Raw genomic sequence first — 144,179 nt, 5'->3', positions numbered from 1 at the left:
ACAGTCATTATGAAAAACAGTATAGAGGTTTCTCAAAAAACTGAAAGTAGAACTACCGTATGATCCAGCCATCCCCAATACTGGGCATTTACCCAAAAGGCAGGAAATTGGTGTATCACAGGGACACTTGACCTGCATGTTTACTGAAGCACTATTCACGACAGCCAACATATGGAATCACCTAACTGTCTATCAATGAATGAATGAAAAAAGAAAATGAGACATAACTTATGCAATGGAATACTGTTTCACCATTTAAAAAAAATGAAATTCCTTCATTTGCAGCAACATGGATTGGAACTCAATGTCATTATGTTAAGTGAAATAAGCCAGGAAAGCGAGTATCACATGTTCTCAGCAATATATAGGAGTCAAAAAAGGTGATCTCATGCAAGTAGAAGGAAGATTGATAACTACCAGAGGCTGGAAGTTGCAGGGGTTGGGGAGACAGTGTATCATGAAGAGAGGCTGGTTAATGAGTACAAAGTTACAGCTCGAAAGAAGGAATAATTTATATTGTTCAATAGCACAGTAGGTTAATAATTATTTTATAATAGAAGAGAAAATTTATTATTTATTATTATACTTTAAGTTCAGGGTACATGTACAGAACATGCAGGTTTGTTACATAGGTATACAAGTGCCATGGTGGTTTGCTGCACCCATCAACTCATCATCTACATTAGGTATTTCTCCTAATGCCATCCCTCCCCTAGCCCCCCACCCCATGACAGGCCCTGGTGTGTGATGTTCCCCTCCCTGTGTCCATGTGTTCTCATTGTTCAACTCCCACTTATGAGTGAGAACATGCAGTGTTTGGTTTTCTGTTCTTGTGTTAGTTTGCTGAGAATGATGATTTCCAGCTTCATCCAAGTGCCTGCAAAGGACATGAAGTCATCCTTTTTTATGGCTGCGTAGTATTCCATGGTATATATTTGCCACTTTTTCTTTATCCAGTCTATCATTGATGGACATTTGGGTTGATTCCAAGACTTTGCCATTGTGAACAGTGCTGCAGTAAACATAGGTGTGCATGAGTCTTTACAGTAGAATGATTTATAATCCTTTGGGTATATACCCAGTAATGGGATTGCTGGGTCAAATGATATTTCTAGTTCTAGATCCTTGAGGAATCACCACTGTCTTCCACAATGGTTGAACTAATTTACACTTCCACCAACAACGTAAAAGCATTCCTGTTTCTTCACATCCTCTCCAGCATCTGTTGTTTCCTGACTTTTTAATGATCACCATTCTAACTGGCATGAGATGGTTTCTCAATGTGGTTTTGATTTGCATTTCTCTAATGACCAGTGATGATGAGCTTTTTTTCATATGTTTGTTGGCTGCATAAATGTCTTCTTTTGAGAAGTGTCTGTTCATATCCTTTGCCCACTTTTTGATGGGGCTGTTTTTTTTCTTGTTTAAGTTCTTTGTAGATTCTGGATATTAGCCTTTTGTCAGATGGATAGATTGTAAACATTTTCTCCCATTCTGTAGGTTGCCTGTTCACTTTGATGATAGTTTCTTTTGCTGTGCAGAAGCTCTTTAGTTTAATTAGATCCCATTTGTCAATTTTGACTTTTGTTGCCATTGCTTTTGGAGTTTGAGTCATGAAGTCTTTGCCCATGTGTTTGTCCTGAATGGTATTACGTAGGCTGTCTTCTAGGGTTTTTATGGTTTTAGGTCTTACGTTTAAGTCTTTAATCCATCTTGAGTTAATTTTTGTATAACATGTAAGGAAAGGACCCAGTTTCAGCTTTCTGCATTGAATCTATAAATTACTTTGGGCAGTATGGCCATTTTCACAATATTTATTCTTTCCATCCATGAGTGTGGAATGTTTTTCCGTTTGTTTGTGTCCTCTCTTATTTCCTTGAGTGATCGATGGTTTGTAGTTCTCCTTGAAGAGGTCCTTCACTTCCCTTGTAAGTTGTATTCCTAGGTAGTTTATTGTCTTTGTAGCAATTGTGAATGGGAGTTCACTCATGATATGGCTCTCTGTTTGTCTGTTATTGGTGTATAGGAATGCTTGTGATTTTTGCACGTCGATTTTGTATCCTGAGACTTTGCTGAAGTTGCTTATCAGCTTAAGGAGATGTAGGGCTGAGACAATGGGGTTTTCTAAATATACAATTACGTCATCTGCAAACAGAGACAATTTGACTTCCTCTTTTCCTAATTGAGTACCCTTTATTTGTTTCTCTTGTCTGATTGCCCTGACCAGAACTTCCAACACTATATTGAATAGGGGTGGTGAGAGAGGGCATTCTTGTCTTGTGCTGGTTTTCAAGGGGAATGCTTCCAGCTTTTGCCCATTCAGTATGATATTGGCTGTGGGTTTGTCATAAATAGCTCTTATCATTTTGAGATATGTTCCATCAATACCTAGTTTATTGAGAGGTTATAGCCTGAAGAGCTATTGAATTTTGTCGAAGACCTTTTCTGTATCTATTGAGATAATCATGTGGTTTTTGTCATTGGTTCTCTTTATGTGATGGATTACGTTTATTGATTTGTGTATGTTGAACCAGCCTTGCATCCCAGGGAGGAAGCCGACTTAATCATGGTGGATAAGCTTTTTGATGTGCTGCTGGATTCAGTTTGCCAGTATTTTATTGAGGATTTTCACATTGATGTTCATCAGGGATATTGGCCTGAAATTTTCTTTTTTTGTTGTGTCTCTGTCAGCCTTTGGTATCAGGATAATGCTGGCTTCATAAAATGAGTTAGGGAGGATTCCCTCTTTTTCTATTGTTTGGAATAGTTTCAGAAGGAATGTTACCAGCTCTTCTTTGTACCTCTGGTAGAATTCAGCTGTGAATCTGGTCCTGGACTTTTTTTGGTTGATGGGCTATTAATTGCTGCCTCAATTTTAGAACTTGTTATAGGTTTATTCAGGGATTCGACCTCTTTCTGGTTTAGTCTTGGGAGGGTGTATGTGTCCAGAAATTTATCCATTTAGAAGAGAAAATTTTAAATGTTCCTAGCATAAGAGAAAGATAAATGACTGAGATGAGAGATATCCTAAATACCCTGGTTTGATCATTATACCTTGCATGCTTGTCTCAAAATATGACATATACCCCATACATGCATACAATTGTTATGTGTCTATTAACAAAAATTTAAAAGTAAGGGCTGGATGTGGGTGATGAATAAATGAGGATTTGGTATACTATTTTCTCTACTTTTTATGTTCAAAATATTTTATAATAAAAAGTTAAAATGAATAATAAAATAACCAAAAAAGATCTCAAAAACCACTATATTTTGCACATTCATATTACAGGCACACTTTATTTTCTTGTACTTCACTTTATTGCTCTTTGTCGGTATTGAGTTTTTTACAAATTGAAGGTTTGTGACAACCCTGTATCAAGGAAGTCTATCAGTGCCATTTTTTTCCAACAGCATGTGCTCACTTTTTATCTCTATGTCACATCTGGTAATTCACACAATATTTCAAACTTTTTCATTAATAAATAACTGTTGGCCAGGCGTGGTGGCTCATGCCTATAATTCCAGCACTTTGGGAGGCCGAGGCAGGTGGATCACAAGGTCAGGAGATCGAGACCATCCTGGCTAACATAGTGAAACCCCGTCTCTACTAAAAATACAAAAAAAGTTAGCTGGGCATGGTGGCGGGCGCCTGTAGTCCCAGCTACTCCGGAGGCTGAGGCAGAATGGCATGAACCCGGGAGGCAGAGCTTGCAGTGAGCCGAGATCGCGCCACTGCACTCCAGCCTGGGCGACAGAGCGAGACTACGTCTCAAAAATAAATAATAAAATAAAATAAAATAAAAAATAAATAAATAACTGTTACAGTGATCTGTGATCAGTGATCTTTGATGTTACTGTTGTACTATAGGGTGCCAATAACCATGCCTATACAAGATGGTGTACTTAATCAATACATGTGTGTTCTGAATGCCTTACCCTCCATTCCCTCATCTCTTTCCCACTCTATTCCCTGACACACAACAAATAATAATGAAATTAGGCCAGTTAGTAACCCTACAATGGCCTATAAGTGTTCAAGTTAAAGGAAGAGTTGTATGTCGCTCATTTTAACTCAAAAGCTAAGTTTAGTGAGGAAGGCATGTCAAAAGCTGAAACAGGCTGAAAGCTAGGCCTCTTGCACCAGGTAGCCAACTTGTGAATGCAAAGGAAAAGTTCCTGAAGGAAATTAGAAGTTCTATTCCAGTGAACACACAATGCTGATATAGTCTTCAATTCTATGGAGGCTGAAAGAGGTGAGGAAACTGCAGAAAAAAAGTTTGAAGCTAGCAGAGGTTGGTTTATGTGATTTAAGAGAAGAAGTCATCTCTGTAGCTTGGAAGCACAGGGTGCAGCAGAAAGTGCTGACGTAGAAGCTGCAGCAAGTAATCCAGAAGATCTAGCTAAGACCACTGAGGAGGGTGGCTACACTCAACAACAAAGTTTGCATGTAGACAAAATAGCCTTCTACTGGAAGAAGATGCTATCTAGGACTTTATAGCTTGAGAGGAAAAGTCAGTGGTTGGCTTTAAAGCTTCAAAGGACAGACTAACCCTCTAGTTAGGGACTAATACAGTTGGTGAGCTAAGTTGAAGCCAGTGCTCATTTATCATTCTAAAAATCCTAGGGCCCTTCAGAATTATGCTAAATCTACTCTGCCTTTGTCCTATAAATGGAACAACAAAGCTTGGATGACAACATATCTTTTTACAGCATGGTTGACTGAGTATTTTAAGCGTACTGCTTCTCAGCAAAAAAGATTCCTTTCAAAATATTATTGCTTATTGATAAAAGACTGAATCACCCAAGAGCTCTGATGGAGACATAGAAGAAGATTATTGTTTTCATTCCTGCTAACACACATTCATTCTGTAGCCCACGGATCAAGGAGTCATTTTGACATTCAAGTCTTATTGTTTATGACATACATTTTGTAAGGCTATAGCTGTCACAGATAGTGATTCCTCTCATGGATCTGGGCAAAGTAAATTAAAAACCTTCTGGAAAGGATTTACCATTCTAGATGCCATTAAGAACATTTGTGATTCATGGGAGGCAGTCAAAACACCAACATTAACAGGAGCTTGGAAGAAGTTGATTCCAACCTTTGTGGATGACTTGAACCCCTTCATGGAGGGATTCAAGACATCAGTGGAGGAAATAACTGTAGATGTGGTGGAAATAGCAAGAGAAATATAATTTGAAGTGGAGCCTGAAGTTGTGACTGAATTGCTACAATCTCATGGTAAAACTTTAATGGGTGAGGAATTGCTTCCTATGGATGAGTGAAGAAAGTGGTTTCTTGAGATGGAATCTACTCCTACTAAAGATGCTGTGAATATTGTTGAAATTACAACACAGAATTTAGAATATATCAAAACTTAGTTGGTAAAGTAATGGCAGAGTTTGAGAGGTTTAACTCCAATTTTGAAAGAAGTCCTACTATTGGTAAAATTCTATCAAACAGCATCACATGCTACAGAGAAATCTTTCCTGAAAGAAAGTCAATCAATGCAGCAGACTTCATTGTTGTCTTATTTTAAGAAATTGCCGCAGCCAGTCCAACCTTTAGCAACTACAACCCTGATCAGTTAGCAGCAGTCAACACTGGGACAACACCCTCCACCAGCAAAAAGATTATGACCCACTGAAAGCCCAGATAACCATTAGCATTTTTAGCAATAAAGTTTTTTTGTTTGTTTGTTTGTTTTTAGATGGAGTCTCGAGCTGTCGCCCAGGCTGGAGTGCAGTAGCGCGATCTCGGCTCACTGAAACCTCTGCCTCCTGGGTTCAAGCGATTCTCCCACCTCAGTCTCCTGAATAGCTGGGACTACAGGCGCCTGCCACCACGCTCTGCTATTTTTGTATTTTTAGTAGAGATGGGGTTTCACCATATTGGCCAAGCTGATCTCAAACTCCTGACCTTGTGATCCGCCCGTCTCAGCCTCCCAAAGTGCTGGGATTACAGTTGTGAGCCACCATGCCCAGCCACAATAAAGCATTTTTTAATGAAGCTATGTACATTGTGGTTTTCAGACATAATGCTGTTGTGCACTTCATAGACTACAGTATAATGTAAACAACTTCTATATGTAGTGGGCGACCAAAAATTTATATGACTCACTTTATTGCAATATTCACTTAGTTGTGGTGGTTTGGAACTGAACCTGCATTTCTTTTGCCCCCACCCCATAACTTTTTTATTGTAATGCTCCTGTCTCAGATGGGCTGTGCTGAAGTGTCCAGAAAGGATCCCATTCCACTCCTGTGCCTGTGTGGAAGGGATCCAGTGCCCTCCTGCAAATGGTGTGGTGGGTGTAAGGATGATTATCAAGACACCTCCCACCCCCAAGAAGAAGGTGAAGGGAATTAAATTTGGGTCCTGTTGAATCTCCTCACTAGGAGATCTCCCTCTGATGCCAGCCCTGAAGATCCGGGCTTCACTTTTACAAAAAAAAGACGTATGTTCTTGTAAGGGTCTCAAGAGTATAATGAAGGAGGAGCAACGTGACTTGGTCTGTTTTCAACTGACAGGAATGCTGGAGAGCGCGGTCTTTTTCTTTCTCCCTGGACTCCAGAAATCACAAACAGTGCTGGTATCATTTGCCACAGACCTAGAATTCAGTGCACATGGAACAGAAGATTGATAACAAGCGTGTATCTGTGAAAATTGCCTGGGTGCAGCCCTTACTACAATCTTTCATGTTTTTGTAGAAGAAAGGAATTTTGCATCTTACTTTAAAGGTTACATGGAGAAAAGCTTTTAGATGTATATTCCTTACCAGTGCTGTCCACTAGAGGTATAATGTGAACCAGTGCATTGTTTTAATTTTCATTATGAACATTACTAAATCAAAAATTTTTTATTTTAGTGATATTCAGCCAATATATCAAAGTATTATCATTTCAACATGTAATTATATAAAAATATATGAATGAGAAATGTTACTTTGTTTCCATATTGTCTTCAAAATCCAGTTTGTATAACACATACTCAATGCACACTTCCACTTGGAGCGGCCACATTTCAAGGGCTAAAGAGCTGGTAGTACTGGTGAGTGATTTACTGGACAGTGCAGAACCAGAGTGCATAAGGAAATACTCAGCTTCTGGGTTCTGCGTGGTTACACAACAAGATCCAGTGCTGGGTGGTCCTCCCTGAAATGGCATCCAGGTGCTGCTGGGGACACCCAAGGGAAGAGGCGGAGGACTGGTGGGACCTCAAGAGCACCTCCAGGTCGGGGAGATAACACTAGAACCAGCCTGAGGTCTCCGGCCCCAAATATGCCCCCAACCACAAGTCTGTCACGCCACCTTCTCCAAGGGGAAGCTCAGGGGTCCCTGGAAGCAGTGAGATGCTCTCAGCAAATGGAAGTAGATGATAATGCAGTCCTTCCTCTTCTTTTTCTTTATTACCATCCTCGTCAGTGTGGGTGCACAGAAATGTAAGATGCGGACAGAGGGCAGAAATCCTGGCTTCTCATCGAACTGCATTTCCAAAAGTCTGCTGACCACCGGGGTGTTATGCCAAGTTTCTCCCCTCAAGCATGGCAGGTTTGTACTCAAAGGTCTCTGGGACCTCTGGCACCCCTGACATCCCTGATACCCAAAAGTAGGCGTGTTGAGGGGGCCGCAGGAGGGTGGCAGAACCTACCGAGGCAGGGGCGATAGAGGGCACAGTCCGTTGGGGTAGAGGGCTCCCCGTCTCCTCAGGAGGCCAGGCTGCTCACTGCTCTCCTCTGCCGGGATAGGTTCCGTGGCCAGAATGCCTCTGCAGGAATCTGGTCAGAGCTCAGCTGGCTCCTTTCAGGTGACCCCAGCCAGTCACCAGGAGGGGTGGCTTTTCATCCAACCTTCAGCTGTCTTTAGGGTGCCCCTGCACCTGGGGAGGGAAGGCCTGGGGCGTCGTCTCCCCCTCCTCTGTCCTGCGCCCGCTCCCCGAGCTCTCCTCCAAGACCGGCCCCCCAGCCCGGCGTAGTGCAGGCCTGGGCCGGGTGCTGCAGCTGAGCGAGGACGGGGCATCGGCAGGCCCCGAGGCGATGGCAGACGCAAATGGACGGGTGTCCCTGACCTGCACGTCCCTAGGGAGGAGGGGTTCGGACGAGGCGGGGCCGCAGTGGTGTGGCGGGAGGCTGGGATGGGAGACCTCCCGGGCCGGGAAGGCCAGCGTCCCCGTCCACCCGGGAGGAGCGCGGGCCCTCCCCGGCCGTCCCTTGTGCCTCGGGATGGGGACCGCCTGAGGCAGGGGCACCGACAGCAGCAGGGGACCCAAGGCGGCTCCGGGAGTGGACACCTGCCAAGCACTTCAAGGTCTTTATTTAATACCGATAGGTGACAAAGTGCTAGCAGCCGTCACTCTCAGCGCCTCCTCGGCCTCAGCGTCCACTCTGGCGGCGCTTGAGGGGCCCTTCAGCCTGCCCGGACACCGTGGGAGCCCCTCTCTGGGCTGGCTGAGGCTGGGGCCCCCTCCCTCTGCTTGCTGAGAGGTGTGGAGGGAGAGGCCCCCGCAGGAATCGGGGCTGCGCACTGCGCTCGCGGGCCAGTGTGAGTTCCCGGGGGCGCAGGCGTGGGCCCGGCGGGCCGGCACTCGGAGCGGCCGGCCGGCACCGCCGGCCCAGGGCAGTGAGGGGCTTAGCACCCCGGCCAGCAGCTGCGGCAGTTGTGCTGGGTCCCCCAGCAAGGCAGGGCTCGGGACCTGCAGCCCGCCGCATCTGAGCTCCTCCCCCTGCGGTGGGCTCCCGCGAGGCCTGAGCCTCCCTGACGGGTGCCGCCCCCTGCTCCGTAGCACCCGGTCCCATGGACAGCCCAAGGGCTGAAGAGCACAGGCTAGGGACTGGCCTGGCAGCTCTGCCTGCAGCCCTGGTGCAGGATCCACTAGGTGAAACCAGCTGGGCTCCTGAACTGGATGGGGACTTGGAGGACTTTTATATCTAGCGGGAGGATCGTATATACACCAATCAGCACTCTGTGTCTAGCTCAGGGTTTGTGAATACACCAATTGGTACTCTGTATCTAGCTAACCTAGTGGAGACTTGGAGGACTAGCCCTCTGTGACTCTGTCTAGCTCAAGGATTGTAAATTCACCAATCAGCACTCTGTGTCTAGCTCAGGGTTTATAAATACACCAATCAGCACTCTGTGTCTAGCTCAGGGTTTGTGAATACACCAATTGGTACTCTGTGTCTAGCTCAAGGTTTGTAAATACACCAATTGGTACTCTGTATCTAGCTAACCTAGTGGAGACTTGGAGGACTAGCACTCTGTGACTCTGTGTCTAGCTCAAGGATTGTAATGGCACCAATCAGCACTTTGTGTCTAGCTCAAGGTTTGTAAATACACCAATTGGTGCTCTGTATCTAGCTAACTCTGTATCTAGCTAACTAGCACTCTGTGACTCTGTGTCTAGCTCAAGGATTGTAAAGGTACCAATCAGCACTCTGTCAAATCGGACCAATCAGCTCTCTGTAAAATGGACCAATCAGCTCTCTGTAAAATGGACCAATCAGCAGGATGTGGGTCAGGCCAGATAAGGGAATAAAAGCAGGCTGCTGGAACTGGCAGTGGCAATCAGCTGTGGTCTCCTTCCACGCTGTGGAAGCTTTGTTCTTTCACTCTTTGCAGTAAATGTTGCTGCTGCTGACTCTTTGGGTCCAGGCTACTTTTATGGGCTGTAACATTCACCTACGTTAACGTCTGCAGCCTCCCTCCTGAAACCAGCCAGACCAGGGGGAAGAACAAACAACTCCAGAGGCGCTGCCTTTTAAGAGCTATAACACTCACCACAAAGGTCTGCAGCTTCACTCCTGACAGTGAGACCACGAACCCACCAGAGGGAAGAAGCTCCAGACACATCTGAACATCTGAAGGAACAAACTGTGGACACCCCATCTTTAAGAACTGTAACATTCACTGCGAGGGTCTGTGACTTCATTCTTGAAGTCAGTGAGACCAAGAACCCACCAATTCCAGACACAATACCAAACCCATGCCTTTATTTTGTATCTAACTATGAAAATAATTCGTGCTCATAGCAGAGATAGGTGCAGAAAGAGGAAATGCACACGGCCTACCACCCTGGTGAACAGCCCGGGACCCACACAGCAGTCTGTTTTTTCTCGGACATGGTATTTCAACGGTCCCCTCTTCCCTGCTAAGGATTAGGTTGTATACCAGTCCGGTTAAACTGCTCCAGTTTATTTAACTCCCTCTTTCCATTTTGTTTTTTACTTTTAAATAAAATATACCATTGAAAAGGATGGGCGTGTCCTGCGCGTGACTGCGGAGGCAATGCTGCTCCTCCAGGGGCTCCGCCTCCCCCTCCTCTGGGCCCACCATTCCCAGCGCCCTGGCAGTGAGCTGGGGCCGCGCTGGGCACTGGAACAGGATGCGGGAGACCTGAGTCCCTCCAGGCCTGGCCCTGCGGTGCTGCCAGGCCCCAAGGGCTCTCCCTTCCCTTTCTGGAGCCTGGGTGCGGAGGATCCCCCGGAAGATTCCAGGCTATGCAAGATGACGGAGCCTGGGTAGGTCCCTGGCTGGCTGCATGGAGCTGAGATCTCTTGCCAACTTCCAGGACAGGGGCTCGACTGAAAAATCAACCTTTATCGTGGTGCCCCACGGTTTGTTGGCATAATTGTGAATGATGCAAACCAAATACAGTAACATGAACACACTGTACGCCCATCCCACTTCAGAAATAGAAACGAGGTCCCTATGAATCTTCCTCATTGCAGAAAACACAAAAACACATTTTGTGTTTATAATTTCTTTGCTTTTATAATTTTACCACGTGTTTTGTTTCATTTTGAATTTTGTGATATTGATACATTTCTCCAATTTGTTTTCTTGCTTGCTTTGTTGCTAATTTTTCTCTAGTATAAATAATGCTTTGCTGAGCGTACTTGTCACTATGTTTTATGTACATCCACATTTATATCCTCAGAATAAAATATTGGATTTAAGTTGCTGGGTCCAAGTGTATGTACATATTTTAGGGCTTTTGACACATATTACCTCCAGAAGAACTATTATGAATCCTGGAGCCTTTGCCAACACTGTGTGTTATTGGGAATTATATGTATATATATAATGATTATAATGATTTTGAGTGAATGATAATGAATAATGGTTTTTGAATGAATGACAATGATTTGCCATAATTACCATGAGTTGTAATTATAATGATTTAGTTCATATATAATTGCCAATTTGAGGGAGAAAAAGCAGCCCCATTTTCTGTTCTTTTACTACATGAGTTCTTCACCACTTACACGAACCACCTTCTTGAAAGCGTCCATGGTTGTCAAAACCAAGGTTGGCGGGATTAAGCTCTCACAGAGAAGAGAGGGTTAGGGAGAAAATATGAAACACAGCATTAAATCTGTATTTACAAAATTTATATGAAATATTGCACTAGAGATGCATATGTATATGTACACATATTTTTATAGCATACATACTGCATTAAATGCATATGTATAAGAAACATGGCATTAAACATATATTGAATGGAGAAAATAGTAGTTCTCTTAGGTATTCATTCCCAACACACCATTCAGACAGCCCTCCTCTTGAATTGCCTTCAGTTCATTATTTAGTTGGCAGCATCACTCTGGGGTCAGTCTCTCCCCTGTCCTTTGAGGACATACAGACCTCACCTATTCTTTAAGTGTTTGAACCAGCCCCAAACCCAAACAACACCAGAGTCCTCCTTACAGTTCTTCAGTGAGCAAATCTTACCATGAACTTGGGAGTCAAACCAGCTGTGCCCCTCACTAGCTGGGTAAGCACAGGGAGGTATTCTGCCACACTCAGCAGTTCCCCAATCCAAATCAGGATAAAACAATTCCACTGTTGCTTAGTTTACCCAACTGCTGTTCCTAATCTGATGCCTTGCCTGATTCTTCTATAGTACCTGGAAAAGTCATCTATCATTTTCATTTGTCCAGTCTCCCTTGCAGCATGGGCATCATGTGACACAGTTTTGGCTGATGAATTGCACACAGAACTCTACACTGGGGGCCCTGGGAAAGATTTCACTTTTCTCATAAATGGGACTAGAGTTGCTGGCATTGCCACAAACCTATTCACCCTGCTTTGATCACTGATGTGATATCTGGAGCTGCAATAACTATCCTGTGACCAACAGGGAAAGGCCAACATAAACACAGAGACATCAGCTTTTATTGTTGAACTTCTGAAGCAGTGAGCCAATTCTAGGTTTATTATCTGAAAGAATAAATTCCTGTTCATCAGACGTTCTGTTACTAACCTCCTTATGAGATGGCTGTGAGAATCTTGTGAAGTAATGCTTGTAATGGCTAGATACAGTGCCTGACATTGTTAAATACTCATAACAAAATTTTATGATTGTTAGTAGTACCAACTGATGTCAGTTGCCACAAGTTCCTTCAACTCTGATATATGAGTCTGGCCAGGGATAAGAAGGTGTTTGTTGAAGATCATCCTTGGCTGCCAATTAGCTATCAGTGACCTTGGCCAAGTCTTGAACGTCTATGGACATGGTTTCCTCTGCTGTTTATAAAATAATACCAAAGTTCCCTTGCAGTTCTGAAATTATTTTTATTTTCCCTAGAAATTTTTTTCCATCACAGGATGTAGCATCCAGGCTGACAGGACCAGAGAAGAACGTCTACAGCAGGGAAGAGTGTGGTATCTCTAAGTTACATGTGCACAGTTTACAGTAGTCCCTCAGGGCACACAGGACTTTCCAGCCAGCACTTCTCATGCGGTGTAATATGAAGTGCTAATATCACTGAAGTAGTACTCATATCAAAAATGTTTCACCTGGATACCTCCACAGCAGTGTTATCCAATAGAACTTTCTATGAGGATGGAAATGTTCTACAAGGGCACTGCCCAATACATAGCCACTAGCTACATGTGAACACTGGGCACTCAAAATGAGGCTAGTGAGACCGACGAACTTAATTTTTAAATTTAAGTTAATCCTCATCAAACTAAATTCATTAATAAATACCCATATGTGGCTAGTGGCTACCATATTGGACAGCACAGCTCTGAAGGGTAAACCTAACTTCCCATTTATATGAAGTAGGATATCACAGAACAAGTTAAATGACACCAGAGAGAAAGAAGCAGACAAACCCATAAGGGAGAAGCTCTATACAACAGTCCTGGAGTCCCAGGAAAGTGCCATTATAAACAAAACAAAAACACAGGTTGAGGGGATTGTCCTAGGTTGACAGAGATGAAAGAAACGTAAAATATGTATTTAGACTGGATCCTGATTGAAAAACAATACAGACCTCAAAGTCAATTGGGGGAACACTGAGTATGGCTTGGATGCAACATAATATCATCAAAATCATTGTTAGTTTTCTCAGGTGCAATACTGGTATTATGACTATGTGGCAGGTTATTATTTTGAGAAGAGGCATATGAACTGTGTAGGAGTAAGGGGTCCCAGTGTCTACAGCTTATTTTCAAATGATGCAGCAGGTGTGTGTGTGTGTGTGTGTGTGTGTGTGTGTAGAGAGAGAGAGAAAGTGAGAAAGAGAGCAAAAGAAAGAGCACATGTGCTAAAGCAGATATGACAAAATGGTTTCCCCCCACTTCTGTTCTGTTATGCAAGATACATCTTCCAAGAGAGAAAATAGAAAATGTACCTAATAAATCCTGTGACTTATCAGGAAATTTCCAGGCAGAAGGTCAAAGATATTGTCTGGCTCCTCCTCTTTTTATATAAAGAGAAAGGAGAAATGTCAGAGAAAGAAGCCAAAGAGAGGGCGATTAAACATAAAGGAGTCAGGCTGGCTTCAAAATTCTCAGACCTTCCAGATGGCAAATAATGCCAAATTTAAGAAATGGCTTCCAGGCAAAAATAAAACCCAGGGTCCTGTCAGAAAAATATGGTATCAAGAGAAAATCAAGGGTATAGCTTGTAAAATCTCTTGTTAAGAGTTTTGTTAAGAGAAAATTCCGGGGTCATGCCTCAGACAACTGTTTAGATTAACAAAAAAGAGTTTCTACAAAGCTGGCAGGCATTGTGCCCCAGCAACTGAGCAGAGGCTGACGCCACAATGGGATGGACACATGGGGCCTGGGGAGGGCAGAGTGTATTTTTCAGGTGGAGGGATGTGAGTCCTGTATCCGGTTTCCAGAGTGGCCCTCAATCCTCTCTGCCTTCTGATATTTGTGCCCTTGTGCAGTCAATTCTACACTGAATACAATGCAGTGGAGGTGATAGTGTGTGACTTCTGATAAAGCGAATTGCAATTTCTGCCTTGGACTCTCTTGGATCCTTGCCATGTCACAGGGACTCAAGCAGCCATGTGAACAGACACACATGAAGAATGTACTGGGTTGGGCAGTGTCTCCTCAAAATTCATGTCCTTCCTGGACTCTTAGAATGTGACCTTATTTGGAAATAGGTCATTGCAGCTGTAACTAGTCAAGGTGAGGTCATACTGGAATAAGGTGGGCCCATAATCCAACATGACTCTTGTCTGATGATCTCTAACTTAAGTTGATGACATGGGACAAGCCTCCAAACCATCATCAAAGCTCTAGACTACAGTAGATAATTATAAAATAAAGAAGTTACGGCCGTGGGGTGATTTATCACACAGCAATAGATAAAGGGCCAGTCTTGTTTATAGATCTACACTCCTTCTGGCCCTTCCCTGCATTATGTTGAAGCAAATCCCGAACATTTCATCTATAAATATTTCAGCAGGCACATATCAATCTGAATTAAACATGACAACAGGCCAGGCACAGTGACTCACCTGGAATCCCAGCACTTTGGGAGGTCAAGGTGGGCGATCACCTGAGGCCAGGAGTTTGAGACCAGCCTGGCCAACATGGTGAAACCCTGTCTCTGTGAAAAATACAAAAATTAGCTGAGTGTGGTGATGTGCGCCTATAATCCCAGCTACTTGGGGGGCTGAGGCAGGAGAATCGCTTGAACCTGGGAGGCGGAGGTTGCAGTGAGCCGAGATTGTGTCACTGCACTCCAGCCTGGGTGATAAGAGCAAAACTCCGTCTCAAAAAAAAAAAAAAGTGACAATAATTCCTTCATGTCTTTACAGATCCAACCAGTATTTACATTTATCTGTTTTTTAAAAATTGCTTGTATCTGATCTAAATAAGGTTCACAGCATGAAATTTCTATCTTTTTGAACCTAAATTCTCTGTCTTTGTCCCTTTTTACATCCATTTGCTTTTTATGTTTTAAAGAAACCAGGTCGTTTGTCTTGCGGCTTCACACACTGTCTGGGTCTAGCCTCTTCCATCCATCCTCATGGTATTTTCCAGTGAGTTCCTCTGCCCTCTGCCTTCTGCCACTGTATTTCTTATAAATTGGTAGATAGAGAAGCTTGATCAGATTTAGGGGTGTTTTTTTTTAGGTCTACTTCAGAAGTGGTGTGTATTTCCATTAGAAGGTACGCATGTCTGCTTGTCTCCAGAGCGCCACCAATGATCACTGCCTAGACTCATTAACTGATTGGGTACAAAGCAGTACCAGCTGCATTCTCTTATTCTTTTCACATCCTTGTTAGGTTGAGGCACTGACGACCCGCTTGTTTGAACAGGCTGTAAGACACGAATATATAGCTTGTGTACACAATTTAATGCTTTGACTTCAGCATGTCTTCTGGCATTACTTTGCAGTCTCTGTCCACGGAGCTCTCGATGCTGTGATGTCACTCTCCAGTCCAATCTCATAGCCCGTCTTCCTCCACCCTTCGGAGAATGTAGATTAGTTCCATTTTTTATCCTTGACTTTGAAAGGTCTGGATGCTACTCTCATAAATTAAGGTCTGATGGAACCTCTGCCCCACAACTCACTAGCTGTGTGACCCTGGGCAATTCTACCCACCCTCAGCTGCCTCACATGTCATAAACTGTGTCTGAGAAGCCTATGTACAGGCTTATAACAGGGCCAAACAGGATAATTGAATGCAATGATGCTTATTAAGGGCTTTGCACAGCTCAATAATGGTCAATATTATTATTATACATTAGAAATGAAATGCACTCAAGCGATTAAACCCATTAAATGTATCAGAGCTTAGAATAAAGAGAATGAAGAATCCCTGTTGCTATATCCCTTGAGTAGGCCACTGGGAACATTACTGATGACTCAAAATGTGGTAATTTTAGACTAAGTTCCACATCTCCCCAGAAGAGCCAGCCATGTGTGAGGCGTGTGTGTGCCGAAGCTGCTTCGTCTGAATGGGAAGTGCAGTTCCCTGAAGGGAGGGGCTGCTATTCCCAGAAGAACCAAGGAAGTGGGGCAGGTCTGGCAGAAAGAAACAATGACCTGGGGGGTGAGGGTGGGGGTGCGTTACTGCTCCCTGATGGGGCACAGCTGCAGAAGCAACTAGTTCCATGATTAACTTTTTTTCCTAGAAAACTGTCTGATGTCCATGACTTAATCCTTAATTTAAAAGTGGCATGTATTGAACATTTCTACCGTGCTAGGTGCATTATTCAAATTATTTAATCCTCCCAGTAACCCTGTAAGGCAGTATTGAAGGTGGCAAAGCCCAGATTGGAACGCAGAGAGTCTAACGCCAGAGACCACTCTTGCGAGTGAACCACACCCTCACCTGCCCAGGCACTTGAACTGTGTGCTTGTCTCTGGATGTGGGAGACGGGAGTTTCAGGCATCAGCAGATGATGTCTGTGAGGCCTCATACTTTTCAAGTTGGGGCAGGTAAGCCAGGGAGAGGGGCAAGGCTTTTTGGTTTTGTAGTTGTATCACAGGCCATAGCAAGTCCCACTTCCTCCCGCTTCCCTCCTCCCCGGCCACCTCCTTCTGATGCGGGCAGCCCTTGAGGGCTGTTCTTCAAGGAAGGCTGCGGAGACAGTCATCTGCAGAGCGGGCAAGCAGCCTAGAGGCCGGGGGTCTTAGAAACAGAACATGGTCTGTGAACTTTGCCATCTAAGATTGAATATAGGCTTTCCATATAGGATAGAATCACAAAATGAAGGTATTAGCAAAAAAATCCCATGTGAGAAAATTTCAGAAATGCAGAGTCATCTGGGTGTATTCCGTGCCCCTCTCTGGTCCCTGAACATGGTTTTGGCACAGGACATCCATATGACGACTGTGCTAGCGGCATGTACTCAGTACTGCCCAGTAAGAGACCCAGGAAAAGTACTGAGATGCAAACCCTCATGGGCTTAAATACATCTGGCCTGTCTCTGGTCCCCAAACCCAGCAGGCTGTGGGGGCAGCGGGTCTGTGTGCGGGCCCAGGGACAGCCTGCACTGGGCACACGCTTGGGCTCCCTCCCAGGGTCCATGAGACCAGGCAGGCCTGCCGGCGTACCCCACAGACAGCTCAGGGTGAGAGGGCAGGAGACACCCGCCCAACTGGGGAAGCCGAAAAGCAGAGGAAGCAAGTGGTGACCAACAGCTGAACAGAGTGGTTGTGGGAGGACGGAGGAGCAGGTGAGCCCTGAGCCCAGCCGCTATCAGTCACTGGAAGCGTGGCCTCAGATCTCATGCCTCTGGCTGGCAGTGAGGAGGCTGGCTTAAAGGCAGGCTAGACGTCAGTCAGCCCCCAGAAGCCCTTTGCTTGAAAAAGTAAAACGGACGGTCTCTTGCCCAGAGTGAAGGTCAGAGTGCCACTGTGAAGGGCAGGTGGCTGGAAGCCTGCCCAGCAGGAGCTGCCAACCCCAAAAACTGATGCCAGGGCCCCTCTAAAAGGTCCAGCCAGATCATGCCTCACAGACATGAGCCACCCTGGCCAGCATTTCCACTCAGCGTTTGTCCCCACTCACGACTGTTCTGCAGCATGTCACTATGTGTACGCTCGAGGACAGCCGATGAGCCCATATGCAGGAAAAAGCAGGTGGAATACACTAAACAAGCTGAATGCCTGGCAAGGAACACACAAACGTGCCACCTGCTCTCCCCAGCGGTGACCACAGGAGCCCCTGAGGCTACCATGCAACCCGCCTCCAGATCAGTGTCATCCCAAAGCGTGGGGTCCCCAGCCAGCGGCATTAGTGTCATCCCAGAACTTGTTAGAAATACACATTCTCGAGCCCCACCCAGACCTACTGAATCAGATTCCTGCCCAGCAGTCTGTGTTTGGCAGATCCACTCGGTGCTCTCTGGCAGGCTGCAGCTGGAGAACAGCTCATTCATTCTCCTCTTGGGCGCTTTCACACTTTCTCTTCTGCCTTCAATACCAGCACCTCTGCCTCCTCCATCCTCAGGCAGCAGATGCTGCTGCACTGGCGCCTACTTCACTGAGAACTGAAGCTCGGAGGCAGCGCCCACCGCTCCCACCCCGCCCCTGCGCCCACCGGTGTCTGTTCACCCATAGTGGTGTAGGCGCTCCTGTCAGATCCCTAGTCCTGGGGCACCGGCCGCCAGGCCCTTGCTTTCTTGGAGAGTCACTCCAGCACTCCCACTGTGTCCTGTGTTACATCACCTCTTCTTTCCAACTGCCCATTATATCGTTCCCATCAAATTACGAACATCCTGTTATTTTTCTGAACTTAAAGTTTTTCTTGACCCTATTTCGCTCACCAGCTGTGACTCTCTTTGTCCTACCTTTTGCAACGAAACTCCTGTCAAATGCTGCCTGTGCTGCTGAGGAGTTCACTGCGGCCCTCCACACTGACTCCAATGGCTAGTGCTTGGCCTCTGACACAGGTGACCCCTCCCTTCTCCACGCACGGCTTCCAGGTAAACAGACTCTTGCCTCCCCACCTCAGTGACTGCTCCTTCTCCTCTTCTCTGCAGCTGTGGCCAGGGCTGCATCCTGGTTCCCTTCCCTCTCTCGTCCCCTCACTTCCCTGGTAACCTCATCAGGTCTCCTGCCTTTAAATAATATCGATAAGCAAACAACTCCAAAGTGACACCTTCATCACAGACTTCCCTCCAAACTCCAGACCTGCCCGCCTCTAATAAACCACCTCCAACTCAATGTGCGTACAACCTGGTTCCATCTCAGCCCGTCCCTCCCAGCCCAGCCTCCGTGCCTCAGCCTCTGGCACCCTGCCAGGTGTCTGGCCACTGTGCCCAAGCCATAGCTGACAACTCTCTTACTCTGCCCCTGACTGCCAGGAAGTCCTGCTGGCTCCAGCTCAAGATCCTTCTAGATTCCGACTCTGCTCACCACCCGCACCTGTGGAGCCACGGCTGTTTCCCTCCTGGACCCCCTGCCTGGGTCCCTGCTCCTGCCCATGTTCCTACAGTGATCCCTTTACAACATGGGCTAGATAATGCCTTCCTTTGCTCACAGCCCTCCAGAGCTTTCTGTTTCACCCATGGTCAGAGCCAAACTCCTAAGAATGGCCTTCAAGGCCTCTGTGCCTACTCCAAGGCCTGCGATTCTGCAGCGAGTGAGAAGTGCTTCCCTGGGGCCTCTGCCTGGCCTGCTCTGTATGAGGCTCCCTGTCCACACTTATTCATCTGCCAGCCTCTTCACTTTCTCTGAGTGTCGACTTTAGCGTCACAGTTACCGTTCTGTTTGAAAGAGCCTTCTGTGTACCTCCCACCATCAGTCTCTCTGATCCCGCTTACTTTATCTTTTTTCCATATCGTTTATTACCTTATAACATATAAGAAAATGAGCACACTTATGTGTACTGTCTGTCTCGCACTGCTAGACTGCAGACCCATTCAGGTGAGGGCCTTCGCCTGTTTTCTTCACTGATGGATTCCAAGTGCCTCCATAGTGTCTGGTGCTGAGTAAACACTTACTCAGCTGGATACATTAACTAGTTGGATAAATTAACATCCTCAGAGAGATAAGACACCAAAACCAAGAAATACAAATAAGGGCCAGGTGCGGTGGTTCACACCTGTAATCCCAGCACTTTGCGAGGCCGAGGTGGGTGGATCACCTGAGTTCAAGATCAGCCTGGCCAACATGGTGAAACCCTGTCTCTACTAAAAATACAAAAAATTAGCTGGGTGAGGTTGGGGGCACCTGTAATCCCAGCTACTTGGGCGGCTGAGGCATAAGAATCACTTGAACCTGGGAGGCAGAGGCTACAGTGAGCTGAGATCACGCCACTCCACTGCATTCCAGCCTGGGCAACAAGGTAGAAAGCCCGTCTCCAAAAAAAAAAAAAAAAAAAAAAAAAAAAAAAAAAAACAGGATACTATATAAAAGATACACTGAAATGAAAAATAAATTCCAGAAAAGAAAAAGAAATGAAACATTTGATAGAAGGACTGGAAGATAAAGTTGAAATCTCTCAGAAAGTTAAGTAAAAAGACAAAGGGGTGTAAAACAGAAGAAAGAAAATCAGGAAATATATTAAGAGGTTTAACATCCAAATAACCGATGTTCAAGTAAAAGAGACAAGGACAGAGGGTGGGGGCATTAAAGAAATAACTCAAGAAAATTTCCTAGAATTGAAAGACATGAATTTACAGATTGGAAGGGCCTATTAAGAACCAGGACTAAGCCTATTATCAGATGAAGAAAATCCTACAACCTGCAAAGCAAGATCAAATACAAAGAAACAAGAATCCCAATGGCTATGAAATCCCCACAGGCAGCAATGGGAGGTTTAGGACAGCAGAGCAATGCCTTGGGATATCAGTAGGAAAGTGATAACCCGTCAAGAATCCTATAAGCAGTCAAACTATGACTTCAGTGTCAGAGCAGGTGAAAGACACCTTTCTGGCACACAAGGACTCAAGATTTTAAGTTCCTCAGCTGCCGTGAGGGAGCAGGCACTGCAGATGCTCGTGGCCCTCCTTACAGCTACCAGGCGGCCTCTGTGAGGGCTCCTCGGGAGCCAGGCCACCTCTGGCTTGTCAAGAGGGTGTGTGTAGGTCACCCTCTCTTGTCCTGGGGATCACACCTAGTTTCCAGCAGCCAAGCACAGTGTTTGGTAACTTCCTTGCCACCTTCATTAGGAATGGTCTGAAAGCCTGGCCTTATCAGTTCTCGGAACTTTAGGAATGCTTATACACTTACAGGTGAATGTGACATTATGCCGCTCGGGACACATTTTTTTCTCCTATGGGCAATAACCTAAGAGTGGGGTAAGATCCTTATCAACATGTGAGCAGCAGCGCATCTGCTGGATGATCCTATGAAAGACACAAGTTACTCTTGTACAGTAATGAGGAGGGTGGAGAGGGCCACAGAACCAGGGAAAGCTCCCTGGGGCGCCCAAGAAAACACCAGAGCAGCTGAGACCCTGGTCTCTCTGAATTCCTGGATTTTGAATAAGCCTGAAACTGTGGCTTAGGACATCTTTGCTTCTGCAGCATCTTTTCCTCTTGAAGGACCCTGGGGCAGTTACCAACACACTTATGCATGCACACACGCACACACACACACATGCACGCACACACATGCATGCACAACTGTCTGAAAGCCCGGGGCTGCCAGGCAGAGCACTGACACGGGGTTGTGATGAGGCATGAGACTTTGAAGCAGGACAGATCTGTGTTTCCCTCCACAAGGCAGGCAGGCGAGCCTACTTCCTCACATGAAAGCCAATCGCCAGCACCTTCACCTGCCCCATCAGAGCACTTGCGTGGTCTAGAGGCTTTTCCCATTTGTCATTTTATTTAAATCCTCCCACCAACCAAGTAAGATAGATATTACCATTGTCCCAATTTTACAGAGAAGAAACGGAGGCTCAAGAAATCACTTGCCCAAGTTTCCACAGGGAGCAGGTGAGCTCAGAGGTGAACACAAGCTCCCAGGCTCCAGAGTCTCTGCTCTTAACACACACCACCCTGGCTTGGCTGTAAAATGTAAATATGTATTTATTACTTTCTTTGTAGACCATATACTCCTTGACAACAGGGACTACCACCTTCACCTTCATGCCCACCAGGTGTCACACTGCAAGGCCGAGCTGACCCCCACTTTCCTTTGGTCCACCTCCTGCTGTTATCTGGAAGAGGCATACAACATCCTTCACCCGGAAGCTAGCTGTCCTCACCTCACTGCAGAGGAACACTCCGGGGTTCTTCTGAGGGAGGCACCCTGAGTCTGAGCTCAGCTCGAGGCTTCTACTGTGCCGCAGAGGTGCCTCAGGCCCGATGTGATGCTGATTGAGGACAGGAGCCAGGGTGGTTTTTCATCATTCCACTCGCAGCACTCAGCACAATGCCTGGCACAGTGCTGATGCCCCGTAAGCATTTGCTGAGTGGAAGAAAATCGAGCCTCCCACCTCCAAACGAGAGAGGGAGCTGGGGACAGTGAGATTTGTGAAGCTGACTGATCTCAGGATAGCCCCAGGCATCTGAGAGTCCCTGCACCTCGGCCTGCAGGGAGCTGCAGTCTGGGTAAAACAGGATCATAAAGGAGCCCCGCCTTTGACAGGAGACAATGGATGGAATAGCCTTCCAGAAGCCCACTGGCCGGCTCACTCAGGGCTGCATGCTGTGCTGCGTGGACCACCACTTCCCATGCCCACAGCCATGTACTGGGAAGCAGAGAAGAGGCTGACAGGCACCAGGGCCTTGGTCACGATGGACTTGACACTGATGTGGAAAAGTCAGAACCTGCTGGCAGCGTCTTCCACCACAAGAGGGGTCTTCCTAAATGCGACGGCACCTCCTGATCCAATCCTGCGGCCATGTCCACCTCCCACAGCACCCCCAGCTCCATGCTTTGAAGCCCGGCTGGCCCACACACATTCTTTACCTCCCAACCTGACACTTCAACTTTTTCAGGTCACACACCGCTTTGAAGCGCTAATGAAAACTGGGAACTGTCTCTCCAGGTCAGTAATCATGTGCACACAGAATTCTGCATGCAATGTAGTGGGCTTATGCCTCCTGAGGACCACCAACCGTCCCATCCACATCACACATCCAGCCTGTCACCAAACTATGAGGCTCACGAAAGGTAGGGCCATAGAAGCCGCAGCACAGAGCCTGGGTGGGAGTGGAGATGGTTTGTAAAGATGTCTTAGGGAACCTGGACTTTAAACTTGGACTATTGTTTTTGTAAATTTAGCAAATGAAGCAACAGATGTGAAAACTGCCTAGTAATACTAAGTTAAAAAGCAGTTTCAATTCCGACAAACAGCTGTAGGGTCCCTCCCCACCTAGAAGGCCGCGGGGGAGTAGACATGACAGGGCCAGAGGAAGCAGCCCTACATGGTCCGTCCTGCTTTTCTGTTCACTAGCCATGTGCTCACGGGCACGTCGCAGAGCCCTCCAGGGTTTCCGTGGCTTTCCTCCTGCATCAAGCACCCAGGGAAGAGGGAGTGGGCGCACCATGAGCAGCACCTGGGTCTGACCCGACTGTCCCACGCATGGGCTGTGAGACGCTGGGCAAATCCAGCACTGTCTCGACTGTGAGAAAGTGGTATTTACAACAGTCTCCCTTCCCAGAGCTGCTGTGAAAACAAAGGGCCCATCACAAGGAGGGAGCTCGATAGATGCAGCTCTTCTTACCCAGGGTTCCAAAGGTCTTGTTGGAATCAAAAAGAATGCACGTATAGACACCTGCAACTAGGGCCGGGCACAGTTGCTGACACGTGTAATCTCAGCACTTTGGGAGGCTGAGGCGGGTGGATCTCCTGAGGTCAGGAGTTTGAGGCCAGCCTGGCCGATATGTGAAATCCCATCTCTACTAAAAATACAGAATTAGCCAGGCATGGTGGCTTGCACCTGTAATCCCAGCTACTCGGGAAGCTGAGGCAGGAGAATCGCTTGAACCTGGGAAGTGGAGGCTGCAGCGAGCCAAGATCGCACCATTGCACTCCAGCCTGGGCAACAAGAGCGAAACTCAGTCTTGAAAAAAGAAAGAAAGAAAAAGAGACCTGCAACTAGAACATCGTAACGCAAGCAACTGCCTTTTTTTTGTTTTTGTTTTTTTGAGATGGAGTCTCATTCTGTCTCCAGGCTGGAGTGCAGTGGTGTGATCTCAGCTCAGTGTAACCTCCAACCTCCACCTCCTGGGTTCATGTGATTCTCCTGCCTCAGCGTCTCCAGTAGCTGAGACTACAGTGGCTGCCACCGTGCCCAGCTAATTTTTATATTTTTAGTAGAGACGGGTTTCACCATGTTGGCCAGGATGGTCTCGATCTCTTGATCTCGTGATCTGCCCACCTCGGCCTCCCAAAGTGCTGAGATTACAGACATGAGCAATCAGGCCCAGCCACAACTGTCACGTTTTTAAGTGAAGAATCCAACCTTCGGAACAGTTGCCATTGCTCTTAACCAATGTCACTCTCAAACACGGAGAAATGAAATTGAATGATGATTCCATAGGTCAACACCACAGAACTGGCTTTTACTAACAAAACCAAAGAACCTCAAACACTTTTTGTGGACATCAAATTCCTTCCTTCATATTTTAAAATGACATTATGCATGTACATATTTTTAAAATTTAAACACATTTTAGAGAACACAATTGTGAACACAAATCCAAGAAATGAATGAGATGTACTGAAGTCTGATTCAAAAACTTCCCTTAAACTGACTTGTCAATCCTCTGTCCTGTGAAGTAAGTCCCGTTTCTCCTTTGCCTGCAGGGACTGAGCTGGAATTACTGTCACACAGCAGCACGTGAGACAGACATGAGGCAGGGGTTAATGCAGAGTCACAAACAGCACCTCTGTTGACATCTAGTGGGTAAGCAGGAAGGTGTCAACCCAGGTGGCTTTTTAAAAAACCTGTAAATAAAATCTCCTCCTTTATTCCACAGATTTTTAAAAATCTTTCCCTCAGTGTGTTCGAAAGACTAACTGTATTTTTCAAACATGTGTGTGGATGGACTCACCTGGGGAGACACCTGGATCCTAGGCCACCTTTGTGGCTGCTCTGCAGATGCCTGGCTGCACCAGCTGCCTCCTCCTCTGAGAGGGGCCGCCCTGGAGAGCACCGTGCTGACTGTGTTGCCCACTTGCTTCCCTTGGGAAACAGGGAGGCAGGACCTCTACCGAGTGCTGTGATGTGTTATGTTTTGACGAGGTGGGTGGGGAGGATGGGAACAATGCTATTTGGATGTGATTGGACATCGTGTGAGGTCTTCTGCAAAGCAGCTGCCCTCAGCTCGTTGATGACAGCATCCTGCCTGCAGGTGTGGGCTGCTGGACTGCCTGTAAAGCCCATCAGCGGGTCCAGGAGGTCAGGTAAAATAGGATCAGGATCAGTTCTATTCACAGAAGTCGTCAATCTAACATGAAAGAAAATAATCATGACTCAGGAGCAAGGGTGTCTGCAGCAAAGAGACTCTCCAGGCATCGTTTAGAAGCTGAATGTCACACATTTAGGGTGCCAGCTCCACACATAATCACACAAGTAAAAAGGAGGCTTTTCTCCTAAACTGACATTCTTTTTTCTCCTTTCTGAGAGGTGTGGACACTGGGGCTGGGAAATGCTCAGGCTGCCCCCTGCAGATGAGGACTGGGCTGTTAAGAGAGTCCATTTGTCTTTCATGACACAAGCCTTAGCTCACAAGACGAGAAGTCCTTAGTCCCAGACCACCTGTTCCATGATGACAGAAACCCTTCTAAAAACTGAAATCTATGTGACAGAATGAATGAAGGTAGGCTAACCCAAATTACTGCTCACATTTTTTAAAATAAAAGTCACACAAATACCATAATGATGTTGGTTAGAACATTATGTTTCTCATATCTATAAATGAGGGCTAGTACTTATCACCCAAAAGTAGACAAAAAATATGAAATGCATTCATTCCAAATTTAGACTTTGATAACTTTCCAAAAGGTTGAAATAAGTTTAATTGCAGGGACATGAGTCCAGCTGAGTGACTTTCTGTTCATCTGTAATAACCCATCTGGAACTGTATTTACTCTTCTTAGAACAGTAACTTATAACGTTGATAAACTGAGGTGGAGCCTGTTTTAGTAACATACACCTGGGTAAATGTTCTGGAACTGCCAGTGCTTAGTCACTGCTGTCTACAGTGTGGCCACCAAAGGCTTCTTGGGAAAGCTCCCTTTGGGTCCAGAAGTCTCACCCTCAAAGTTCCGGCTGCCCTGGACCCTCCACAAAGCACCTGAAGCTCTGCTGGGAATGGGGCCCTGACAGAGCCGTAACGCACCCTGAGGCTTCTTTAAAACATGAAGGTGAGTGCAAAATCCAAACAGGAAGCATTCAGCTGTGCCCTCCCAAACCACCCCAGCACGCCCCTGCGGAACTGCTTCTCCTATCCGTCCTTGGAGTGGTGGTTCCCTCATACTCATCTGGAAGGTGCCACAGAAAAGGCTGACAATGTATTATCACTAGGATAGACCCTAGATAATCTTTCTGATATACCAGATAGACATCACCTGTTCCCTCATTTGTCAATATGGAAGAAATCCCACTTTATACATTTTATACAGAAAAGTGGACACTGCCATACATTCATGCGTGGTCAGCTCTGAGCCCCCAGGAATAGAAGGGCCTTCCATTTAAAACAACTTACACCTGGATACAACAAACACCAAGAAACATGCAAACACTAGAGAGAATCTGTATGTGAAGAAGTCATAGTTTATACTGATGAAGGTGCCGTTAATGTTGATGGATGGCTTCGATCACTCATGCTCTAACAGAGGGGCCTGTGACGGTGTCTGTCTCTCTTTCAGGATTCCCAGTTGTTTCTGTGTCAGGCACTAAGCAATCTGGTGGCTTTTGTTCCAAACAGGTATTTTAGTTGTCTTTTTGCACCTTTTAATCCCTCTTCGAAGAGTCAAGTTCAAATGCTGGAAACCGTGATGTCTCTGGTCCCAGGACATCGGAGAGAAAGTGAATAGCGCCAGCCATGCCTGCAACGTAAAATGAGCCGCCTCTTAGGAATGGCACAAGGGTAGTGTCTAAGACAGTGACTTTTAATCATTTCCCTTACCAGGGGCTGCAAGCATGTGGGAAAGGTGCTGAGGACTCTAAAGATGACTTCATTAAAAAACAAAGATATCCTTATATTTAGCACCCAGCAGGTAATATAATAATACCAGCTTTCCTCACGGTCTTGTATTTTAAAAATTGGTTATTGGGCTTTAATCTTATATCTTGAAACTTTAAGGTGACATCACAGAATCGCTATGAAACTTACGGATGCTACTAATTACGATATTCCTACACATGGAGCTTCCCCTCTAGAACCTGTATATGCTCAAAGTTGCTTTTACATCTTCTTGATATTTGAAGAATGTTATTTTTAACAAATCTCAATTTGGTCAAAATCCCCACCCCAAATCACTGCAGTAATTAAGCAGCGGGTTTTCAACTAGACTCACAGCAGCATAGGAAGGATATGGGATGGAGAAGGCGCTAGTAGCCCACCAAGGCCTCCAGGTCTCCTGTCCCCACTCAAATCAGAACAATTCCTCCCTTATTAGGTTTTTGTTTACAGTTTTTCTTTTGATATAAAATTCACGTACAATGAAACACACAAATCCAAAGTGTACTTCTCTGAGGGTTTGTCAAATGCATATATACCTGTGCAAAAGAAACCCGATTAAGACCTGGAATATTTCCTTCACCCCAGAAGTTCCAAGTGCCCCTCTCCAGTCCCTCCCGTCCCTGTGGTCCCCCCAGGGGTAATCGGCAGCCTGGTCTTGGTCCACCAGGGATTACTTCTGCCTGCTTTGGCACTCTTAGGAGCATGGCCACAGTGTATAGCCCTTGCATCTGGTTCCTTTGTCAGGGTCCTGCAGTTCATTCATGTTCTGTGCATGTTCATAGTTGGCCCCGTCATACTGCTGAACAGTACATTGCAGACCGTTTCCCCATTTTTCCTACTGAAGGTCATCTGGGGTGTTCCCAGCCTTCTCTGTAAGTTTGTTTAAAGAAAGGGTTCCAGAAACTTATTTAAAAAATCAGAAAACCACTGACCTAGGAGTGCCCATGAGAAGTAAACAGGGACCCATAACGAGCATAGGAGGTCCCACAGCAGGCCCTGCAGGGACGAGCCTAGCTTTCCTGCTCAGGTGTGTGAGCAGCAGATCCAATGGGCAGCGCGCTCCAGCAGGAGTGAGCTCCTCCAGAAAAGGTGCCAGGTGCCAGGGAGCCCTCCCAGTGGCTCTTCCAGCCAGCCAGTTTGCCACAATGGCCTGCGTTGCTAGGCACATGGACTAATGATCCCTCCATCCTGACGGGAATTTGGTGGGAGTCCCCCACAGTTCTGTCTGCCAGGCACTGGTGAGGCACAGGGGAAGGAGGTGACCTATGAATTTCCCACCTTTAGGGTCCAAAGCTTTTGACGCACTGGGGTTCTGGAGGTGCTATTATCGACTAGATAAACTCCATTTAGAGTTCCGGCATTAACTCTGTTATATCTGATGCAAATGCATTGCACTTTTATGACATCAAGGACTAAAACTTTTATTCTAATAAATACTTTTTCCTTATGAGTTCTTTGAATATTAAAAAGATCATCTTCTGCAAAAGATGTGACACATGCTCTATTTTCTGCTCATATTTCTAAAAAGTGATTTAAAAATATTACCAGTATAAAAACTAAAACAGGACATACCACTACAGATGATGCAGACAGAGGATGATAAGGGGATACTACCAATAGGGTATACATTTGAATTTCGCCACAGGTACACAATTAACCGATTTCCCAAAATTACAAACTATGACAGCTCACCCAATATGAAATAGATAACTTGAACAGCCCTATAACTATTTTAAAAATTGAATTTCTTTTAAAAGTCTAGAAAAATAAATCTCTAGACCTAGAAGTTTGTACTAGAGAATTATACTAAACATTTAAGTTACATTAATACCAATTCTTCTACCAATTAACACACAGTCTGTCCCAGAAAACAGAAGAGAAGAAGATACTTCTCAACACAGTTTATTAGGTCAGTATGACACCAGATAAAGACAGCACAAAACAGGAAAACTGTAGGCCAGTCCCCTTCATGAATAGAGATGCAAAAGCCTTTACCAAAATATCAGCAAACAGAAAACACGCCCACACCCACATATAAATCTAATGAATATCCGGGCCTGTTTGTGGGGCTTCTCTGTTTGTGCTCCAGTCTTCCCTCCTCTGCGCCCTTGGTGGACTCTGGAATCCTTGCTGCTTTCACTGACTGCCTATCAGTGCTCTTCTTTTCAGAACTTACTTCAATATTCACTTTTGCTATTTTTTCTAATTACCAATATTTCTAATTGCCAATATTAATTATTCATACTTCTTTATATAATATTAAATCTATATTAAGTAATTAGTAAAGCTTCCCATGAATACACCAATATTAAGTACGCAACATTACAGATGAAACACAGAGGAGTAAACTATTTCTTCCACTGCTAACAGCAAGCCTTCAGTTCTGTCTGCAGAGACACCTCACAAAAAACCTATGAGCACTTGGAAGACAGTCACAGGAGCAAAAAATATAGGTAAGGTGAAGAAATTCAACATAATTTTCAGCAATAAGCTAATTTGCTGACTTATTTTACAGTTTGGAAGTATTACTTGAGCCAGGTCAAATGTCGACAGTGCCAGTCCACAGGGGCAGGAGAACCAATTTCACCCAAACATTTAAACCACAGTATTTTTCTCATTCTTACCTTCAAAGAGTGAATAGGGTCTGTCAGGAATGCGGCACCCGTGTGCTCCGTAATCTAGACACCACTCTGCAAACTGAAAAGAAAGGGATTTCTTTTTAAGACTGGAGTTTCTACTTGGTGAAAAGGCAATAAATGAGAATGCAACGTCTTCACAGGAATTAGGAAAGTGGACCCCCAGCTGTAGGGCATTCAGTGTGGGCTCCATGGGCTCCTGTGCCCCCTCTTCCAGGGGCAAGGCCTAGCAAGTCTTGTCACCTCTGCTTGTGGCTGCCTCAGCTGTAGAGTGGGGTCTGCTTTACGGCTGCTGGGAAGTCCGAGGTGAAAACTGAACAGCTCAATGACACTCTGTTCTCCCTGGCACCTTCCTCCTGCTGCTTCAGCTGACGATTCTAGAAGCAACTCGAAACGCCTGCTCTATCCTGAACAAAAAACCCTGGCTCTAAAATGGCCCTCAGCAGCAGCTGCCAGCTCCCCTGGCCCCAGCTGGGAAACAGCTTTGGCCCTGCCCGGGGCGCCGCCTCTCACGGCAGCCCCTCCACAGCTGCTGCTTGGCAGCCTCTCCACCTTCACAGCCCCTGGCTCTCAGCCCTTCCTGTGCTCTCCTCTGGGCTCCTTGACCCTTTTTTCTTAGACCTCTTCAATGGGTATTTCCATATCGTTTTAATAAACTTCCCTTTTGTGCCTAAGCTAACATAATGTGAAAGGTCATTTGTACACTAAGAATCGTAAGTAATAAACATGAGGAGTATCAAGTTCAGCACACATAAAAAGAAACTCACTCTGCTTTTACCCTCCCAATCTGCTCACTCTTAGCTTGTTTGATGGCCCATCTACCCAGTTTTCCGAGTCAGACAACAGAAAGACATTCAGATATTTCCATCTTCTCCACATTCAAAAACATGCATTAAATTCTGTGGGCTTTACATCATAGGTGTTTCTAAATGTCTCATTTTTTATCCCAACCTATGCTTTGGTTTATAACTCAACATTTCTTGCATTAATTACTAAACCGCGAAACTCAAGCTCGCCTCATTCTTCCTACTGGGACCACAGCGATCTTTCTAAAAGAGGAGTCTGAACATGGCAAACCCTTCCATGAGCCCCCATCTTCCAAACCGGTATCCAATGCTAGCTGATTACTAAAATTACTGGGAGAGCTTGAAAAATATTAGTGCTGGGGGTTCCTCATTTAACTGGTCTACAGTGAGGTCATTATTTGAAAGCGTCCCAGTGGTACAAGGTTGAGAACTACTGGCTACGGGGAAGGACTAACTTTCTCTGGCCTCTACCCACCTGTCTGACTTCACCTTTCCCTCCTCACACCTTTCCTCACCCATTTCCTTCCCTTTGCACCCCAAAGGCTGAAGTGCTTATGGAGTCAGGAACACACTGAGCTGGTTCCTGCTCTGCAGCTCTGCCCAGGCTATTCTCCTTATCAGAACTGCATTCCACCTCTGCAGGCCACCCCTGCCTGGCCCACCTGAAAAACCCCTCATCTCTAAAAAACTGGCGGCATCTCAACCCTCCTGCATTGCCCATATTTGCATAATCATCTACCATCATCACATCATCAAGGTTGGCCCAGGCCTGTGGAATCTGGCTGCTCCCCGCTTGCTGGCTCCTGTTCTGCCCCATCCCCCGTGCTCCAGCCATAGTGTCTGGGCGCTCACACCTCCGGGACTTCGGAACAGCAGTTTCTTCTGCTGACCTGCCATGCCAAATTGGGCCCTGCCCTCTTTCCTTCCACAGCCTCCTGCATGCTTCCATCAGTGGGGGAGCCACAGATGTGTGTGCATTTTCCGGTGCACCAACAAGGTGGGGCCCATTCCATCTGGGTTGAGAAAAGGCTTCATAAATTAACAGATATTCAAAAAGTATAAAGAACACATCAGCCGCAATGCCTCCATCTAACAAGGGTCACTGTACACACTTCAGTGTATTTTCTTCCCATCTTTTTTCTGTGTGCACACAACTACATTTTGTGAAATGTGTACATAATAAGAATACTAGCAAACATTTACTGAGTCTTGCTCTGTGCCATTCATCTTCACATGTCCAGTGCATGTTTACTGAGTTTCTACTCGGAGATATACACTGCTCCAAGTACTAATGTAGAATAGTGACCCAGACAAACAAGATCAAAAGCTTATGTTCTATCAGCCTACATACTCAAGAAACACGCAAAAACAATGAGCAACTGAGTGATCATCCACTTGGGGGTCTCAAAGGTCCTACTTAGAATGTCACAGTTCAGATCAGCATGGCAAGGAGCCACCATCCACATGCTGAAGGAAGAGTGCTCCTGAAGGGAAGAGTGAACGACAGGTCCAGCGGAAACAAGAGTGACACACCCCGTTCTTAGGGTGGCATGGCTGTATTACGGCAGGCTACAGGGCAGGGTACGGTGAGGAGACTAGGCAGAGACACAGAGACTAGGGCTAAGGTGCGCAGGGCTCTGACAACCTGGCGGAGAAGTGCAGGCTCCATCTACAGTCGATGGGAAGCCGCTGGAGGGTCTGGCAGGATGATTACAGACGATCTGCACATTAGCTCAGTTCTGCTTGCAACATCCTTAGGAGGTGGGTAGTATTTTTTTTCTATCTGTACAAATGAGGAAACTGAGGCTTGAAGAAGAGACACATTCAAACTCATAAAGCCAATTAATGGCACAGGTGGTAATTCTCATCAGGTAGTGACTCCAGGACACATATTCTTCAGAAGCCATTGACATTTGTGCTCCCCATTCTATAGACAGGGACACCGTGGCCCAGAGAAGCCACGGACAAAGCTGTGTCAGAAGAAAAAGAGGAAGCTACAGAGTTGGGAGAAACAGATTAAAAGAAGGAACAAGAGTTGTACTTCCGGGCTCCGTGCACACTCGGGGTTGTTCGGAAGCAGTTCCAACAGAGCCACCCTCACCTTGCAGGCTCGGTAGAGGTACTTCTTATCCTGCGTGAGACGGTAAAGGGACAGGAAGGAGTAGCCGTTGCCAGCAGTCCCATGGCAGATCCCGTAGCCCTTCCGCAGCAAACCTCGCTGCCAAATCACATCGCTACACTCCATGGCCTCTTTCAAGTACTTCTCCTCCTTAAAGACCTTGGCAAATTAAAAACAAAGCAGTGTTAAAAAGACGGTTTCAATGACGAGCTGGCAAAATACTTTCCCTTTCTGGTTAGGACATGGCATGATATTACGAAAACTGAAACTGGGGGTGAAAAACAGACAAACAAATAAACAAACAAACAAACAAAAAACAGCAGCAACACCATACATAGAATCTTGCAATCTCAATCCATTAGGCCAGTGGTCTCCAACCTTTCTGGCACCAGGAACTGGTTTTGTGGAACCATTTTTCCACGGCCAGGAAGGGGAGTTGGAGATGGTTTTGGGATGAAACTGTTCCACCTCAGATCATCAGGCATTAGTGAGATTCTCATAAGGAGCACGCAACCTAGATCCCTCGCATAAGCAGTTCATGATACGGTTCGCTCTCCTACGAGAATCTAACGTGGCCGCTGATCTGACAGGTGGCAGAGCTCAGACAGTAATGTGAGTGATAGGCAGCGACTACAAACACAGTTGAAGCTTCGCTTGCTTGCTGCCGCTCACCTCCTGCTGTGCAGCCCGGTCCCTAACAGGCCACAGACCAGTACCAATTCACAGCCTGGGGGCTGGGCTGGGGACCCCCACATTAGCCTATTCCCTTTGTCCTTCTGTTTCACAGTTTTACTAAAATAATTCTAAAATTTAGTCTTTAAAATTAAAATTAAAGCTGCCATATCTTTTTGGTAAGATGTTTTTCTTGTTTCTTGGCACGTACATCCCATAGCTCTAAAATTTCTGCTCTTGTAGAAGACAATCGAGAGAGTGAGGCCCTGTTAGCAGGGCAAGAATGTCCAACACACTGGTCAGCACACATCAACAGCACCCGAGGACCCTGCCCCACCAGGCTGGCAAGATCCATCTTCACCCATCCCAAGGAAGCGGGCACACAGCTTTCTGGGGTCCAGGAGCAAGCATCACCTCCCTGAGTTGTTTATATGGTCAGCTGCAGAGACAGGCAGGCTCAGTGAAGGCAAGAGACAGCAAGAAGCAGCTGTGGGTTTTCACCTCCTGAGATTCCCTTGTACGTTTTCTTCTTTCTCCTCACATGCCATATACTGTTTTCCTGATCCTTTCCTCAGAGTCTGTTCTTAGTTATCCCTACCTGCTAACTCATCCCACTCCAGTGCAAATGGGTTTTGGACAATGGATCAGAGGCACAAAGGTCATCACTACTTGGGTGGCAGGTCAGGTCTCTCTACTTGTGACTGATTAGCTGGGCACTCAGCCGAGAAGGGCTCTGAGGTTGCAGGAAAAAGGTGGAGGTGGGGGGGCTAGGCACGAACTGCAATCAGTGTCTACAGAGGGCAGAGCGGGAAACAGAGGCACAGCAAATCACCAGGGAGATTAAATGTTCCCAAAGTTAGGCTGTTAGGGAATCAGAAGCAGGACCCCCTCTATCAATCACAAAGGCAGCTAAGATGTGGGCTCTGGGGTCAGACAGCCTGAGCTGAGTCCCTACTGTCACCCTTTAACTGTGTGACCTTGGCTAAGTCACTGAAAGTCTATGTCTTAGTTTTCTCAACTATAAAAGGATGACCGTCCTTCACCTCAGTGGCTTGCTATGAAGATTAAGATGCGATCACTTCCTTGGAGCTCCTGGAACAGTGCCTGGCACATGGGAAGTGCTAGCTATTTCTTGGCTATGATTAACCATTACTCTTTCTATGGTATCGTGCCAGCACACATACTTCATTCTGTCACTTGCATCTTAAGCCTCTGAAAATGAACTGTAAAGGAAAACATGTTTTCCCATCCTAAGGAAATATTTGGTCAAAGCTAATGGGTGAGAAGATATTGTTTGAGAGATTGTGTCCTGAAATCACACAGAGTGAGGACAGCCCTAAATTAGTGAGCCAGAGCTGCCCCTGCTGGTGGGAGCCCCGGTGACTGAGGGTCCACAGGAAAACTGAACAGGGTTCCTTCATGCTGTCCCTGCGTCTGCGAGGTTGAGGCTGCTAGAGCCATGCCCACAATGCAGCCTGCACTGCTGCTTCTCAGCACCAGCAGCCTACCATGTCTGCTCCTGCCACCACATACACTCATGCTCTAAGCAAACAGCTATTTCTAACAGCGAGACATCCGAGAATTCAGAACTACAGAAAGAGCTCCTGGACTTAATCACAGATTCATCTTCTCCACATTGTATTACAGCAATCATACATGGGCTACAAAATGCACGTACTTATCCACATTACCTCCCCAAAATGGTAAGTTTCCCTGGGCAGTACAGGACAGAAAGTGCAGAAAGACAGCACAATGCAAAGGAAAACCCGAGGGCTCTGGAGTCAGTCAGACGCAGGGCTAGAGTCCCTGTTCCACCACGGCAGGCTGTGACTTCAGGCCAGCTGCAGCACCCAACCCGGGCCTGTCTGCCCATGCTACAAAACGGAGGGATCCCAAGACGACTCAAACATCAGAAATAGAGACAAGGGTTTTAGGCAGTTACTAGAAATATCTTCAAAGATGAAAAGGGAACTATACTCATCATCAGTGAACCCTCAGAAGAGAAAGGCAGAATAAGACAGAAACAAAGGAATATTCTGGACCTAGAAAAACATCAATAGGTAAAATTACAAAACTCGCTGGGTGGGTTTACGAGCAGGCTGGACACAACAGAAGAAATCATGAGTGAATACAAAAACAGGGAAATAGCAATCATCTAATCCTAATTACAGAGAAGAACAAGAAATCTAGAAAACAAAAGCCTCAGGAACCTGTAGGAAAAGAGGTGCCAGTCACCCAGTGTACTAAAAGATACACGTTTACAAGTTCAAGTTCAAAGGATCTTAAGCACGATAAATACAAATACATCTAGGCACGTGACAGTTAAACTATTAAAAACCAAAAATTAAGAGGAAACCGTGAAAGCCTGTAGAGAAAAAGCACACGTTCCATACAAGAGAACAGTGCAAAGAATGACTTGGAAACAACAGAGGTGGACGATGACGGAACAATGCCTTTAGAGCACCGAAAAGAAAAAAAGTCAACCTAGAATTCCCCATCCAGCAAAGATGTATTTAAGAATAAAGGTGAAATAAAAACAAATTTAAGACAAATGAAAATCAATTTGTTGTCACCAAACCTATGCTAAGTAAAATTCTACAGGATGAAAGAAATAATACCGGATAGAAATCAGGATCTTCAGGAAGAAACAAAGACCACTAAAAATGGGCAATACATAAATAAATAACAAAACTATCGTTTTTGCTTGTATCAATTAAAATAAAATATTCATGGCTATTTAAAGCAAAATTTCTGGCCAGCCATGGTAGTTCACACCTGTAATCCCAGCACTTTAGGAGGCTGAAACAGAAGGATCACTTAAGCCCAGGAGTTCGAGACTAGCCTGGGCAACACAGTGAGGCAAAAATTCTAACATTATATCAGTGGTTTACAACATTCGTAGATTTTATAAATATGGCAGATACAGTGCAAAGCTCTGGAGTAAGCAGAACCACCTGCCTATGAGTTTCTTACAGTTTATGTGAAGTGGCTCAGTGTTAACTCTAAGGACATTATGAAAAGTTAAGGATATATATTGCAACCCCTGTAGCATTAGTAAAAAAAATATGCAAATAGATACAGTTAAAGAGTTAACAGAGGCCCAGGCACGGTGGCGCTCACACCTGTAATCCCACCACTTATGACGGCTGAGGCGGGCGGATTACCTGAGGTCAGGAGTTTGAGACCAGCCTGGCCAACACGGTAAAATCCCATCTCTACCAAAAATACAAAAATTAGCCAGCTGGGCATGGTGGCACGTGCCTGTAGTCCCAGCTACTCAGGAGGCTGAGGCAGGAGAATTGCTTGAACCTGGGAGGCGGAGGTTGCGGTGAGCTGAGATCTCACCACTGCACTTCAGCCTGGGTGACAAAGCGAGACTCCATCTCAAAAAAAAAAGAGTCAACAGAAAAATTAAAAGAGAATCCTAAAAAATTTCCAACTAATCTCTCTACCTCCCTAAAAAAAAAAAAAGAAAAAAGAAAAAAGCAGGAAAGAAAAAACAGAGGGAGGAAAAACACAAAATGTAATTTAAAAAAAATTTTAAATGGCAGAGCTGAATCCAATCGCATCAATAATTATATTAAATATATATGAACTAATTCCAATTACAACACTGGGATTATTAGACTAGCTATAACACAAGTCCCACACAGGCTGAAAGCAAAAATATGTGTTACGCAAACAGTAATTATAAAATGCTGGAGCAGCTGCATTAATATCAGACAAAGTACATTTCAAGACAAAGAATATTACCAGAGATAAAAGGAACACTCCATGATGATAAAAGAGTAAATTCATTAGGAAAACATAACCATCATAAACATGTATTAGGACAGAGCCTCAAAATGCATGAAGCAAACAGTAAAAAAATTAAAGAGAAGAAAATAAACAGCTGGGAGACTGTAAAACTCCTCCTCCCATGACTGAGTAAACAAACAGCTGAAACAAATATGGAAGACAAATCTGTGAGGGTCAGCACACTACAAGCCCACACAGTCTGATCTGTAAACGAAGTTCCCTGGAGTGTGGTCATGATGGTTCATTCACACACTGGCTGTGGCTGCTTTTGTGCTACAATGATAGAACTGAGTGGTTGCTGAGATTACATGGACCGCAAGCCTAAAATATTTACTGTCCGGGTCATTACAGGAAGTTCACTGACCTCTGTAATTGAAGATCTGAACAATACATCCAACCATTGGCCTAACTGACATTTCTAGCACACTATGCCTGACAACTAGAGAATACACATTCCATGCAAATGCACGTGGGACATTCATCAAGACAGACTAAATACTGAGCCATAAAATACATCTAAGTAAATTTTAAAATGTTAAATCGTACATAATATGTTTTGTAACAATGAAATTAAATCAGAAATCAATGAAAATATCTATACAATTCTCAAATATCTGAAAAATATATAACCCACTTCTAAATAACCCATGAATCAAAAGAGAAATCATAAGGGTAATTAGGAAATATCTAAAACTAAATGAAAATGAAAACAAGACATAAAATATTTGGGAATGGAGCTAAAATAGTGCTTAGAGGAAAATGTAAAGCTTTAAATGCTTGTATTAGAAAAAAAGAAAGGTACAAAATCTAAGATTCCACTTTAAAAAGTTAGAAAACAGCAAACTAAATCTAAAGTCCATAGAAATAAATTTTATTTATTTTTATTTTTTATGTTTTTAATGACAGGGTCTTACTCTGTCGCCTAGGCTAGAGGGCAGTGGCACCACCATGGCCAGATAATTTTGGATTTTTTGTAGAGATGAGGTCTATGTTGCCCAGGTTGGTCTTGAACTTGTGGCCTCAAGCTATCCTCCACCTTGGCCTCCAAAATTGCTGGAATTATAGGAGTGAGCCACTGGGCCCAGACCCATAGAAGGAAGTTTTAAAAAGAAAAGAAGAAAAATCAATGAAATAGAAAATAGATAAAGCTAAAATTTATAAGTTTATTTCTTTAAAAGATCAATAAAACTTCAAAAAAGCTGCTATCTAGACTGAGGAAAGAGAGAGAGAAAAAACATAAATTACTAATATCAAGAATAAAAGAAAGGCCAGCGTGGTGGCTCACACCTGTAATCCCAGCACTGTGGGAGGGCAAAGCAGGTGGATCACCTCAGGTCAGGAGTTGCAGACCAGCCTGGCCTACATGGTGAAACCCTGTCTCTACTAAAAACACAAAAATTAGTCAAACGTGGTAGCTCATGTCTAGAATCGCAACTACATGGAAGGCTGCAGCAAGAGAATTGCTTGAACCTGGGAGGCGGAGGTTTCAGTGAGCTAAGATCATGCCACTGCACTCCAGCCTGGGAGGAATGGCGAGACTCTACCTCAAAAAAAAAAAAAAAGGAAAAGAAAAAAGAATAAAAGACTTTGGACCTTATTAAACATTAAAAAAATGAGATATGAGTAACATGCCAATACATTTGACAACTTAGATAAAATGAGAAAACATATTGAAAAACACAGTTAATCAAAGTTGATGCAAAATGATTCTACTAATGAAATTGATTTCATAATAAAAAATTTTCCCACACACATTTAAGCAAGTAATAACACCAACTGTACACAAAATCTTTCTGAAAATAAGAGAAAACACTTTCCAACTCATGTATGTGACCAGCATAATCCTGATACCCTATTCCTAATAAAAACAAAGATTTTATAGAAAAAGAAAATATGCACTAATAGAGACATAAAAATCTTTAAATATTAGCAAACCAAATCTACGAATATTAATAAAAAGAAAAGGATAAAAATCATGTCCAAGTGAGGTTTATACTAGGAATGCAAGGTCGACTCAACTTTTAAAAACCAATCAATGTAAAATCACCATATCAATAAAACAAAAGAGGAAAACCATAGGAGCATTTGAATAAATCCAGGGAAAAAAATGACAAAATTCAACACCCCTTCATGATACCCAGTAATAAAAGGAAACTTCTTCAATCTGATAAAAGACATCTAAGAAAAACAGTTAAAAGTACACTTGATAGGGAAATATTTAAAGTTTTTTTCTATCACTGTGAATAAAGCAAAGATGTCCACTCTGACCACTTCTATTCAATATTATACTATAGATCCTAACCAATGTAATAAGAGAGGTAAAGGAAATAAAAGGCACAGAGATTGAAAAGAATGAAAACTCACAGATACAATATGTGTACACAGAAAATCCCAAGTAAGCTATAAAAAAGCTACTAGAACTGATACATGAATCTAGCATAGAATATAAAGTCAATATACAAAAAGCAGCTGTGGCCAGTTACAGTGGCTCAAGCCTGTAATCCCAGCACTTTGGGAGACTGAGGTGGGCAGATCCCTTGAGCTTGGGAGTTTGAGACCAGCCTGGGCAATATGACAAAATCCCATCTCTACAAAAAATACAAAAATTAGCCAGGCATGGTGGTGCATGCCTGTAGTCCCAGCTACTTGGCTAAGGCAGGAGGATATCTTGAGCCTGGGAGGTAGAGGCTGCAGTGAGCTGTGATCACACCACTGCACTTCAGCCTGGATAACAGAGTGAGACTCTGTCTCCAAAAAAAACCACAATTGTATTTCTATATATTGGCAATAAATAATTGGAAAATGTAAATAAATTACATATCTAGGAATAAATTTAACAAAAGATGTGTAAGACCTGTGCAGCAAAAACTATAAGGCACTACTAACAGAAATTAAAGAAAATATAAATGGAGAGATATATTACATTTGTGAGCAGAAGGACTCAACATTATTAAGATGTCAGTTCTAGCCAGGCACAGTGGCTCATGCCTGTAATCCTAGCACTTTGGGAGGCCAAGGTGGGCAGATCACTTGAGTTCAGGAGTTTAAGACCTGCCTGGCCAACATGGTAAAACCCCCCGTCTCTACTAAAAATACAAAAATTAGCTGGGTGTGGTGGTGGGCACTTGTAATCCCAGCTACTCAGGAAGCTGAGGCAGGAGATTGCTTGAACCTGGGAGGTAGAGATTGCAGTGAGCTCAGATTACGCCACTGTGCTCCAGCCTGGGCGACAGAGCAAGACTCCATCTCAAAAAAATAGATGTCAGTTAGTTCTACCCAAATGGATCTAGAGATTCAATGATTCAATGCACTCTGACTCATAACTCCCATCCCTACAAAAAATGCACTCTGATGAAATCCCATCTCTACAAAAAATACAAAAATTAGCCAGGCATGGTGGTGCATGACTGTAGCCCCAGCTCCAACAGGCTCCATTTTTAGAAGCTGACCAATGGACTCTAAAACTTATATGAAAATACAAAGGACCTGGAACATTCAAAGTGATTCTGAAAAAGAATAAAGTTAGAGGTCTTAAGTTACCTGATCTCAAAACTTACAATAAATGCAGAATAAGAAAAATAACATGGTAATATCATGTAGGTAAACAGGCCAAAGTAACTGAATAGAGTCCAGAAACAGACCCAGGCTTATTAGGTCATTTGATTTTTGACAGAGGAACCAAAATCAATCAAATGGGAAAAATAAATGTCTTTTCCACAAAAGGTATCAGAACAATCAGATATCCCTATGATTAAAAGAAAAAACCACCTCGTTTGTTACCTCATGTAATATCCAAAACTTAATTTGAGATAGATCACAGGCCTAAAGGTAAAATCTAAAACAATAAAGATTAAAGGAGAGTATTATCTATATAACCTGAGGGTAGGTAAGGTTCCTTAGACAAAACACAGAAAGTAATTATCATAAAGGAAAACACTGAAAAATAGAATTTATCAAAATTTACAACTCTATTAAAAGATACCATAGGGCCGGGCGCGGTGGCTGAAGCCTGTAATCCCAGCACTTTGGGAGGCTGAGACGGGCGGATCACGAGGTCAGGAGATCGAGACCATCCTGGCTAATACGGTGAAACCCTGTCTCTACTTAAAAATACAAAAAACTAGCCAGGCGACGAGGCGGGCGCCTGTAGTCCCAGCTACTCAGGAGGCTGAGGCAGGAGAATGGCGTAAACCCGGGAGGCGGAGCTTGCAGTGAGCTGAGATCTGGCCACTGCACTCCAGCCTGGGTGGCAGAGCAAGACTCGGTCTCAAAAAAAAAAAAAAAAAAAGATACCATAAAGAATATGATTAGGCAAACTACAGACAGGGAGAAATATTTGTAAGATATATATCTGACAGAGGGGACTTTAACCAGAACATATACAGAATTCTTACAAAAATAGCAAAAAGACAAAAATAAAATAAAACAATGTAGGTAAAATACATGAAGAGACAGGCTGGGCACAGTGGCTCACACCTATAATTCCAGCACTTTGGGAGGCCAAGGCAGGAAGACTGCTTGAGTCCAGGAGTTCAAAACCAGCCCGGGCAACAAAGCAAGACTCCTACAAAAAATAAAAAGATTTAGCCAGGTGTGGTGGCACGTGCCTGTAGTCCCAGCTACTTGGGAGGTTGAAGTGGGAGGATCACCTGAGCCCCAAAGGTTGAGGCTGCAGTGAGCCAAGATCCACAACTGCACTCCAGCCTGGGTGACAGCGCAAGGCCCTGTCTCAAAAAATAATAATAAGAAGAAGAAGATATGAAGAGACACTCAACAAAAGAAGATACACAATTGACCCATGAGCACATGCAAAAATTAATCAACCCTGGTCAATCAGGAAGATACAAATAAACCACAATGAAAACCTACCAAAATAATTCAAATTAAAAAGACTTTTAACACCAAGTGCTGGCAGATGCAGAACAACCAGAACTTGTGGGAAAAGTCTGGCAATTTCTAAAACTAAACATACACCTACCCTGCGATCCAGTGATTCTACTCCTAGATATTAACCCAGAAGAAATGAAGACATATGTCTCCAGACAGACCTGTGCAAGAATGTTCATAGCAGCTTGTTCCTAACAGCCAAAACCTGGAAACCAATGAAAAACAATGATAAACTGGCCGGACGCAGTGGCTCATACCTGTAATCCCAGAAGTTTGGGAGGCCAAGGCAAGCAGATCACCTAAGGTCAGGAGTTCAAGACTAGCCTGGGCAACATGGTGAAACCCTGTCTCTACTAAAAGTACAAAAAATTAGCCAGGCATGGTGACGTGTACCTCTAATCCCAGCTACTCGGGAGGCTGATGCACGAGAACCGCTTGAACCCAGAAGGCAAAGGTTGCAGTGAGCCAACCCAGAAGGCAAAGGTTGCACTCCAACCTGGGGGAAAGAGTGAGACTGTGTCTCAAATAAAAAAAAAAAAGAAAGAAAAACAATGACAAACTATGGTACATTTATTTAAGTGATGCTTAAAATTAGGAAGGTATCAGAATCTTGAGTAAGGGGGAAAAAAGTATAGTTCAGAAAAATATTTTCAAGTAATTCTGATACCTGTTGAAAAACTTTCCATGTTTCAAATAACCAACTTGCAAACAAGCTTCGAGAACAGAATTTGTATGAAAGCATTTTCTGACATATATACAATAGTTGGTCATCAGGGGGCACTCTCAATGCAGTTCTATCTGGGGCTTCCCAGGGTAGGTGTGTGGGCATAAGCAGTGATGCTGTGGCTGCTGCCAAATTCAGTTCAGCATCTAAGGACTACACTGGTGTTACTCTGGTGGGGGTGTTACATGCTTTTTTTGGACATCACATTTACCTTTCCAAATACAATCTCATTTAACAAATGTATTTGTTTACAGCGGCTAAACCCACACAAATTGCTGATGCCCTAGGGCTCAAAACGTGAACAGAAGGAAGAATTGCCACCATTACCCATGATTTTTTGTCAGATAATCAAGAGCTGGCTGTAACTACTCATCAAAATAGCTTCCAGTTGTAACTGGATGTGCACAGATGTAATTTGTTAGAAAATCATTCACAATTAATACAATTCCTAATACAATGTAGAATATTGTTAAAATCTTGCCCTTTTCTTTTTCTTTTCTTTCTTTCTTTCTTTTCTTTCTTTTTGAGGCAGGATCTTGCTGTGTCACCAAGGCTAGAGTGCAGTGGCATGATCATAGCTCACTGCAACCTCCGCCTCCCAGGCTCAAGCCATCCTTCCACCTCAGTCTCCCAGGTACCTGGGACTACAGGTACGTGCCACTGCACACAGGTAAGTTTTGTATTTTTCTTCTTAGTAGACACATGGTTTTGCCATGTTGCCAGGCTGGTCTCCAACTCCTGGGCTCAAGCAACCCTCCTGCCTTGGCCTCCCAAAGTGCTGGGATGGCAGGTGTGAGTCATGGCACCTGGCCAAACCTTTACATTTTAAGGTCATCTAAAACACCATATAACTTTAAATTAACAAGTAATACACGTTCCTACACAGAAGAGTATACCCTACTAAATACTAACACATGATGAGCATCTACAGGGAGGGAAAATAAATTCTGTGAGTCTGGACTGAACTTACTGTTTTCTTTGTAAAGGATAATTAATAATATTTTTTCAAGTACTTGAACGCTTTACACCTTCATCAGCACACCTGAACAACTCAGGACTTCATATGCCAGGAGAAGAAAATGTTAGCACTTGTTATTACAAAAAACTTGAACATTTCCTACCTAATTTTAAGAGACGGCTTTAATAAATGGAGGCCCTCTCAATTTAACTGTAACTTGAGAGAAAACAGTGTGGAGCTGTGCTTCCCTAGCTTTGCCTCCCCCACCGCACCCGCCCTGCCTTGGTCAAACACAAACCCCACCCTCCACTCAGGGATGCAAACAGATGTGCGGACTCCGCAGCACATGGTCTGTTTCCCCGCTGGCAGAGACCTTCAGTCTACACTTATTTTCTGTAGTTTATACTATGAAGAGGATGTATTTTTACCCCCAATTGTAAGACCATATTACATATGCTTTTTCCGTTTTAAATTTTTCGTTGATATATAATAATTGTACATATTTATGGGTGCATGTGATATACATGCACATAATGTGTAATGACCAAGTCAGGGTATTCAGGATGTCCATTAGCTTGAGTATTTATCATTTATTTATGCTGGGAACATTTCAAATCTTCTCTTCTAGCCATTTTGAAATATAAAATATATATGCTTTTTTAAATTACCACTGATGCCTTCCTACCCCAGAAGATTCTGATATTCCTCCTTGTTCCTCATGTTCAAGAATCTTAATGTAGAGGACACAATTACGTTTTAAAGACTAAGTATGGGATCTTGACATCTTTGGCTCTACGCTTCCTGGAGGAGAGAAATTTGTTTTGGAACCAACAGGGCAAGGCAAGGTGTTTGAATGGTATTCTGTGCAGAAGCCCTGCCAGGAGGAGCTGGCCGCAGCCACCTGCAGCCTGTCAGTGGCAGAGCCATGCTGGCTTGCTCCCAAGTGGCCAGCAGTGGTGAAAACAGATGGTGGCCACTGTCAGCAGAACTCATGAAAATGAAACGGCCCAGGAGGAAGGGTCCCCACAGGATAGCCTGGTTCCTGGCACCTGCTTGCTCTCCACAGGGCTCTGCTGAAACAGACTGGAAAAGTACACCCGGCAGCAGAGATCAGCCACCAAGAACAACCAGCTGTGTCGGCTGAGCCTCTTTCACATGAAGGGAAAAGGAGTTTGACAAAAAGGAGCTTCCACGTTTTAGCAGTTATACATCTGTTTTAAGTATCAGAGGGCCCCCGTCTGTACAGTCAATATTGTGCTCACACGTTATTGTTGGACATTTATATTACAGACGTCTCTCTATGACACTGAAGTTATAACTTCTCCAAAACTCTAAAAAAGGGAGGCAGTGATTTGAACAGAACTATGTTTTAATGTAAAAGTGAGGGTACTGTTAGGAAGATACATGTTATTTTCAAAAAATACATTTCATCGTGTTTCACTGTGACCAAACGTCATAACTTTCTGAATTGTTTTCTTGAATGATCATATTTTAGATATGATTTGAATATTTTTGGTGGTGTTGTAGGAGGACTAAAAATTTCTGACAAATTAGCCTAAATCATGAGAGATAATTCTCCATAATTTTTCTGAGTAATTTATTATGGTGGCCGTAAAGAAAAAATAAAAATGACTCAGGTATCAATTCTTATTATTTCCAGGTAGAGATATGAGTTCTGCTCCATTAATTTCATCTATCTATCCTAAACAAAGAGAACTGGCCAAAATACTGTGTTGAACAGAGCAATCATTGTGTTACAGTTGTATACTCTGATGTATGAGCAACAATCTCCAACATCAATTATTACAAATACAGATGTATTAAATAAAAATAAAATTACAAAAGAAGCATTACTGGTTTTCAACTTATATGATAAATCTTAGTCCAGGAAGAAATCAATAGCGTTCTTAATATCGTGCCCAAACATATTTAAAGCCTACTAGAATTAACCAGTGAAGGTTCAGCCTATTTTCCTATAGTACCCCAGATGTATACAAATTTGAGTACCACCTATGTCTTGAGAATAATATAACAATTTTAAACTCAAAAGCTCTTGTACAATCATTATTATTATTAATAATCCAGCAATAAAGGCTTATTCAAGCAAGAAAATAAAATGATGTGAAAATGAACAAACAAGCACTTTGGTTATAATCCTATCCACTACTTTACTGGATACCCATACTCATTAGAACAAAAATCATCTCATCACTGCTGTCATCTACGTTTTCTTTTACACATGAATATAAACCCTGTTAACACACACAATCACATACACACACACACAGACTTGCAGCACTAATGGCAGTAGTGATGAGTGGTAAAATACAAAGACTTTATTTTGTAAAAACATTCATTCTAAAAGGTTTTTAGTGTACAGTCAAATGGCCTTACCAAAGCAAGACCAAAAACCTGACAGGGAAACCTGGCTCCCCACACAGGGGATGGCCGTGACAGTGGAAGCACTGACCTTGTACGCCTGCATAAGCATGTGGATGACCCCCGGGGCACCGTGGCACCAGTGCACCAGCCGGTCTGTTTCATTGCTTAACGATGATGGGTAATTCCCAGATCGGAATTTTTTGTGGCGCACGTAATCAATACTGGGTTTCACCATTTCTGTCAAAGTTTCTTGGTCCACTTTTGCTGCTGGCTTTAAACAAACAAAAATAAAACACAAATTATTTTTCTGAAGTTATTTCTTTTACATTGTATCACGGCTAACAAAATAAAACATCAATTACATGGAAAACAAAAGAGCACATAAAAGTCAGAATTAATTCAACTATCTGGTTATTTAAGACTTAGGCAGAACTTGTTTCAACTTTTTGAAATCTCAGTGTTATAATGTATTTTGTCTCCTCTTTGGTGGATGAGTAGTAAAGGAAATGATTAAATGGCAAGTGAACCTAGGAGTAGGTAGGTTTTGTTTTGTTGCTTTGCTTTGTTAAAATATGAATACTTGATACCCTTCCACGGGGCTCACCCCTTCTAGAAAGGCCAGGTACCCCTCTTCTCCCAAATCTATATACTGGCTTTGTTACTCAGCCAAATTATTTAACCTCAGTCTCTTTATCTCTAAAATAGAATAATCATAGTACTCAACTCCTAAGGCGTTTGTAAGGAAAAAAGGAGAAAAAAATGCATGCCTCACTCCTTCATCCAACAATTTGTGGCGATACTGGCTTTTACTAACTGAAGGTACTCATTAAATGTTACCTACTAGAATTCATTATTGAGTTTGTGTTTAAGTTTTACTACAGGGACTAAGACTAAAAACGTATTTGGAAAATATTTGCAAATTTTGAGGCATTGTTTTTTTAAAAGGACTTAAAACATTCAAATAGTCTCAAGTTACTGTACAGATTCCCATGAAAAAACCTGGTGAGAAGAGTCAGATGGCAAGGCTGAGCTAAGTGAGCGTCTTAGGGTGGCATGCCAGCCCACACAGCATCTTAGGGTGACATGTTAGTGCCACACAATGTCTTTAAGGTGACATGTTAATGCCACAAAATGACTTTAGGGTGATACGTTAATGCCACACAATGACTTCAGACTGACATGCTAATATCACACAACGTCTCAGGGTGACATGTCACCACTACATGACATCCTTAGAATGACAGCGTACACACAAAATCTTAGGGTGACATGTTAACACCTCACGTCTTTAGGGTGACATGTTAGCACCACATGACATCCTTAGAGTGACATGTTAATGCCACACAATCTCTTTAGGGTGACACATTAGCAACACATGACATCTTTAGAGTGACGGGTTAGCACCACACAAACGTCTTAGGGTGACATATTAGCACTACAGAACGTCTTAGGGTGACATATTAACACCACACAATATCTTTAAAGTGACATGTTAGTACCACATAAATCTGCATATTGGTGAAGTCTGAGATAGAGAACCTGTCTCTGGCCACTGATTTTTCATTTGGCTTTGGTGGCAAATGGCAGGGGTGATGTAAAGTACTCTCAAAACTGAAATAAAATATTGCATTGCTTTAAATTCTCATCATTCCATAACCACCAAAGTTTACAACATGACATCTTCTCCTACAGAATAAAAAACCTCATTTCTTCAACAAAAAGTTAATTTTATTAAAAATAAAGGAAAGATAATTTAAGGAATATCAATACTTCTAAATTTCATTGAAATAAAACTATATTTAGTAGAAAATCTTTAGGTGTTTTTCCTGATACACACTTAGAGAATGTATTAGCTTTTTAAAAACTATAGGTCATGAAGTTTATTTCCAAAAGGCTACATGGTACTTTTAAAATTACTTTCTTACAGGTAATAAATATAGAACCACTTTAAAAAGTCAAAAAATGTTGAGGAGCTTAATTCAAAGACCAACAGAGCATGTCCTTCCTAGGACACAACTGAGTTCCTTTTTGTTGTGGTGGTTGTTAGCTGCTTATTCATATTACCACGGTATTTCTAAACAATCCATGCACGGCTGTGCCCTGAGTCACTGATTCTATGCTTCCCCTTGTGGCAGATGAGGGACACTTTCCTTCCTCTAATCTTCCCAGGAGAATTTCACTCTGCTCACCATCCATAATCCTGTGTTCTTTACAGACTATATTATGCAAATATTATTTGCTCCTGAAACAGTAAATATACTGAATTAGATATTCTTTTACACCTTTTAGTTTTTCTTGGAGTAACTTTCTAACATTTTATTTGCTTAGTGTTCTTTAAACCAGTACCTAAGCTCTTTCATACCCACCAACAGCTCCGTAAAAAGTCTCTCGGTAAGATTTTCCACATGGTCAAATCTACTATGACTTTGTTTTCCCTGGAGGCAACTCTCCATTATCGGCTGCTTTCCAGGTCTTCTGTGCCACTGCTGTCCTGGGACTTGCACCTGTCAACTTCCTGGGGATTCTGCTCCCTCTCTTGTTTGGGTAGCCCCTCTTCCCTGGATCTGATCCTCTTTCTTAGAGCACTCCCTTGTTGTGGTAGACACCACACTCCAGTAGCTTCCTGAGATGGAGTACAGGGGAATGGGATGTTTTAAACAGTCTTTGCTCTACTCCACATTTAATTGGTAACTTTCTGGGCAGAATGCAATGTTGGAAATCATTTTTACTCAAAACTTGGAAGTCATTTCCATTTATCTTTTAGCTACAGTGAAACTGTTGCAAAGTCCAATGCCATTTTTGGACTTTGTACATAACCTTTTTCACTCTAAAATTTTTTTTTCTTTTTTCTTTTTTTGAGAAGGAGTCTCACTGTCACCCAGGCTGGAGTGCAGTGGCATGATCTCGGCTCACTGCAACCTCTGCCTCCCGGGTTCAAGCAATTCTTCTGCCTCAGCCTCCCGAGTAGCTGGGATTACAGGTGCACGCTGCTACACGTGGCTATTTCTTGTCTAATGTTTTAAGCACTGTCTCTTTATTCCTTTATCTTAAGCTTTCACAATGACGGGCATGATGTGGATTTGTCTGTCTCCATTCATTGTGTAGAAACCTGGTAGGTCTTTCCAATATGCAACTATGTCCCTCATTTCTTTCTTTTTTTTTTTTTGGAGACGGGGTCTCGCATGGTTGCCCAGGCTGGAGTGCAGTGGCATGATCTCGGCTCACTGCAACCTCTGCCTCCTGGGTTTGAGCGATTCTCCTGCCTCAGCCTCCCAAGTAGCTGGGATTATGGGTGCCCACTACCACGCCCAGCTAATTTTTTATATGTTTTTAGTAGAGATGGGGTTTCACTGTATTGGCCAGGCTGGTCTCAAACTCCTGACCTCAGTGATCTGCCCATCTTGGCCTCCCAAAGTGCTGGGATTATAGGCACGAGCCACAGCACCCAGCCTATGTCCCTCATTTCTGGAGCATATTCTTGTGTTATTTTCCTCCCTCCTATTGTGTGTTCTTCCTCACTAGGTCTCCCATTAGTCACATGCTGAACCTCCTGGATTAATCCTCTTACTTTCTTACATTTTCCTCTCCCATTGTCTATTTCTGCCCGCTTTCTAAGATATTTGACTTTGATTCCAAAACATTTTCATGAATTTATTAAAAATTCAGCTATTATACTTTTTATTTTCAAGAGCTCTCTTTTTCCATCAAATGTTTCCTGTTTCTTGGATGCAACAGCATCTCTTATTTCCCTGAGGATATTAATTATGAATTATTATTTCTTCAAAGCTTTCTTCCACTTCCTGCTTTCTCTTTGTTTTTATTTCTACTTGTTCAGGTCTCCACCTTTCAAGTTGGGGCTTTTCTGCCGTGTCTGCTCATCAGCTACTGGTCTGTGCTCATGCATAAGGCACAGCTCCTGGCTGCCCTCAGTGCATAGGAGGGACTGCAGAATGGTGGGAATCACTGTGGAGTGGCTGGATGGGGGATTGCCGGGGTCTCCAAAGAAGTAGACCAACAGGATGAATAAAAGTAGAGAAAGAGATTCACTCCAAGGAACTAGCTGCAGAGGCTTCATGAGTCCACAAACTGCCTGGGGTGGCCAGCAAGTTGGAGACTCAGGAAGGAGCTGCAGCTGGAGTCTGAAAGCAAAGTGCTGGAGAATCTCTTGCCTGGGGGTCCAGCATTTTGTTCTAGTCAGACCTTCAACTGTCTGGACAAGGCCCACTCACATCCTATGGGGCAGCTGGCTTCACTCAAATCCACCAACTTATGTAAATCTCATTCAAAAACGCCCTCAAAGAAACATCCAGAATAATGTCTGACCACGTCTGGGCACCAGGGATCAGCCAAGTTGACACATAAAATTAACCATCACGGATGGCAGACTAACGTTTTAATGGGGGCTTTCAAATACCTGTACTTATGAAACTTTTATCTGAGCTACTTGTTTCTCCAGAAGTGACTTCAAGTCCCGAGTGGGGTGGAGGTGGTGCTGCCCCTTGGGGTGAAGGAGAGGTGACGGTGCCTGAGGCTGGAGGTGACAGAGAGGCAGTCTCACCCTGGACCATGGACACTCATTCTCTCCCCCTATTTTTAGTTCTGTGCTTCACTCCAGCTCTCTTCTACATCTGGCTTTCCCGAAGCGAAAAGAGCCTAGTCAGTTTTTCCAGACCTAGCTCCTGTTGTCTCCAGCACGAGTTGAAGGATAGGCAGTTCCCTCCCTGTGCTGGGTGTAGGTTCTCACAGAGGTCCAACCACTGCACATGCTCAAAGAAGCCTCCTGTGCCAGAGCGCCACCTAAGCCCATGTGTGGCACTGCCTACTGGGGACATGGCGCTTTCTGCTCCTGAGTTCTGGGGTTCTGTGGAACAAACGGACTTGCTTCTTGTGGGCACCCTCCCCCTCGGGCACTGACACCATCTTTCATCCCAGCAGGTCAGCTGTCATTCTTTCACCTGCTCCAGTTTACAGGTTTGCAGCTGGAGCTCCAGATGTCCCCTAGCTTCATCAAGTAACTTTGGTTTCTCTTTTGTTGTTTTTCTGGCTGTTTGGAGATGATTTTCAAGAGAACTGTTTTTATTCTATCATGAAAGTGGAGTTCTTTTTAAGTGATATTTTAAGAGTTTTTGCATATATTGTTCTGATAGCCTTCCAATGACACTCTCCAGTTGAAACTACTACTTTTACATGACTAAACTACCAGACAATGAGAAATAAGAACCAAATTCTAAGCCCCCAACTCACTGAGCAGACCCTTTCTTGGCCGAGGAAGCCTGAGGCAACCTTGAAACTAAGCTACCAGTCATGACAGGCTAAGAGGTGGGGCTCACCCTGCTCTGCCCCTCCCGTGCTGACCGCATGAGACTTTCTGCCCTAAGGACTAAGCGGAAACCAGCCCTTTCAGCAGACTGCACTGGCAGTGACAACCACCTGACTGCTCCCCCATCTTCTGCGGCTTCAACAACCCAAGCAGCCAGCACTTGCCCCTAAGAAGGCGCCAGGGAGGCTCTGGCCAGCCTATGGAGGACACGCAGGGAGGGGTTTTGTTCCTCTGCTTCACACCTTTTGACTCAGAGGGCCGAAAACGCTACCCTCAGATCCCGCTCATGCCACCATTTTCTGAACATGGGTCTCAAGGAGCATGAAGCCCAACTGTGCAGGCACACATTTCTCTAGCAAATACTCCACTCCTCCTGCAGCTCACCGAATACATACATTCGGCCACCTGGCTTGGCATACGTTCCTGCTCCCTTTCCACTCCCTCAGAATATCTGTTTCTGGCTTCTAGCCCAAGGCTACGATTAGCCACCAGAATGGCCACCCTGCAGGCTGCAACCCAGTATGAGAAACAAAGCCCTCCTTTCCACATTTCTGAACCGTCATTCTGCACTGACAACAGCCACGAATCATGCATCAGGGAAGAGATGTAGGCAGCTCCCCTGCAGGCTCCACCACACCACTGCCTAAGAATCTTGAAAGAAAACCTGGCTCAATCTCTAAGTCAAGTACTTACTATATAGTGTTCCACGTTCTTCACTTTAAAAACAGATCAAGGGAAAATTTTATGATTTATATTACTCCCAAGGAAGTCCCTAATATACAGCAAAATCGGCCTAAACACATGAACGACACTGGCATGGTTCTTACATTACTATGTTCCCCTAAGGGAGTTAGCATTAAAAAAAAAGTTGCGGCCGGGCGTGATGGCGGCCTGTAATCCCAGTTACTTGGGGGACTGAGGCAGGAGAATTGCTTAAACCTGGGAGATGCAGTTTGCAGTGAGCCGAGATTGTGCCACTGCAATCTGAGACCCCGTCTCACACACACACACAAAAAATTCCTGAACCACTGTTAAAACATTTTTTCTGGGAAAATACAGAATACAGTATGATAGTTAATTTTTTTTTTTTTTTTTGAGACGGAGTCTCGCTCTGTCCCCCAGGCTGGAGTGCAGTGGCCGGATCTCAGCTCACTGCAAGCTCCGCCTCCCGGGTTTATGCCATTCTCCCACCTCAGCCTCCCAAGTAGCTGGGACTACAGGCGCCCACCACTTCGCCCGGCTAGTTTTTTGTATTTTTTAGTAGAGACGGGGTTTCACCGTGTTAGCCAGGATGGTCTCGATCTCCTGACCTGGTGATTCGCCCGTCTCGGCCTCCCAAAGTGCTGGGATTACAGGCTTGAGCCACGGCGCCCGGCCGATAGTTAATTTTATGTGTCAAATTAAACATGGTGTCTGGGTGTGTCTCAAAGGGTGTTTCCAGATGAGATTAGCATTGAATGGTAGACTCAGTCAGGCAGATGGCCGTCCCCAAAGTGGGTGCGCCTCATCCAGTCCATCCAAGGCCTGAACAGGAACAAAGGCAGAGAAAGAAAACATATGCTCCTTCCTGCCTGCCAGCTTCAACCAGGGCAACAGTCTCCTCCTGCCCTTGGACTGGGATTTGGCTCCCCTGGGTCTCAGTCTTCTGACTCGGAGTGGAGTTACAGCCCCAGTATCCCTGGGTCTCAAGCCTGCGACAGATCATGGGGCTTCTGGGCCTCCACAGTTGCATAAGCCAATTCCTATAAGAAATCCCATCTCAAATATAGTATTTATCTCCTATTGGTTGTTTCTCTGGAGAACCCTAACACATATACAAAATCTAACGGTTCAAAATAACAGTGCCATTTTAAAATGAGATATGGAATTCTGGTTACTTTGAAAGCGTGTACCTGCATCATGAAGAAAATTCACATGCCTGTAATCCCAGCACTTCGGAAGGCTGAGGCGGATGGATCACCAGAGGCCAGGAGTTCAAGACCAGCCTGGCTAATATGCCGAAATCCCATCTCTACTAAAAACACAAAAATTAGCCAAGTGTGGTATTGCATGCGTGTAATCCCAGCTACTCAGGAGGCTAAGGCAGGAGAATGGCTTGAACCCGGGAGGCAGAGGTTGCAGTGAGCTGAGATGGCGCCACTGCACTCCACCCCGGGCAACAAAGCAAGACTCCGTCTCAAAAAAAAAAAAAAAAAAAAAGGCCGGGCGCGGTGGCTCACGCCTGTAATCTCAGCACTTTGGGAGGCCGAGACGGGCGGATCACGAGGTGTCAGGAGATCGAGACCATCCTGGCTAACACAGTGAAACCCCGTCTCTACTAAAAATACAAAAAAAAAAAAAAAAAAAATGAGCCGGGCTTGGTGGCGGGCGCCTGTAGTCCCAGTTACATTGGAGGCTGAGGCAGGAGAATGGTGTGAACCTGGGGGGGGCGGAGCTTGCAGTGAGCTGAGATCACGCCACTGCACTCCAGCCTGGGTGACAGAGCGAGACTTCGTCTCAAAACAAAACAAAAAAAGAAAGTAAATTCAGAAAATGAACTATATGCATATATGCATGTTTTACTTTCTACAACAATAAAGAAAGACAAATAATACCTAGAAAAAGTTTTAATCCTGTGTAGACATGAATTTCCTAGTTTCCTTTAGTGAGTGAGAACATGATATGGTAGATTAGACATAAAAAGAATCTGAAGTAAAATTTTAAAAAGTAATATATAGGTTTTCCAGTCTAAGATATCTAAATTCTAATTCACATCATTTGACTTACTAGTTTTGTAGTTTTGTAGAATAAAGAAAGTTTAATTTAAAAGAAGAAAGAAGGAGAAGGAGGGGAGGTGGAGGGAGAAGGTGGGGAGGGAACAGTGGGCAGGACAGAAGTAGAGGAGGCAGGGGGAGAAGGAGGAGGAGGTGATGGCAGAGGCGGTTTTATGCCTTGTAGGGAAGAGAACATAGGCCACAGGCTAGGCTGAAGCCCTAGGCTTATGCTCAAGCCAAGCACAGCCTGAAACAATGTTTAGTGTGGGGTCTCTACTGGCCTGATAGAAGAGTCAGTACTTAATAGGTGTCAGGGATGATTGAGAGACAAAATCATAACCACAGCAATACACTCATCAAAAATACAGAAGACAACTGACAGCAAGCGAGGTTATCAGGACATGACAAAGTCACTGCCTCAGTTGGGTTCCGCAGGCCCTGTTGCTCCCTGAAGATTTTTCCCCATTAAGAGTTCCTACTGCAATCAGCAGGAGGACAAGCACAGAAGAAAAGGGTGGGCAAGCCAGGCACAGTGGCTCATGCTTGTAATCCTAGCACTTTGGGAGGCCAAGGTGGGTGGATCATGAGGTCAGGAGTTCGAGACCAGCCTGGCCAATATGGTAAAATCCCATCTCTACTAAAAATACAAAAATTAGCTGGAGGCGGTGGTATGCACTTCTAGTCCCAGCTGCTTGGGAGGCTGAGGCAGGAGAATCGCTTGAATCCAGGAGATGGAGGTTGCAGTGAGCCGAGATCGCGCCTCTGCACTCCAGCCTGGGTGAGAGAGTGAGACTCCGTCTCAAAAAAAAAAAAAAAAAAAAAAGTGTGGGGAAGAGATAACTAATCTGCTATAAGACTCCATACCAAATGTACTCAGGAACTCACTGGACTCTTAGAAATCCACTGCCTGTGGTTTATGAGGCAGAGTTACGCATCTGCGATTCAAAGTAGGGTATTTCAATCCAGTCTGCAGGATTGTTTGTATGCAGGATTCATTTCCCATTTCACGTTTGATCAAATATACTGTAGTGTGTAAGATAATTCTTACCTACCTGCATTAACATGTAGTAGATTCCAGCCATGCCATGAGCTGCTCCAACATACTGCTTCCGGTGCCACTGGTATAGCAGTGGGCAGCGCTCCGTTTTTCTTTCTTCCCTTGACAAAGTCTTACCTGACTCAATAATAGCATTGACTACCTACAGAGATAACAAGACAGCATAAATCTAAAACTGTATATGGACCCTGTTGTAGTTCAATTAACAGTATGTCATATATACATGACATATATATAGAGAGAGAGAGGCAGAAAACTTAATCTAAAAGTCTTTAAGCAGTTAGCAGCTAACATACTTATATTTCTTTTATAAATTAATAAATGTGGGCAGAAAGAAATCAGGAGCCAATGTCAGAGTAGGAAAAGATAGTAAGTCTAAGAAATAAAAAATTCTTTGTATAAAAAGTCAACCCAAAATCTAGAAAAACTTCTTATAAAAACTGTTTTGGATTTCTTAGTTGCTCCGTAGCTGCAGTGTTTTTCCCAAAAGAGCAGCACGTACACCTATCAGAAAAGGCTGGAGGAAGTGGCTTTATTTATGAAAGACTACAGGTATGAGGTCTGCTCTGGCATGAAGGATTTCAGCTAGATCAAAAGCGTATCATGTCTGGAATGATGGTTTCCTCACGTCTATCTCCTCTCATCCTTTTTGGGAAAGTATTCCAAGTTTTAGCTGGGCATCTGGCCCCCTAGTTACAGACAGCTGAACACAGACACTTGATGAAGTTCTGGCACTGGGATGGGAGCAGAAGTAAAGTGGGCAACTTGGAAACCGAGTCCCTAACAAGGAAGCTATGTGGCCTCCACATCCTCTTTTCCCTTCATAGGTTGAGGGGCTAAACTAGCTTTGGTCCTGCAAATAAGGGTATGCCCCTAGGATAAGGCAGAATGAGACATAAGAAGTTGGTCCCCACTCGTAACAGCCTGAAATGCTTACCAGCTCAGACATCTCATGAAAGATAAATAAACATTCTAACTCTCTAAAGCCGCTGTTGTTTAGCTTCACTAAAAACAGATGAATTAATAAAAGATGAAAGAGAGTACAGGTTTTTTTTGTTAATGTTCCTAGAAAAAAATAGGGGCTATTTCTTACTTTTGATGAGTACTTAAAAAAGTACTTCTTAAGAAATACTTCAGTATTTCTTACTTAAAAAAGTAATGCTACCTAGAAACAGAGTCCAGCTATTAATACAACTCAATGCTAGCAAACAGGTTTGAATGGTAGAGATGCCCATAGTTGCCCATATCCCACAGTACCTCTTTAATAGCTGACTCACACACGGTGCCTGGACCTATCTCCGTGTTCAGGTACAGTAAAGCATACAGATAACCTGCCCGTCCATAAAGCAGCTCATCAGGAAGGTCTGATTCTTGGCAGACAACCGCTCTCTGGAGTTGCAAAAGTCTAACCAATAAGAAAAATTAATTTTTTCCCAGAGGAATTCTAAAGTACTTCTTCCTGAAACACTAAACCTGTTGCTTTAGGAATTACCTATTATTTATTTTAAATTTAAAACTATGATTTTTAAAAATACTCCCAAATCCAGAACACAACAAAAATGTCTCCAGTTCACCAGTCCCCTTTTGAATGTCAAAATTAAAAATAAAACATCTTTCTGTTAATTTCTACCTTTACATCTATTTTAAACCATAAAATTTTATTTTGAAATCCAGAAGCAAAAGAAAGTGATTTAAAATTTAAATAAAAATGGTACTGCAGGCCAGGCACGGTGGCTCATGCCTATAATCCCAGCACTTTGGGAGGCTGAGGCAGGTGGATCACCTGAGGTCAGGAGTTTAAGACCAGCCTGACTAACACGGTGAAACCCCATCTCTACTAAAAATACAAAATTAGCTGGGTGTGGTGGCACATGCCTGTAATCCCAGCTACTTTGGTGGCTGAGGCAGGAGAATCCCCTGAACCCAGAAGGCGGAGGTTGCAGTGAGCTGAGATCGCACCATTGCACTCTAGCCTGGGCAACAAGATCGAAATTCCATCTCAAAAAAAAAAAAAAAAATGGTACGGCAATGTCACACCAATGCTTGGGAATTAGATTGTCGTTCTCTCTTTTTTTTCTTTCTTTTTCTTTAGAGACAGGGTCTTGCTCTGTTGCCCAGGCTGGTGTACAGTGGCAGGATGGTGGCTCACCGCAGCCTTGAACTCCTGAGCTCCAGTGATCCTCCTGCCTCAGCCTCCCAAGTTAATGGAACTACAAGCGCATGCCGCCATACCCAGCATTACCCTGTCTTTCAACAAACATTAACTGACTAGCACGTGCCAGATACTCTACCAGACCCTAGTAATGAGCCGTGATTTCTGCTTCTTCAAGAAAGAATATAAACCAATGGGTGCAAGAAAAGCTTACATTCCCTAATTGTTCCATCATTAGCATATCTAATCAGTTACTTAAGGGTTGAACCTAAGATTGGTTTAGTTATTATGGTGAATCTAAAGCATGTAAGCTAATTTTCATGCATTGAAGAAAACTAAAAATTGCTTAGGAAAGATGCTTAAAATCAAGAAGTATATTTATTTCTCCCAAAATTAAGGCACACACATGCTTGCACAAAAAGAGGGCATATGATCCCACCACTATGCTCAAGATTAACAGTTTGGCGTGATGTGTTTACAGCAATGGATGAAATTAAAAACAGTTTCCTTTTTGAATCTTTCTACAGCAAGAGCTTTCACTGGGAATTGGGAGAAAATGTTTCCAGTTCTAAAACTCACTTTGTGATGCATTCCTGGGACTCACAGTCACTTCTGAGTTTGTGATAAATCACAGCTCCAACAGCCAGGGGCCCGGCATCCCCACAGAGGAAGGTGACCCTCCGGCCATTCAGATTCCGAAGTGTTCTTTTTACGTAATCCAGGGATCGGAGCAGGTAGGTTTGGTCACATGTGACCCGGTACAACTGCAGGTACAAAAGGGCTATGCCTGGAATAATTTCCCACCCCAAAAGAAAAGCATTATTATCTTTTCCTTTTATCTTCAGGACATTATTTGTAATTATATGAAATACTTTCTACATAAATCTATGTTTCCAAAGGGGTGACACCAAAACAATACATATCATACATTTCTTTTGTTTGTTTTTTGTTTTTTTGAGACGGAGTCTTGCTCTGTCACCCAGGCTGGAGTGCAGCGGTGCAATCTTGGCTCACTGCAAGCTCCACCTTCCGGGTTCACGCCATTCTCCTGACTCAGCCTCCCGAGTAGCCAGGACTACAGTGCCCACCACCACGTCTGGCCAATTTTTTTTTGTATTTTTAGTAGAGACGGGGTTTCACTGTGTTAGCCAGGATGGTCTCAATCTCTTGACCTCATGATCTGCCCGCCTTGGCCTCCCAAAGTGCTGGGATTACAGGCGTGAGCCACTGCACCCAGCCCCCATATCATACATGTTTGAAAGATGAATAAACAAAACAAAACAAAACCAAGACAGAGAAATTAGGGAGGAAAGACCAGAAACCAAGTTCGTACATGTTAGCCTGGTGCTTGTCCTGGCACAGTGATGTAATACCTCTTATTCACAGACAAGAGAAGATACATCACTTCCTACTCATCCTCAGTTAATTTTCATTTATTCCAAAGTTGTATTCATTCTCCCTTGTAGATCCGAACTTGGGTCCTCTTCTTTTTACTTCTCATGAAATCATTTCTCCTATGTTATCCCAAATGATTGCTTTTCTGAACTTTATACTCTCTTCTTCCTTTATTTTTTTCCTATTGTTCTCAATTTTTCTTTTTTCTTTTTTTTTTTCTGAGACGGAGTGTCGTTCTGTGTCGCCCAGGCTGGAGTACAGTGGCCCGATCTCAGCTCACTGCAAGCTCCGCCTCCCAGGTTCACGCCATTCTCCCGCCTCAGCCTCCCAAATAGCTGGGACTGCAGGCGCCCGCCACCTCGCCCGGCTAGTTTTTTGTATTTTTAGTAGAGATGGGGTTTTACTGTATTAGCCAGGATGGTCTCAATCTTCTGACTTTGTGATCCACTGGCCTCAGCCTCCCAAAGTGCTGGGATTACAGGCATAAGCCACTGTGCCTGGCCTATTTTTCCCAGTTTTTCAATGTTCTTTAGTGAACAACCCTACAACTGACCAACCAACTGGTGAGTGAACTCGCCATTTCTGGAGCAGCCACACAGTACAGAGTAAGGTGAACAGTACAAATGGCGTGTGTGTTCATCACCCACCAACCTTTCCATTCCGGATAAAGAACAGACTCAGATCTTCAAATGAATCCAAGAATCTCCAGAGAAGGGCCTATATGGCTTCTTAAAGAAGCATGTTTGTATATCTGGGTTTGAGAAGACAATATGACAGCAAAGTTAAAAAAAAAAAAAAGAATCAGCATAAATATGTATTTACTAAAATCTTTTATAGGAACAAATATTGGCAGACATGACATGCTAGTGAAAAGGCCAAATGAAACATTTCTTTCATGTTTAAGTTGCGGTTCTTCAATATTCTAGTCTTTGTCTAATATCCTACTCTGATTTTTATTATTTTTCATTTTGCTTTTTTTTTTTTGAGACACAGTCTCACTCTGTTGCCCAGGCTGGAGTGCAGTGGTGCAATATTGGCTCAATGCAACCTCTGCCTCCCGGGTTCAAGTGATTCTCCTCCCTCAGCCTCCTGAGTAGCTGGGATTACAGGCGTGCGCCACCATACCCGGCTAATTTTTGTATTTTCAGTAGAGACAGGTTTTCACCATGTTGGTCAGGCTGGTCTCGAACTTCTGACCTCGTGCTCCGCCCACCTCGGCCTCCCAAAGTGCTGGGATTAACAGGTATGAGCCACTGTGCCCGGCTTCATCTTGCTTTTTAAATTTCTCCATATATCTAGCTGCTTCTTTCTTCTTCTATTCAGGGTATATTACTTCTCTTTCAAGTTAATCCTTAACACTTTTTGAAGTCTTTCATCATTATCCATTTCTTTAAAGATGTTGAGACAAACAGATAAGAAAGTCGCATATTTGGAAGCTCTGAAAAAAATTCTTCTGCATGAGTTGCTTATCATCGCCCTGACAGCATGTTTTCTATATTCAAAAAATACAAGCATACAGGAAACAGACAGTAAAAGTTAAATACCTACAAATTTCAAACATAATAATCACTATAAAGGCTTACAAATGAGTATTCCCTGATTGACTCAGAAATCTCTAAAAATAGGACGCTGATCTGATTAACCTATGAACCTAAAAACCTACAGTTACAGATACTTAATGCTTCAGTATTTTAAAGTAAATGGTAACAGGTAAAGTAAAAAAAAAAAAAGGTCATCATGTTTTGTCATTTTTTTGTTGGCAGGCACACATGTTGCACTAGGTAAAAGGAGCTAGAATGAACAGGCCTTAGGGATGTGGTGGGAGGTTCTGGGGAGCACGCGCCTGTGAGCAGGCTCAACCTTCTAGACAGCCTGTGTCTTTGGACTGTGAACTGCACCAGTGCCTCCCATCCCCACACCTTCAGTTGGCCAGGATGGCCAGCAGAAGCTGCAGCTGATTATCTCCCTTCCCCAGTGCTGAAAGCTAGAGTCAGCTGGAGCTAGGCATCTCCTTTGCTACGGGGAGGCGGGGCTGCGATAAACCCCTTGCAGGAGACACTCCAGCAAAGCAATTTCTCCAGAGGGCAGGCCTTGTCAAGAATAGAAGGTTCTGATGGAATTCAGTATGGTTCCTTCCCCCGAACCCACAAGAAGCATGAGGGGAGTTTTCCCTGATGTTCACCATGAAGATCTAGTGGAGCTCCTGGAGGTAAAGTTCACAAAAGTGTGAGAGCCCGCTATGACTGGGTCCCCATCGAGTTTTTAAGTCTCTCTGGCTGGTCCACACTTAGCCCCCGTAATTCACCATTAAAGTTTCGGTCAACAACAAACTGTATACGCACAGTCCCAAAAGATCATAATCATAATACCATATTTTTACAGTACCTTTTCTATATCTAGCTATGTTTAGATACAAAAACATGATTGTGTTACAATTGCTACAGTATTCAGTGCAGTAATGCTATACAGCTTTGCAGCCTAGGAGCAACAGGCTATATCACAGAGCATAGAGGTGTAGTTGGCTACACAGTCTAGGTATGTGTAAGCACCTCTATGATGTCTGCACAATGAAACTGCCCGATGATGTGTTTCTCAGAACTCATCCATGACGTGAAGCGATGCACGACTGTAATTCTCGGCATTCACCTGTTTCGCCAGTTTTTGGTGCAGCTGTTTGCCCCTGTGACCTCACTTCTCTGATGGAGCTAAGAAGAGCTGCTGAGTTTTCACTTTGTTAAGCTTTTTACTTGCTAGGATGCAATGGTGACTTGTAAACTCCTTAAATGCTAGACTGGAAAACCGAAGTGTCTCTTTAATTTATCTTGCTTTTCCTTTGCATTTTTTCCGTGATTGTTTCATTTAGTCACTTATTTATTAAGCAAACATTACACCCTTCCTAGACACGAGGACACTTTGCCCCCATGCTCTCTGTGGGGTCAGCTCTTTCTTTGGCTCCTTGCGCTTTGGTCTCATTTCTGAAATGATTTTTTATCTTTTCCTTAAATTTCTTTTCTTGGTCTGTCAGTTCTTGTTTCACATGCTCTTACTGTCTAGCCATCTCTGCTCTGAGTGTCTTTACCTCTGCGGTGTGAACTCCCTGCTTAACTAAGTTACAAAATGAATGCTGAAAGTGCTACCAATTTTCCTCCACTTTGTAGTGACATTGTCCTGGTGCGGTTTTCTCCCTCCACTGAGAAATTTTTATTTTTATTTTTCTTCCTTATATTATGGATAAAATAATTATATTTTTTCTTAAAATTGAATTTTTCTATATCAACTTTTTTTTTTTTTTTTTTTTGAGACCGAGTCTCGCTCTGTCACCCAGAATGGAGTGCAGTGGCTGGATCTCAGCTCACTGCAAGCTCCACCTCCCAGTTTTACGCCATTCTCCTGCCTCAGCCTCCTGAGTAGCTGGGACTACAGACGCTCGCTACCTCGCCCGGCTAGTTTTTTGTATTTTTAGTAGAGACGGGGTTTCACCGTGTTAGCCAGGATGGTCTCGATCTCCTGACCTCGTGATCCGCCCGTCTCAGCCTCCCAGAGTGCTGGGATTACAGGCTTGAGCCACTGCGCCCGGCCTATATCAACTATTAATAGGACAAATCCCTGGAAGGGGAAAATGGTTAGGGTAGCTTTCCCAACTTTTATTCCAACGGTGTCCTCTTGCTAAGTGATGAACAGTATATGTAATACACGAGGAGTCTGGTTGGCCAGATCTCCTGACTCTCAAACCCTTCCTTGTATCAGGAGTGCCCATTGCTGCTGCTTCCTTCCTTCTCTACACCATCAGCGGGGGCCAGCAAGAATGCCGCTCCACCTTGCAAGCTAAACCTGCTTCTCCACAAGCCATGCCTGTTCTATAGCCCTCCAACCCCATTCCCTGTGCACTTTCCACACCTTTATTCCCAGCTACTCCTGGCACTGCCTTCCCACTTTGCACTCGGATGTGCCCACAGAAGTTCCCACTGAGGCTGTGGCCCACCCTGCCTGGAAATAGCTATTTGTTGATTATGGGAGGGTGGGTGGGGTTGGGGTGATTCGGCCATGCCTGGACCCTGGGCTTTCTCGCCTGCACACCATGGCTCTCCACACTCGTTCTGGATGCTGCTTGTTTTTACCCAACATGACTTGTGTGTTTTCTGTCTCAAAGTTTTGCTAAAGGGATAAGTTGTGGGTGCTTCATTCATTCTTCTTCTTCTTTTGTTGAGACAGGGTCTCGCTGTCACCCAGGCTGGAGTGCAGCAGTGCACTCATGGCTCACTGCAGCCACGATCTCCTGGGATTGAGCCATCCTCCTGCCTCAGCCTCCTGAGTAGTTGAGACTACAGGTGTTTACCACTGTGCCCAGCTAATTTTAGAGATGGGGTCTTGTTATGTTGCCCAGGCTAGTCTCAAACTCCTGGCCTCAAACCATTCTCCCACCTCCATCACCCAAAGTGCTGGGATTACAGGAGTTAGTCACTGTGCCCAGCCTTCTTCTTATATTGTACACACAATTTAGGGAGGTATGGGTCTAGATGGATTCCATACATCTACCTGAACCTCTAAACCCTATTAATTTAAATCACTGAAACAAAATACTTATATGATGATTCCCAAAGACAGCAACAGCTAGGGATTTTTAAGCAATACTGATTTCTGGAACCCACCTCTGGAGTTCCTAATGTAACTATTCTGGGCTGGAGGCTGAGAACTGTAGTTTCTTACAAAGCTCTCTTGGTAATTGTGATGCACGGCCAGTTTAGAACCTAACAATCAGGGGTTTAGAAATCCTTTTTCAACAAACGAAAAAGTTGTAAGTAAAAGATTTTTAGGGGAAACCTGTGCGACTAATAGCTATGCTATTTTCCCCCCAAAATATCCTTATTCTTTGTATTTTACTTCAGGTTAACCACAATTACCTAGTTTTATTACATTTAAGACATCTTTGGCCCTGTAAGTGAACTGGCTCCATGTCTGTCTGGGTTTATAAGTTTGAAGTTTGAAATATGTAATGTCACTATGTAAATGCTGCATGCATAACAGGCAAATAAGCATCACAAAAAATGAATGTAAATATAAATACAAAAACAATGTTCACAAAAATGAATGTAAATATAAATACAAATACAATATTATCAGGGCCCCATGTTTGGTTCATGGTGGCTCTAATATGTATCTGTCTATGCTCATTTTTTTTTTTTTTTTTGGTTTTTTGTTTGTTTGTTTCTTTTTGAGACAGGGTCACACTCCTATTGCCCAGATTGGAGTGTAATGATGTGATCTCAGCTCACTACAACCTCCACCTCTGGGCTCAAACAATTCTCCTGCTTCAGCCTTCCCAATAGCTGGGACTATAGGCACAAGCCCAACACGCCCAGCTGATTTTTGTATTTTTAGTAGAGACAGCTTTTGCCATGTTGCCCAGGCTAGTCTCAAACTCCCGAGCTCAAGTGATCTGCCATCTTTGCTCTCCCAAAGTGCTTTGGATTACAGGCTTGAGCCACCACAGCTGGCCTATGCTGTTTAATTAAACTATAAGAATTCAGCAAGAAATCACTCTAAATGTGTATATAAATTGTCATTAGGAATTTAGTCAGACTTCAGTCTAATCCCTGAGAACAAGTCATCTTTTATATCCTTTATATTCCCTAAATAATTATTAGAATGTTCTGAATACCAGGTAAAATAACAAGAATGCAAAGATTAGTTAAGGCAAGTTAATTTTTCTTTTTTCTTTTTTTTTTTCTTGAGACGGAGTCTCGCTCTGTTGCCCAGGCTGGAGTGCAGTGGCCGGATCTCAGCTCACTGCAAGCTCCGCCTCCCGGGTTTACGCCATTCTCCTGCCTCAGCCTCCCGAGTAGCTGGGACTACAGGTGCCCGCCACCTCGCCCGGCTAGTTTTTTTGTATTTTTTAGTAGAGACGGTGTTTCACTGTGTTAGCCAGGATGGTCTCGAGCTCCTGACCTCATGATCCGCCCGTCTCAGCCTCCCAAAGTGCTGGGATTACAGGCTTGAGCCACCGCGCCCGGCCAAGGCAAGTTAATTTTTCAATTACATTTTTTGATGTGAAGTATATTATTGGTTGTTTAACTGTTATCAATAAAACAAAAATAAAAACATTTATGTGCACAAATGAGTCAAATGAGTACAGGCAGTAGGGTAGATAGTTTATATCACAGAACAGAGCGACCACTCACCACAGCCTGTCACAATGACCAGAGCAGCAAAGAATCCTTTAAAACTGACCCTAGGGCAAGTTTGCTCTTAATAATTACATTTTCTCAGACAGCTATATATTAGGTTAAATAAATGATGTTATAAAAAAAAGACACACTAAAGTTCAAACTTCAGGGAGAAAGCATTTCTTTAGAAATAAAATTCCAAATCATCTCATCATTGAAGACATAGAGCAAGACTTCAATTAAAAGGTATAAAATCAGTCAAGCATGGTGGCTCACACCTGTAATCCCAGCAGTTTGGGAGGCTGAGGCAGGAGGGTCGCTGAAGCCCAGGAATTTGAGACCAGCCTCGGCAACATAGTGAGACTACGTCTTTATAAAATAATAAAAAAAATTAGCCAGGTGTGGTGGCACGTGCCTGTGGTCCCAGCTACACGGGAGGCTGAGGTAGGAGGATGGTTTGAGCCCAGGAGGTCAAGGCTGCAGAGAGCTGTGATTGCACCACTGTACTCTAGCCCAGGCAACAGAGTGAGACTCCGTCTGAAAAAAAAAAAAAGTATAAAATCTTTATAATTTTATTTTCTTTTGTTTTTGGGACGGAGTCTCACTCTGTGGCCCAGGCTGGAATGCACTGGCACGATCTTGGCTCACTGCAACCTCCACTTCCCGGGTTCAAGCAATTCTCCTGCCTCAGCCTCCCAAGTAGCTGGGATTACAGGCGCCCGACACCACATCCGGCTAATTTTTGTATTTTTAGTAGAGATGGGGTTTCACCAAGTTGGTCAAGCTAGTCTTGAACTCCTGACCTGAGGTGATCCACCTGCCTCGGCTTCCCAAAGTTCTGGGATTACAGGCACCAGCCACCATGCCTGGCCAAATCTTTACCATTTTAAAAGAGAAGAAAATTTCAAAGTCAAGTCTTACATCTCATAATCTAAGAATAAAATGTATCAGTCTCACCTGTCCAGCCAGTATAAGCAGAGCAGTCATGGGGATCAGCTGTCTTCAGCCCTTCTTCCATTTGCTGCAGAAGATCTTTAATTTTGGTCTGGATCCGTCTTATTAAATTATGAATGATCTGAGATCCAAAAGAAGAGATAACTTTAACTGCACAAGAATGGGACAATGTTGTAATAAACACTTTAAAGTCTAAATTGTACAAACATAACAGACAGCAGTTACTTTCCTTGGACCATCTCAGTGCATCGTTGGCTGGAGTCTATCTTGGTTTTTATAAGGTTACGTTTTTTTTAACGTGATAATACCCTATTTAGACTATAACTCATAAGTAGAATCACAAAAAAGCAACTAGCAGAAATCAAACAATTTAAAAAAACAGAAAAGAAAAAAATGGATGGATTTAACTACACAAACATTTCAACTTCTGTAAGATAAAGAACAAAAGAAAGATGGTTTAAAAGTTAATGACAAAGGGGAAATACATGGAATATAAGATATAAATCAACAATAAACATAATACATAACTAGACCCCAAATTATTAACATCCTCATACAAAAGAAAAAACAAATGATAAGCATACATAAAACAAGTTCAATCACTCAGTGATTAATGAAATGCATATAAAAACATGTACTATGAATTTATCAGATTAAAAAATAGTATTGTATTAAAAAAATTAAGTCCCAAGACTAAGAGCAAACAAAACAGGTATTCTTATTCATTGTTGGCAGTCTTTCCCAAGAGAAATATGCAATATTCTTCAATAATGTAGCTGACAGTGTTGTTAAGATCTTTCCTACCTTTGCTGATTTTTTTTTTTTTTTTTGCACAACAGTTTCGCTCTGTCACTCAGGCTGGATTGCAGTGCAGTGGTGTGATCTCAGCTTACTGCAACCTCCTCCTCCTGGGTTCAAGCGATTCTTCTGCCTCAGCCTCTTGAGTAGCTGGGACTATAGGTGCTTGCCACCACCCCTGGCTAATTTCTGTATTTTTAGTAGAGATGGGGTGAGACAGAGTTTCGCTCGTTGCTCAGACTGGAGTGCAATGGTGCAATCTTGGCTCACTGCAATCTCTGCCTCCTGGGTTCAAGTGATTCTCCTGCCTCGGCCTTCCGAGTAGCTGGGATTACAAGCACCCGTCACCACACTCGACTAATTTTTGTATTTTTGGTAGAGATGTGGTTTCACCATGTTGGCCAGGCTGGTCTTAAACACTTGACCTCAAGTGATCCACCCACCTCCCAAAGTGCTGGGATTATAGGAATGAGCCACTGTGCCTGGCCCACCTCTGCTGATTTTTAAAAATCTACTTGCTCTATCAATTAGTCAGAAACCTCCCATTATGACTATCGAATTGTTTATTTCTCCCTTTAACTCTCTCTCTCTTTTTGCTTTCATCTATTTTGAAGTTCTGTTATTAGGCATAGACAAATTAATGACTAGTATGTCTTCCTGACAAACTGACTCATTTTCATAATGAAATGTCCTTCTGTGAGACTGTAAAGAAAATACTTTTAGGTTCTGCACAATTAGGGCTTTGAGGGCAAATTCTACTGAAATTTGGGATTCTGGACTAAAAGTAAACCTTAGGAATTAAGGTGTGCAGAGTGTGAACCTGAGAGAGGTTTCCTCAACCCTGGATGTGCATGTTTACATTTCAAAGTGCATGAGGCCCCAGAACCAGGAGACATTTCTGACTTGTAAAACTGAAGACAATGGGCTCGTCTTTTCCATACAGATATTTATGTACATTCTGAAAAGATTAAAGAAAGATGCTGCTAATGAGACTCTCAGAAAGGGAAGGGGCGACAATTGCCCTTTCCCCTTTTATAAAAAGCACAGAAAATTTACTTTCCTTCTTTCCTTATCTACAATACTGGCTTTGCCAATGAAGGCCATCATACCCTACCTGCACTGCATTGTATCACAGATAAGAACTGGGACCTGGGAACTGCCCACTGGTTATTTGTGGTCAGGTAAATAGGAAGAAATTCCTGATTCAAAAACCATTTGCTATATTCAGGACAAAATTAATTAACATAAGTATCAAAACCCTCTTTACCTGCTCAACCTAAGAGCTACTTTATGGGACATTTTACACACAGTCACTAAGTTTTCAGATGCCCACTGCTTGCTTACTTGGCTATCCATTCACTTTCAACCTTTGTCTTGATATTTAAAGTTGATCTCTTGTGTAGCACACAGTTAGGTTTTTGTTAATTTATTCTGATAGAGTCCCTCAGCAGACATGAGCAGAACCCTCTTCATTGGCAGGATGCCCTAAGAGAAAGTGTGGTTCAGTCAGCCCTGAGTGGGAAAAACCCCATCTGTTCCTGCAGACTCACCTCTAGGCTGTACTTTTTAAAAACTGGAATGAATTCAACCCCCAGATCCTCAAAAACAAACATCTAACTTTCTTGTGTAACACAGCATGGCTCCTGTGCAGAAAAACATCAAATTTGCTTCCTTAGTCTTTTATAAGCAAAAGCAGAATAAGGAGGACAGGGTAAAAAAACAAACAAAAAAAAAAAAAAAGAAGAGAGAAAGAAAAGAATAGAAAAGACAGACAAAGAAACACAGAAACAAGAGGCAGAGGCAGAGGCAGGCTCAACTGTTGGCTGTTGTAAAGCCCCCAGCCCCCTCCAGGTTTCCCTAAGGATACTCCTCCAAATGACTGCTACCAGTGGAGCTGGCCAGGCCACTCAAAGGCAAACTGCCCCCAGTGAGATAAATGGGAAAAGCCCCACCCAACTTGTGCCCTCTGCTATCAGGGGAACCTGCCCCCAATATTTCAATGTAGGTTCTATTTTCCCGAAGTGTTGGCCAGTCTGAGAAATAAAGAGAAAGAGTACAAAGAGAGGAATTTTACAGCTGGGCCTCTGGGGGTGACGTCACATATCGAGTAGGACCGTGATGCCCACCTGAGCTGCAAAAACAGCAGGTTTTTGTTAAGGACTTCAAAAGGGAAGGGGGTGGACGAACAGGGAGTAGGTAACAAAGATCACATGCTTCAAAGGGCAAAAAAGGAGAACAAAGATCACATGATTCTGAGGCCAATAAAGATCACAAGGCAAAGGGCAAAGCAAAGATCACAAGGCAAAGGGCGAAATCAAAAACTCCTGAGAAGGGTCTATGTTCAGTTGTGCACGTATTGTCTTGATAAACATCTTAAACAACAAAAACAGGGTTTGAGAGCAGAGTACTGGTCTGACCTCAAATTCACCAGGGTGAGGTTTCTTCCCCCATCCTGATAAGCCTGAGGGTACTGCAGGAGACCAGGGCATATTTCAGTCCTTATCTCAACCATATAAGACAGACACTCCCAGAGTGGCCATTTGTAGACAAAGGTCTTAATTATTAAAATTCCTTGCTAGGAAAAGAATTCAGCGATATCTTCCCTACTTGCATGTCTGTTTATAGGCTCTCAGCAAGAGGAAAAATATGGCTCTATTCTGCCCTACCCCGCAGGCAGTCAGACCTTATGGTTGTCTTCCCTTGTTCCCTGAAAATCGCTATTATTCTGTTCTTTTTCAAGGTGCACTGATTTGATATTGTTCAAATACACATTTTACAATCAGTTTGTACAATAGTGGTCCTGAGGTGACGTACATTCTCAGCTTACGAAGATAACAGGATTAAGAGATTAAAGTAAAGACAGGCATAAGAAATTATAAAAGTATTATTTGGGAACTGACAAATGTCCATGAAATCTTCACAGTTTATGTTCGGAGATTGCAGTAAAGACAGGCATAAGAAATTATAAGAGTATTATTTGGGAACTGATAAATATCCATGAAATCTTCACAATTTATGTTCTTCTGCCACAGCTCCAGCTGGTCCCTCTGTTTGGGGTCCCTGACTTCCCACAACACTCTGTCACAAGCTCAGCCACTGGAAACAAGGCCTGAGGACCAAAGGGCTCCCAGGACAGAATTCCAGCCCCTGAAAGTCTTGAGCTGAAGGGGCTCTCTGCTCCAGTTGAAAACAGCTCACCTTCAGTGGTGACTTGAGAAGGTGGGAAAAATTTGTCTCACACCGTGTAGGTCCGGAGTGTCAAGGCTCTCCCTGACTGATGGAGATAAAGGATAAAGGAAAGTAGTAAAGGCGCTGGCCCCACACCTTGCAATAACTGGCTGACTCACAAGCCCTCCTGTAAAGCTTAACTCCTCTCCATTCCTTTTTTTTTTTTTTTTTTTTTTTTTTTAACACAGTCTCTCTTGCCCAGGCTGGAATGCAGCAGCACCACCTTGGCTCACTGCAGCCTCTGCCTCACTGCAGCCTCTGCCTTCAGGGTTCAAGCCATTCTCGTGCCTCAGCATCCCTAGTAGCTGGGATTACAGGCATGTACCACCACACCTAGCTAATTTTTGTATTTTTAGTAGAGACAGGGTTTTACCATGTTTGCCAGCCTGGTGTCAAACTCATGGCCTCAAGTGATCTACCTGCCTCTGCCTCCCAAAGTGCTAGGATTACAGATATGAACCACAGTGCCCAGCCCATTCCTTTCTTGTCTTTTCCTCTTTTTCTGTTCAATCCAGGGGTCCAGCCTTAAAATGGAAAAAGTCTCTAACATCCTAAGCCCTGATTTTGTCATTTTCTTTAAAACTCCAGCTGATTACATATTATGGCCCATTTTTGTGAACATTTTAAACTAATGGGCAAGCTACAAGAGAAATTCCAAGCTCAAATGGTTAACCTGTAATGTAGAGTTATGTAGAGTCTTCTAAAGCTCTGTTCCCCTCTTTTTTCCTAACTACTTTAAATCTGCTGTTACTAAGTTGCTGGTGCTAAGATAAGACTCATTATTTATGGTGTAACTAATATGTAAACATTGAAAACTCATTTAAAGTTAAAGAAAAGGAAAAGAGGTATTTTTAGTAAGGAAGGGTATAAAAAGAAATTTTATAGAAGAAAAAATCTTGTATGATAAATTATTATCTTAAAGTAAGGTTATAAAAAGGATGTTCGGAACAAGGCAAAGTCCAATATGTCGTAAATGGTCTGTGTAAATCATGAAAAGGTTCATGAAGGAGAATTTATGAAAGGAATTTTGCATGTAATTAAGTTGGTATAATTCAAAAAAATTATTTAGTATAGTCTTTCTAACATTAATTCTCTATGTTAAAACAAGGTTTTCTTAAGGTATTACTCTGCTCTTAATAAAACTGCACAAAGTTTTACTCAGAATTTTATAAAAGTTTCTTAAAAAAAAAAAAATCCTCAGAAGCATATCTCAGAAGTTCAACGTTTGCTGCATCCCAGTTTGCTGTGTCCCACTGCACTCAGCTTTTTCTCCCCTGGAGGAGGCCTAGGATAGTAATTCTCTTCTGCAGTCTTTGTCAGCTCCTGTAACTTTTTCTTCCAGTTCTGTTATTGTGGCCTAATGCTAAAATGTTTCATCTTGAAGGTCAACATTAACCAATGTTTTCCTCTAACGTAATTTAATTCTATACTCCTGGATTTTCTTGATATTTATCTAAATTCTCAAAGTAATCAAAAATGTCTCACACTGTTCCTATGAGTCATGTGTCCCCAGGCTATACTCATAGCCTCCTAACCCTAAACACACTCTTTCTGTGTCTAATTAAATTCAAACGCATTTTCATCAAGGTTAACTTCCAGGTTAACTAAATGGACACCCATCAGAAAAGTCACACTGTAAAAGGTTTTTCTTTGCCTTTTTGATAACTGGCTTTAAAAAGAACCCAAACTTTTATCTTCTAGAGTTCATGAGTTTCACCTTCAAATGATGCTGCAAATGGCATAGCAATCTCTCCCCAATAATGCCTGCTACCTTTATGAATTTCCCTGGGATTCAGATGAACACCAGTTTCACCCTAACATAATCCCCCTCTCTAACAAGTCCCTTCCTCTAGCAAGGTCCAATATCCCACGTTCCACAATCCAAAACAATAACCTGCATAACTTCTCGACCAACTAACAATCCTAGGTAGGGCCAGCTCTATGACCTGGTCAGCAGGAAGCAGTTGGAAGATGATACCTTCACCCACATGCCAAAGACCTGTCATTGTTGCTCTGTTACAGGGGAAATGTGGAGTCCTAGTTGGGGAAAAGAAATCAGACACTGGTGGGAGCAGTGGGAAGCAAAAAGAATCAGGTAAGCTAAAGTCTGTTTTTCTTCAGGGTCCAGAACACGTAGCCCTCCTGTGCCCAACTTATGACCAGACACCTACAAGTTAGCTCACTGCAGCCTTGGTGTTACTGGTACTGCACAAAGCTCTCCAGCACACATCACAGCACCATTCTATAAATTCAATCTCCAGCAAGTCTTTGTTTCCTTACAGTCAGCTTCTCTTCCACTGGCCTGACTGTTGCCTCCTTGCAACATCTTTTCCTTCTTTCTCTAATAAATCTGCCTTTCTGTACTCATAACTGTCTTGGTAAATTCTTGCACCCCCACGCCATCAGCCCAGACAGTCACCACTCACCCACAACAGTTTCCATCAGGTATCACCTCTGTTGCTTTTTTTTCAGATGGGGTTTCACTCCTGTCACCCAGGCTGGAGTGCAATGGCATGATCTTGGCTCACTGCTACCTCTGCCTCACAGGGTCAATCGATTCTCCTGCCTCAGCCTCCCAAGTAACTGGGACTACAGGTGTGCATCATTACGCCTGGCTAAGTTTTGTATTTTTTGTAGAGACAGGGTTTTGCCATGGTGCCCAGGCTGGTCTCCAACTCCTGGGTTCAAGAAATCCTCCCACCTCTGCCCCACAAAGTGCTGGGATTACAGGCGTGAGTCATCGTGCCCAGTCTGCCGTAACAAATTATTTTACGTGGTGGTGGTGATGGTGGTAGTATTTTAATCTTAAAATGTCTTAATTTGCCTTCATTCTTGAAGGATATTTTCACTGAAAAAAAAAAAATTCTGGATAATGGTTTCTTTCAGGACTTTTATGTTATTTCATTCTCCTCTGTCTCCATGATTTCTAATGAGAAATCAGTGGTCAGTGAAATTCCCTGTATATAATGTGTTGTTTTCCTCTGCTCCTATCAAGATGTGCTCTTTACCTTTGTCTTGATTTGGGCTTCTTTGTGTTTATTCCTCTCAGTGTTTTGAGGCGCATCCTGCATCTATAAATTTCTATCTTTCATTGAATGTGTAAAATCCTAAACCATTATTTCTTCAAATACTTTTTCTGTCCCATTCTTCCTCTGCTTCCCTTCTACGATTCCAATTACCAACAGCTGGATGGTCTGATGTAATTTAACAGGTCCCTAAAACTCTGCCTTTCTTTTTCCCTTCATTCTTTTTTTCTATTTTGCACACTGGATAATTTCTATTGATCTATTTTCAAGTTTACAAATTACTAATTCTCTTTCCTCTGTCTTGAAACCACCCCCTGCAAAAATTATAACAGTGAGAATATCATGACAGTGAAAGAGATCTGACCTAAGAGACTCTATCTTGCTTCTAACCTCCAAGCTGTCCTTGTTCATTCCTGGGTGTTGGCTGAACTAACTTTGAGAGGAATTTATTTTATTTTATATATGTGTGTATATATACACACACACACACACATATATATATATAGAGAGAGAGAGAGAGATGGAGTCTCACTCTCTTGCCCAGGATGGAGTGCAGTGGCACTATCTGGGCTCACTGCAAACTCTGCCTCCCAGGTTCAAGTGATTCTCCTGCCTCAGCCTCCCCAGGAGCTGGAATTACAGGCGTGTGCCACTATTATAGGAGTTATTAAGAAATTATTAGGCCGGGCGCAGTGGCTCATGCCTGTAATCCCAGCACTTTGGGAGGCCAAGGCGGGCGGAACAGGAGGTCAAGAGATGGAGACCACGCTGGCCAACATGGTGAAACCCCGTCTCTACTACAAATACAAAAAGTAGCTGGGCGCGGTGGCAGGTGCCTGTAGTCCCAGCTACTCAGGAGGCTGAGGCAGGAGAATGGCGGGAACCCAGGAGGCAGAGGTTGCAGTGAGTCGTGATTGCGCCACTGCACTCCAGCCTGGGTGACAGAGTAAGACTCCGTCTCAAAAAAAAAAAAAAAAAAAGAAATTATTTTAGCCAGATAGAGAGCATAAAAGGTCCTTGGTAAGGGTTTTTTTTTCTTGTAATAAAAGCAACTCCAGAAATGTTTCTTTTCTAGCAGAAAAACAGCTTGAAGGGCCAGGCTGGCAAGTATTGATATGGTAATGTGGATTAAAAACTACGTCTGCCCAACATGGCCACCCCCAGGTATCTCCACCTGTGCAGGACATCATAGTGGCCCACATTGCATATTAAAAGGCTAGGATGGGAGGGTCAATTATTTTGAGGGCTATGTGAATGACATACCTAGTCAAATCAATCCCCTGGGCCCTATGTAAATCAGACACTGCCTCCTCTAGCCTCCCAATATAACTGACCATTCCTCCTCACTCACCACACATGGGGTTTCCTCTCTCTGCTTGGAGCCCCCCTCCCTCTGTCTCTGTAAGGAGGAACTTCTTCCTTCTTTCTTGCCTATTAAACTCTCCACTCCTTAAAATCACTCCATATGTGTCTGTGTCATTTTATCTAAATCAGCAAGAGATAAAGGACCCTGGTGTTCCTCCAGTCATCAGAGCTGTATCACCACCACGTCCCACTAATTTTTTGTATTTTTAGTAGAGACAGGGTTTTGCCATATTGCCCAGGCTGGTCTGGAACTCCAGACCTCAAGTGATCCGCCCACCTCGGCCTCCCAAAGTGCTGGGATTATAGGCATCAGCCACCGTGCTGGCCAAGAGGAATTTAATTCACGGTTTAATTTTGAAACAAAGATAACAGCCCTTTCCCAAAACAAACTCCCTTCTTGCCTGGGGACCAGAATGCCTTTGTAAAACTAACAAATTAGCCACAAGATTAGAAATTATGGTGTCGGAGTCATGAACCAGAGGCCACAAGATTCCAAACCTCCCCAACTGCTCCTAAGGATAATATCACTACTGTAAAACCTAAGAATGGTGCTCAAGATATATTTTCAGACCCTGCATTCTGACGCACCAGCTGGTGCCATCCAGACTGGTAATCGGGCTCAACCGGTTTTGTGATCCCACCCAGGAACAGAAGACAAGAAGAAGAACCCACTGTGACCCCCTAAGATTTCATCTACGATCCGACCAATCAGCACTCCCACTCCCTTGCCCTCACCCACCAAATTATCCTTTAAAAACCCCAGTCCAGGTTTTCAGGAAGACTGACTTGAGTAAAAACTCCGGTCACCAGTTCAGCTGGCTTTGTGTGAATTACACTTTGTGTTGTGATTCCCGTCTTGATAAGGCAACTCTGTGTGGGCAGCGGGCAAGCAGAACTCACAGGGCACTGACAGTCTTCTCCATTCCCCTGCTAAGGCCATGCAGTAATTTCTGTCATACACTGTATTTATCAGTTCTAAAATATCCATGAGACTCTTTTTTAATGGTTTTTACTTCCCTACTGAGACTTCATTTTTCATGAATTGAAAGCATATTTTGTTTTATTTCATGGAGAAGAGTTACAGTAGTCAGTTTAAAATCATTGCATACTAGTTTCACTATCTGGTTCTTTTCAGGATTGGACCCAGCTGATGTTCTTTTCTTTTGAAAATATGTCTTTTATGTAGAAAAGCAGAATATGCCACCTCAAAATCATGCATTTTTGACATACGGATGAATTTGAGTTGAAGACAACTGAGAAGTAGATGCCAGAATAGCTCTCTCCCCTCCCCTACCTGACTAAAAGCAGGACTTAAAAACTGTGTCCCTCCTTCGCTCCCAACCAGGGAAGAAATCTTCGGAGGGCATCAGCCTGAAGAAGGCAGCACAGAATTCTACATTACAAACCCCATTTGTTTGCCATTCTATGATTTGCATCCAAGACACTAAAAGCCCCTGTCCTTTGTCTTGTCACTGCTCTAAAAACGCAATGCTCTTTGCTGAAGATGAGATATAAGCTGGGTTTCTAAGCCATCTCTGCGAGATACACTCATTCCATGGGTACGTCCTACATGCATATGAAATACACACATTAAAACACTCATTTGTTTTTCTCTTCTTAATTTGTCTTTTATTACAGGGGTCTGTCTCAGCTAAGAACTCTGAGGGGTAAGAGGAAAAACAATTTTTCTCTCTTACACTATGATCCTGGTTCTACAGATAGCAGGTAACTTTGCCCTGCATCTGGAATATTAATTTGTACACTGTTTTCTTGCTTGTATTAAATTGCAAATTATGTTTCCGGGGCAGCAGCTCTCCTCTCAATTCTTATCTTTAGTCTTTAGCTAAGCTTCTTTGTGTGTGTTCCAGACACGGGTTGTTCAGAATTTGATTGGATATATACACAGACAAGATTTTGGGATCCCTCCTCTGGCTCATTCCCTTTCCCCATTATCTTATCAGCCAGTTACCCATCTTAGATTTCTGGTTCCCTGAAAATGTGTTTTTCCCACAGGCACACCCTGCCACCACTGAGTGTACCATGTAAATGAAACTTAGCTCCAGGATAAAAGACATGGACACAGAAACTTCTTTCACAGGGAACGCACTATAATAGAACCTATATAGGTTAGGCATGATGGCTCACACCTGTAATCCCAGCACTTTGGGAGGCCAAGGCGGACGGATCACGAGGTCAGGAGATCCAGACCATCCTGGCTAACACGGTAAAACCCCGTCTCTACTAAAAATACAAAAACAAAATTAGCCGGGCGTGGTGGCAGGCGCCTGTAGTCCCAGCTACTCAGGAGGCTGAGGCAGGAGAATGGCGTGAACCCGGGAGGTGGAGCTTGCAGTCAGCTGAGATCCAGCCACTGCACTCCAGCCTGGGAGACAGAGTGAGACTCCGTCTCAAAAACAAAAAACAAAAATCAAAACAAAACAAAACAAAAACATACCCTATAGAAATTCACTCTTCCGCCAGGGCGTGGTGGCTCATGCCTGTAGTCTCAGCACTTTGGGAGTCCGAGGTGGGTGGATCACCTGAGGTCAGGAGTTCAGGAACCATCTGGCCAACATGGTGAAACCCCATCTCTACTAAAAATACAAAATTAGCCAGGCGTGGTGGCACACGCCTGTAATCCCAGCTACTCAGGAAGCTGAGGCAAAAGAATCACTTGCACCCGGAAGGCAGAGGTTGCAGTGAGCCAAGATGGCGCCACTGCACTCCAGCCTGGGCAAAAAAGAGTGAAACACCATCTCAAAAAAAAAACAAAAAAAGAAATTCACTCCTCCAATCATGCACTATAACATACTCTATAGAACCTCCCTCCTCCTCCAATCATGCACTGTAACATATTCTATAGAACCTGGACATAATACAAAAAGGCAATTACACTGTGGTCTGTTTATTCTCCAGTGCCTTCGAGCAGCTGCTTTTTATATTATATCCAAGTCTTATACTTGTTTTATACAGGGCGTCCTCCAGCAGGGTCTTAGCCCATCATTAAAGTATAAATCCCCTAAAACACTTTTTAAGTTAAAAAAAAAACCCCAGTATACAATCTTTCTTTTGTTGCACTCCAGCTGCATATTATATATCATAAAACCCCCATCCGTGTCCACATTTTTAAGTCACTGAAACTAATAGCTGAGCATTCAGAGATGGGCAAATCTATTTTGAGACTAACCAGTTGTGCCCAAGAGGATTTAAACATGCATATTGACAAGTATATATTTTTGCTATAATATAGGTACTGAATATGACTTTCCCCTTTGACATTATATTTATTAGTTGCCAAAGACTAAAATAGGTAGGCAAGACAACAAATTCTATTAAGTGACTAAAATATAGCATTAGCTTTCAAAATTGTATCTTTTCATTAAATGTTATTCAAAGTAATAAGTAAATTACAATAATTTCTACTCAACCATGATGGTAAAATACCTTCCCTTATAGTGAAAGCTGAGTTAGAAATCTAAGGTCAAGGAGAGCTTCATGAAAATCTTTATAATTATGCTCACTTAAAACGATAAAGATGGCACACCAAAAAACACAGTATCAATATTTCACCCACCTTAAAGGTGATATTATGAGTTAACTAGACAAACACATGCACTTAACAATCTTTACTTACTAGCAATGCTTTCTGGATTTGCCATTCCCTATGGTTTTGGTGATGTTTTTGTAAATGCATTTAACTTTGCTTCTGTTAATGAATGCACCAAAAAGAGTAACCGTATGGTTCTCCATCCAACTTTTTTTTTTTTTTTTTTTTTTTTGAGACGGAGTTTCGCTCTGTCGCCCAGGCTGGAGTGCAATGGCCGGATCTCAGCTCACTGCAAGCTCCGCCTCCGGGTTTACGCCATTCTCTCGCCTCAGCCTCCCGAGTAGCTGGGACTACAGGCGCCCGCCATCTCGCCCGGCTAATTTTTTGTATTTTTTTTAGTAGAGACGGGGTTTCACCGTGTTAGCCAGGATGGTCTCGATCTCCTGACCTCGTGATCCGCCCGTCTCGGCCTCCCAAAGTGCTGGGATTACAGGCTTGAGCCACCGCGCCCGGCGTCCAACTTTTTAAAAACTTTTTGACTCCAGGTTAGTAACTTACACCTCCTGTGTCTTGACCTTTGGTTTCTACAGTAATCAAAGAGATGCAGAATCATTTGCATGAGAAGGAATAAATGGGGGATACCTCTTTAATACCTGCGGTGGCAGAACCCATAAGATAGTTCCTGGCCCATATCTAGTCCCCATACCCTTCCTGCTTGTTAACAGAAATCTGATTACATTCAGAATAGCAGGGCATCCAGCCCCAGAAGAGACGCTTGATTTCCCAGGCCCGTTATGCACAAGGGTGGCCACATGACACAGTTCTGACCAATGAGACCTAAATGAAAGTCTTCTAGGAGGTCCTGGGAGGTTCTTATTTTTCATGATAAAAAATAAAGAACTTCCCTAACTTTTCTCCCCTTCTGCCTGCTGATTAAAGTACCTCTAAGTTGAGTTTTCTAGGCCTAATGCACACTCATATGCAGTCTTAGCTCTATCACGATAACCTAATTCCAAAGCATATACTACTAACCCTTCACTCCTCATAAATGCTACTGGAGCATATTTTTAAGACTTATGATTGCTTTCTCCAATTCCCTTTAATATTTGCCAAAATTTCACTGCAAAAACCATTAATTTCTCTGCCCTTTGCCATAAGGTACTTTTTCTGGTTCCCCTTTTCCTATTTCTCATAAAAGAGGCTTCTAATTTGTTTATACTGGAACAAAATTCTCATGTACAAAAAACATTTATTATGCTCTAATTCTATTCACATTTGATGGAGATTACTGTACCAGGAGAAATTTTAACTGGTTTGTCTCATTTAATAATGGTATTTTATTTATACATACACACACACACATATATACACATGTGAATATAGATATATGCACACACACAATTTTTTTCCTTTTTTTTTTTGAGGCTGAGTCTCACTCTCTGTCGCCCAGGCTAGAGTGCAGTGGCGCGATCTCAGCTCACTGCAACCTCCTACCTCCTGGGTTCAAGTGATTCTCATGCCTCAAGCCTCCTGGTAGCTAGGATTATAGGCATACGCCACCACATCCGGCCAATTTTTGTATTTTCAGTAGGGACAGGGTTTCCCCATGTTGGGCAGGATGGTCTTGAACTCCTGGCCTCAAGTGATCCACCCACCTTAGCCTCTCAAAGTGCTAGGATTACAGGAGTAAGCCACTGCACCTGGCAAAAATGGTATTATAAAGATAACTAACAATTATCGAGAACTTACTATGTATTTGGCACTAAGTGCTTTATATATTTCAAATAATCTTCACATCATTCCATTTTTTAGGTAAGAAAACCGAGGCTTACTTGAGGTCTCATGACAATGAGACAAAGCTCTTGAAACTCTGACTAGACTGTCTACTTCTAAAGTTCCCGGGCTGCGCATTCTCTGCTTATTGTGAAATTTTTTGCTTGATTCTATATTTACATTTTACCTTTGGATATGCGGGACTTACAGCCTTCACTCATTCATACTATATGAATAGAAATATGTACCTGCCGCATAGCCCAGAAACAGCAGGAGCAGTTAAAGAACTTTGGAGGTTTTATCTCTTAACTCTGAAATTGATTTTTAGCAATTACACTGCAATTGGGAAGAAAATGTTCTTTTCCTACATGGTGGGTAGACAATTTTCCCAAACAAGAATGCCCAAGTGTATTATAAAGCAGAAATATATTGGAGTAGATATTAATCGCTGGTTGTGAAACTCCTTGTGAGGTGTCACTGCATCTATGATTCCAAATGATGCACAAGGCACATTTATGGCAAGATTTACTTCTCTTCCTCACATGTTTTCATGGTAATAAATCTTAGAATCAAATAAAAAAGCTTTTTTCCTGGGGGGGGTAGGGTGGGAAGAAGAGATAGAAGAGGAGGGGGAAGGGGGATTAGGGGAAGGAGAGAGAAAGAGGAAGGGAAAGATAAACAGATGGCAGACAGACACTGGGTGATACTGAAGCATACAAATTACACCAGTTATATTCTTGAAAAACGTTTCAAGAAATTAACTTTCTTTGTATTCGCGATGTTTTTTCCATGTACATCACAGGAATAATTGAGGGGAATAATTTATTTCCTAATTTGTCATTTGCTAGAACATATTCACATATTCTGTACCTCTCTCCCTCAACTCTAGATTTTAGAGAAGGTAAGAGCTCAGATCAGTATATTCATAAGCTACATTTTATATTGCATATGAAAAAAAGGTAGATTTTACAACTTTTTACAATTTTACAAATATTTTAGATAATATCAACACTCTAACAATTGTTACTGAAGATAAAGGATGAAATTTTCTTTATCTCGGCATAAAGCAGAGCAAACAGAATTGGCATATTAACAAATTCATATATGATAAAATACCCAGCACTATATATATTTTTCTAACTTTCAGATACCTTTGAAATAGGTGAGGAAGAAATAAAATGTAGATGATTAGCAAATCTGGAGTATAATATTAGTTATTCTTTTGAAAAACAAATAGTTAATGCTTTTCATGTACCAGGCACTGTTATTGGGACACAAAGCTGAATAAGACTGGGTACTCCCCAAAATGTCCCTCGTCTAATGAGCCAAATGTAAAAATAATTATGATTCCATATAATAAGTGCCTGACTAGCAATATGCAATATGGTATATTCAAGAAAATATATAAATGTATGCAGACTGATATCTGAAAACAATCTTACTTCACCCTTGTGTAAGGCATTTAGGAGTTTACTGGGGTTGTTACCAGATGCCCGCTCACAAGTAGCAGGCAAGTGTGTAGCTGGGGCATTCAGGAGGGTGGAGACGGGATGGAAAGGCATCGACAATCACTGTGAGTCCGTTAGGGGGCTTCCTGGTGGACCCAGGAGACCCATTCTTTGATTAGGGAGTATCATCAGTGGGGCACTGTGTGGACTAGAAGGCCCTGAAAGCTTGCTCCGCAATGGGCTAAAAGCTGAGGAGCTTGCTTTGCAGGGCTGTCCATGTGGAGTCTGGTGGATCCTGAGCCCCATGAAAGGAATGCATTGACTCTAAGACTGTTGTTGCCCTTCACTGCTATCATAAAAACTCTATGGTGAAGCTACAACTATTAACCCCATTTACAAATGAGAACTATGAGAACTATGAAGCACAGGAGAGAGGTAAAGTAACTTACCAAAACTGATATCAACAGTAAGGGGCAGACTGGAGTTTGGAGCCAGGCAGCCACTCCAGACTACAAGCACTAGAAACCTTTATGGTAGGCAGGATGGCCCCCAAAGATGTCCTGGAACTTGAAACAGGTCACAGACTACAAAACAGGGAGAGAATGCTGGATTATCCAAGCAGGGCTCATCTAATCCCATGAGCCCATAAAAGCAGAGAACCTTCTCCTACTGAAGTCAGAAATATAGGGCAGAAGGTGAAATCAGATGTGAAGTGTGAGAGAGGCTTGAACTGCGGGTGCTGGAAGGACCACGTGGAAAGCATGGGCAGGGCTCAGGCGGCACCGAGGAGCAAAGGCCAGCCAGCAAGGAAGTGGAGAACACTCGTGCAGCCACAATGAACTGGATTTGGCCAACAGCCTCAATGAGCCGGGAAGCAGATACACCCTCAGGGACTCCGGGAGAGAAGGCAGCCTTGAAGACACCTTTTTTTTTTTTTTTTTTTGAGACGGAGTCTCGCTCTGTCCCCCAGGCTGGAGTGCAGTAGCAGGATCTCAGCTCACTGCAAGCTCCGCTTCCCGGGTTTACGCCATTCTCCTGCCTCAGCCTCCCGAGTAGCTGGGACTACAGGCGCCCGCCACCTCGCCCGGCTAGTTTTTTGTATTTGTTAGCAGAGACGGGGTTTCACAGTGTTAGCCAGGATGGTCTCGATCTCCTGACCTCGTGATCCGCCCGTCTCGGCCTCCCAAAGTGCTGGGATTACAGGCTTGAGCCACCGCGCCCGGCTGAAGACACCTTGACTTTGGCCTTATGAAATTCTAAGCAGAGGAGCCAGTAGAGCCAGACTGTACCTGGACTTCTGACTTCATTTTAAAGATGATAAATAAATAGGTGCTGATTTAAACGGCAAAACTGGTGGTATTCATGGCAACAATGGAAAAAGAACACAACTTTCTTAGCTAATCCTTTGAGTGGCTTTGGAATGGCCAAGCAACAGAGTCTGCCTGGGCAACTCTGAGAAAGACCCTGGAGGAAGAAGCCTCCCACAGGTATGTCACAGAAAGACAGGAGCTCGCTGTGTGAAAAGCAGGGGGGCATTCTGTGCTGAGGGACAGAGATGATATTTAAAATGCATTTAGGAGAAAGCCATGGGCATTCCTGAAGAAACAAGTCATTCCATCTGAAAAATACAGAATATGCAATCATTCTCTTTCTAAAATACTTGTGTTCTTCTGTACTTTTTATGATAAATTTAGTGCTAGTGTGAGGAAATAAAACTGCCATACATAAAAATACAGAAAACTTAAAACAGATTGACAATTAACTTGTAAAAAATTATGATCTTAACCATAAATAGAGGAGAGTGAAAAGTCTAAAAACAAGAGTTCAACATGCACATAATAACTAACTCCTAAAAAGAAAAAGGTATGTTTTGAATAGTTATGCATAAATTGAACATTTAGGCATGAGTAATACTTGAAATGCACCAGGAGAGTTTAATAAAAAAAAAAAAGATGGTTTTATTATTACTACACTCCTAATAAATGGGGTATTTGAGATACTTAATCTAATTTAATCCTCTTGATAATCCCAATTTAATCCTCTTGATAATCTAAAACAACATTATCATCATGGTATGCATGCAGAAACTGAAGCTAAGAGAAAATAACTTGCCTACATTTTAAAGATGATAAAAATAGTTTTTTGACTCACATTTTACATATGTGATGATGTGCAAACTTTGCAAACTGTATACCATAAAGTAATTCTTTTCTTAGGAAAGATTTTAATAAACCTTTCTGCTGAGGGGTATGGGTGGGGGAAGTGCATTTCCTAATTCAGCTCTCCTAGGCTAATGATCATTTGTAATGTTAGATATATGAAGATATGATGTGATGTTATACCTAGCAAGTGTGTGGGCTTGCTTTGTAACACTCCATTTTGCAAACAAAATGAATAAAACAAAAGTCCCCCAATCCCTACCTCAAAGCTAATTACTACATGGGAAAAGTAGGCAGGAGTGGAGAAGCTGTATCTTCTGACAGTAAAGAATTAGATGGTAGTGAAAACATCTACCTTTAATAGTGGTATTTTCAATAACAGGTCCTTACCTAAACTGAATCTATCAAGATAATGCTATTTTGCAGAGTTGTTTGAAAATAGTTCATTCTGCTAAAAATAGTCATAGATTTAAATAATCTGGTCTGCTTCTGTTTTCTTATTTCAAACTCAGTAATATAACAGAAAATATTCTAGATTACATATCCTAAGCACACACACCTCAATCCAATTTTGATGTGTATCATAAAAATTCATCTGCTGTCTATGCTCTGTAGGGGATATATGGCATAACCACAAGGAAGTTTACAATTGCAATAAAGAACCAAGGACAAACTGCTAAGTGACAATATATTAATAAACTGCACACAAGGGCTCAAAACATACATAATTACAGTTCAAGGGACAAGGAACCCATGGAGATAGTGGGACTTTGTGGTCAAATTATATTTAATTATGGAAAGCTCTCAGTGAAAAGTTAGGTTTCATTTTGATTAAACAATTGCTGCATGGTACTAACTAAAATCTATAAAAGACAGGAACGTTTTTGGAAAAACTCAGTTTGTTACATTCAATTCCGTTCACGCAAAATTTGCTCAAAACCTAGTCTGGCCCTAGTCAACTGCTAGTTGCCCTTACAGAGCACACTCCTCACCCAGAACTCCCAAAGCATATTACACAGTTCTTGACTTATAGTAGCCTGGAATGTCATCCAGGAGTCCAAGATGTAACATTCTAGATACAGAATAGTTTTTAAAATACAAAATTATATCATTAATATGCAAAAAATGATTCTCATAAAAAATAACAATTTTTAAAATTTCAATAGATTTATTCATTCAACAAACATTTACTACCTACTGCATTCCTATTTCAGTATCAAGCAGTGAGGATGTTTAAAAATAACTCCCTGGGTGTGATGGCTTACACCTGTAATCCCAACACTTTGGGAAGTTGAGGCAGGAGAGAATTGCTTGGGCTCAGGAGTTCAGGACTATCCTGGGCAACATGGCAGAACACCATCTCTACAAAAACGATTTTAAAAATTAGCTGGGTGTGGTGGAATACACCTGCAGTCCCAGCTACTTGGGAGGCTGAGGTGGGAGGATCTCTTGAACCTGGCAGGTCAAGGCTGCAGTGAGCTATGATTGTGCCACTGCACTCCAGTGAGGGAAACAGAATAAGACCCTGTCTCAAATTATTGAGACATGTCTCAAATAAATAAATAAATATTTAAAAAATTAAAAAATGATAACTCAAGTACACTCAAGAAAAAATTCCTGTTCTCAGAAAGGAATAAAGTGGGAAAAAGAAACAGAAATGTATTACAGTAAGCCCTTGGTAATCATGAATTAAGTGTTCAGAGCTTCTGTTTGAAGTTTCAAGCATAAACTTATGAATCTGGAGACCCAGGCTTGATAGATGACAATTTTCAATCTTGCTGAGGCCCAAAGGTGCACAGCATGAGCTGGTAGGTTCTACTATGGGTAGAATTCCCAACCTCCACATTTCCAAATGGTTTGGTTATTTCTTATCATCTCACCACCAACAGGAGTTCCCACTCCCTTTCAGAGATGACGAGAGTGAAGAAAGTATGTGTATGGAATTCAGAAATATGGAAACTGTTGGCAGTCTGAGGATATATCCATATGAATATTGTACACCTAACCCTATTTTCCTTAGAAAGAAAAGGAGACAAGAATAAGCATTTATTTAAGGAGCAAAAACAGGTATGTATTTTTTTTCTGCATTCCACTGAAAATATAAAAGGTAAAGAAATTTTTCATTATCACATTTTATGCTCTAATACAAATAAGCTACATCTATAATAATGTTAATAGCTATCATTAACTGAACTCTTACTACTCACCTATGTATCAGTAACTATGTGTACCCAGGTACTAACTGTACTCAGCACCGTTCTGAATGTTTTAAATGTATTAACCTAATTAGCCATTACAACAACCCAGTGAGGAGGGGGTGGTTATATTACATCTACATTATTAAAACTTTTAGCAAATACGTTATATTACAACTATGTTATATTAAGAACCTCAGCCTTTCAATTTAACCATTTACATCAAGTTGACGAGGTAAGAAAAGCAAGGTTCAGCGTGTGATTAAATAACTTGCTCAAAGTCTACAAGTCATAAATGGCAGAAAAGTAGGAGTCAAAAACACAAGACTATTAAAGCTCTTACCTGCTCTATACTACAATTTATTTCCAAAAGATGGAAAATGTTCATGTATAATATCTTTTTAGTCTCCTCTCCATAATCTTGCCATTACCCTTCTATGTCAATATCTTTCCACATCAGGAATTGAAAACTGGCTGGAGGTTAAGTTCATATTAAAAGAAAATTTAATAAAGCTATATGTAGAACAGTTTTCCTCAACGCTTCTCAAATGTATGAGTTCTCTGGCATGAGGATCTTGTTAAAATGCAGACTGCGGTTCCTTGGGTCTGGAGTGGGATCTGCATTTCTAACAATTTTTGAGGAACGGCTGATGATTTTGATCCACAAACCTCACTTTGAGAAGTTGTAGAGTATATTCCCCCACCTTCCACCTGACACACACACACACACACACACACACACACACAATTTAGTTCATTTTGAATAAAGATTAAAAAATTACATTTCTCTGGGTATTAGGGTAGTATTGATTTCCTTATGCTTCCATCATATATTATGATGTTAAACAAATTTTAAAGTTTCAAAACAAAAATGTGGAAAATTAAATAATCATAAACTAAAGCATTTCCAACAGCTCAAGATTGTGTAAAATTATAGACAAGTTTTCCTGATTTTTTTTCTGTGGAAAAAGTTGTAAAGTCCTTTGGATTGACCAGAAACTATAAAACTCCTAGAAGAGAACATGGGGAAAAGCTCCCGGACACTGGCCATAGCAATAATTTTTTTTTTTTTTGTTGTTGTTGTTGTTGTTGTTGTTGAGACGGAGTCTCGCTCTGTCGCCCAGGCTGGAGTGCAGTGGCCAGATCTCAGCTCACTGCAAGCTCCGCCTCCCGGGTTTACGCCATTCTCTCGCCTCAGCCTCCCAAGTAGCTGGGACTACAGGCGCCCGCCATCTCGCCCGGCTAATTTTTTGTATTTTTTTAGTAGAGACGGGGTTTCACCGTGTTAGCCAGGATGGTCTCGATCTCCTGACCTCGTGATCCGCCCATCTCGGCCTCCCAAAGTGCTGGGATTACAGGCTTGAGCCACCGCGCCCGGCCAGCAATAATTTTTTGGTATCACACCAAAAGCTCATGGCACAAAAGTAGAAATAAACAAATATTACCTATATCAAATTTAAAAGCTTCTGCACAGCAAAGGAAACAATTCTTAAAATGAAGCAGCAGCGTATGAGCTGAGAAAAATTCCTTGAGCCCAAGAGTTTGAGACCAGCCTGGGCAACATGGCAAAACCCTGTTTCTACAAAAAATACAAAAATTAGCTGGGCATGGTGATACTCGCCTGTGGTCCCAGCAACTCAGGCAGCTGTGGTGGGAGGATAACTCGAGCTCGGGAGGGAGCCACAATCATGCCACTACATTCCAGCCTGCAAACACCCAAAACTATACACAGAGAACAAAACAGCGGTTACCAGAGGCACTGAGTTGGAGGAAGGAGAGGAAATAGTCAAAGGATACAAAATGGCAGATATGTAGGACAAACAAGTCTAGAGTTTTAATGTACAACATGAGGACTACAGGTAATAAAAACGCACTGGATGGGGGATTCATGCTAAGTGAATAGACTTCAGCTGCTCTGGCCACAGAAACAAAAAACAGTGGGTAATTATGTGACATTGGGAATACATTAATTTGCCTCTCTATAGAAATCATTTTACTACCTATACGTATCACATAACATCATGTGGTATACCTTAAATATACAATTTTAAATTTCATTTTAAAAGAATCCTTTCAATCCATGAAGTCCTTCAGCATCAACTCCAATCACCCTCTTCAGCCTTATTACCCCCAGTGCCATTCACGTTCCCACTTCTCCAGTCATGCTGTACTCCTCGATATTCTCACAATGTGGTATCCCTTAAGTCTTTGCTCACGGAGTTCCCTACCTGAGCCTGGAAAACCCCCACTTAATCTTTCAAGGACCATACAAGTATCATTTTAATGTAAAACGCCTTCCCTGATGCGAATGGGCAGAATTAACATGTCTTCTTTCTTCTCGTGTGCCCCCAAGATATTCTTTACATATGGTCACTTACTGTAACACTCATTGCAGGAGGCTACACTTCTAGCAACGGTACAGTATCACAGCAATTTCTCTGCCAACGAATGAGGTATGGCCATGCCCTCTCTAACGAGTTCAAGATTTCAGCCCTGGCTGAGCACTCTACAGTTCATGGTATTTATGCTCCTGTATAATCCCTCCACTTGAGCGTGGGCTGGATTTACTGTCTTGCTTCTAATATGATACAATATGGCAGGCGTGATGGTATGTTACTTCTGAGATTACATAATAAATACAATGACTGCAGCTTCCATCTTGGGTGCTCTTGCACACTTTTCTCTTCGATCACTCAGTCTCAGGGAAGCCAGCCACTATGTCATGAGGCAGCCCTAAGGAGTGGCCCATGTGGTTAGACACTGAAGCCTCCAGAAAACATCTAGCAAGGCCGACTAACAACCATGTGAATGAGCTTTGAGCAGATTCTCTTGCCCCAGTTAAGCCTTAAAATGACAGCAGCCCTGGCTAAGCTTGAGTGCAGCTTCTCCAGAGACCATGAGCCAGAACCACCCAGCTAACCTGCAGCCGGATTCCTGACTCTCAGACACTACATGAGACCGTAAGTGTTTATACAGATGCTAAGTGTTGGGATAATTATTACACAGCAACACAGCTAATCACAGGGGCCTTTACTCGAGTGCCCTCTCAGCCCTAGGGGTGGGGCTGCTCCTTTTGTCTGCTATTCCTGTACTCTTCAGAGTTCTCTTTCTTCTCATGAGACAATCTCGCATTACTCCAGTCTCATAGTTTATAACAATTATTTATATTAAACTTTTCCTATTAAACTCTGCATGGTATCCATCTCCTGGATGGACTTGAACATCAGATATAAAGCTGCTGCTGCTCCTGGTCAAAGAACAACACTTTGAGAATCACTGGCAGAGATTAATCATGATTCAGCTCCTGGAGCTGGGCTCAATTCTCCTTAAGTCCACAGTCACAACAAAATCAAGTAAAAAGGAGGAAACGGCTGTTAGATGAGTAACTAAGAGTGTCTGCTTCAGAGGCCTTCCATAATTGAAAACAACTGCTACTATATTGGTTTACTGCTTTTCATAATATTTGGCCCAATAATGTAAAAAATGTTATAAATACCAATGTATGGAAATATGGCTCAGAGAAGCAGACTTGAGTGGTTTTAGAATCAGAGGCTAATTTTATTGACTGATCACACCACACACCTAGGCAGCCAACCTAAAATGAGATAGAGTAAATGACTTAAAGAATACTTAGTAATAAAATGTTATTGTGTTGGTAAATTTTTGTAATCCTTACTGGGTAACATCATGGAGAGAAAATTATTCAATGCTTAACTTACATATTAACAAGTTACCCTAGGGGCACCACAAAGTTCAACAAACTGGGTGGCTTAAAACCACATAAATTTATTTTCTCATAGTTCTGGAGTCTACAATTCAAAAACCAGCGTATCAACAGGGCCGTGCTCCTCATCAAACTTACAGAGGAGAATCCTTCCTTGCCTCTTCTAGTTTCTGGTGTTGACTGGCAATTCCAATCTCTGCCTCCATCATCACATGGCCATCTTCTTTCTCCCTATGTCTCTTTCTTCTAAAATTGTTTTTAAAAAAAGAGACAAGAGTCTCACTATGTTGCCCAGGTTAGTCTTGCACTCCTGCCCTCAAGTGATCCTCCTGCCTCGACCTCCCAAAGTGCTAGTATTACAGGCATGAGCCATCACACCCGGCTCTCTTCTCTTCGTATAAGAACACCAGTCACATTGGATTAAGGGCCCATCATATTCCAGTATGACCTCATTTTAACTAATTACTTCTGCCATAACCTTATTTCCAAATGTCACATTCTGAGGTTCCAATGGGTTAGGACTTCAACCTTCAATACCTCTTTTTCTGGTGGGGGACACAATTCAACCCATAACACCCTCATTTTCTTGAAATTTCATGTCTACAAAAACAAGGCATAGTTTGACATCCTCAAATTGCATTCTTATTTTTAAAATCAAAAATTTAATCTGTCAATCATAAAAATATTAATAGGGAGGACAGTGGCTCATATTCATTTTATCTGATGACTTTCCAATTATCAAGAGGCAGTCTTTCCACCTTTTAAGACCACTATCCCTCTCATTTTCACATTCAACAACAATATGATGTCCATTTCGTCCTTTCTTTAGCATATACTCATAACCACTGGCATAGGTCCCCACCCCAACTTAACATTTCATTGCAGAGATATCACAAGCCCCATTAGTTACTTGTAGTCTAATTTTCTTTTCAACATAAATCAGGTATACAGCTGAGGTCAAAAATCACATTTATCCAGATATAAAGGGTAAAAAGAAAAATATGCAATTTCAGAACTTTCAGTTCAATTACTGTTTATCTCCTGTGAAGTTGCAAATGAAACTCACCTGATTCCCATGACTCTATCATTATTATTATTCTCATGTCAAGAGTTCATTTCATTCATCTTTCACTAAACATTTGCTGTAACCTACTTACTCCAAGGATAGTATTGAGATGGCAACTGGTAATAAGAATGAATGATGCAGTTTCTTCAATGTTTGCCAGATTTTTATTTTTGTTATTAAAAAATGAAACACTAAGTCACAAATGAAACACATATTTGTATGTAAAAATAGAAGAAATCTAGAGAAAAACCAATACTGAATATGAATTGTAAACTGTGTAACTTAAATCATCAGGGGGAAGAGGTTAACATTGAGGCTCTACTGAAGGTACTACATCAGGCAGTTTGCTAGGCAATTTATATGCTTCATCTAATTCAGACACACCCCATGAGTTAGGACTTGTTCCCACAGGTTTGCTTGCTTTTGTTTTTGAGACTGCGTCTCGCTTCTGTCGCCCAGGCTGGAATGCAATGGCGAAATCTCGACTCACTGCAACCTCGACCTCCCAGGCTCAAGCGATTCTCATACCTCGGCCACCCGAGTAGCTGGAACAACAGGCGTCCACCACCACGCTCAGCTAATTTTTGTATTTTTTTTTTTTTTTTCACAGAGACAGGGTTTCGCCATGTTGGCCAGGCTGGTCTCCAACTGACGGGCTCAGGCAACCAGCCCGCTTCGACCTTCCAAAGTGCTGGGACTACCGGTGTGAGCCACTGCGCCCGGCCTGTTTCCAGTTTTTAACCACATTCAAGAAGAGAGAGGTTTACAGAAGTCACTTGCCTTAGATTCCATATTCAGACCAATAGCTCTTTCAAAATTACCTTCTTAGTATTAGCCAACTTGTCCCCTTTACAAATATGTAAATATGGGGATCCAGGGAGGTGAAGTGGGCATTGGAACACGTACCTCAGTGGAAAAAGAAAACCTGGTAAAGGTACGGTTTTAGCAAGCATGAAAACAGTTGTGCTGATACTCAATCTTTTATTTCATTTCCACTTTTTGCCTCCCACCTTAGATTTTGTTCAGACAGCCCGTGAAGGCTGACAGGGTATGCCACCCCAAAAATATGTCTCTGGCATAAGCATTACTTTAAGCTAAAAGCACTTGAAAAACTAGAAGAGTGTTCTAAACTGCCTCCTTTTCTTCCTAAAAGGAGATAAAGTTGTAAAAGATGGCCTCCCTACGCCAGGGACAAAGAAGCAGTCGGCACCGCAGCCGGGAAAAGCGGAGATTTCTACCCAGACGTGGTTCAAACAGTTCCATCTTCCGTTACCCTCTCCGCACACTTTACTCTCCCACAGCTGCTACTCTTGGTTCTGCCTAGCATTAAAGTATTTGGGTTTTGCCACTTCTTTGTGTCTTTTTTCACGTATAACATGTTCAAGAGATGTGTATTTTTTCTCCTGTTAATCTGTTTTATGTCAATGTAACGCTGTGGCCCACCTCGCGAGCCTAAGAAAGTGAAGTTTGGCCTCCTCTTACATCCACTTCCCATTCCTGGGCACACAGACAGTAATAAATCTACATGGACAATGCTTATTTGTCAGCAGGAGCCCAGGGACCAGACACGGCCAAGGAAAGCCAGCCTCCAGGCCAGATGTGAGGAGCAGGTCGCCGGCAGAGCGTTCCGCCGAGTGGCGGGAGGTGTCCGCGGGCCTCCCCCGTGCACAAGCCCGCACCGCGAACCGCCGCTCAGACCAAGAAGGAAAGCGCACTGTACGCGCATTTCAAAGGCGCGCGGGGCCAGGAGGGCCGAACTGCTGGAACGTGGCTCACGCAGCTGAAGCCCACGAACCCTACGCGCCGCTCAAGCGAAGGCCCGGAGCCAGGTTCCAGCGGCTACCATCCTACGCCCTCCCGCCCGAGGCCCTCCCAAGCGCGGCGCGCGCCTGTGACGTCACGCCTGGCGGAGGGTGGACGCTACCACCGCCGCGCTCCCCCTCCGGCGCCGCGGCGGTCAGGCCGCCGACTCACCTTCCCGTCCTGATGAAACGGGAGGCCGGGCTCATCCGTGGTGGCCGGGGGACGAACATAGCCTGTCTCTTCGGCCGCTCCGGCGGCGAGCAGCGCCCCGGTGGCGGCCTCGTAGTCCGGGAAGGGGTTGGCGAACGCCCGTTCCTCCATTTCTGCCTCCCCTCCCAGGTGGAGCTTCAGCCTCTTTGACATGGTCTCGCCCATCTCCGCCACGGTACGGCGCGCGGGCGGGGACAAACCTCCTGCCTCGGCGCTGCGGCTCGCCCCGCCGCCGCCGCCGCCTCCTCACGGGGCCTGCGCAGAGAGCGTCCTCTAGGAGGAGCGAGGCCGCGCGCTGGCAGCAGGAGCGGGGCTTCTGCGCTGGGACTGCCTCGTCGCGGGCTGCTGGCACATCAGGCGGCCGCGGAGGCGGTGGGCGCGGTGCCTCTGCCCTGCTCCCGGCGCCTCTGCCCTGCTCCCGGCGGGGAGGAGCGGGCTCGCGGGAGCGCCCGGCGGCTCACAGCCTGCTCGCGCCTCCCTGCACCTTCCCCGTGGCCCGCAGAGCCAGTCCGCGGCGACGCGCACGGCCGGGGCTGGAGTCCCCGGGTCGGGATCGCTGCGCCCGGCTAGCCGTTTTGGCGATTTCCAGAGAAAACCGAACGCCCGCAAGGGCCACGCTCCCGCGGGGAAAACCTGTAGAGAAGAAGTCGCTGTCACTCAAGGTGTGTGCGCGTCGCCGACCGGGGCGAGCACAGCCCCTGGCGCGCGGTCGTCAGCCTGCATTTCACCGGCCCCTGCTGCGCCAGCCCAAAGGAATAGCAGCAGTTCTTTGATATTAAGAAGAAAAAAAAAATCTCTAAAGAACAGAATTTCAAAACAGCCTCAAACACTGCAAGGCTAGTCTCCGAAGGAGGGGGAGGGAGACAGTCCCTCCTATTCATCACTGTTGGAGGGGGGGTGTCTGGGAGGAGGAGCCACAGGCCTTTTTTTTTTTTTTTTTCTTTTTATGTTTTATGTTCAGTCCCTTTGTTTTGAATAAATGGACTTCTTTGGTACCGGGACATAAAATGAAAGCATACTTAATTATCCAAATATTTTATCGACCAGAAAGAGTCCTCCAGTGTTAATTAGCAAAGAGCGTAGTATGTATTATAAAAATGACATAACCAACCAGATCTTTGCATTTGTATAATCGTGATGTGGTTTACTTTAGTCTTCATTGGTTCTCTTTATTTTTGTTGTTTGTTTAGAACCAAATACGTGTAATGATTTCTGCTCCTTGAGGAAAATGTCTTATTTCCGTTTTCTTCCGCTCAGTAAACATTGAACACGAAATGGTACTAGGTGATGGAGAAATAAGAGATTAAAAAGATAGTTTTGGCTCTCTGGGGATTCCCAGTTATTGGGTGAGAAAAGCAAGGATTACAGCATAGCTGATGTAGGTGCTTTTCTGGAAGCAAGCAGAGATACACATTAATGTAATGTAAAAAGTGACTTGATGAAGAAAAACACAGTGCCGAGCACAGGGAAGGCTCAGTCCCTCCTGCCTAGGTGGCCTCAGTGGAGTGATGTGGGAAAGTCTGGCTTCCCACTACCTCTTCTAGTGTCCCCCCCAACCCCACAGGGCTGGACATGTGAAACACACCCCACCAAGAACATGACCATGGGAAGGTACAGTGTAGAAGAAAATCATTTTGAAGGGGATACTCAGCATAACGATCTTCAAAGTTCAGGGAAACAGAACAGATACAACAGGATGACTGTTATAGCAGCATCCCGTAGCACCACTCTCCTGCTTTCCCCTTTCCTGGGGTCTTTTCTCCCATCAAATTTTCATACCTACACGGTGTAGGAAAATCCACTCCAGGAACTACTGATGCCAACATGCTTTAGGAGCCATCCTTATCGCACCACAGGGATTCAACTAGACGAAATAACCCACAGTAGATGTTGCCCAAAGCCTGGGGAACAATCACGCCTTGGACAGGTACAGCAGAAACGTCCACTGCGGGCTTTGTTAGGTTAAGCCTAGTGAACTCTGAGCTCTCCCTGCGCAGAAGGGAAGTGAAGATTGTCTCTTCTTCCTGCAGTCTGCTGGTGGATAACTGGTAACTGTTGGCAAGTACACAAACCGGTCCTAAAGACCAATATTTTCAAAAGCTGAAAAATCGAAACCCAATTTAAGGAATCGGCATGTTTTCCTAAATGCTGTCTGATCGGCAGATCCTCTGCTCTCCTGGACAGCTCACTGACACTATTTTATGGAGAAGTGGCAGGTTCCCTTTCTTCAGCCTCCTGTCCCCTGGGGGCTTTTTAATGCAGAACACATGGGATGCCTTCTGCGGCCCTTTCACACCGAAGGCTATCTTCCCCCGTGGCCACTCTTGAGCTCTTCAGTAGTACAGAGACCTGGGTCAGTTCCTTGAAATTACGATTTTATTTTCCTTAGGACAAGCTAAATTCTTAGGACACCCTCCCACTCTTCTGTGTAAGAGAAGGGCAAGAGGACATACATTCCGGCCCAAAGCACACCCGAGGAGTTGTGAGGACCCCTGGCAACCGACGTTTCTCTCGAAGACAGAGTCAAAGGACACGATGTGGGACAGGGCGGCATTGTGGCACCACGCTGAGATCTGGGGCGCCGTTCAGGCTGAGGGCACTGGGCAGAGCAGCACCTGGGGAAGCCGCTGGGTGCGGTGCATGGGTCACAGCCCTCCAGGGAGGCCGCCGGGCGCGGTGCGGGGCAAGGCCCTACTGGGTGGCCGGCGGGTGCGGAAGTAGTTATCAGGGGAGGATATGTTCATCCTTGAAAATCTAAGTCAAAATAAGCAATGTCATCCTCTTCCATTTCCCAGCACCTAACGTGGATGCCCCAAATGCCGCTGAGCTTGAGCTCCCTTCTAAAGCCACAGCAGGCAGCAAGGTGGGGAGGAACCCCAGAGGCGGGAGGTCACTGGGGGGCGGGGAGGGGGTTTCGGGGCACAGAGCAGCGGTGACTGCTCGCAGGGGCAAGCCCAGGCTCCCCGCCTGCGGCACTCCCCACCAAGTGGGGCCTGAGACAGGAGGAGCTGAGGTGGGGGTGCCTCCCTGAGAAACGCCACCCCTCAGGACAGCTTCATCTGGAGCGCCCCAAACGTGAGAGACAGGAAAGTGATGGAAAACCCGGGGCACGAGGGCTCACTGTGGGGTTCAGCCATCGCCGAGCCCTGGGGCCCCGCAGACAGCCCCGGCTCTCCTCTGGTCAGGTACCACCCCCTGGCCGGGGAACCAAGCCTCAGGTGCTTGCAGGGCTAGAATATATGGTTCTGAGAACTGCGTGGCGCTGGGTCAGAACCACGTGGGGCCTGTATTATGTATTTCAAAACTTCATGCTTCCCTGCAGCCTCAAAACCGAAAACAGGCAGTGAGCCCCCCATCCCCCACCCCGCCCAGGTGGCCAGATGCCCGAGCCTGGTGAGCTGGCCCTGCCACAGTTCCCCTTCCTGCCCTCCTGGACTGTGACCTAGTGACAGAGATTCTTTGCTCTACCATACTAGTCAGGCTCCTGAATCTCCTTCAAGGCCCATCTGCACACTTCCTTATAAAATCCAGCTTTAGCAAAGAGCCTTGCTAAGTCACTTTAGCAAGAACCACTCCCTAATATGTGATCACCCCCATTATTTGACCAGGTTCCCCATCCCTCACCATCCCCTAGGTGTTGTTGGATCATCCTGGCCTGTGTTCAGCAAGAAGCCTTTTAGGTAAGATTAGTCAGTACCCACCTTACCCCTCATGTTATCTCTTAGTAATTTTCCATCCAGTCACCCCCATCTTGCTTCTTGGCTATCCATTTCCACTTGTATTGGGAATTAAGCTCAATCTTTCTCCCCTCACTGCAGAATCCCATCGTGGTAGTCCCCATACCATTAAGGTCCTCAATCAAGTCAGCCGTGTGCTGTGAATGGTGTGAATGTTTTTCCTCTCTCAAAATCATGTTGAGACTTAATCCCCAGTGTGACAGTAATCCATTCATGGATGAATGGATTAGTGGGTTGTCTCGGAGTGGGACTGTAGCTCTCTATATGAAGAAGAGAGACCTAAGCTGGCACACTCAACCCCTTGCCATGGGGTGCTCTGTGCTGCCTCCAGACTCTGCAGAGACTCTCCACCAGCAAGAAGGCCCAGGCCAGGTGTGGCCCTTTGACCTTAGACTTTTCCAACTCCAAAACTGTAAAAAATAAATTCCCTTTCTTTATAAATTACCTAGTTTCAGGTATTATGTTATAAGCAACAGAAAACAAATTAAGAGCCTGTGCTTTAACAGTTGACATTGAATAATTTTCCTGTAATATTAGAGACACTGAACACACTGATGAAGCCCCACCTGCTTTTTGCTTGTGTCCACCCTGACCCCCAGTGATAGCACTGTCTCACAGGTCCCCACTCCCTCTGCTCCCCTCCCACGTGGTAGAGCCCCTCCCTTTGCAGGGTGGCCCCTTCATAGTGCACAGTGACTGCCTTTCTAGGACCTAGAAGCACAGTCAACTGGTTTCTGTGCCTCCCCTGTGTCCCCGTTGTGGCCGCACCTGACTGATGATGAAAGAATAGAAAACAGGGTCTCTGTCCACAGTACCACCTGTGGAAGGGTGGTAGGAAAACAGAAGGTAGTCATGCTGAGTGAAGGAACTGCTCTGCCAATAACGGTGCACTTTCCCCACCTCACAGCAGACCACCTCACAGCAGACCACATGGGGACTCTGAGGGGTCTGGTGCTGTGGCCATCATACCTGTCAGCATGACAGAGACAGTATGGCACCCTGAAGAACAGTGGCAGCACTCAGGGAGTAGACTTGTTCATGAACATAAGACACATAAGACACCAGGACGACTCTTGTTAAGATTTGGGAGGAGACTGGTTTGCAGGCAATGAGCCATTGAAATTCATAGGTTAGTGAGATCCGCTTTACCTGGCACAAAGAGCAGCTGCAGAGGTCAGATCTTTTCTCTAAAACATACAAAAGTATTTTCCTTAACAAGTGCTATAAGGTACCATCTCAGGTCTCAGGTTGCTGCTTCTGCCTTTATCTACATGATTATTTTCTTACTCTTCTCCATGCAAAGAAATAGGCTTCTTTTGACACAGCCTGGACTACATTTGATGCAGCTTCTCCTTTTATAAAGAATGTGCTGGCCAGCTACTTCACTAGTGTCCCAAACAGATAATTGCATGGAAACCACCCCTGTCTGCCATGTGTCCATCTCTCATGGGATGTCGGGCTTAGTGTGAGGCATTTTGACATTGTTGAGACTATCGGTAAGGCTGCCCTCTAAGAATGGGTGAGACTTCCTCTTAAGTGAGTGGATGTCAGTCTTGCTCATCTTCCAGCTGGACCATATAGACAGGAATCGGGACTCCTGCCCCACTCAGAGCCCCAACCTCTTGGTCCAGACATGGAGGGATCTAGTTGTGTCTGGGGGGACATCCAAGTGACCAGACCCCTATTTAAGGGGAATACATTGTGCATTTTAAACCACAATATTATGTATGTGCTATCTTGATCTGTTCCCATTTTTCTTTGGAGCCTGATAGAGTTTGGATCCATGTCCCTGCCCAAATCTCATATTGAAATGTAATCCCCATTGTTGGAAGTGGGACCTGGTGGAAGGTGGTTGGATCATGGGAGTGGATTTCTCATGAACGGTTTAGCACCATTTCATTGGTGAGGTCCTCATTATAGTGAGTGATTTCATGAGATTTGGTTGTTCAAAAGTGTGCAGCACCCCACCCCCAACTTCACTATCTTCTCCTCTGGCCATATCTCATGCCTGCTCCCCCTTTGCCTTCTGCCATGGTTGTAAGCTTCCCAGGGCCTCCCCAGAAGCCGAGCAGATCATCATGCTTCCTGTACAACCTGCAGAACTGAGAACCAATTAAAACCTCTTTTCTTCATAAATTACCCAATCTCAGGTATTTCTCTATAGCATATGAATACAGGCTAATACAAGCCTTACTAAAGTCTTGTTTTAACAATTTCAGTTTGTGCTCACTCATATCACAGGAATGGAGCCGATTTGGGGTCAGAGCATCAAAGGGAGGGAGCTGTGCCCAGTCTGCCATTAGCAGGGGGCAGCTGTGGAAGTTAAGAAAACCCAAGAGGGTGTAAATCTTGGGGAACAGGAGTTGGAGACATAAGATCCAGTTACCCTCCCCATGTGGTGTTTCTCCATTTATTTTCGTGTTTGGAGGATCTGTCCTGGTTATTTCAAGGATACAGTGAGTTCCTTAAACTTCCTAAGAAGCTGTCCTGTGAGTTTAGGTCCTAAATTGTTCCATTCTCATGAGGACCCACTGAGCCACCTAGGAGAATATAAAAGGTAGAGGCTCCATGTTTGGGTATATGCCCAAGATAAATTAAAACATAAGTCAACGGGAAGACTTGTACATGAATGTTCATGGCAGCATTAACAGCAGCCAAAAAGTGTAAACAATACACACATTCCTCAGTTGATGAATGGAAAAATAAAATGTGACACTGTATGTTTCTACAAGAGAATATTATTCAACACTGAGAAGGAATGAAGTATTGATACTCGCTATGACATGGATGAATGTTGAAAACATACTAGACAAGGAAGCTAGTCAGAAAATGGTAAATACTGTCTGATCCTATTTATATGAAATGTCCAGAATAAGCAAATTCATAGTGACAGAAAGCAGCTTAGGAGTTACCAGGGGCTGGGAGAGGGAAGAGATGGGGAGTGACTTATTAACAAGTCAGGATTTTCCTTTAGGAATGATAATGTTCTGGAACTAGGTAGTAGTGACTGCTGCACAACATTGTGAACAAAATGCTACTGAATTGTACACCATAAAATACTTAAAATGGTGAATTTTATGTTATGTTTATTTTACCACATAAAAGGGAATGTAGTATTGATACATATGATAACATCGATGAACCTTGAAAACACTGTGTTAAGTGAAAGAAGCCAGTCACGGAAGATCACATATTGCATGATTCCATTTCTATGAAATGTCCAGAATAGGTTAATCTATTAAGACAGAAAAAATAGTCAATATCAGGAGCTGATGGGGGGAGGTTGGGAACCGAAGGCTAGGAGGTATGGGGTTTCTTTTTGTAGTGATGAAAATTATCTACAATGGATTATGGTGATAGTTGCACAACTCTGTGAATACACTGGAAGCCACTGAATTTGTACACTGTAAAGGAATGAATTATATGGTATGTGAATTATATCTCATTAAAGCTGTTACGCATACACACGAATCAAGGGACTGATGACCAGTACCTAGATAGCAGGGTGCCATGATCTGCCTATCAAACAATACAGGGAGAAAAAATGAATGATCTAGCTTGTATAATACCACGTGAGGTGGAGAGACTCAAAACACCTGGGCTCCACACTAGGCCATAAATTTTTTACTAATTAGAGAACACAAAAGAAGGCTTTGGATGTGAGCATTGGATGCTTCCCTCAAATGTGCTGTGACTTGTCCCCATGAGACTTAGTGTGCTGGGCAGAGGAAGAAAGAGAGAAGGATAAAGAGAAACAGACTTGGATGGCATAATGTCACTCTAGGCTCTTCCTCAACAATGTCCAAGTTCTTCTCCCACCCCTGGGATTGGCCAAGTCTGGCAATGTCAACTGGATGGGGTGCCCCAAGCCATTCCCAATTCTTCCCTTTGGAGAACTCTCCAACCCTCTACATTCTAGCCTACAGATACCCCAGGAGCTCTAGGACTTGTATCTCTGGAGTTTTTCTGGGGTATCTGTGGCTGGAACTTGTGGGGTTTTCCAGGAAATTGCCCCAGAGAGAGATTAAGCCACAAGAATGGTGCTGTCACAATGACTTGGGGTGATTCAAATCGTTTATGTAAATAGCCACCCTGCAAAACATTGTTTGTCCCAGACCCTACACAGCCCAGGGTTTGCTTTCCCCGACTTCAGAAATAATGCCAGTGGGAAAGGAAGAAGAGCATGTTTACCCCAGTTGCTCTGTCACAGTCAAAGCCCTGCTGGTTCTAAACCTCTCAGTAACTGTTTCCCTCCCTCCTATGTGATGCCTGGCATTAGGAGTATCAAAGGCGCTTACTGTGTGGGAGTTCATGGGCCCCAGCAGTGCTGAGGCGGCTTCATGGGGAAGCAGCAAGTGGGCAGCCACAGCTGTGATTTAAATCAGGTGGATTTAATTATTTTCAGCAAGTCAAATTAAACATTTGCTTGCTTGCCTACTGTTTATTTATATTTTTCCTGATTGTAAGTGTTTATGTGTTTATAAAGAAGTATTTGAAAAAGATAGAAAGGCACAAGAAGCAAATAGAAGACATCCGTAATTCTACCAATTTGACACAACCTCCTGTGGACATGGAATGTTCAGACGGTTCACAATATCAAGGAGAATTCCTACTGGAAAAAGGCCACTGAAAATAAATTCAGTTATATTGGGATGGAAATCTCATCATCAATTGTTTGATAGAGACTGTATCATAAAAAGTTAAACTAAAAATTGTGAAAAATATATTGTTTATATTTCACATAAGGTGGTAGTAAGTGCAGCTACATTCTAATTCCTAGAATGAATAAAGATGAGCTCAGTGTGTTCTTTGGCATAATTGTATGGCAGCATAAGATGTCTTTGACTTCACACTTGAGCTGTACATTTTAAGACTATTGTGCAAAGTATATGAGGCCTTTAAAAGTTTGTCTAAAGCCCTCTCAATTCTTTCATATTAATTTTTTTTTCTTTTGCTGCGTATTTTTTGTTGTTGTTGTTATCCTATTTAATTTATTTTCTCTTCTTCAGGCAAAGGCTTCAGTTTATGTCACTATTTGCATTTCCATCAGTGAGCACAATTTTGTAGGCAGTTCAAAATCAGGAGTAGACACCTGGGGGATTGTAGCAATTTCAGGAGTGAGGGTCAACATAAGAGCCCGGTGCAAGGCATGCAGTCATGATGGCTGGGTACCGTGACGATCCTGGGTTCTGAGGGATACTTGGACTCCACTTGACAGCACTGAAGCTGCTGGAAGCAAGCCTCCTTTATAAACTGCTTACCAGAGCTGCATGCTTTATCTCCTGGATAGAGTTTCCCTTTCAACTCTTCCCTCTCAGGCTTCCATTCCCATGTGGGCTGCTCCTTCCTGGCAGTTTGTCTGAGAATACAGATCAACCTGCAAAACAGCAGATTCCCAAGACATCTCTCCTGAGCAAGCCTTTGCTGATTTTTCTTCTTGCCAGCAACATTTTGCACCTTATGCATACGAAAAATCTTGGCTTTTTTTTTTTTTTTTTTTGAGATGGAGTTTCACTCTTGTTGCCCAGGCTGGAGTGCAATGGCACAATCTCAGCTCACTGCAACCTGTGCCTCCCAGGTTCAAGTGATTCTCTTGCCTCAGCCTCTCAAGTGGCTGGGATTACAGGCATGTGCCACCATGCCTGGCAGTTTTTTTTTTTAGAAACGCGGTTTCACCATGTTGGTCAGGCTGGTCTTGAACTCCTGATCTCAGGTAATCCACCCACCTTGGCCTCCCAAAGTGCTGAGGTTACAGGCGTGAGCCACCATGCCCGGCCTGAATAGTTCTTCTTCTCTTGAGACACAGGGTATAAGAAAAATATTTTTATCTTTTTTCACCTAGATAAAAGTTCTTCAGACATGAGTTCATGAATACATGAAATTTTTTCATATTTGCACTGTCACTACAGACTTTGATTTTGTATTCTGGTGGAGAGCCTAGGAAAAATTTCTTTCCATCCTGTTTGAGAACCACTTTGTAATGGACATTTATTTAATAAGACCTCTGCCTTCCACTAAATGTAACCATTTGTCTTCCAAATAAAAAACACCATGCTACTCTTAAAAAATATATAAACTAAAATTTATATGGAACCCAAAAGGACCTCAAATTACCAAAGCAATCCTGAGGGAGAAAAAAAAGTCAAAAGCATCACACTACCTGACTTCAAAATGTACTACAAAGTGTAGTAACCAAAACAGCATGTTCTGGCATAAAAAGAGATACCTAGACCAACGGGATAGAATAGAGAAACTAGAAATAAATCCACATATTTACAGTCAACTGATTTTTGACAAAGGCACGAAGAACACTCACTGGGGAAAGGACAGTCTCTCCAATAAATAATGCTGGAAAAAGTGAATAGCTACTGCAGAAGAATGAAACCAGACCCCTACCTCTTGACATATACAAAAATAAATTCAAAATAGATTAAAGACTTAAATATGAGACCTGAAACTGTGAAACTACCAGAAGAAAACATAGGGGAAACACTTCAGAACATTGGTCTTGGCAGAGATTTATGGAAAAGACCCCAAAAGCACAGGCAACAAAGAAAAAATGATCAACCAAGCAAAGAGACAACCAGCAGAGTAGGGGAAAATATTTGCAAACTATTCATCTGACAGGAGATTTTTTTTTTTTTTTTTTTTTTGAGGCGGAGTCTCGCTCTGCCGCCCGGACTGGAGTGCAGTGGCCGGATCTCAGCTCACTGCAAGCTTCGCCTCCCGGGTTTACGCCATTCTCCTGCCTCAGCCTCCCAAGTAGCTGGGACTACAGGCGTCCGCCACCTCGCCCGGCTAGTTTTTGTATTTTTAGTAGAGACGGGGTTTCACCGTGTTAGCCAGGATGATCTCGATCTCCTGACCTCGTGATCCGCCCGTCTCGGCCTCCCAAACTGCTGGGATTACAGGCTTGAGCCACCGCGCCTGGCAACAGGAGATTTATATCCAGAATATATGTTGAACTCAACAGCCAAAGACAAAATAATCCAATTTTAAGATGGATAAAAGATCTGGATAGACATTTTTCAAAAGAAGACATGCAAATGGCCAACTGGTATATGAAAAAATGCTCAACATCACTAATCATCAGGGAAATGCAAATCAAAACCTCAGTGAGATACAATCTCACTCCAGTTAGAATAGCTATTACCAAAAAGTAAAAAAAAAAATAGCATGCTGGTGAGGATGCAGAGAAAAGGGAGCTCTTATAAGTGTATACATCGTTGGTGAGAATGTAAATTGGTATAGCCATTATGGAAAACAGTATGGAGATTCCTCAAAAAACTAAAAATATACCTACCATGTGATCCAGCAATCCCACTACTGGGTATATATTTAAAGAAAATGAAATCAGAGTGTCAGAGACATCTGCACTTCCGTGTTTGTTGGAGCACTATTTACAATAGCCAAGATACGGCCCCACACTCTATCAACAGTCAAATAGATAAAGAAAATATGGTACACATACACAATGAAATACTATTCAGCTGCCAAAAAAGATCAAAATCCTGTCATTCATGGCAACATGGACAAGCTTGGTGGATGCTGTGTTAAGTAAACTATCCAGGCACAGAAAGACAAATACAACATTTTCTCACTTCTATGTGGAAGCTAAAAAAGTTGATCTCAGGAGGATGGAGAGTAGAATAGTGGTTACCAGAGGCTGAGAAGTGTGGAGGAGATGGGAAGAAGTTTGTTAACAGACACAAAATTACAGCTAGATGGGAGAAGTAAGTTCTAGTGGTCTATATAGAACTGTAGGATGACTCTACTTGACAACAATTTAGTGCACATTTGCAAACAGCTTGAAGAGCAGATTTTGAATGTTCCCAACTCAAAGAAATGATAAATGTTTGAGGTGATGAGTATGTGAATTACACTGATTTGATCATTATACATTGTATATACATGTGTCAAAATATAACACTGTACTTGTTAAGTATGTTATTATATGTCAATTTAAAAATTTTAAAAACTAAAAACAATAAACAAATCATAACTAAAATGAAAATAAAAGCAGGGTAGCTGTTTCTTCACTGGTGTATATGTTTCTTTAACTCCATGTCCTTCATGCTATTTTCTCCTGGTACAAGCAGGATTCATTCACATTAAATTTTTGTTTTGAATTAAGTCTACCATATTTTACGTGTATTTTGAATTCCATAGGAAATATTTTGGCTGGGTGCAGTAGCTCACAGCTGTAATCCCAGCACTTTGGGAGGCCAAGGTGGGCAGATTCCGAGGTCAGGAGATTGAGACCATCCTGGCTAACACGGTGAAATCCTGTTTCTACTAAAAATACAAAAAATTAGCCAGGCATAGTGGCGCACGCCTGTAGTCCCAGCTACTCAGGAGGCTGAGGCAGGAGAATCGCTTAAATCCAGGGGGCAGAGGTCACAGTGAGCTGATATTGCACCACTGCACTCCAGCCTGGGCGACAGAGCGAGACTCCACCTCAAAAAAAAAGAAATATTTCAGTAACTTCTGCCAGTGGATCTCTAGACTGTGAAGATGTTGGGGACAGAAGATGGGGACAGAAGCTCAGGTGGGAAGGAAGAGTGAGTGGAAACCAATTTCAAATGTACTCAGTTTATTAATTTTTTCCCACATTGTGATTATCTTTACTTCCCTGCAAATATGGGGCTCTTAATAAATTTATGTACTTCTTTTTAATATTTTTTCTGTTCATGTATATTTGCAAATTTGGTGTACACATATAGTATACATATATACTATGTGTATGTGTATATACTATGACCTACACATAGTATAGATACACATATGTAATATGACCCCAAACTTGCAAATATACATGTACAGGAAAAATATTGGAAAAGAAGTACATAAAAAATAAATAAGAAGTACATACAATAGCATATGTATGCTATTAAACATTATATTTGTTATATCTTCCCAATGTATTGATGCTTGCATCATTGTGAAATGTCTCTAGAAATATTGTTTGACTCGAAGTCTATTTTGTCTGATATTGTGACTGCCACTTCAGCTTTCTCACATTTTCTACATAGCCTGTCTTTTTTCACCTTTGACTTTCAACCATTGTGTCCTTTGCATTTAAAGTGTGTCTTGGCTCGGTGTGGTGGCTTACGCCTGTAATCCCAGCACTTTGGGAGGCCGAGGTGGGCGGATCATGAGGTTAGGAATTTGAGACCAGCCTGACCAACATGGTGAAACCCCATCTCTAAAAAAAATACAAAAATTAGCTGGGCGTGGTGGTGTGCTCCTGTAATCCCAGCTACTCAGGAGGCTGAGGCAGGATAATCGCTTGAACCTGGGAGGCAGAGGTTGCAGTGAGCCGAGATGCACTGCCACTGCACTCTAGCCTGGGCGACAGAGCAAGACTCCATCTTAAAGAAATACATAAAAAAAAATAAAGTGTGTCTCTTGTAAGACTTGAGTTCTAGTTCTGGTTTCTTTGCCTACTTTGGGACAATTCCTTGACTTCTCAATCTATTTGTATTGCCATGTATAAATAAAGGATATTGGACTAGAGCAATTCAATCACATATTGTCAAACAACTGCTCTGTCCTTGGTACTGTGCAAAATGTGCTAGGGGCTATCACAGTGAATATACTCAATATACATATAGTGTATACTCAGTATACATATAGCTCAATGCCTTTAACTAGTTGCAGTTAGAAAACAAACATTTAGTAGAGCTCTTTGCCAGACTTCTATTTAATTAAATTGCCAGATCCACTGTTGTTTCCCATTATCTTTGTAAACATACTGAAAATAAGTGGTGGGCAGATTATTAGGATCTAATATGGCATACCAAGAAGTTTGTACTTTATTATGTATTGTATGAAATAAACCACTGAAACTTATCAAAAAATAAAAGTGTGTCACTTATATGCCTTGCTGTTTTATCCATTCTCAACCATTTAATTGGAATGTTTAGTCCATTTAGGTTTAGTATAATTATGGATATGAATGGATTTAGGTATAAAATTTTGTTGTTTTTGTCTTCTCTACTTTTTGTTATTCTGCTCCTCCTTTTCTGCCTTCTTTTGGGTTAACTGAATTTTTTTTTTTTTTTGGTATTCCATTTTAATTTCCCCCATAGGCTTTTTAGCTATGCCTCTATGTGTTTTTTGTTAGCTTGTTTTTTTGACAGAGTTTCTCACTTTGGCATCATTGACATTTTAAACTAGATAATTCCTTACTGTGAGGAGCTGTCCCATGCATGCCCTGTAGGATAGTTGGCAGCATTACTGGCTTTTACCCACTAGATGCTGGTAACATGTCCTCCCCTCTAAATTCCCCACCCAACAGTTGTGACAATAAAAAAAAAAAAAGTCTTCAGATATTTTTTGCCACATGTTGCCCTGGAGAGAAAAATCACCATCAGATGAGAACCAATGCCTGAGGATTACAGCATGCGTCTTTAGTTTAACATGGTCTACTCAAGTTAATGTTGTCCTCCTTCACATAAAATAAAGGCATATAGGCCGGGCACGGTGGCTCATGCCTGTAATCCCAGCACTTTGGGAGGTCGAGGTGGCTGGATCACAAGGTCAGGAGTTTGAGACCAGCCTGGTCAACATGGTGAAACCCTGTCTCTGCTGAAAATATAAAAATTAGCTGGGCGTGGTGGCAGGTGCCTGTAATCCCAGCTACTTGGGAGGCTGAGGCAGGAGAATCACTTCAACCCAGGAGGTGGAGGTTGCAGTGAGCCAAGATTGCACCACTGCACTCTAGCCTGGTTGACAGAGCAAGACTCCATCTCAAAAAAAAGATAAATAAATAAAATAAAGGCATATAGCTCAATATACATCTCCTGTAAATTGCGTTATTGTTAGCATATACATAACATCTACCTGTTATAAACATCACAGTGCACTGTTATAATCTTTAAACATGTCTTTTTTTTCTTTTTTTAAGACAGAGTTTCCCTCTTGTTGCCCAGACTGGAGTGCAATGGAGCGATCTTGGCTCACTGCAACCTCTGCCTCCTGGGTTCAAGGAATTCTGCTGCCTCAGTCTCCTGAGTAGCTGGGATTACAGGCATGCACCACCATGCCTGGCTAATTTTTTTTATTTTTGGTAGAGACAGGGTTTCTCAGTATTGGTCAGGCTGGTCTCAAACTCCTGACCTCAGGTGATCCGCCTGCCTTGGCCTCCCAAAGTGCTGAGATTACAGGCATGCTGGGATTACCTCACCCAGCCTAAACATGCCTTCTAAAGAAATTAATAAAATAAAAAAGAATTTCAAACCTGGGTGTCTGCTTGACAAAGATCCTGTCTTTGACCAAACTCTAGATAGGCTCCTCTGAGTTATTTTTGGACTAAGACCTGTCATTGGGCCTTGTCCTCAAGAGCTCAGGTGTAGCAAGAATCTCAAGTCAGTTTACTGTCACCTTCAATAGCTGATCAAATTCCTCATTCTCCACCAACTTCCTGGTGACCTCTGATCACCCTGGCCTGCCTTCAGCAGGAGTCGTTAGACCTCTGTAACCAGAACCCCCTTGCCCCTGATGTTTCTTCTTAATACTTTTCCACCCACTGACCTCCACCCTGCTCCTTGGCTCTATACACCAAAAGGTATCAGAGACAAGGCTCAATCAATTTAAAAGTTTATTCTGCTAAGTTTAAGGATATGCCTGTGACACAGCCTCAGGAGGTCCTGACAGTATGTGCCAAGGTGGTTTGGCTAATGCTTGGTTTGATACATTTTAGGGAGACATAAGACATCAGTCAATACATGGAAGATGTATACTTGTTCTGTCCGGAAATGCAAGACAACTCAAAGTAGAGAAGGGGGTTGCTTCTAGGTTATAGGTGGATTCAAAGAAGATTTCCTGATTGGCAATTTGTTGAAACAGTTTATCTAAAGACCTGGAGTGTCTGGGTTAAGAGAAGGGATGTGGAGACCGAGGTTCTTATGCAGATGAAGGATCATGGTAGCAGGCTTCAGAGACTAGATTACAAATGTTTCTTATCAGATTAAAAAAGCCGCCAGACTCTTTGTTAATTCTCTCCTGGATCAGGACAAAGACCTGGAAAGGGAAGGGGATTCCCTACAGAATGCAGATTTTTCCCTACATGAGACAGCTTTGCAGGGCCATTTCAAGATATGTCGAATAAATATATTTTAGGGTAAAATACTTCAATTTCTTTCATGGCTTGCTGTCGGTCAGCTGATGCTATACTAGAGTCAGGCTGGGATTTGGTATCTTATTGCTACAAAAAGTATTAAGATCTCTGTTTTAATGTTAATGCTGGTCAGTTGTGCCTGAATTCCAAAGGGAGGAAGGTAATAGGCACGTCAAACCCCCTCTTCCCGTCATGGCCTGAACTGCATTTTCAGGTTAACTTTGGAATGCCCTTGGCTAAGAAGAGGGATTCATTCAGATAGTTGGGGGGCTTATAATTTTAATTTTTAGTTTACAGCTGTAAATTCACGCTTGTCTTTGCTGTATTCAGACTTGAGCCCAGTTCTATTCTGAGGCTCCTTTCTCCTATTGCAGTAGTTCCTGAATAAAATCTTTACTGCTTTAACTACTGTCCAACTCTAGTTTTTCTTCAACAACCTGCAGTGGGAAGTAGATGAAATATCTGTTCTTTTAGTTTTCATTTGTTACTTTACTGCTGGCCCTACAGGGATCCTCCCTGTGTTTATGTAGTGAGGACTAAGTTCTGAATTTTTATCTTGCCCAAATTCCTACCTAAGGGGTCTAGGGAGTCATGCCCTATAAACCATAAATTCTCATCAGATGGGTTTTGACCCTATATATTGTGACTTACTTTTCAATCTGACTCTGGCATAACATCATGAGACAAGAAAAAAATATTTAACCCCAAAATATATTTTCTTGCCATACCTTAAAATTGCCCTGCAATGTCTCTTGTGGGAAAAATCCACATCCTATAGAGAATCCCTTTTCCCCTTTGTTTTCCTTCCTTCCTTTCCAGATCCAGGAGATAATCAACTAAGAGTCAGGCACCCTTTTAGGTCCAAAAAGAAATATTTTACAACCTGTTGTCTCTCTGAAATCTGCTATCTGAGAGATTTCTTTGTACTATAAAACTTGGTCTCCACAATCCTTTATCTTTTTTTTTTTTTTAGATGGAGTGTCACTCTGTCACCCAGGCTGGGGTGCAGTGATGCAATCTTGGCTCACTGCAACCTCTGCCTCCCGGATTCAAGCAATTCTGCTTCAGCCTCCTGAGTAGCTGGGATTATAGGCATGTGCTACCATGCCCAGCTATTTTTTTTTTTTTTTTTTTTTGAGACAGAGTCTTGCTCTGTCACCCAGGCTGGAGTGCAGTGGCACAATCTCAGCTCACTCAACCTCCACCTCCCAGGTTCAAGCAGTTCTCCTGCCTCAGCCTCCCGAGTAGCTGGGATTACAGGTGTATGCCACCACACCTGGCTAATTATTGTATTTTTATTAGAGACAGGGTTTCATCGGCCAAGCTGCTCTCAAACTCCTGACCTCAGGTGATCTGTCTGCTTCAGTCTCCCAAAGTGCTGGGATTATAGGCGTGAACCACTGAGCCTGGCCCACAATCCTGTATCTTTTTTTTTTTTTTTTGAGACGGTATCTTGCTCTGTCACCCAGGCTGGAGTGCAGTGGCACAATCTCGGCTCACTGCAAGCTCCACCTCCTGGGGTCATGCCATTCTCCTGCCTCAGCCTCCCGAGTAGCTGGGACTACAGGTACCTGCCACCACACCCAGCTAATTTTTTGTATTTTTAGTAGAGACAGGGTTTCACTGTGTTAGCCAGGATGGTCTCGATCTCCTGAACTCGTGATCTGCCCGCCTTGGCCTCCCAAAATGCTGGGATTACAGGCATGAGCCACCGTGCCCAGCCAGAACCAAATGAATGTATTTCTTAAATGTATTTGATTGATGTCTCATGCCTCCCTAAAACAATGCACCCCGACCACCTTGGGCACATGATCTCAGGACCTCCTGAGGGCTGTGTAATGGGCCATGGTCACTCATATTTGGCTCAGAATAAATCTCTTTAAATATTTTACAGAGTTTGACTCTTTTCGTTGACTGTAGTTTATCAAGTCAGCCCAGAATTTAGGCGGAGTTTATAATCAGATGTAAGTGTTTCTCCCCTCTGTGGTTTTCTCCTTTCCAGGATTTCTTCGTAACTTTCCAGCTGTTCTGCCAGTCTAAATTTTGTCATCTGACACATCAAGCCAATAAGACTGAGGTTTCCAGCTGCACTGAGCTCTCTGTGAACTGGGGAGGACCTGCAGGCCAAATGCTGCATATGGCAAATCTTACACACTGTGGTTCCTGATTCTCATGGCCTGATTTCACTCTAGTTACTGCCTGCTTTTGGTCATGCTCCAATACCTGTAATCAACCTAAAATAATAATAATAATGATAATAATAAAAAGGTCAGACTCTAGTTTAAAGCGAGTTTATTCAAGTGCAAAGATTGAGGACAGGCCACACAGGAAGCCCAAATTTCAAAGAATGGAAGTCAGTGCTCCAGAGTGTAGAAGTTTGGGATCATTTACATGACAAAGCTTAGGGCGCTTTAACAGAATTTCAGTATCTTTCTATGGAAGACTTAATGTGTAGTTAAAGTACAATGATATGACTAGTGTAGGTAGTATGTTTCTTTCAGGGAAAGGTATATTTAACATTCCACCCTGAAGATGTGACTGTCATGGGGTCTTGGGCACCATGTGGTCTGAGTTAGGAACTGGACAATAAAGATAGTTAATCTATAACAAAGATCAGTGATTGGAAGGGGGAAAGTCTGGTCTCTGGTGTCTCCTAGGCATTTACAGGGCAAGAGCAATGAGGAAGAGAGTTAAGCTATAATCTAAGACGCAAAATTGCAAACATGCTACTGTCTCCAGAGCTTAATTTCCTTCCTTGGCAAAATACATTTAGAAGGTCCTGAAATTTTATTTCACACTACACATTTTTTGTCTTTTGACCTATTATATTCAAATTTTATCAGTGTTATCTGGCAATAAATTGTGAATGTTTTTCTGTCAGTAAATACTCTTTTGTAACATAATTTTATTGGCTTCATATGCCATTGTATGATCTACGAGAATTTATTTTACCTATTGTTAGACATATAAGTGTTTCTGTTTGTTTTAGTAAATAATGAAAAGCAAGAAGATCTCATTAGCTACCAGGTGGCTGCCAACTGCCCGTGTGGAGTAACACTGACCTACATGGCTGTGGGCAGCTGTTCACTCTGGACTGTGCAGGACGCATCCCTGGGAGCACGGCTGAGGATGTGTATGGTGCTCCCTGTGCTGCACTGTCCTAGGCCATGGCTAGCAGCCCCTGGGACCCTATCAGGGAAAAAGAGGACACGAAGTGCTTGTGTGACCAGAAAGGGGTCCCAGTCCAGACCCCAAGAGAGGGTTCTTGGATCTCCGCAATAAAGAATTCCAGGCGAGTCTATAGAGTAATGGGAAAGCAAGCTTATTAAGAAAGTAGAGGAATGAAACAATGGCTACTTCATAGGCAGAGCAGCCCCGAGGGCTTCTGGCCTTTTTTTTTTTTTCTTTCTTTCTTTTATCCACAGTCTTACTCTGTCGCCCAGACTGGAGTGCAGTGGTGCGATCTCGGCTCACTACAACTGCCGCCTCCTGGGTTCAAGCAATTCTCCCGCCTCAGTCACCTGAGTAGCTGGGACTATAGGCACGTGCCACCATGCCCAGCTGGTTAATTTTGTATTTTTAGTAGAGAAAGAGTTTCACCATGTTGGCCAGGCTGGTCTCGAACTCCTGACCTCAGGTGATCTGCCTGCCTTGGACTCCTGAAATGCTGGGATTACAGGCGTTATCCACTGAGCCTGGCCTGAATGGCCATTTTTATGGTTATTTATTGGTTATATGCTAAACAAGGGGTGGATTATTCATGAGTTTTCTGGGAAAGGGGTGGGAAATTCCTGGAACTGAGGGCTCGTCCGCTTTTCAGACCATATAGGGTACCTTCCAGATGTTGCCATGGCATCTGTAAACTATCATGGCACCTGTTAACTTTCATGGTACTGAAGAGAGTGTCTTGTAGCATGCTAATGCATTATAATTAGCATGTAATGAGCAGTGGGGAATGATCAGAAGTCACTCTTGGTTTTGGTGGGGTCTGGCTGGCTTCTTTACCACAACCTGTTTTATAAGCAAGGTCTTTGGGACCTGTATCTTGTGGCGACCTCCTGTCTCATCCTGCGACTTAGAATGCCTAACTTCCTGGGAATGCAGCCCAAAAGGTCTTAGCCTTATTTTACCCAGTGCTGTTCAAGATGGAGTCGCTGTGTTTCTGATACTTGTAGAATCCCAGTGAAAACATGAGTTGAAGACTCAGAACTAAATAATTGCTTGTTAATATGGAAATTATTAGTCATGCCCTAATTATTTGTCACAAATAGTCTATCTAAACCTGGTGTTGCTGAGGGAAGCATGGATTACATGCATTTCTTTTTCTATTCATTTCTGCTTTGTGCCTAGGTGCTGTTGATGAAAAGAGTCAAACTCTGTAAAATATTTTAAGAGATTTATTCTGAGACAAATATGAGGGACCATGGCCCACGACACAGCCCTCAGGAGGTCCTGAGAACAAGTGCCCAAGGTGGCCAGAGCACAGCTTGGTTTTATGTGTTTTAGGAAGGTGTGAGACATCAATCAAATACATTTAAGAAATACATTGGTTTGGTTTAGAAAGGTGGGACAAAAGCGAGGGCTCCCAGGCTATAGGTAAATTTAAACATTTTCTGGTTGACAATTGGTTGAGGTTGTCTGAAGACCTGGGATAGATAGAAAGGAATGTTCAGGTTAAAGATACAGGATTGTGGAGACCAAGTTTTATTGTGCAGAGGAGGCTCTTAGGTAGCTGACTTTAGAGACAGAGGGTTGTAAATTGTTTTTTATAGAACTTAAAAGGGTGCCTGGCTCTTAGTTGATTATCTCCTGGATCTGGAAAGGAAGGAAGGAAAACAAAGGGGGAAGGGGATTCTGTATAGAATGTGGATTCTTCCCACAAGACATTTTGCAGGGCAATTTTAAGGTATGGCAAGGAAATATATTTTGTGGTTAAATATTTTTTTCCTTGTCTCATAATGTCATGCCAGAGTCAGACTGAAGAGTAAATCACAATATATAGGGTCCAATAAAACCCATCTGATGAGAATTTATGGTTTGTAGGGCATGACTTCCTAGGCCCTTTAGGTAGGAATTTGGGCAAGATAAAAAATCAGAGCTTAGTGCTCAGTGCTTTTGTCCCTTTGATCCCTTTCCCATGTCCGATCATACTGGCCCCTTCCTCCTCCACTGCTCTCAGTACTTGCTGCAGTCAATTGGCAGACATTGTGTAAGCCTCCCTGCACAGAGACGACAGCTTGGCAACAGGGTGTTTGCAAAAACTTGCCTAGCGAAGAGGAGAACGTGCTTTACTGCTGATTTAAATTTAGGAAAACCCTCCTGCTGGGTAGAGCTTGTGTTAGAAGAGAAGGCATCTCCACAATAAATCACATAGTTACAGTTTCTTTGCTGACCTGGATATTTTAGAGATTCTTAGTTAGAAAACCCATTAGCTATAATGAGACAAAAAAATTATTTACACTCCTTTCTAGGATAACATTTTGACTGAAATTTTATACATAGGATTATAAAAATAAAAATAAAATCCTATCTGTTGGAAGGAAAGAAATAAAGAGAAAGAAAAAGAAAAACAGAAAGAGAAATAGAAAGAAAAGAGAGAAGGGAGGAAGGAATGAGGGAAAAGGAGAGGAAGAAAAGAAGGCCTGAAAAGAAGGGAAGGAAAAAACGAAGGGAGGGAAGTAACTCCCATGGACTCCTGGAGTTACTGAGCCCTGTCTTCTGGGTGGGGCCAGCTGGGGTCCCATAAGAAAAACCCTCGATGTGCTGCTGTCTTTTCAAATGAGTGTTGATATTGCATTCTTATGAGCGACCACAGTTTTAGAACGTTAATCCCTCATAGACACAGTTTTAGATCTTTTATCTCTCCATCTGTCAGCAAAAGAACTGGCAAGGGTAGTGGTGAGTCATACGATGATAATTTCTTCTAGTGTTGTGTCATTTCCCTGGCAATATGAACACCACAGACATTCTTTCTGCTTGGGCAAAAAGTTTCTCTTTATGGCATTTTATTATTATTTTTAGTAAATGTTACATACCCAGAATGGGTTTTTAGGAAGAACTGAGGATTAACTGAGATTGACTTCATCTATACTGGGTCCTGTCAAATGTGGATTTACCCTCCTTCTAGTACCTGGGTAACAAAATCAAAGATAGTGAAATAGCTTGAAACAACCAATCAGATTAATAAAGTAACATGCAAAAGAAAAATGATAGGTTGGCCACCATGGATCTCACATATGTATAATTTATTGTGGCTGGGTGTGGTGGCTCACACCTGTAATCCCAATATTTTCGGAAGCTGAGGCAGGCAGATCACCTGTGATCAGGAGTTCGAGACCAGCCTGGCCAGTGTGGTAAAACCCTGTCACTACTAAACATACAAAAATTAGCCTGGCATGGTGGTGGGCACCTGTAATCCCAGCTACTTGGGAGGCTGAGGCAGAAGAATAGCTTGAACCTGGGAGGTGGAGGTTGCAGTGAGCCGAGATTGCACCACTGCACTCCAGCCTGGATGACAAAGTGAGGCTCCATCTCAAAAAAATAAATAAATAAAATTTATTGTTACCACCACCAAGAGGGTACCCATGGCTTTTTTGGGTTCACAGATTCTTCAGACATTTTACCATCTAACACCAACATAATACCTGCTGGTATCACTGAAGTGGGTAGCACAGAGGAGCAAGGCTAGCTAAGGTTGTACATCATGACAAGACATTATTTAAATCTGAAAAAAATACTCCCATAAGTTTGCAAAACCTTTTCCCATCACCATAACAACCTACACCTTTGGACAAGCTGTGGGAACATAATTAAAAGACATGAAGATTGAGCCTACTAGTTTGATTTTGTCCTGATTCCTGAAATATTTATCCTTAGGAACTTCAGCCATAACTACTTCTTGCTATCTTTTGCATCTTGTGATACGTAGCACTGAGAAATATACCAGTGGCTCCTGGTATGTTTTCAAAAAGGCATCCTACATGCCCTCTTCAGGTTTGGTATCATATCAGTCTATAAGTTAAATGCCCTCATTATATAAAATCCAGTGCCTCCAATGGGGGTCAGGTGGAGTCATTAAGAGTGTTGGCTCTGCAGTCAGACTGCCTGGTCTGCAGAGCAGCTCTGTCACTTACCAGTGGTGTGAATAACCTTGGGCGAGTTACTTCAACAGTCCATACCTCAGTTTCCTTATCTGTAAAATAATAATATTAGTAATGGTTAAATGAGATAAGACATTTGAAACCCAGTAGGGTGCTCAGTATATCACAAATGCTCAATAAATTATAGTTAATGATATTATTAGTATATTATGCAAACTGTTTCCCATAACTTTTTTTTTTTTTTTTGCCACTTTCAGACATTAAAGCAATCCAAATCTTTTTTTTTTTTTTTTTTGAGGCAGAGTTTTGCTCTTGTTGCCTAGGCTGGAATGCAATGACGCCATCTTGGATCACTGCAACCTCCACCCCCCCAGTTCAAGCGATTCTCCTGCCTCAGCCTCCTGAGTAGTTGGGATTACAGGCACCCACCACCACGCTCGGCTAATTTTTTGTATTTTTAGTAGAGTCGGGGTTTTGACATATTGGCCAGGCTGGTCTCGAACTCCTGACCTCAGGTGATCTGCCCGCCTTGGCCTCCCAAAAGCAATCCAAATCTTAATGTAGTCCTATTATGGTTAGTGCTATTTAACAATGAAGAATTGTTGCCTAGCTCAAAGCCATAAAAATATTTTCACATGCTATCCTCAGGAAGCTTTATTATTTTACCTTTCACATTTACATCTATAACCCACCGGGAATTATTTATGTGCACAGCATGAAGAGGGGATAATTTTCATTTTTTCCAGTTGACTATCCAACTGGCCCAGCATTATTGCCTTTATTCATCATTCTGTACTGCTGACTTTGTCATAAGTCAAGTATGTGCACCCAGGGGAGTCTGTTTCTGTTCTGAATTGTTTCCTTTGGTCCATTTGTCTGTACTTACCCCAGTACTGTTTCAACTGTTGTACTTTTACACTTAGTCTTGAAGTTGGATGGAAAATTCCCACAACTTGGTTCTTCTCCTTCAAGATTATCTTGGCTATACTAGGTCATTTGCAATTCCACATACATGTCCAAATCCACTTGTCAGTTTCCAAAAAAAAAAAAGGGGAGAAAAAAAAACCCTTCTGAGATTCTGATTGGGATTGTTTTGACTCTATAGATCATTTTTGGGAACACTGGCATTCTTATAATACTAAGTCTCCCAATTATATGTTTATTTAGAACTTTTAAGTTTTGTTTCAATACTGCTTTGTGGCTTTCTGTGTAGCGGTTTTGCATATCTTGCATTAAATTTACTCTCAGGCATTTGAATTTTTGAGGCTGTTTGTAATTGTTTGTTGCTAGTGAATAAAAATACAATTTGTTTATGGACTAAAAAAGACACCACTTCTGAGTGTAAAGGTGAGCCACAGGCTAGGAGGAGATATTGGCAGCACCTTATACTGACCAAGGCTTTTATCTAGAATGTATACAGCTCCTATTAAAGAGGAGAAAACAACACAGTGGAAAAAATGGGGAAGAGTCCTGAAGTGATTTTAAGGGAGAAGACCATCCCTCATATTGTCTTATGCCCAATTTCTGCCTCCAAAGAAAGAATAAGTAAAAACTAAAAGGCAGAAATGAAATCCACAAGCCGACAGCTCAGGGCCACACCCTGGGCCTGGTAGTTAGAGACTGACCCCTGACTTAATCTGTTATTTGCATAAAAAAGGCACTGTGAAGATCCCTGTCTGTTGTGGGAGGACAGAGACCCCAAACAGAGGGACCAGCTGCAGCTATGGCAGAAGAACATAATTTGTGAAGATTTCATGGATATTTATTAGTTCCCCAAATTAATACTTTTATAATTTGTTACACCTGTCTTTACTGCAATCTCTAAACATAAATTGTGAAGATTTCATGGACATTTATCACTTCCCCAATCAATACTCTTATAATTTCCTATGCCTGTCTTTAACCTCTTAATCCCATCATCTTTGTAAGCTGAGGATGTATGTTGCCTCAGGACCCTGTGATGATTGCATTAACTGCACAAATTGTTCGTAAAGCATGTGTGTTTGAACAATATGAAATCTGGGCACCTTGAAAAAAGAATGGGATAACAGCGATGTTCAGGGAACAAGGGAGATAACCCTTAGGTCTGACTACCTGGGAGCTGGGCAGGACAGAGTCATATTTCTCTTATTGCCAAAAAGTGGTAAGAGAAATATTGCTGAATTCTTTCTCCAGGAAGGAATATTAATAATCAATAGCCCTGGGAAAAGAATACATTCCCAGGGGCAGGCCTCTAAAATGGCTGCTCTGGGAGTGTCTGCCTTATGCAAACACTGCATAAGTGTCTGAAGTGTCTTAGGCACTGGAGCGGAAGTGAGGGTCTGGTTGGAGCCTCGGGCGGGTGGAAGGGTCTCCAGGCTGCTCTAAACAGCTGGTCAGAGAAAGCAGGGGGCTGCAGGTTGTGGGGCTGAGGGGCGGAGACGGCCTAGGGCTGTGGGGCTGGAGGCTGTGGAGCTGGGGGCAGGGACACGTGCCAGAGGCCAGGGCAGGGCACAGGCTGGGCTGGGCTGGGCTGGGAGGGTATGCTGGGCCTCACGTTCTCAGCTGCTCTGGGCTGCCTGGCGCCCTGGCCTAGTGGAGATGTATGGCGCTGTTTTCGAAGAGGCCTAGGGTGGGAGGAGAGGTGCACAGGCAGGTAGGCAGGTGGACGGGCGCCAGTGCTTGGTCTTCTGGGACCTTCCAGATCGCCTGATGCACGCAGGCGCCATGCCCCCACGGGAGCTGTGCTGTACATGCAGCTCTGGGTAATGTGTCCTAGGTGGTCGACTGTGAGGCTCCCCAGGGAGCACTTGTAGGGGAGGCCTAGGCACTGAGGAGAGTGGGGACTCATCCACCTGCCTGCTGCAGATGGATGGTCACAGATGGCTCTGAGGTCACAGATGGCTCTCCAGGTGGTGTGGGTGACGATGGTGTTGGTGCCGAGTGGAACATGTTCAGCGGGTTGGCCTGCAGCTGATGCTAATGTCAGTGAGAAAGCCATGGGTCTTGACAAAGGTGTCATGCACCACGTGCAAGGCTGTATGGCCGTGGTTACCGGGCCAGCTCCAGGCCCTAGGTGGTGCAGGGCGTCCAACAGTCCAGGGCATGGGTCCCAGTGGGGAGGTGTCCCCCAGAGCTTTCTCAAACCTCCTCACGAAGCCCTCGAGGCACTCTTCCCGCTGGCAGGTGAGCTCAGCAAACTGATGATGCCACGCAGCCCTGGGTCTCTCAGCCACCCCCAGTGGCAGCAACTCCTCTTCGCAGACATAGCGCTGGAGGAGGACACGCGGGACTCAGTGCCTCGGGACAGCAGGTTCCACAGGAGTCGCCCTTGGGCCTTGGGCCTTGGGCCGTGAAGAAGACTGAGCGGTTGGTGTGGGATGGGGAGCTGTTCTCGAGCTGGGCCTGGGTTAGCATGCGCTCTTCCAAGGGCTGCACAGGGCGGCCCAGTTCAGGTTCCCCACCGGGGGCTGCTCCAGTACCTGCACGAGAAGCTGGCCCTGGGGGCCAGCCTGCCCACCAACTCCGCTTCCTGGGACACATCCTGTGGCTGCGGGGCTTCACAGGCGGCTGAACTCGGGGAGGGTGTTGGTGGCAGTTTGGGTAGAGGTTCTTGCAGGGGTTGCCGGTCTCAGGTCATTGTTTCCTCATTCTGTGACTTCTCCACACAGTTGGAGGTGCAGAACCTGAAGCACTTCTGGATGAACAGGTTGAGATGGCACTGGTGGATGACAGTGGCGACTTCACCCCTGAACTCTTTGGGGATAATGGGTCTCTTTACATTCTGTAAGGATAGACTGTGGGCGAGTCACTTAGGGGTGATGGTGGTGGTGGTCTTGGATGCCATCCCCAACCACCTGTGGGTCTCAAGCAGCTGGCTGAGGGGCTCGGGGCCTCATTGGGGGTCTGGCTGCCGCTTACCATAAGGGTCTTCTTGGCACCTGTAACGGCTGCAGCCAAGTGGGTTTGGGGGTGTGGGTGATCCTCTTGGAGGGAGGAAGGCATCTCCGCCAGCCTGGGGCAGCCGGCAGCCAGCTCACCTACTTCCCCTGCGCCTGCTGGGCCCGCAGGTAGCCAACTAACTCCTGTGCCAGCACACAGGTGGGGCACCACAGGACTCCTCGTCTAGGGCTCTGCCTCGGGCCTTCCTGGGAAAGATGAGATCATCCTCTTCTGAACAGAGTGGTCAGACCCGAAGTTCTCTTCCTTGCGGGGCTGAGGGCCAGTCAACCTTTGTCCTCTGTGTTGATGCTAGTGGACTCGTTGAAGATCCACAGGCACGCCACCAGGGGGTCAGAGTGAAGTCCACCTCATTCTCTAGGGCTGAGTAGTCCACATCCTGCCTGTGATGGAGGAGAAAGAGGAGGAGTAGGATGGGCCAGGGAGGGGGGCGGGGAGTCCTTGAGCCGCTTGGATGGTCCCTGAGCCTCCCCGAAGCCCAGGCTGGAGACTGAGTCTAAGTCCCAGCTGAGGCTGGGAGGGCAGGGGCCCACACCCTCAGCACCACAGATTCTGGGGCCCTGTCCTCACTCTCGTCTCCAAAGAGATCATGGTGGCTCAAGACCCGCTTCTTCAGCTTAGGGAGTCCTGCGAGGCATCCAGCAAGCAGGCCTTCCACTCCACCAGCTTCCCTGCAGGGGCCTTCGTGTACTTCCTGTCTGGGAGGGTTGGGGGAGCAAATGGACCTCAGTGGCTGAAAATGGCTGCTTCTTGGTCCCGTCCCCTGCTCTACCTTGCGGCAGGGGCTGCTGGCCTGCAGGCCCTTCTTGTCCACACCGGGCATCTCCTGGGGCCGCCCTCAACCCTTGTCCTTGGTCTTGTCCTCCTTTTGGGCACCATCTTTACGACTGTGGTCCCGCTTTTCTTCCTCGAGTTTCCCTTCCTTGAGGCAGCCACCATCCTGCCAGGCCAGGCCTGGGGAATCGCGTGTGGCTGGGGACTCCACGTGGAGCTGCAGGGCTGTCTCCTTGTTCTCCTGCAGGCCCTGTCCACAGCCTCCAGACCCTCCCTGGAGGAAGGCTGCCTGGTAGCCTGGCTCTTGGGGCTGGCCCTGGCTTTGAGCAGGGCTGGCCATGGTGGACTCCTTGGCGGCATTGCAACCGCCAGAGTGGTGGCAGGGCTTTTTGAGGGCAGAGTAGAAGGCTTACTGCCGGGGAAGCCCAGGGCCGCCTGGTGGCCCGTTGCTCCCAAGAGCTGGCCGGGCTGAGGTGCCAGGCCAAGTAGCTGGAGAGCGGCCCAGAGTTGTCTATCACCTACATGCCACTGGGGACAGGGCAGCTGTGCCGTGGGGGCTGGCTCATGGCCTTGAGGACCAACTCCATGGCATCGCATCCCCTGTGCCTCTGCCTTGACCCCTGTTCAGGGAGGCCAGCAAGTGCTTGCTGCCAGGCTTGGCAGGGGCTTACAGGCCACAGATGCCAGGGCTGTAGTCACAGGCCAGCAGGAAGGCGTCCTGACCCAGGCCCGCCGTGTCACCAGCATTCTTGCAGTTGTCTTCAGCAGCTCCCCTCACAGTGCATGGCCTCCATGGACCAGCCCCAGCCCCAGCCCCAGCCCCAGCTCCATCCCCAGCACCCAGCTCGAACCCCAGCCCCATCTCCAGCTCCAGCCCCAGCCCCAGCCTCAGCTCCAGTCCAGGCTAGGGCCCTCCCCCAGGCCCAGGCTCCTTTCTCCCTCTGGGCGAGGTTGGGATGGGGCTTGGGCAGCTGGGGGTTGTAGAGGTCATAACCCATGTCAGAAGTGGCTATAGGACAGTGGGCAGGGTCCCCAGGAGCCCCAGAGCAGTAGGGACAGTCCGTGGTCCAGAAGAAGCCAGTGGAGCAGAGGAGCGTGGTCTGTCCCACGGCCTCTCGGTGCCTCACAGACCCATAATTTATTTTGTAAACTGTATGACAGTAGCTACTAGAGCTAAATTTACACATATCTTATAATCCACAGTTCTATTTCTAAGTATGTATGCAGCAAAAATGCATGCACATACCAAAAAACACATGTGGGAATATTCACAGCATCATTATTTGTAAAGCCTCAAACTGAAAACACCAAAATATCCATCAATTTTAGGACAGTAAAAAAACTGTAGTATAAACATGTGTGATGTAGCTGAAAAATGACTCCCACAAAGACATGAGGTCCTAATCCCTGTGATACAGGAGGTGGAAATAAATTATTTAAGTTGATAGGGTGAAAGAGTCCCTGACAAAAACTTACCTTTTAACAAAAAGCAGCTTAGAAATTACTTTCTTTTAAAACACACACAGTTTAAAGAAATTGCTTTTTTTCTAACAAAGAGCAGTCTGGAAGATTGGGCTATAAAACATGAATAAGCACTTCGGCACAGAGGGGGAGCTTTCTGAGTAATCACCAAACTCCACATAAACACAATGAGTCCCAGTAAAAACAGTGGGCCTTAATGAGCATATTCCTTTCCCGATTTTGGGCACACTAAGCTAGGGAAGCTGAAAGCTTGCATGGATAAAGGCTAGCAGCTTGCCAATAGACTTGGGGCTTGGCGTGTTCAATATGGAGGCTCCATTTCCCCCCACCCTTTTTTTTTGTTACCACAAAAACTAGGTAATGGCCAGGTGCCGTGGCTCATGCCTGTAATCCTAGCACTTTGGGAGGCCAAGGCGGGTGGATCACCTGAGGTTGGGAGTTGAGACCAGCCTGCCCAACATGGAGAAAGCCCGTCTCTACTAAAAATACAAAATTAGCTGGGTATGGTGGCACATGACTGTAATCCCAGCTACTCAGGAGGCTGAGGCAAGAGAATCGCTTGAACCCGGGAGGCAGAGGTTGTGGTGAGCCTAGATCGTGCCATTACACTCCGTCGTGGGCAACAAGAGTGAAACTGTGTCTCAAAAAAAAAAAAAACAAAACAAAAACCAGGCAACATGGCACCAACCATGTTAAAAAAAATCCATCTGCATAATAAAATATTGGGGTGGGGCAGCCAGCTTCTTCCCACACTATGCAAATGGCACACCTGTTTCAACCAATCTTTCATACTCTATGTAAATTAAACACTGCCTCCTCAAGCTCACCTATAAAATCATCTGCATTTCACCTTGGAAGTGGCAGCCCATTTCTCCAGGACCTCTCTCTCTGCAGCAGGGAGAGCTCTTTTTCCTTGGCCTGTTAAACTTTCACTCTAAATCTCAGTCATAGGGTCTTCACAGCTGTGATTGAGCTAAAGATCCTGAGAGAGGGAGATAATCCTGAATTATCCAGAGGGGCCCTGAATGCCCTAAATGCAATCACATGTGTCCTTATAAGAGGGAGCCGGAAGGAGATTTAATACAGAAGAGGAGATGGCAATGTGGCCAAGGAAGCAGAGATTGAGTGGCCATAAGACAAGGGCTGCTGGCAGCTTCCAGAAGCTCCTGGAAGTGAGGACTCTCTCTTAAAGCCCCTGGACAACTGTGGCCCTGCTGGGACCCTGGTTAGAGCCCAGTGATACTGACTTCACGTTTCTGGTCTCCAGAACTGTGAGAAAATAAATCTCCATTGTTTTAAGCAGCTAAGGTTGTAGTAATATGTTATAGCAAACATAGAAAACATACACCATGCAGTGGTGTGTAAATAATAAATAGGCCAGGCATGGTGGCTCACGCCTGTAACCCCAGCCCTTTGGGAGGCTGAGGTGGATGGATCACCAGGTCAGGAGATTGAGACCATCCTGGCTAACATGGTGAAACCCCATCTCTACTAAAAATACAAAAAATTAGCTGGGCGTGGTGGCATACACTTGTAGTCCCAGCGACTTGGGAGGCTGAGGCAGGAGAATCACTTGAACCCGGGAGGTGGAGGTTGCAGTGAGCCAATATCACACCACTGCACTCCAGCCTGGGTGACAGAGTGAAACTCCATCTCAAAAAAAAAAAAAATTAAAATTAAAAAATAAAAATAAAAAATCAACTAAAAATAAATGAAGTACTCTACACACAGCGTAGATGAATCTGAAAACAATCACATTGAAAGAAAGAAGGGAGAGTCAAAAGAGAACCTACCATGTGATTCCAATGACTCAAGGTTCGAAGTAGTCCAAATTCATCTTTGTTATTAGAAGTCAGGATAGTGATCACCTTCCAGAGAGGAGCAGTGACTGGGAGGGGCATGAGGGCTCTCTGGGGCTGTGGTAACGTTCAGTCATTTAGGTGCAGGGCTGTGCTCACCTTGTGATGGTTCGTTGGACTGTGGTCTTACCATTTATGCACTTTCTGTATGTGTTTCCCTTCAACAAAAATTTATTTAAAAAAAAAAAAAAGCCTGAAGGAAATCTGCTGCAGTCATATTTGATGCAATGCCTGGAGTGGGAACAGGGCTACCATCTGCTCCTTTATTACCCTCTGCCCTCCCCTTCTGGGCCTACTTGGCTTGGATTGTTTCAGTTTAGTGCTGGTTGGTGGCTTCTGTGTTTTGCTGTGTATATGTAGATGGTGCATGTGTTTTGTGGGGAGGGACAGTGTTCAGCTTCCCCCCTAACCTTTATCACAGAGTATCCCCTCAAAAAGGGGCTGCTGTGTCTCCCTTTAGGCACACAGTAATCCATATCTATAACATCTCTTCAGTGTGGGGCTTGCCCTGTCTGGCCCTGTGCCCTCCTCCAGCATCTGCTCTTCATACTGCAGTGGCTTATGCCCTCAGAGCTTCCAAGACCTGGGACAGACGAAGAAGCAAATCCCTCCTGCTCTTGGGCACACCCCACAGTGGGCCCTTCTCATCATGCTGGCCTGGGTTCCTCTAGTGAACTTTCCCACTTGCAGAAAGGATCCTCCAGGTAGAAAGAGGCCAGTCCTTCTTCCAGGTACCTACAGTCTCCATAAATGATTCCTCTAACTCCCCTCTCCTCTCTTGGCTTTGAGTAAGTGGGTGAGAGAAGCACCTCTTTCTTTTGCATAGAAGGAGAAGAGAGAAGTCTCTCACTACCAAACTGGGCAAAACCACAGGATAATTCTGACCCCCCACCCCCACCCTTCCTCATTCCACCCCTTCTGGTAAGGCAGGTGGAGGGGTGTGGTTGAGCCTCTTTCTTCAATCCAAGGCTTTGGGACTGCTATCTTTCTCTAATTGTATTGAGGGTACTGAATGTCTCTCCGTCCGCAGCTTTGGACTTTGTCACTAACTCTGGGACACATGGAAAAGCCCCGCTCAGTGATTTGTCATCCCAAGGTGCCTGCCCCAATCTCTGCAGACAGAAGAGTGCTGTAGAGATGGGCCCAAGCAAAGCATGCAGACAAGGGTCCCTGGCCTGAAGTATGCAAGGATGCCTGGCAGGTTGGCTCTAACTGTATTTTCTAAGCTTGTATAATTTTTTGTTTTTTTTTTGAGTCGGAGTCTTTCTGTTGCCCAGGCTGGAGTGCAGTGGTGCAATCTCGGCTCACTGAAACCTCCACCTCCCGAGTTCAAGTGATTCTCCTGCCTCAGCCTCCTGAGTAGCTGGGACTACAGGCATGCACCACCACACCCGGCTAATTTTTGTATTTTTAGTAGAGACGGGGTTTTGCCTCATTAGCCAGGCTGGTCTTGAACTCCTGACTTCAGATGATCCATCTGCCTTGGCCTCCCAAAGTGCTGGGATTACAGGTGTGAGTCACCACGCCCGGCCAGCTTGTATAGTTTTGTCTGGTTGGGCCCTACCGATAGTTTTGTAAGTGGAGGAAGAAACTATCTTTATATTTCCTTGATCCCTGGTAGTTTGCTTGTAATTGAAGACAATAAACACCCATTCTACCTGTCTTTATCCATATTCTTACCCTGAAAAGATGAAACTTTTTTCTCATATTTTTGATCATTTGTAATTTTTTCTTCATGCCAAGGCAGTACCTCCTCTCTAATAAGTGGGTGATATCCCGTCACCACCTGCTAGTTTGATATTTTGCTGCAAGTACTCACCCAACTCAGCAATCTGCCTAACAACGTGACTTGGCCCGAGGCATGCACAATCATCACAGAAGATAGCTGGATTTGTTCTCTCAACCTTCGTTGCATCCTGTTTATATTGGATATAGTTGCAAAGCTCAGATTATATCCTTCGGACCCCTTGCTGGGTAGGAAGTGGCACGTACTCTGGGCACGCTCTCTGGGTAGAGACAGTACAGCGAGGTGGAGACAGCGAGGTGGAGGCAGTGAGGTGGAGGCCACTGTGTTTTCAGGTGCTGGTGGTCAGAGTTGGAAATGAGAGGCTTCTGTGTCCCTTCTTCACCTGTGGGAAGGCAAAAGGCAGTGGCTGAACTGGCATTTTCTTGTCTTTTTTTTTCTTTCTTTTTAAATTGACATGGAATTTACCTAGAGTGATATACACAAAGGTTAAAGAAGTTTTACATACGTTCATACTCATGTAACCACCACCTAGCTCAAGTTACAGACATTTCCAGTACTGAGGAAATGGAATTGAAAACAAATTCTCCTGCCAACCCAGAAAGCCTCTCCACAAGTTTAGAAGAGAAAGAAAACAGTTTTATCATTGAATACACACTAAACTCATGTAACACATATCACGGGCAATCCATGAAAGAGATTGCAAAGATGGAAAGAAATCAACCATGTGTATAACCTGGCAGATACAACTCATCACATACTTGTTCTCAAGAAAATGACTAGTCCTTATGTAAGAGAACTTGGCAGCACCATTTTTCACATATAGTTCATACTACATTTGATATGGACAGGAGGCAGGGAAATACTGGGTAGAAGAGGGAGGTTCCCCAGCAAGGGCCCCATCCTCAGGCCTGGAAACTCAAAGCCCTAAATGGGAACAGGCATTCCTGTTTTCATGTCCAAATATTGCCTTTTGGCCTACCACACCCTCCTATCCTGTATCCATATAAACCCAAAACACCGGGCTCCATAAGCAGAAGAGCAGGGGAACAGAAGAGTGGTAGAGTTGCAGAGAAGGAGAGAAGAGAAGGAACCTCTGAACATTGAGAGGAGTTCAGCTGGGGATGGTCAGAGAGGTCAGTTGCAGGATGGACAAACTCCAGGGGAAGATCAGCTTCCCACTTCATCCCCTTTCCAACTCCCCATTCATCCCACTGAGAGACACCTCCATCTGGTAACAAAATCCTCCTCATTTAGCATCCTTCAATTTGTCCATGTGAACTGACTCTTTCTGGATGCCGGACAAGGACCTGGGTACCAAGAGGGCACTGAGCTGGTTAACATGTAAGCCATCTGTGGACGGCAGAGCTAAAGTAGCACTGTCACATGTCCGTTGGAACTTTGGGAGTTGCAGGCACCCACCCCTAGGCACTACCATGGGGCTGGAGCCCAAAAGCACTCACCCTGGCTCCTGCACCTGCCTGTCTGTGGGCTCCCCCTCCTATAAGGGGTTTGAGCGTGTGGTAGCCTAGCATATGAGCCACACCCCTGCTGCAGGTCCTGCGAGGGGGGTCAGGAAACTCTCCTGTTTCATATTCACCTGGTAATTGGAGTGGTCACTTGTGCTTGCTAATTGCCTTTATCCAAAAGAAAATAAAATGTGTAGCCAGGTGCCTGCTGAAGTTGGACTCCTACCCTCCCCTGGACTCTGGGGATAGGGGGTTGGTTCTCTTCCTTGATGTTTACATTTCAAAGAGATGGCTCCCAGGTACTTGAGAAAAGCATCCCTGGATTGTAAGACTGGCAAGAAGCTTATTTAGCTCTTAGAAAGATTTGCATAAATCTATCTGAAGAAGAGAGAGAAAGAACTTATGATGAGGCATTTTCTAAAATAAATCCTCTAAGCTGGAGGCCATTATTCTGAGAGAAGTAACTCAGGAATGGAAAACCAAATACCATATGTTCTCACTTCCAAGTGGAAGCTAAGCTATGAAGACACAAAGGAATACAGTGATATAATGGACTTTGGAGACTCAAGGAGGAAGTTGGGGGGTGAGGCTTAAAACACTGCATATTGGGTACAGTGAATACAACTTGGTTGCCCTTTGCACTAAAATCTCAGATTTCACCACTACAGAATTCATTCATATAACTGAAAGGAAAATATCTTGGGCCCCCAAAATCACTAAGGAAAATTCAAGCTGGAAACGACTTAGGGCAAACCTGCCTCCCATTCTACTCAAAGTCACCCCTCTGCTCACTGAGATAGATGCATATCTGATTTCTCCCTTTGGAAAGGCTAATCAGAAACTCAAAAGAATGTAACCTTTTGTGCATCGCCTATCTGTGACCTGGAAGCTCCCTCCCTGCTTCCAGTCTTCCTGCTTTTGCTTCAAGATGTCCCACCTTTCCCGACGGAACCAGTGTACTTCTTACATGTATTGACTGATGTCTCATCTCATATAGAGCTTTCCAACTATATCCAATATAAAACAATATCAAAACTAAGCTGTGCGCCAACCAGCTTGGGCACATGTTGTCAGGACTTTCTGAGGCCGTGTCACATGCATGTCCTCAACCTTCGCAAAATAAACTTTCTAAATTAACTGAGACTTGTCTCAGATTTTCTGGGTTCACATAACCAAAAACCACTTATACATAAAAATTAAAAAATTAAGTAAATAAAAAGAAATAAAAATTAAAAAATTAAGTAAATCCTCTAAAGAAAGAAATGGGGGGGGGGGTCTCTTTTGCTTCTTGTACTGGAGAAAATTCAAGTGTTCTTTTTTTACATTTGTCGTTGCCCTTACACCAGAACCTGAGAAAGCTCCCACAGGCCCTTTTGTTTTGGGGTCCCATCCCTAGCTGGATGCCTTGTTGAAGGCTTCACCTGACCCAAGAGAAAGTTACATTGTTGGTTAAACTGGGTTGCAGCACAGCTTCCAGTGCAGGAAGACTAGGGAAGGCCGGCACAGGCTTCTAAACCCTCCCTCTACTGCTTGCTTTCCAGAGGCAAACCACAGACACCTGTGTCCACCCAGGCATAGCCACTTGAATCCTGCCGTCCAGAGTCCTCATAGGAAGGTAGTCGCATGGACACGAGCCTGTGATTGAAGTTGAGGATGTGAAGTCTTCATGTTTACGTGAGACACTGCTGACTGAACATTCTGCCCCCTCTGCTGTGGGACTAGTTATATTTCCCAGTAGTGCTCAAAACATAAATGTTCTGTAGCTAGCATTAAACATTTAAATAACAATTACCTAACTTCACCTGCTGTTCATATTTTGCCACCTTTTCACTAGCAGAAAGTATGTATGTTTGTATGTATTGTTAACCCAAAATATCTGAGATAGGTCTCAGTTAATTTATAAAGTTTATTTGCCAATATTAAGGACCTGCCTGTGACACAGTCTCAGGAGGTCTGACAACATATGCCCAAGGTGGTCGGGCCATAGCTTGGTTTTACATGTTTCAAGGTAACATGAGACATCAGCCAATATACGTAAGATATTGCTTCGGTCTGGAAAGGTGGGACAACTTGAAGCTGTGTTGGGGCTTCCAGAACACAGGCAGGTAAGAGACTAATGGTTGCATTCTTTTGAGTTTCTGAATAGCCTTTAGCCTTTCCAAAGGAAGCAGTCAGATATGCATTTATCTCAGTATGCTGAGGGGTGACTTTGAATACAATGAGAGGCAGATTTGCCCTAACCAGTTCCCATTTTAACTTTTCCCTTTTGCTTAGTGATTTGGGGGTCCCAAGATTTATTTTTATTTCAAAGTGTGTTTGTTTATATGCATTTTTGTATCTATCTATATTAGATGTTAAAAACTGCTGAACAATGTGTAAGTCATGTCACTTCACATGCTTCTCTTAAGAATGATGTTCTGTATAACCACAACACTGTATTCAAGTTCCCCAGTTGTCTCAAATATATCATTTAAAGCTTTAAAGAAAAAAATCCTGGATCTAATCATGTTCGTGTATTGAAACTGGTTTAATGACTGTAAATCTCTTGAAATTTTTCCTCCTGTCTAACTGAAGCCTTATATCCTTGAACAGACATCTTTCCAGCCCATCTCCCTCAACTGCCCATCCCCTTCAACCACCCAACCCCTGGTATCCATCATTCTATTTTTCACTTCTGTGAGTTCAACTTTTTAGATTCTACATATGAATGAGACCATGCAGTGTTTGTCTTTCTGTGCCAGGCTTATTTCACTTAATACAATGTCCTCCATGTTCATCTATGCTGTCTTGGGTGACAGGATTCCCTTATTTTTTTTATATGTCAATTAGCTAGATTTAGTTATTCCACAATGTATATACACTTCAAAATATCATGTTGTACACAAGAAATACATGCAGTTTAATGTGTCAATCTAAAAAGTAAAAAAAAAAAAGTTGTGTTGTTCGATGTGATGTTTACACTAATTTTTTAATGGTTTAAGTGAGACTTTTGTACATCAGCTTTAAACATTTTTCAAGCTACAAAGCTTATGGTAGGACTTTGGGTTTTTTTCTCTTTTTATTTCTGTGTTTGAGCAGAAGCATAATTATATCTTGAGGAACATCTTCTGGAAAAATGACTCAAGAGCCTTTTTTTGTTTTGAGACAGAGTTTCCCTCTTTTTGCCCAGGCTGGAGTGCGCTGGTGTGATCTCGACTCACTGCAACCTCTGCTCACTGCAACCTCCGCCTCCCGGTCCAAGCGATTCTCCTGCCTCAGCTTCCTGAGTAGCTGGGATTACAGGTGCCCACCACCACACTCGGCTAATTTTTTGTATTTTTAGTAGAGACGGGATTTCGCCATGTTGGGCAGGCTGATCTCCAACTCTTGACCTCAGGTGATCCGCCTGCCTCGGCCCCCCAAAGTGCTGGGATTACAGATGTGAGCCACCATGCCCGGCTCAAGAGCCTTTAAAATTTCATGTTATTTGATCTACTGATTGTACTTATAGGAAGACTTATAGAGGAAAAATTAGACGTGCAAAGAGTTACAAATAATAATGTTTTCCAAGTTTTAGTGATAACACTAAAAGAGTCCAAAAGCTGGGAATTACTTTTTATTTTCTTATTATTTTTTTTTGAGACTGAGTTTCACTCTTGTTGCCCAGGCTGGAGTGCAGTGGTGCCATCTTGGCTCACTGCAACCTCTGCCTCTCAGGTTCAAGCAATTCTCCTGCCTCAGCCTCCCAAGGAGCGGGGATTACAGGCATCTGCCACCACACCCAGCTAAGTTTTGTATTTTTAGTAGAGATGGGGTTTCACCATGTTGGTTAGGCCGTTCTTGAACTCCTGACTTCAGGTGATCCGCCCACCTTGACCTCCCAAAGTATTGGGATTACAGGCATGAGCCACCGTGCCTGGCCCCAAAATTGGGAAATTCTTCTGAAGTGTTTTCATTAGAAGGAATATGACACAATGACTAAAGTCACATTATGGTAGACTATAGCCCAGCTTGGGAAAATGTTCATGATGAAATGTTTATGAGTAAAAGTCAGGATATGCATCTATATTCATTTTTATAAAAGCAGATAATAGCTGCAAAACAATGGTAAAAGCTAAACATTTGATGAAGGAACAAAAGATTTGATGAAGCAAAAGCAAAAATTAAGCATTTTGTCTCCTTGGGCTTTTTGGATAGATAATTAGAACATTGCCATATGTTGTAATATGTTCTTTTAGAAGAGAAGAATATGTAAGAACTAAGCTAGCAAAACAATAGACCAAACGTTAGTAATATTCCAGTTCTGGAATTCCTGGGCAAAACCATGAACAATTTCTCATAGATTATTCAAGAAATAAATACAAAGTGTCAGTCTTAAATCCAAATTACAAATGTCACCAGCAGAAAAAATCAACAATTACTGGCAAATATTAAAACTGCACATAAAAAATGGTTGTCAGAGATTTTCTAGAACTGAGGGAAGGGGGAAGAAAAAAAAAAAGAGATTTTCCAGAACTGATGGAAGAATTGTGATTTTTCTGTAAAGTCTTGACTTTGTAGAAATTGGCAACAAAAGGTGAACTCTGAATTTCTAGATTTTGTCACAAAGACTCACTTTCTTTTAAAATGTGTCTTCAGTTTTCTGTTGATGTAAGAGAATACTACAAACTACAAAATTTATAAAGAACAGGAGTGTGTTTGACTCACGGTTCTGGAGGCTGAGAAGTCCAAGAGAATGGCACCAGCATCTGGCAAGAGTCTTGCCATGGTATAAGTGCATCCCACTGTGAGAGAGAGAGAAGACAGGGGCCAAGCTTATCCTTTTGTCAGGAGCCCTCTCCTGTGATAACAGCATTAGTCCATTAATGAGAATGGAGACTTCATGGCCTAATCTAACCCCTTAAAGGCCTTACCTCTTAATCCTGTTACAATGGCAATTAAGTTTCCAAAACAGAAACTTCTGGGGGATGCATTTAAACAACAGTATGTGGGAAATAAACTTTTTCATGATCAGGTTTAAAAAAAGTTTATACCCCAAATAACTGAGAAGGATTAGTTTTATTTTATTTGTAGACCCTTAAATAGCAGGGCCAGTCTTCCAAGGCCTTTTCTTTCCCTGAACGGTGGGCAGGAGCTCAGAGGGGAGCATTCACAGGGTGCACATGGGGAGAATGGATGTGGGAGAGTTGTCAAGGTGCCCCACCTGAGCAAGAACTCCATAGCACCGGAGAAAGCAGAGAAAATGCCCACCTTCTCAGAGCCAGAGTGACGGGAGTGGACTGTAAACCAATGGGCTCTTCTGGAATGATCTGGGTCATTTGTGCTATCCGAGTAGAGGGGATGCTACCTGTGCTGGTGATACTCTGTTCTTCTCGACCCAATCCCTCAGTCCACTCTCCACCCTCTGTTTTTCTCCTCTGTGCTTAGGGATGCTGCCTACTGCAGACATTGTCCCTCCTGCTCTCATGTCCTTGGGTTTCCCAAAGGGTTTGGCCAAGGGGAGGCACTGGCTGATAGGGGGTCAGAGAGTGGGAGGAGAGGGAAGTTGGGTATGTATTTTTCTTTCTTCCTGTTTAGGCCTGGTTCTGGCAGGGAATGCACCCTCTATGGGTAGATTCTTCTAGAACTTTAGCTTTCACCCAGGGTCTGGTAACACCATTGCCTGGGACAATCAAGCTTCCCACGATACCATACGCTCTGTGTCCCTTAACTCTGCCCAGTCTATGTAATCATTCCCTTCATTTAAAAGCGTCTTCAAAAATCCCACATGACTGTGAATCACTGGCGTAAACCCCGAGTGAAATCACTGGGTTCCTCCTGAAGAGACTTCTAAAGGGCACGATCACATCACTCACAAGTGGATCAGCTTGTATTGATGGCACCACTGCTATGCTAGAAAGAAACTTGGCCATTAAGGAAAAAATCTTCAAAGCGTGATTATTCTTTGTATGCTTGGCTGTTGTCTACCTGCCTTTGCCTGCTTTAAAACTAAAGGATATTTTGGGAATCTGTGGGAGCTGTCATATCACAGGACTTCCTCTAAACCAATGATCCTTTGTGCTTTCTCTGTAGAAATTGGTACCAAGCAAGCAATCTTTCTTTCTCATGGAGAAGCAATGGAGCTTCTCCGTGCAGCAATGCTGCCTCTCGACTAAGCAAAAATGGAAATTATGTCTTCAAAAATAGGGCATTTATTCCTTCTCTACAGCATGCAGCACATTCATTTAGACACCTAAAATAAACTGAATGTATGTATGCAGAGCTAAGTTGACCAGAGTGAAAAACAGAGAGAAGCTGTTTTTATTGGAAAACATTCTGATTTCTATGAAGCATATTGAAAAGAAATTTTATTAACTGTTTCTCTAGGAAAAATAAATGTTATTTCAGGAAAGGAAGGAATGAGAAACCAGCTGAATTGCAGTGGCATGATGTTTGGACCTTTGAATGCCTCTTTATGTAAGAATCCTAATTTAGCCAAAATTCCCACAAACAAAATTTTACCATTACTGTCAATGACAACAAATATTGGATGTATTTATTTAACTAAGGACAGTGATTTGATAAAAGGGTAGCTCACTGAATTATGAGCCAACAGTCAAATTTAAATGGAGTTTGAAATAACAAAACTTGAGATTTTTTTCATGTATTTAATTACACTTTTATTGACTATAAAGGCAAAGGCTAGAGATTTTGGTGACATTTGAGACAATAAAAAAGATTTTTCATCATCGTTATACTTTGAATGTGTCCTCCAAAATTCAAGTGTTGGACACAATCCCCAGTGAAATAGTGTTGAGAGGTGGGACCATTTAGAAATGATTAGGCCATGAGGGCCTTCCTGAAAGGATTAATGTTATTATCCAGGGAGTGGATTCACTATCTCCAGAGTTGGCTTGTGATGGATGTAAATTGAGCTTGTCATCACTCTCTCTTGCCCTTCTGCCTTCCACCATGGGATGACACAACAGGAAGGTCCTTGCCAAATGCCAGCAGCATGCTCTTGGACTTCCCAACCTCCAGAACTGTAAACCAAACACATATCTGTTCATTATAGATTACCCAGTCTGTGTGTTCTGTTATAGCCACCCAAAGAACTAAGACAATCACTTTTACACGTCAAAGCTCAGAAACTACTAAAATTCAAGTAATGACGTGTAACTTTAGTTTGTTTTGTGAATAATATATAATAAAATCCAAAGCAGCAATCTCTTAAGCTAAAAAGGAAAATATCTTGGCTGAGTAGGCAATGTGTGCCCTATTAGGACCCCAACTCATACAACTCTCAATTGGTACTTCCATTTCGGCTGCATGAGGCACTGAAGCAGATTAAATATGATGTACAGAAGAAAAACAAATCTACTATTCACAATAATCCATTCCAAATAAAATATTTTCCATGAAATAAAAATGAAAACCAACAGACGGAAACATTTTATGTGTTAAATAAATTATCAATGAAATAGATCAATAGATTTTGCTTTGGTAAATGTTTTCTGAAGTACAATTTATCAATAGTTATATAATTTTCAATAAGATATTTGTGTTCATAATCACAGTCAAAAATCCATCAGGCTGGAAAATAGTGGTGTCGAAACGTCCTGTATCTATACAGAGGTTAACATAAATCCTTACTTTTCTGAACTCCATGCCATCCTACCATTTCTACCATTAGAAATGAGAATAAAACCAAGAGCAGCACATACAGAGATGCTGGGCTCACCCAGTGTATTAGTCCATTTTGTGTTGCCATAAAGGAACACCTGAGGCTGGCTAATTTATAAAGAAAACAGGTTTATTTGGCTCACAGTTCTGCAGGTTGTATAAGAAGCATGGAAGGCCAGGCATGGTGGCTCCTGCCTGTAATCTCAGCGCTTTGGGAGGCCGAGGCAGGTGGATCACTTGAGGTAAAGAGTTTGAGACCAGCCTGACCAACATAGGTGAAACCCAGTCTCTGCTTAAAATACAAAAATAGCCGGGCATGGTGGCACGTGCCTGTAATTCCAGCTACTTGGGAGACTGAGACACGAGAATTACTTAAACCTGGGAGGGGGAGGTTGCAGTGAGCTGAGATCACGCTACTGCACCCTAGGCTAGGTGACAGAGTGAGGCTCTGTATCAAAAACAAACACAAAAACAAAAACAACAACAACAAAAAACGAAGAAGCATAGCACCAGCATCTGCTTTTGGTGAGGCCTCAGGTAGCTTCCAGTAATGGGAGAAGGCAAATGGGGAGTAAGTACATCACATGGTGAGGAGGGAGCAAGAGAGAGAGGAAGAGGTGCCAGGATCCTTTAAACAACCAGCTCTCGTGTGAACTAACAGAGCCCAAACTCACTTGTTATCATAAGGAGGGAGGGAGGTTACCAAGCCATTCATGAGAGATCTGCCCTCATGGCCCAAACACCTTCCACCAGGCCCCACCTCCAACATTGGGGATCATATTTCAATATGAGATTTAGAAGGGACAATTATCGAAACTATATCACCCAGTGATAAAGATTTTAGAATGGGCCACCATTAGTACACAAATAGGTACAGAATATGGAGGAAAAGATAAGCTATGTTGTACTAAGTTGAACTCTAATGTGGGCAAAGAGTGTAGCAAGGAGGTTGGTTAAGTATGTGTTAAGAAAATGTGTTAAAATGTATTTAAATTTTTACAAAATGTGTTAAGAGTGTTAACACTAAGTGGAAAACTTGGGTAGAAAATAGTAGAAATAAAGTTGCATCTGTTTTATAGTGGCAAAGAAAGAAGGTTGCCCTGTCGCATTAAAGGCAAAGTGCCAGATTTGAGCAGTCTAAGGCTCTGTATACCAACCAGTTCATGCCCTGTCCAAGAAAGGCTATTCTTCGAGAGCCACAGGACCCAGCTGATGAGGTCAGGGTGTATTTTGGCCTCCAGGACAGTCCTTCCAAAGCCTGGCTAGCAGTCCTTGGCCTGGCAATCAACGATGAGCCATGCCGATCTGATTATATCCCAGTAATGTTGAAATTCAGACTGAGAAACTCAGTTTCTTGGGGAAATGGTACTAAGATTCATTTATTCTGGGGGGCTGAAATGGTCATTTTTAGGCATTTGAAAGTGGAGGAAGCAGAGATAACTGGGGTGGAGGGCACAGAAAGCAGCAAGTAGAGGCGAGGAAATCCCTCAGGCAGTGGGGAGACAACATTGTCCTGGTCTGCCTCCCTGGTTTTCCTTTCTACTCCTTGTATGTTCCATATGTATTTCCCTTTGTTTCCACCCACATATATGGATAGCCTGTTTATTAATTCCACCCACTTCCTCTACATGCTCAGTGTGAACCGGTCTCTGTCACTATCAGTAGCATTTTCAAATAAATCTATTGACTTGGATTGGATTCAAATCCGCTTGTGCATTATCTGTGACATCCAGAGATCTAGGCATCATGTCAGGGACTTCTGCAGGATTGCTCATTAGCTTAGCAATATTCTCCCACACACCGGATTGAGATTTGTGTCTTGCAGGGGTGCAAGCTGGAGTTACCGAGGAAGAACTGAAATTGCAAATGTTTACCCCATGAATGCCAAGATTTCAGTGTGCATGTGTGCATATGTATATTTATGTACATATGTATTATACTCGGTGTTATAATACAGTAGGTTTTGCTGGTGTTAGGATTGTTGTCAATTTGAATTTTTTATTTCTTAAGCTTTTGATAATCAGTATGTATTATTATTATATTTTAAAAAACAACCGCTGCATTATTCAAGAAAAAAGCAGGTGAGCCTGAATTGGAAGATCTATACAATTAATGTATAGAGCCTGGGTTGATTAAGAAAGTGTGCATCTGTAATTTATACAAGCTGTGCCAACAATTTTACCCTGAAGTCTGCATACAATGTCACATAATAGCTCTGCTTGTCAAGGCTTGTGTGTATGTTCTCCTGGGGAGAAATCGTGGGAGAGTAGAAACGGAAGCGAAGGCAACAGCAGGAGCTGACTTCTTGGAGGAGTCCTTCCCTCTAACTGTGGCGGAGCCAAATGTCGAGGGCCTGTGTCCTTGGAGGACAGGTGCTTGCTGGCTCACTTTCCTCTAGTGAGCGCCTTGTTTTAGACTTATGTTGGAATGCTATGCATCAGAGTTAGCATAAAATAATGAAAATTACCATCACGGCGAATGCTCTCTGATCTTGAGGACCAGGAACTCCCCTGTACGAGCTTCACATTTAAAATAACATAACCTCCCCCTACTCCAGGTTGTTTATCCTGGAAAAACTCCCTCTTCCCCAGCTTGTGTTATGCTTTGTAAATCAGGTCCAGAGGAAAATAATATTTGGAAATATTTTATTCTCAGATCTGACTTTCTTGGCTCACACTCGGTGGCAGACCCAGAACAGATGTCCTGTGGGCCCTTGGCCAATGGCTTCATGGCTGGCCGTCTGTGAGCCCTTACATCTTGGCTGAGGTGACGGCCACCTGATGTTTGTTTTAGCGGGACAGTTTGGCACGAAGGAAAACTCACTAACTACTGTTTCACGTTAAATTTTCAAACAACTTGAAGTTTCATACGCGACTATTGTTTCTTGGCCACCAGTCTAAGAAAAGACAATAACGAAAAGAGGAATGAATTGCTTTTCTTAGTGACAAAGCCAATCATTATTGGAAGCCCAGGCCACCCTCCTCCTTCCACTTTGTTTCCTGGTAAAGTGAGAGGAGAAGGATCTGGGTTTGTGGGTACAGGACCCACAAACTACTCTTGTTGCTCAAAGAGTGCCTTAGCGGCCTTACATGCCTGCTGATCACGGGTCTCTGGAATTTGCTGCCAATACTGTGAGGAGCCAGAGTCTGCATCCTGCTGTGGGTGCTGAATTCCTGCCACTGCCCCCAAGTAGTGCCCTGTATGTACCTCGTACTCTGGCAAGACCACCGGCCTTAGCAAAACACCAGGCCAGGATGCTCCTGCTGCATTTCCCTGTGGCGTCTCTTGACTGGAGCTCTGTTCAGCAACTGCATAAAGGCTGAGTCAGCTTGCCCCGTTTCCCTCAGAAATAGCTCATACTTTGGAATTCTAGAGAGTACAGTATCACAGTCGCTAATATGGCAGAGTTGGATGTGTCCCAGGGGCCAGACAGGGCCAAGTAAGTGTGGTTTCCTCAGCTTGCCAAGTGCCGTCTAATCTGTTTACTCCATTCCTGTGCTCCTGCTTTCTGCCAATCACGGCAGAAAATAGTATGTTCTGCTGGCAGTTTTGATCCACACTGGCCGGCAGAAAGCACTGCAGTGATGTTGCCAAAGGTACTACAGGGTGAAAATGCTGGGGCGACTTGAAATGCAGGGTTTGTGACATCTGAACAAGTTGATGTAAAATCAGAAATTTGGATGACTAGAAGTCCTTTAACATTTGAGAGGGATTCTTATCCATCATTCAGCCGGCAGAATGACCATCAATTGGTGGATGTAAATGGAAGGAGCAGCGGGGATGTGCCTCACCGCTGCAGGGATCTGACGCAAAGGAGGTGGTGGGGATGCACCTGTGTTCTCATGACTGAGGGGGCTCCTATCTCCGTGTCATGAGGCCTCTCACTCACAGCAGAAAAGCTCTTGGCCCTAATGGACAGCACCAGCACTCATAGCACGGCCACTGTTCTGAAACTCCAGCTCTGCCACATGTCACCTCTCCCTGCTGCCCACCTGGCCGCAGGTGAGCACCGTCTCCTTGAGCATGGTCAGCCCCGGCAGCCTTCTGAAGGACTCTTTAGACCAGTAACCCTCCTCCCTTTCTTCCTCTCTTCCTTTCACACTCCATAACAAGATTTTTAAATGCTCCTTTTTTTTTTTTTTTTTTTTTGAGATGGAGTCTCGCTCTGTCACCCAGGCTGGAGTGCAGTGGCTGGATCTCAGCTCACTGCAACCTCCGCCTCCTGGGTTTATGCCATTCTCCTGCCTCAGCCTCCCGAGTAGCTGGGACTACAGGCGCCCGCCAACTCGCCCGGCTAGTTTTTTTTTTTTTTTTGTATTTTTTAGTAGAGACGGGGTTTCACTGTGTTAGCCAGGATGGTCTCGATCTCCTGACCTCGTGATCCGCCCGTCTTGGCCTCCCAAAGTGCTGGGATTACAGGCTTGAGCCACCGCGCCCGGCTTAAATGCTCTTGAATACCGTCAAGTTGCCATTTAATATTTTTAAATTTAGGTTTAAATAGGTACTATAAAGGAGGGAATATCTTACAGAGTATAGATATTGGCATTATGATCCATGGTCTCTAATCCATGAGTCAAATACATGTATTGTTCATCTTCCAATGTGGTATTATTTTATTATTTTGTGGCATAATTTTATTTGTTATTTATTTTAGATTTATTTGTATTTTTGTCAAATAATGTGAACAATATAATATCAATCCTTTGAATGTTGTTGGAATTTGCTTTCTGGCTTTATTTCCTTTACATTTAAAGAAACAGACTTAGTTTACATTTTCTCAAATGTTACAAATGTGCTTAAAAAGAATGTATTTTTCAGGCAAATCCATAGAAACAGAAAGTATTAACAGATCGGTGATTGCCAGGGGTGGGGTGCAGGTGGGGTGAGAAGGGAACAGAGAATGACTGCTAATGGGTATGGGTTTCTTTTAGGAGTGACAAAATGTTCTGGAATTGGAGAGCACAACTTTCTGAATACATAAAAAACATTTTTAAAAGCATGAATTTTATGGTATGTGAGTTATTTTTCAATTAAAAATATATTTTCTTCAATTATTGATGCAAGCTTGTTATTTTTTTTCTTCTGTCCCCAGAAGCAGGAGAAAATGTTAATTAAGTTTAAAGTATTCTATATCTTTCTAATTTTATGTTTCCTTCATCTATTAAATATGTTTAAATTGACGGTCTTGACAACATTGAAAAAGAAACTGGCTGGGTGCGGTGGCTCACCCCTGTAATCCCAGCACTTCGGGAGGCAGAGGCAGGCAGATCACCTCAGGTCAGGAGTTGGATAGCAGACTGGCCAACATGGTGAAACCCCATCTCTACTAAAAACAAAACAAACAAACAAACGAAAAAAAACACCAAGCCTGGTGGTGGGTGCCTGTAAACCCAGCTACTCGGGAGGCTGAGGCAGGAGAATCGCTTGAACCCAGGAGGCGGAGGTTGCAGTGAGCCGAGATCACGAGATTCTGTCTCAAAAAACAAACAAACAAACAAACAAACAAACAAACAAAAACTTAATTACTATTGGAGAATGCTAGTGAATCAACTCATTATTTTGAAAAGTGGCACATTAAAAAGTGTTACATAAATGAAAGAATCAAACTTTTGGCTGGGCACGGTGGCTCACACCTGTAATCCCACCACTTTGGGAGGCTGAGGCGGGCGGATCACGAGGTCAGGAGATCGAGACCATCTTGGCTAACACAGTGAAACTCTGTCTCTACTAAAAATACAAAAAACTAGCCGGGCGAGGTGGCGAGCGTCTGTAGTCCCAGCTACTCAGGAGGCTGAGGCAGGAGAATGGTGTAAAACTGGGAGGTGGAGCTTGCAGTGAGCTGAGATCCAGCCACTGCACTCCATTCTGGGTGACTGAGAAAGAAAAAGGAAAGACTGAATTAGAATGTTACCTTTTCATGACCAGTGATGCCAGTAATGCATATTAATGGTAGATAACTTCATATATATATATATAGAGAGAGAGAGAGAGAGAGAGAGAGAGAGCCCTACATTATATCTTCCTCCTGGAAGTACACAGCACCACCTATGAAGAAATTTGCAAAACAGTGGATCAAGCCTTCAATTACCCATTTGCAGGAAATAACAGAAGAGAGAGAAATATATTAAATGACACCTCAGTGATTGAATCAGATAAATCCATACTAAGGTGAACATGACAGCATGAAAGACTTGGTTTCTTCAATAAGTAAATGTCAAAGAAAAACAATATGAAGGGAAACCTTATAGATTTAATAGACATATTAACTAATCTGAACATGTGAACCTTATTTGGATCCTAATTCAAACAAATTTAAACACATTTATCACATTTGTGAGATAATTGGATATCTAAATACTGATTGGATATTTGATGCTACTGAGGAAATTAATTCTTTCTAAGGTATGACATTGGTAACATGACTACATTATTAAAAAAGTGCCCTTTTTATTTTATTTTTTAATGCTTTAAAAATTTATTTACTTATTTATTGTAAGTTCAGGGGTACATGTGTAGGATGTGCAAGTTTGTACATAGGTAAACATGTGCCATGGTGGTTTGCTGCACAGATCATCCCACCACCTAGGCGTTAAGCCTAGCATCCATTAGCTATTCTTCCTGATGCTCTCCCTCCTCCCACCCCCACTCTCCAACAGGCCTCAGTGTGTGTTTTTCCCCTCCATGTATCCATGTATTATCATCATTCAGCTCCCACTTATAAGTGAGAACACGGGGTATTTGATTTTCTGTTCCTGCGTTAGTTTGCTGAGGATAATGGCCTCCAGCTCCAACCATATCCCTGCGAAGGACATGATCTCATTCCTTTTAGTGGCTGCACAGTATTCCATGGTATATATGTACCACATTTTTTTTTTTTATTCAGTCTACCATTGATGGGCATTTGGGTTGATTCCATGTCTTTGCTATTGTGAATAGTGCTGCAGTGAACATACATGTGCGTGTGTCTTTATAATAGAATGATTTATATTCCTTTGGGTATATACCCAGTAATGGGATTATTGGGTCAAATGGTATTTCTGTCTCTAGGTCTTTGAGGAATCACCACACTGCCTTCCACATTGGTTGAAATAGTTTACATGCCACCAACAGTGTAAAAGCATCCCTTTTTCTCTACAACTTTGTCAGTATCTGGTTTTTTTGTTTGTTTGTTTGTTTTTTGTTTTGACTTCTTAATAGCCATTCTGGCTGTCGTGAGATGGTATCTCGTGGTTTTGATTTTCATTTCTCGAATCATCAGTGATGTTGAACTTTTTTTTTTATGTTTGTTGGCCGCATGAATGTCTCCTTTTGAGAAGTGTCTGTTCATGTCCTTTGCCCACTTTTTAATGGAGATGTCTGTTTTTTTCTTATACATTTGTTTAAGTTCCTTGTAGACTCTGCATATTAGGCCTTTGTCAGATGGATAGATTGCAAAAATTTTCTCCCACTCTGTAGGTTGTCTTTCACTCTGATGATAGTTTCTTTTGCTATGCAGAAACTCTTTAGTTTAACTAGATCCCATTTGTCAATTTTTGCTTTCGTTTAATTGCTTTTGGCATTTTCATTATGAAATCTTTGCTGGGGCCTATGTACCAAATGGTATTGCCTAGATTTTCTTCTAGGATTTTTATAGTTTTGGGTTTTACACGTAAGTCTTTAATCCATCTTGAGTTAATTTTTGTATATAGTGTAAGGAAGGGATCCAGTTTCAATTTTCTGCATATGGCTAGCCCATTCTCCCAGCACCACTTACTGAATAGGGAATCCTTTCCCCATTGCTTGTTTTTGTCAGATTGTTGGGGATCAGCTGGTTGTAGGTATGTGGTCTTATTTCTGGATTCTCTATTCCATTCCATTGGTCTATGTGTCTGTTCTTGTACCAGTACCATGCTGTTTTGGTTACTGTAGCCTTGTAGTATAGTTTGAAGTCAGGTAGTGTGATGCCTCCAGTTTTGTTCTTTTTGCTTAGGATTGTCTTCACTAGTCAGGCTCTTTTTTTAGGTCCATATAGATTTTAAAATAGTTTTTTTCTAATTCTGTGAAGAATGTCAATGGTAGTTTAATGGGGATAGCACTGAATCTATAAATTGCTTTGTGCAATGTGGCCATTTTCACCATATTGATTCTTCCTATCCATGAGCATGGAATGTTTTTCCATTTGTTTGTGTCCTCTCTGATTTCTTTGAGCAGTGGTTTGTAGTTCTCCTTAAAGAGATCCCTCACTTCCCTTGTTAACTGTATTCCTAGGTATTTTATTCTTTTTGTGAAAAGTGCCCTTAATCTTTCAGAGTTCATACTAAACCATTCCTGGATGAAGTGACATAATGGTTAGGATTTGCTTTAAGATAACATGGAAGAGGGTAGAGTGAGTGATGAAATAAGCTTGGCTATGGGTTGTTAATTGTAGTTCAGTGATGGGTACATGAGGGCTCACTATACTCTTTTCACTATACTCTTTTTTATTTGTGTTTAAGCTTTTTTTCTTTTTAAGATGGAGTCTTGGACTGTCACCCAGGCTGGAGTGCAGTGGCACGAACTCAGCTCACTGCAACCTCCGCCTCCTGCCTCAGCCTCCCGAGTAGCTGGGATTACAGGCGCCCACCACCACACCTGGCTAATTTTTCTATTTTTAGTAAAAATAGGGTTTCACCATGTTGGCTAGGCTGGTCTCAAACTCCTCACCTCAGGTGATCCACCCGTCTTGGCCTCCCAAAGTGCTGGGATTACAGGCATGAGTCACTGCACTGGGCCATGTTTAAGCTTTTTAATAATCCTTATTTCAAATGGGAAATGGAAATCATTTGATAGGGATCTTTCTTTTTTGAGATGGAGCCTTGCTTTGTCACCTAGGCTGGAGTGCAGTGGCGGAATCGTAGCTCACCTCAATCTCCACCTCCAGGGTCCAAGTGATTCTCCTGCCTCAGCCTCCTGAGTAGCTGGGACTACAGGCGTTGGCCACCATCCCTAGCTAGTTTTTGTATTTTTAGTAGAGATGGGTTTCACCATGTTAGCCAGGCTGGTCTCAAACTCCTGACATCAAGTGATCGGCCTGCCTTGACCTCCCAAAATGCTGGTATTATGGGCATGAGCCACCACTCCTGGCCAATGTTAGAGATCTTACTACTAGTCTTTGGCTTGATCTTCAGTATCCTTGGTACCTCTGTTTCTATATTATAAAAAGAAGAATAATAGTTAACCCACTTATCGTGCATTGCTGCTTCGAGTCATGTGCTTTATTTATGTGATAATGGCCTGTAAGAGCCCTGAGCCATCTGCAGCAGGGTGGCAGGTAATTTCCATGCCTATTCAGACTTTTCTTTCTTTCTTTCTCTCTCTCTCTTTCTTTCTCTTTCTCTCTCTTTCTCTTTCTTTCTTCTTTCTTTCTTTCTTTCTTTCTTCTTTCTTTCTTTCTTTCTTTCTTTCTTTCCTTTCTCTCTCTCCTTCCTTCCTTCCTTCTTTCCTTTCTTCCTTCCTTCCTGCCTTCCTTCCTTCCTTCCTTCCTTCTTTCTTTTTTAGACAGAGTTTCACTCTTGTTGCCCAGGCTGGAGTGCAGTGGCACAATCTCGGCTCACTGCAACCTCTGCCTCCTGAGTTCAAGTGATTCTCCTACTTCAGCCTCCCAAGTAGCTGGGATTACAGGTATGTGCCACCATGCCTGGCTAATTTTGTATTTTTAGTAGAGAGGGGGTTTCTCCATGTTGGTCAAGCGTTTGGGACAGGCTCTTCAGGGGCAGCTCTGACGATGCTGCCCGTGTCTGCTTTTCACATCCCTGTACCTCTTTCCTCCCAGCAAGACCAAATGGAGTTGAGAAAAGATTCCCTTTTAGGGGATATCACAACTGATCCCACAGAGATACTACCATCAGAGAATACTATAAACAATTCTACACAAATAAACTAAAATCTAGAAGAAATGGATAAATTCCTGGACACATGCATCCTCCTAAACCAGGAAGTAGTTGAATCTCTGAATAGACTAACAACAGGCTCTGAAATTGAGGCAATAATTAATAGCCCACCAACCAAAAAAAGTCCAGGACCAGACAGATTCACAGCCAAATTCTACCAGAGGTACAAAGAGGAGCTGATACCATTCCTTCTGAAATTATTCCAATCAATAGAAAAAGAGGGAATCCTCCCTAACTCTTTTTATGAGGCCAACATCATCCTGATACCAAAGCCTGGCAGAGATACAACAGAAAAAGAGAATTTTAGACCAATACCCCTGATGAACATCGATGCAAAAATCCTCAAGAAAATACTGGCAAACCAAATCCAGCAGCACATCAAAAAGCTTATCCACCACGATCAAGTCAGCTTCACCCCTGGGATGCAAG

At 43.6% G+C, this 144,179-nt stretch overlaps 1 protein-coding gene and 1 long non-coding RNA gene across 2 annotated transcripts; one reads left to right on the top strand and one right to left on the bottom strand.

The window, feature by feature from the left end:
- Positions 1 to 24,204: 24,204 nt before the first annotated feature.
- Positions 24,205 to 92,881, bottom strand: LANCL2 (LanC like 2). The gene is made up of 9 exons (XM_033194506.1): positions 91,938 to 92,881; positions 65,638 to 65,755; positions 57,701 to 57,908; positions 56,227 to 56,374; positions 54,965 to 55,111; positions 45,928 to 46,110; positions 32,401 to 32,577; positions 29,482 to 29,554; positions 24,205 to 26,720 (listed from the first exon to the last, which is right to left on the bottom strand). Exons 1-9 carry the CDS (start codon positions 92,139 to 92,141, stop codon positions 26,626 to 26,628), a joined length of 1,353 nt encoding a protein of 450 aa, XP_033050397.1. The 5' UTR covers positions 92,142 to 92,881; the 3' UTR covers positions 24,205 to 26,625.
- On the top strand, positions 87,948 to 91,311 carry LOC117073510. Its single transcript, XR_004433257.1, has 2 exons — positions 87,948 to 88,133; positions 91,117 to 91,311. It is a non-coding gene; the product is annotated as an uncharacterized LOC117073510 (long non-coding RNA).
- Positions 92,882 to 144,179: the final 51,298 nt, after the last annotated feature.

Source organism: Trachypithecus francoisi, unplaced genomic scaffold, assembly GCF_009764315.1.
Source record: "Trachypithecus francoisi isolate TF-2019V2 unplaced genomic scaffold, Tfra_2.0 Lachesis_group4, whole genome shotgun sequence".
Classification (NCBI taxonomy): domain Eukaryota; kingdom Metazoa; phylum Chordata; class Mammalia; order Primates; family Cercopithecidae; genus Trachypithecus; species Trachypithecus francoisi.
Note: the sequence above shows the minus strand (reverse complement) of the source record. Positions and strands in the feature narration are given on the sequence as shown.

What these genes read in the sequence shown, in the direction of transcription:
- LANCL2 (XM_033194506.1), bottom strand. Translation starts at nt 92,141, where the DNA reads ATGGGCGAGACCATGTCAAAGAGGCTGAAGCTCCACCTGGGAGGGGAG. An exon ending in GTGAGTCAGCTATTAAAGAG is followed by an intron (nt 55,112 to 56,226) that starts GTACTGTGGGAT and finishes TTATCTCTGTAG; the next exon opens with GTAGTCAATGCTATTATTGA. An exon ending in TGCTTATGCAGGCGTACAAG is followed by an intron (nt 32,578 to 45,927) that starts GTCAGTGCTTCC and finishes TAATTTGCCAAG; the next exon opens with GTCTTTAAGGAGGAGAAGTA.